Source organism: Stegodyphus dumicola, chromosome X1 (genome assembly GCF_044657685.1).
Source record: "Stegodyphus dumicola isolate Sdum_Otavi_A_Nest chromosome X1, ASM4465768v1".
Classification (NCBI taxonomy): domain Eukaryota; kingdom Metazoa; phylum Arthropoda; class Arachnida; order Araneae; family Eresidae; genus Stegodyphus; species Stegodyphus dumicola.
Genome location: NC_140780.1, coordinates 98,700,570 through 98,824,865, shown reverse-complemented (window position 1 = coordinate 98,824,865; position 124,296 = coordinate 98,700,570). Strand labels below are relative to the sequence as shown.

Below are 124,296 nucleotides of genomic sequence, written 5' to 3'. Positions count from 1 at the left end.
GAGCTCTGCTCAGAATGTAACACTTCTAAGCACTTTTTCTGTAGCCGATGCCCCAAGATTTCTTTTTTGTTAACGTGGCAGATTTATGGGGCAGACTTTCCCTTCTTTGTATCCGCCTACAAGGGAAACATCCCTTCATGACAAAGGACGCAGAATGCCACCAACGGTGTTAATTGCTCCGTAATAGTGATACCATTGAGGAACCGCACAAAGTGGAAAAGTACACGTAGCTTACTTTCTGATTTCTAGAATTCAGCTATTCTGCTGAAGAATTGCCGTTGTTCCAAATTCTGTTCCAGTTAAGAACTGACTTCTCAAACAAGCGTTACATTGAGAAAGTGCGAAAAGTAAGTTTTAAAATTTTTCCTTTAGTCTACAAAAATGATCAGAACTAAAAAAAAATTATCTCAGATATTTAAAAGACGGATTTATAGGAGAATAAAGCAACGTATCTTATAGGATTCGTCAGAAGATGAAGTAGCATTTAATTATGAAAAAAGCCTGTGCCGAATTTTTGCGCTAGCAAATATTCTTTAAGTTCCATTTCAAATTGTGATTCGAAATATGAATTTTTATGTCTCAAGAAGAACTGACTGATGACGATTAGGACAACGATTATCCAATTTTAAGGAATATTCCAAATATGGTGTGCGGAAAAAACGTCACCCGGAAAAAAGGGAAACGGAAAGAATGTCACTCGGAAAAAAAGGAACTCCAAAATCTCGTCAGATAATGTCGCCGATTGGAGTTGGGGAAACCTGCCAAATTCTAATTTAACGGGCAGGATTATAGCGGGCTCTCTTGAGGGAGGTTTTAAGGGTAAGACAAGACGTTGAGCTGGCTGCAGCTGAGTAAGGTCATTTCGATAGCAGGTTTTTCCAACTTGCCTGCGGAAAAATCATGTTTTCCCCCGCGTTTGCTTCACCCGTTTCCTATAGGAAACCGACCCACGTCACCCGGAAGGCAAGAATTCACGGGGAGCATGTTCATGTCCATGTCCTAGTCCTAATAATTAGTATTCGGCCCTAATAAGGGCCTTTACTAATATATAATATCATTTCCTGAAAAGGGAGCCTATTTAAGTTCGTCATCCGCATATGGAAGAAGTTTGCGCTCGTAGTGCAAAAATAAAAAAGCGATGGGTTGAAACGATCACGGGGAGCAAATGTTTCTCTTCTGTTAAATACTAGTGATTGCCGGCCTTGAAACTAAATTTCATCCATGCCTAACTGGAAGCTAATAGCTTGTTCCCATTAAAGTGTTGATAAATGGCGAATTCTCAGTAAAGACGGCACGCGAAAGCTGCTTGTTTCCAGGACTAAATAGCTTAATAATTTGACAAGCTGTAAAAATTTAAACGTATTTAACGTAAAAATTGGCGTAGTATAGTTTGTTATTTTTTATTACGGTTTAACGAATCTAGCAATAATATTATAGTATGCATTCATTTATTATTAATCTATGCTTTATATGAAATATAATTTTCTAAATACTAACGATTTATCATCAGTTAATTTATAAAACGACAGATATTTTATAGTATCAACTTTATTTTCACTTTAACGGTTTATCATAAGCTTTTTCCTTTTTTTTCTTAAAGTCCAAAGAGACTTTGTTCCTGGAGGACTATTCTTTTCGTTTTGTGATTTTGCGTTCAATCACTTTTCAAACTGTTGCCATCGAATGTTACGAGTCCCGCATTATATTTGAAGAAATTAAATAATGAAAAATCTGCATAAATGTATGTATATTTCTCGCATTGTGACGAAACATAGAGCCATCGAATTTTGAAAGACGTAATCCTCCTACGAATATGGGCATGTGGAAGCCCAAATTTGAAATTTGGAATTTGTTTTATTATCGATTTCATATTTTGTAAAACATTAACGAATTTTTGATTAACAAACTCAACGATTTAAAAGCGAGGAATGGCAACACTATATGAAAAAAAAAAAATTATCTCCAACGCGCGGAACAGTGTATCGAAATTTCTAAAGATATTCTCGTTTTAAAATTATTTTGCGACATTGCTATTAAACTGAATTTTATGGTTTAAGTGCAAAGAACATGATATTTAATAAATAAAGGTAACACACAAAACGTTAAAAGAACGCCCCTTTGGACGTAATTTAAAACCTGAAACCTTTAAGATTTTTTTTGTTATTAAGTTTTTTTTTTTTTTTTTTTTTTTTCAAATATGAATGTTGGGCCCTCAGCCGACTTCAACTTGGCCACTACTAAGGCCAGAAGTAGTTGTCACTTTATTATGCAAGCAGCTAATAGGTGGGCCACCTTTGCCTCCTATGAAGGGACGGACAATTAGAACTATGTATTCCCCTGTATTCGAACTCAGGCCGGGGTCTACCAGCGGCCAAGCGGTAAAATCGCTGAACGCTGGTAGTTCGGTCCGAGGTTCGAATCCCGCCAACGGGCTGCCTGCATGGGCATTTTCGTGGTTTTTCCCCAACGTCTACGAGCCAGTTTCCCTTAGAAAGTTCTACACGAAGGCATCTCTCCCCTTAGACAGATAGCCCTAGTGTGTTTTCCGTATTCTCAATCCACCACCACCGTCGAACACAGACCATTAGGTATCGCAGTTGGCTCCCCTAACCGTTACGTCGTCTGGGCGGCATTAATCATTAGTTAGTTTATAGAATACTATATTCTATACTAATTAATATAATTATTTTAAAATAATTACTTAAACCGACTTGGCTAGTATTTTCCTCGTCAAATACTTACTTATTCGAGGAAATAACTGAATTAAACGCTTTAATGGTAACATATATTTTACACCATATTTATTTTATATTATAATTTTTATAATATATATAAATATAGATACGGGCATACACGCAATCGAATCGGCTTAATGTATTTTCATTTATAGAATAATGCACTTCAGAATGTGAACAGTGAACTATCTTCTGGTGATTATCTTCCTATGATGATCAGTATTTCTGAGAACTTGGACATCGGTGCTGAGAGCTATTTCTTTAATTCGCAAAAGCCCAAAATCTTATGAACCTGTGTTAATCATCTTAGAAAAGGTTTACTGTACTTTCCGACCCTAACTGTAGCAATTTATTGGTATGAAAAACTTTCGTGTAGTAGAATATAATCCATTCATGCGAGCCCTGTCATAAGAATAATTTAATAGAGAAGCAAAATTATCATTGTATTCAAAATTGCATTTTTCGAGCGAGGTAGTAAGGAGTTCTGACTTTCTTATCGATTAAATGTTTCTGTTTCCGATTTTTAACTTGCTAATTTAACATTTATTTTATTTATTTATTTATTTATTTTAGCCCAAAGGGGCGTTAGACCCAAAGGGCTATTAGTCTCAAAACGACATTTTGCGTGGTTTCACTTTCTCCGTTGATTCACTTTTCAAACTGTTGCTACAAAATATTGTCATGCATTATATTTAAAGAAACTAAATAATGAAGATTCTGCTTGAATGCATGAATGTTTCTCGCATTTTCCAAGAACAACGGTACCTAGAGCTATCCAATTTTGAATAATGTTGTCCTCGAACCGAACATGAGCACTTGAAATCCCGAATTTGGAATTTGTTTTATTAGCTATTTCCAATTTTGTAAAACCTTAGCGAATTTTTCATTAACAAACTCATCGATTTAAAAGCTTACAATGGGAACAAACACTGTACGAAAAAAAATGTATCTCCAGCGCCCGAAATTGTGTATGGGAAATTCTTAAATTATGCTCTTTTTAAATATTTTGTGATATTGCTGTTGAATTGAATTTTATTGTTAAGTGCGAAGAACATTATATTTAATCAATAAAGGTACCACACAGAATGTTAAAGAAACATCCTTTTGGGCGTAATATAAAATATTATATGGGCGTAATATAAAGCTTACAGATTTTCCTTTATTCTCTCTCTTTCTTTTTTCATCCAAATATAAACTGTAATATTAACAAAACTGACGTGGGTTCCTACTTACAAAAGGAGTTGAAAATTCATTGATTAAGGGGTAGAGGCTTTCTGCTTTGGAAATAATGCTTTTAAGGAGTCTTTATAAAGGAATTCTCATAATTACTTTGCGCACCTGAAAAGCACGTAAACTCTATGCACTTTTATCTATAACTTTGGATGGATTACGTTGTCTAATCAACACCTTGAAAGAGCGGTAGTGGTGCTTACTGGATAAAATTGTATCTCCCATTAAGGCTTTTTATTTATGGGATCGACATTCCACATCGATACCGCATATGATCGAGAAGGCATAACGTCGACACTGACATACGAACGATAGTTATCGGCACAAACGACATAGTAAAAAAGAAATTTTAATAATAAGTAAAAGAATTATTGCACCTTTTTTACGTGCACAGAATCTCCACAGGCTTACAGTCGACACCACATACAGTTTCCCTATATAACAATCGGCATTTTCGTAATAGCCAACCGTGTGTAACCAAGAAAAAAAAGAATTTGATAAAATTAGCAATTTCCAGGGTAACTAACTGCATAAGATCGACAACGATGCAAATCGAAACCGGTTATTGAGCTGTTGTTTTGATCGTGCACATTACCGATCGTGGGCGTCATTTTCGTCGTTACGAAAGAAAGATTTGAAATATGAGAGGGAATTATTATGTGTCCACAAGAGACAACATTTTTCGTTTATTTACCAGTTGTAAAAGTGAGCTACCTGTAACCGAGAGCTGAACTCTGGTAGTTCAGTCTGAATCAATCCCTGCGAATGAACTGGTTGTATAGATATTTTCAAGGTTTTGTCTTATGTATAATGTATACAAGCCAGCTTCTCTCAGAAAGTCCCCCATGATGCAACCCTCCGCTAAAGCAGACCTCTCGCAATTTTCTAATAAACATACTAGAGTCCAAAGAGGCTTTGCCCCTGAAGGACTATTGTTTTCGTTTTGCGATTTTTCGTTGAATCACTATAAATGTCCGTTTCTCTTTTGAAACTGTTGCCACCAAATGTTAGAGTCCTGCATTATATTTGAAGAAATTAAATAATGAAAAATCTGCATAAATGTATGTATATTTCTCGCATTGTGATAAAACAACGGAACATAGAGCCATCGAATTTTGAATGACGTAATCATCCTACTAATATGGGCATGTAGAAGACCAAATTTGAAATATGGAATTTGTTTTATTATCGATTTCATATTTTGTAAAAGTTTAACGAATTTTTGAGTAACAAACTCAACGATTTAAAAGGGAGGGAGCAATAGCAGCACTCTACGGAAAAAAAAAAAAAAAAACTTTTTGTCTCCAGCGCGCGGAACTGTCTATCGGAAATTTTAAACATATCCTGCGACTTTGCTATTGAACTGAAATTTATGGTTTAAGTGCAAAGAACATGATATTTAATAAATAAAGGTAACACACAAAACGTTAAAAAAACACCCCTTTGGACGTAATTTAAAATCTGAAAACTTTCAGAATTTGTTTTCCCCCAATGGCGTGGTAAAATGAATCATTAAAAACGAAGCTGAGCTTCTTAATATCATTTTGCAGCTTTAGAATGATACCGCTAATTTGATTCCAGAACTCGAAATATTGAATAAATTTGAGTTAAATAAAATTCAAAATTAATGCGAAAGAATTTGTTTTAGCAAATTTCATAGGTGTTTTCAGTTATAAACTATATTTTTTCTTTCTGCGTTTGTTGAGAGTGAAACAGGTTATGTTCTGCTGCTTTGTAATTTTTAATTAGGATTGTAACAGAAATGTTTCTTGACGAAGAGGTGAAAACTGATGAAAACAGTCAATTTTCTATTTATGAGAAAACTTTATTATGACTTTGGAGATTAAATTAGCAAGAAATATGGATTCAAATGCAGCAATTGTAGTTGTAATTCTAAATGAACTATTTATAGCATTGTTATCAATGAAGCAACAATCGTATAATTTAAAAAAAAATGAATGCAAAATTCTATTCTTATTGTTTTGAGCTCAAGTTCTATGTTTCAAAAGCTTTCAAGTCTGAATTAATTACTTTTCAGACTTAAAATTCCAGTATAACTTTTGTATTTCAAATTTTGTTAGCAGTTTCGTAGCAGTTCTAAAACAAATATCATGCAGAATTTTAGCAGTATTACAAAAGGACTCAAAATGAGCTGATAAGGAAACTTCCGCCTATCTTTTGGGTTTTTTAATTGTTGAAGTGTATGGAGTCAAAATGAAAGCTACTAACAACCAGTTTTGAAGGTTGTCATTGCTTAAAATATTTATAATTTTTTTATAAGCGTTATGTTTATGAAGAAATGACAATTCAGAGAATAAGTACAATAACGTCCACTGGTAAGACAAGATTCATGATGCGAAACTTAGCTGAAAATATCCTAGTCCTATCTATTTTCATAGTTTAAAATTTTAGCCATTTATGGTGGAATATTTTCAATTATAAAGCATTCGTGGCAGTTATTAATTATGAATGAAATAAATCTTAATAAGTAGATTTCGTAGCATTGCCCGCTTTTGTATTTGAATACAAATACGAAAGTGTTGCATTAGTTAAATATTTGATTAAAGGTATAATTTACAACTAAGTGAGAAACCATGAATCAAAAGGAATGTTATACAATGTCGCTTCTCAGAAATTGTAAGTAGAACAGAATGATTTCTGAAAAATCAATCAAATTTTAAGTTATTCTGAAAATGTTTTCTACAACCAAATTTACTTGACAGAGCCATCGCATAAATGCTGCTTATTACGTATTAAATCGTCATTTTGTGGAGCTGGGTTAGAATTTCATATTTCTTTTTCATTTGTTGTTCACCTTATGTCATTTGGTGATCAAAATATTTGGACCGAGATTTCTTTTAGACTTTTCGGCAAATATTCAGTGTTTGCTATAAAACTTGGACAGAGAACGGGAGACCACTAGAGAGGAAAAAATAAGCAATGAAAAGAGTCACACTGGCAAAACAGAACAGATTTATATGTGTTTAGCGTAGTTTTGCTAAATTTATCATTGATACAAGTATATCCTAGGAGAAAATATTCATATTATTATATAATGTTCCCTTAAAAAGAATGTAATATTTAGCAATCATACTTAGTATTGCCGATTTTTCACGAAACACAAAATTCACAAGGTTTTGCAAGCGAGTACACCATTCAATACTTTTCAAATGCGTCACACTTAATCAAACAAACCATAGGCTTATACACAACCGTCTAGGAGTAATTTAGCCAGGTATTTTTTTTTTAAATGTTAATATGCAAAATATAGAATTAGTACTAAATATGCATAAATTTTAGACTTGATTTTATTTGAATTATAAGATCAAGGACACTTAACATAATATTCACGTCAAGAAGTCTCCCGCTTTCTTGACATGCTTTTGTGGTGTAGTGGTCTGTACGCTGGGCGCGTATTCCAGAGCTCCGCGGTTCGATTCCCGGCGAGGGCGTTGCTCATTTTTCAAGTCTCCTGCTTCCATAAAATATCGAATGTCTGTACAATGTAAGTAAAGAAATATTCGACATAACAGACATTTAACTTTTTCTTATAATATAAATTTTGTGTTGGAACAGTTTTACATTGAGTTGGAAATACGTTTATGTATTCTGCAGTAAAAATTTAATTCATTCAATTAAATATTTATGTATACTGAAAATTGATTTTTCATTTTATGTAAAATTTATCTGGCGAAATTGAATTTAGAAATTTTCTTCATTGGCTATAATTTTCTTCCTTCTGCAGAGATTGGTATATAAACGAGACATATTTTGTCGAATGCCGTAGCACACTGTCCATTTATTTATACGATGTTCCCATCATCGCATTTTTTGCGATCCTTTTGTGTTAATATATTCAAAAATTTAAAGTGCTATTACGTAAATTACAGCATTATATGTTACATGAAGGGGATTAAATTGAATCCAAATTCAAAATATTCACATTTCTTTTCACTCATATTTCTAGCAATTTTATTTTCATAGGGAAAGTTACCAAACACTGATGATATAATAAGATTGACAGTCATTTGAGTTCTATATTCTTAAGCAGAATACAAAATGCAGCTCATCAGCGCTCCAGCGGTCGCTTAACACTGATAGTTCGACAGGGGCTCAAATCCCAGCAAACAAGCTGGTTGTAAGATAATTAATTTTGATTGTCACATTAGCGTGTTTCTCTTCTAGTCTAGTTTGTGCTATCAACCGGCATTTTCGAGAATATTTTACCGTTTATTGTTTTACCACGTGCACCATTTTATTTACTTCTTTCCACGTGACCATCATTTTTTCGGATTTGGTTTATGCTATCAACCGGCATTTTCGAGGTAATTCTATTTTTTATCGGTTTACCACGTGCACGATTTTGACTTTCGTTGCTTCTTTCCACGTGGCTGTTGGTTTTCAGTATTGGATGTTTCTCTCCTTTTGGAATGTTTTTGTCATATGTTGATGAAAATTGTCTTCATTATTTATTGGTGTTTTTTTTTCATGTTATAAGTAATTACTTGTTTGGACTTTCAGAATTACATTTCTTTTGTTCACTTGTTTCTTGCTTGTGCCCTTTTCACAATATGTCCACTGACAGGAACCGATTTTGTAAGTTACGCCTTAAGCGTACGAAATTCTTGAATCATCTACAGTTTCTACTTAAATGCAAACATCAAAATTTCATTCCCAAATTTATACATGTGAAATGTAGCCTTAAAGCTTTCGTTCACGTTTCAAAAATTTTGCATAAATTCAAATTGGCACTTCTTCGTCACATTATAAGGGACACACGCAAACGTTTATCTAAAATTGAATTTGAATTATATTACCTCCATTTAAAAATTGCTAATTCCACTAAAAAATTTTCCTTATTTGAACATACATCCTGGTCTAGAACCGATACCGTTTGTCAACGGCATAAAAATGTGCTCATTTCTAAATTCCTAAAACTCACACACCAGTCGGATAGTCTCAACTATCTAGCTGATCTTCCCACTGTAAACGTTAACCCCATCGTTAATATCTCCAATAGGAATCTTTTGGAGGATCAGTTAAAAGTATTAAAATATAATTTCAACTTTTCAAAGACATCTAAGCCTTCAATTCCTCAAATCATCGCCCCTATAGAGAAAGCCTTTAAATTCTCCAAAATTTCGGAAATGCAGAAGGATAAAATCCGCCACCTAATTACTCATAACGTTAATTTTAACAATAAATCTTTGGGTTCGAATCTTAGCAAAAAGGAAAATGAGATCTTACGTGAAATTCTTTCTGATACTAATATCATTATCTCTAAAGCTGATAAGGGCGGACAGATCGTTGTTATGGACAAACACAAATATATTACTGGAGTTTCTAAATTGATAAATGAAGGCCCATACTGCTCGATCCCTAAAGATCCTTCAACTTCGGACCTCACGAAAGTAAAAAGTGCTATTAAATCTTCCCACATTCTGCCAACTCAGTTGAAGCAATCACTTATTCCACCTATTACTAATTGCGCTAGACTTTATGCTCTTCCAAAAGTCCACAAAACCGGTATTCCTTTTCGACCAATTGTTTCCAACATAGGTACTGCTTCATATCCTTTGGCCAAATATTTAGTTTCCAGATTTTCTGCTCTACTTGCTAACAATATTCACACTGTAAAAAAATCTGTTGAAGTCATTGATAAACTTAAAAATATTTCTCCACTTCGTTCCATTATGGTTTCATTTGATGTCAAATCACTGTTTACTAATGTTCCGGTCAAAGGAGCACTAAATTGTCTTGAAACTAGGCTTCGGGTATTTCACTTCACACATACTGAAATTAATGAGTTGGTTTCGCTTACTAAAGTTTCTCTAAGTCAAACCCACTTTGCTTTCCAAAATGCATATTTTCGTCAAGTTGAAGGATTGGCTATGGGTAATCCTCTCAGTCCGGTACTTGCTGACATTTATATGCACTATTTTGAGATGAAATTATTTGATAAATTATCTTTTCGTCTTTGGATTCGGTATGTTGACGACACTTTCGCACTTTTTGACGGTTATAAAGAGGATTTATCCGAGATTCTATCTATTATGAATTCAATTGATCCAGCCATCCAATTCACTCTTGAAATTGAATCCAACAATTCCCTCCCCTTCCTCGATATTCTTATAATCCGTAATGAAACCGATTTTAGCACCACTGTGTACCGTAAACCCTTTGCAGTTTGTTTACCACCCCATGCCAAGTCATGCCACCCTGTTAAGCAAAAAATGGCTTCTTTTTACTATTATGTTTTCCGCGCGCTTAAAGTTTGTTCCTCTGAATCTTTGCTTACCAATGAACTTAATTATTTGAGAGCAGTTGCGATTGACCGTGGATTTTCTCCCGTGATTATTGATAAAGCCGTTAAAAAATTTTCAGATTCCCATCAAAGAAGACATTCCACTCTTAGAAATAATATTAATGACCTTGTCGTGCTTCCATTTTATCCTTCTGTTAGCTATAAAATTGCACGGATTCTCCAGAAATTCAATTTTCAAGTCGGTTTCTCCCCTATTAATAAAATTCACCCTTCGATTCTAAAAGATTGCGTTTCTGTTTTGAATTCTTGGGGAATTTATAGTATATCGTGTCAGTGTGGTTTAAGGTATATTGGCCAAACAAAAAGAGCGTTGAAGTTTCGTATCAAGGAACATGAATCTTATGTCAAAAAAGGCGAAATTAACAAGTCTTCAATAGCGTATCATAGTTGGACTTTTAACCATAGTTTTGATTTTGGGTCTGCAAAAATCATCCAAAAGGCTTCTTCCATAGGTGAATTGGATTTTCTTGAGGCTTTTCACATTCACAAAGATTTAGCAAGTTTAGTCAATGATTTGAAGTCCAATCCAGTCCTTCCTAATGCCTTTAAAATTCTACTATCTTAATTCAGTTATTTTTGTCGATAGATGGCGTTACCTCCTCGCGTTTGGTACTACCAAAGGGTATAAAAATCCGTTCAGTGGTTGCTTTCCATTATTTGAAGTTCAGATTTTGAGCGTAAGGTGCTTTTGCCCATCTTCCCTATTTTAACTTCGCTAATATTTCTTTATGCTTGATCAGATAGCCTGGCTCAGTAAAAGTAGGCGGCCAGTGCAACTCTGATTAAAAATCTAGTTATAACCACGTGCAGTGCTGATAAGGACCACGTGTTTCTGTGACTCCTTCTCCTATTTTCTTCTTTTTATGTATTTCTTTCTCCTGATGAGGAGGGACCTTTAGCTGCCCTGGAAATCGATTGAGTGTTTCATTATACCTACGCTAAATACAAGGTTGTTTTTTACGATTTTGATTGTCACATTAGCCTGTTTCTCTTCTGGTCTATAATTTACCGTATTTGACGGCGTATAAGACGCACTTTTTTTCCTAAATTTGGTCTCAAAATGTTACCTGCGTCTTATACGTGAAGGACACAGGTTAACTTTCAATACTGAATGCTATTTTTAACCTGGATAAAGGTCTAGACACACATAACTTTTTTTACATCTACATGTGTGTGGCCTTCTAAATAAAGATGCGTCTTATATGCCGTCAAATACGGTAGTTATTTCCTCATGTGTAAGGTAAATACAATCAAGTTTCTTTTTACCTTACTTCGTGAAAACCTCCACGAAGGCATCCCTTCTTTTAGACAGTCAGTTCACGTGCTTTGCCATGATTCAAAGAAGAAATGAGGAGAAAATGCAGTAGATACTAGCTATTCAAGGGATAGAACAATTAATAATAGATGTAGAAGAACATTTTTGAAATCACTTCTTGAATATCAATCCCAGGGAATTCTAAATCACCGAGAGTTCTTAAATGTTAAATAACTTCAGTGCCTTTAATTGAGTCTGAAAATTGGATTGATGGAGTTTAATTTTTTGAATTTTAAAATTTGCAATTTGCTAGAAAAGACGAATTTTCTGCTCAAGTGTTTGCAACAATATTGAAAATTCAAAATTTGCGAATCTATGGGCGACGTGCGTCATTAATTACATCAAATGCTTCTAATAATTCTTCTAATAACTATTTTAGAGTTTAACATAAAAACTCTAAAATTGCAGGGACTGTAAATAATCTAAAGATATTTAGAAATAAACAAGATTTGACAGTTGAGGAAAATTTGAAAAATACACTAATTATCATAAAAGATGAACAGAAAATAATTATTATGTAAGAAAGAAAAATTTTTCTCCTTTCTTTTTGTTTATTTTCACAATTTAAAAAAATGATATAAATCTAAATTTAGGTTACTTAGGGAAATTGCTATAAATTAAGCATAAAACAAATCAGTGCGAAAAGGGTTTTGCATACGAACTGAGACTGCAATACATTTCAACCAGTTTTAATCAGCTTCAGATGTTAAAAAGTTCCATAATTAAGATCTTCATACTGTAAATGCACAAAGTTTAAATCTTGGCATAAAATTAAATAACTTGGGCATTTAAAGCCCGAATATTGGAAAATATCATAAGTAAGAATTTTTTAATTTTTGCAATAGATTACGTACAAAATAATGATCAACGATTGATTCAAGGCTTTCATACAAATACAATAATCCAAATGGAATGTAAAAGATTATTACTATTCTAATTTATATTGAAAGTTGTTACACGACCTTGAAAAATCAATATTATAATTTATAAGGCAGACATGTAACTGAAATTATTAAATTCCACAAAAATGCAAATATAATGAGACTTTTCTAATGCGACCATTAACGGCGGCTTCAAGCAATTTTTAGGCCACTTATATAGATGGTTGCATTAGAGAGGCAAATGTATAAAAGCCTATTTATTTATGTTGTAGAAAACACTTTTAGATTTCGCCGTCATGAAACGTTCTCTGTACTCATATGTAAAACAGTTTCAAATAATACGTCTTACTAAAACGATCTGACATATTTAGGCTTTAATTAAATTATGTCAAAAATTTGAAAAAGTAAATCTAACAGAAAAAAATCCTGATTTGGTTAATTTAAAGCAGTTAACACAGTTTATGATAAATAAAACATTAATTAAACATCACAGGCTTCAGTATGAGAAAAGATTAGCATGATTATCAAATCAGATCATTTAGGTTATGGCAAAGTATCATAAGATTATCTGCCTAAGTGGATATGCATGCCTTCATGGAGGACTGTTTATAGCGAGGAGTTGATACAAAAATTATTTCATACGTCTGATAGAAACTGACTCGTATTTATGTTACACATGGAGAAAAATCACGAAAATTTTCTGGTAAGTAGCACATACGCCATGGTTTGAACGCCAGTCGAACTACCAATATTCAACGATTTTTATCTCTCGGCTGCTAGTGGTCGAAGGTCATTTAAGTTATTCTCTGAATTTCAAAGTTATCGGTCTATGCTTTATTACACGATTATTCATGCTCAGATTTTTGGAAACTAGAGATCAATTAAAAACTGGAATTCTGGATAACCAAGTTAAATAATTAAATTTATTTAATTTTCCGTTTTGATACGTTTTAGGTTATGAATACGAAAAGCTCCCACGTATGATTTATTTGGAGCTCAATTTGGAGAGTAGAATGAATAAGTTTCTTTCATTTGGTTCGGTTTACTTGACTATAACAAAGCTCACGAAAGTTATCAGCCTAAGAGAAGGGTTGCCTTCGAGCAGGGCTTCCTAAGTAAAACTAGCTCGTAACCACGTTATATAGGGGAAAAACCACGAAAAGCTGCTTTGCTAGGAATCGAACCCAGATCTAACAACCAGGGTATTCAGCAATTTAACCGCTAGGCCGCTTTTAAGTTTCCATAAGCTTTACACGTAATTGTAATGAATGTAACTACTATGAGTAAAAATCCTATCCATCCATGTTTCAGCCTATCAGCGGCCGAGCGGTAAAGACGCTGAACACTGGTAATTCAGTCCGAAGTTCCAATCCCGCGAACGGGCTGGCTGCATGGGCACTTTCGTGGTTTTCCTCATGTGTAATATGTATACGAGCCAGTTTCCCTTAGAAAGTTCTCCACGAAGGCATCCCTCTCTTTAGGTAGATAACCCTCGTGCGCTTTGCCATAATTGAATAATCCTAATCCATCCATGTTTCTAGTTGATTTTGGGGTATTCTGTGAAGATCATCACCCTAGAAAGATGATAAGGATTACGCATTGGTGCATTGTAAACTGTATTAAATCCTCTCCAAGACGATCATCCACGTTTCTAATTATTTTGGTCTTTGGTGGAAGTGGTCGTCTTAAAGAGATAATGCTCCGCACAAGTGTTAATTTCTACTCTGGGAAATTCTTTTGGAAGAGGTCGCCATAAGAGGGTTCATTGCATATTAAATGTTTAAATCCAGATCACGAGGTTATAGGATCCATTTTAATTAGATTTTAAAATTTTAGTAAAAAAAAATCTGAAAGGTTTCAGATTTTAAATTACGTCCAAAGGAGCCTTTTTTAAATATTTTGTGTGTGTTACCTTTATTTATTAAATATCATGTTCTTCGCACTTAAACCATAAAATTCAGTTCAAGAGTAGTATCGCAAAATAATTTTAAATTGAGCACATTTTTAGAATTTCCGATTCACAGTCTCACGCGCTGGAGATAAAAACGTTTTTTCTGTCCAACGTTGCCATGGCTCGCTTTGGAAATTCTTGAGTTTTTTAATCAAAAATTCGTTAACGTTTTACAAAATATAAAATCGATAATAAAACAAATTACAAATTTCAAATTTGGGCTTCCAGTTGCCCATATTCGCAGAAGGATTACGTCATTCGAAACTCGATGGCTCTAGGTACCGTTGTTTTATCACAATATTTGGGGGCAACAGTTTGAAAAGTGAAATGGACATTCAGATTGATTCGACGCAAAATAGCAAAATGAAAACAATAGTCCCTCAGGGACTAATAATTTTGAAATAAACGTCTTAATTTTAATAACTGTGGTATTCTTGTTTTCAAACTTAAGTGCAAAATTAAATTTTTTCCTGTGCAGATACGTTACTTTTAATTAAAATCAAATGAGAAAAAAAAAAAAAAAAATTATGCGAAAATTAATTAGCTAAAAAATTTAGTACTATTCTTATCGCAAACCGTAACTTGAAATTGCATTTACAACTGTTTCTCATACCAAAGCTCAGGATGAATTCGTTTTCTGTTATGTGTCAATCAATGTTTCACTAAACCGCAGCTTAAGGCTATAACTACATGCGGTGCGAGCAGAGTAATTACTAAAGACCTGACAATGACCGACGCTGGACAACCCGCCTTCCCCGCTGGCTTCCATCGCGAAAGCTTCTCCCGCTAAACACCCCTCTATTTTTAACCTTAACGGAGAAAACAGCAGCTAAGAAATCTTCTTGCTTCTACACGCACATGTTTCGGTAATCCGAAGTTCGGTTGTGAGTTAAAACTTTTATCACTCAGCTTGGCGATCTTTCTAAACATGCCTTATATTTCCCATTGCAAACAAAGGGTGACATTTTTTCCGTTCCTTATTTTCCGGGGACATTCTTTCCTTTTTTTCCGGGTGACATTTTTTCCTACAACCTCCAAATATAGGACTAATAAATATACCGTTAGACTTTATGCGCCTTGTGTGCTCAGGAGTAGTACGAAAAATGATTACTATTAGGATAGGCGGAGGTGGCATCTTACAAGCACGATAGTCACATAAAAATGTTGAACTAATTTTTAAAAAAATTCACCGGTTTTTAAAGCCTCATGTACCAATTAAATTTGCAAGAAAAACCAAGGAATTGAAACACTGGAAAGCTACAGAATACCGTCAATTTTTACTGTACACTAGCCCACTTATTATTATTATTTTAATTTTAACAAAAAGCTATATGATCATTTTTCACTACTTCGTATTTCGATTAGACTCTTATGCAAAATACAGAATCAAACGGCAATTGATGAATACGCTCAGTCTATTAAATCTCTTCGTAGTAAATTTTGGACTTTATTATGGAAAACTATATTTCTCATGATGTTCACGGCCTACTGCATATTTGCAAAGATGTAAAAATGTTTGGGCCGTTAGATTGTGATGTTGGGAGGCCCCAACTTGTCAGCAATAGTAGTAGTGACTGCTATGAACTGGAAATTACAGACTCTTGAGAAGGGTTTAACTCCCTTTTTATTTCACTTTAGAAATCACAGTTGCGTACACTTGACGCTCACAAACTACGCCGACCTGGCGGTTAAACAAAAATAGAAAAGTACAACTAAAAATAAATGACAGGATGCATAACTAACGAAGTCACTATCTACGAGGCTCTATAATTGTAACTATCTTAACCGCGTTCTAAGATACAGCTGAGATTCAGCAAACTTTTTGATTAAGAATTTGAAAGATTCAACGAACTGTCGAAATAGGCACACAGGCCGAAACGCGCGGTTCTTAAACTTTCTACCAAGCAACCTTCACGCTCGTGATTCAAGAAGCACACTTACAATCTCGCTTCCCTTCTATTTAAACTCAATTACTTCTGCTAAAAATTTGAATACACTGCGCGTTCTACTATGATTTACATACTCTGGCATTGGCAATTCTAGGGGAAAGTAAAGGCTTGACAGGAAAGATAGCTTAAAATAAATGTTAGTTAAAATAAATATAAACCCTACAAGATAATTACAGTGCATTTAAATTTGAAAGCTATATATCTTCTATAAAAAAATTGATTTGAAAATCTTCCGCTCTATTACAGCAAATAGCAAGACGAACTCATGAACTGTTCAATCACATTGTAGCCATCAATAATGATTCAATCAACGTAACCGACTTAAGTTCAGAATTTCAAAACTTACACACGTCTGGTCCACTGCTTAAAGGTAATTAAATGCTTAATTTTATTATTGAATTTTGAATGCAAATTAACTGAAGTCAGAACTGAATTTGTAGAATAATTTAATTATGAATATATTGAAGTATTCCGTTTTGGGCTATTGAATGGTTAAAAATGATCGAAAGATTTTTAGTATTTTAAAGGAAAATTTTCTCTTATAATATTTTGTATTAATAATTTAAGTCCCTTGCTCAGTTTTAGATATATTTACAAATTATTAAATAAATTGAAATTCAAATTAGAAAAATAAATTGTATAAATATTCTTAACATTTCTTATTTTTCCATAGTAACCACAGATGGAGGACCTGAGCCTATCTGTGGAAAATAGGGGGGTAATGTTACCCGCGTCCGTGATTATCCTTAAGTCACACGTGGCCCCTGGGTGGTGCTAAATGGGTAACTGTCACAAAGTCCTGTGGCATACTGGGGTTCAGTGGGATGAGGTTCGGTCTGATGATGAGTAATCTTATGACGACCCAACGGACCGCTCTTCCCTGGGAAAACCGGCGATTGTGGGGAGGATTTGAAATTCCGAGGACCTTTGATCTGGAGAGGAGGGGTCTTGGAGGAAGCAGCCATGTAGAGGATACAGGAGAAAAGCTGAGTTTTGCGTCTCAGGCCGCCAGATAGTACAGGAGCCCGGGGCAGCCTAACCAGCATGTCCTGGCTGCTCTATCAGCTGGTGTATAATCTCGCCTGCCTTGTAGTTCCAGGTGGTGCCTGGGTGGGGTCCTGCATGGCAGAGCGGGGGGCTCTTCCGAGGTCACTACTGGCTGCTGAATCTGGGGCTAGCCCCTCCAAACTGGCTCTTAGAAAATCGGAAGGAATTTTTCTCCCCCTTCCTTCAATCTTATACCAAAATGGATGCTTGTAATACAAAAATAGATAAAAACGCATCTTCTGAAATCCCCACTATAACCACTGTAATTCCTTCTGAGGGAGTGAATGTACCCTCGGGTGCGGACGCTCTTCTCTTTAGGACTACAGAAACCAGAACCGCTGGTGAAAGGGTGAATGTGCCTTCGGACACGGACGCCTTGAACCCAGTGGGGATGGATACTGACTCCTCTGTCAGAAGTACTGTGCCAGATGCGCAAGCGGATGACCAGTGACCAATGATGGAGGTTGTAAATAAAAAAAGAGAAAAAAGGCGACGCCAGAAAGAGCGGAAACGACTGGAGAGGGCCATGGAAGGAATCTCGATCTCTGGGGAGAAGGGAGCGAAAGAGAAAACAGATAAAGCTGGGACCTCTGGAGCAACCTCCAAATCGGTGAGGAAGAACCATCCAAGCAATGAAGAGTCTCGTAAGAGAGAACGCATTGCTGGTGACACCCCGGAAATGGCCCTCAAGAAACGACGGCTATATAGTCAAGCTGCAAGAAAGGCAATCACTCTGCGAATCGTCTGCAAGGATGATTCCAGAGACATAACATCGGTGGATTCAGATTTCATCACATCTATAATTGATGATCGAATTATAGATGGCTCTATCACCACCTGCAGGGTCCACAAGACAGTCCTGCAGCCGAATGGCCTCAACATTGCATGTGAGGACCAGGAGACTGTGGACGTCCTGAAGACTTTAATTAATGATCTACCCGGCCCTGCAGAAAACCATCCAGGTTATCATGCCATGGCTCCCGGAGACAGACCCCCCATGAAGAGGTTTTTCGCTTGGTTTCCTGGAAACAGGTCACCAAAAGATAACATCAAGCTGTTAAGAAGATCGCCATCAAGGCAGTTATCCCTGGAGACGGAGGTAATACCTTGGTGCTGGGAGTAGAACATGAACTTATGGATTATCTGGAGGCCCAGAATTTCAAACTTTTTTGTGGTGCCCGTGGCTGTGTACAGTTGAAGGAACCAAGGCAACAGGAGAAATCAATTCCTTCGCCCAGGGATCCCCCAAAGAAACAGTTGACGGAAGAAAGGGAGACCGAAAAGGAGTCGGAACCAGAGCTTTCTTTGGAGGCTCTGGAGAAGACACCTGAATAGGTCTCCCTTGTCACTACTTCCTTTGAAGTAGTATGCTAAGGATGCGGCTTTTAACTAAGTCTCTCCTAAAATCCTTCAGGGTAAGTTCTTTTCTTTCATTTAACCTGTTTTAATGGTTAAGGTTAGTCAGTTAAACTTGCAACATAGCAGAGCAGCTTCATATAATTTAGCTGCTCAATTAGGTAAGCAAGACACTTTTGTTGCATTAATTCAAGAACCTTGGGTGTACAAGGGTAAAATCCTTGGTAGGCCCATGAACGCGCACTTTTTTTCGACAGAGGGACCTGATAAAAGACCTAGAACTAGCATTTACATTTCTAAAAATATAAAGGCTATGAAATTATCCCAATTTACATCAGAGGACTTAACTGCTATTGTAATTAAGGACATAAACAGTTCACTGAGAGGAAACATTTGTTTTTGCTCAGTTTACATGGCTTATGACCTTAACATTCCGCAAGAATTTATAAATCTTGTGAGCTTCTGTGAAATAAACAATATTCCTATGGTTATTGGTGGTGATGTTAACGCTCACCACCTGTCATGGGGCAGTTCTGATACTAATCCTAGAGGAGAAAAACTCATGGAATTTATAATGAATACCAACCTAACTTGGGTAAATAGGGGAAATCGCCCCACCTTTGTTAACAGAAGAAGAGAAGAAGTCATTGACCTCACATTAACTTCATCTGATATTTATAACCTTATTGAAAATTGGCATGTAAGTGACAATCCCTCACTTTCTGACCATCGCCTTATACAATTTTGTATTAGAGATGAAATTCCAGTTGAATATTTCAGAAACATTAAAAACACAAATTGGGACCTTTATAAGGATTTCCTGGTTTCTAATGTTATTAACCTTCAGGTTTTAGACAATAATTGTACAGTCGAGGAGCTTGATATTCAAGCAAACAACTTGACAAATATCATTATTGAATCTTATCATGCATCATGCCCTCTCAAACGAAGGAAGTACTCTCCTAGCAAGAGAGTTTGGTGGACCAAGGAGCTTGAAAGCCTCCGCCTAGAGGTTCGGAGAGCGCACAGAAAAGCTGTCAGAAATAAATCTGAAGTTAACTGGTCTAACTTCAAAATTCTACAAAGGAAATCTAAAAGTGAAATCAGGAAAACTAAATACAACTCATGGAGATCGTTCTGCACAGATATTCTGTCCTACCATGAGACTGCCAGAGTACATAAGATTCTTAAAAGATCTCAGGAGTCTCAACTCTCATCGGTTATGCGACCTGATGGCAGTTATACTATAAACCCTTTGGATACACTTTCGACCATGTTGAATTTTCATCTGGGGGACAGAAGTGTCACCTCTGACCCCCAGGAAAATCCATTGGAACTACTTCATAATCCATTAGATCTGGATTTTGCTAAGACAATTGTGAATTTTGAAAAGGCTAAAGCGGCCCTTGATGTATTTCTTCCCTTTAAATCTCCAGGGAACGATGGCATTTACCCAATTCTGCTTCAGAAAGGCTGGGATATTTTTGGTCACATTCTCGTGGACATATTCAGGTCCAGTTTGATTTTAGGATATGTTCCTAAGGTCTGGAGAACTTCACGAGGTGTGTTTCTTCCTAAACCAGGAAAAGATACATATGAGAAACCAAACTCTTTTAGAATGATCACGCTAACATCCTTCCAGCTTAAGCTGTTGGAGCGATTGATTTTCTGGCACCTCCAGTCAGATAATAATCTGAAACATATCTTTGGCTTAGACCAACATGGTTTTAGGCCTGGCTTCTCCACTGAGTCGGCCTTACACCAACTCGTGTGGAGAATAGAAAAGACAATTATAGACGGACACTTTACCATTGGGATTCTATTGGATATTGTAGGAGCCTTTGATAACATCGGTTTCGAGAAAATACATAAGGCCCTTACTGGAAGTCATATTCACCCTATGATAACTAGATGGGTCATCTTCATGATTAAAAACAGGAATATCTGTGTTAGTCTCGCTGACTACGAAGTAAAGAGAGATATTACTAAAGGGTGTCCGCAGGGTGGTATTCTTTCTCCGTTCCTGTGGAACCTGGTTTTCGACTCACTCTTAGTACTTCTACGGGAGGAACCTGGCATGTCACAGGCTTATGCAGATGACCTTATTGTGCTATTACAGGGTTTCGATATCGGAACCCTACATAATCAAGCTCAGCAGATCTTAAATAAAGTTTCACACTGGGGTGATACAAATGGCCTTTCTTTCTCTGCTGAAAAATCTGAGGTCATAGTTTTCACGTGGAGAAGGAAATGGAAACTGGCAGATTTATATCTGGGTCACCAGATTATTAGGCGTAAGGAACGCGTTAAATACCTAGGATGTTACCTGGATAGTAAACTTACATGGATCACCCATATAAAAGAAAAGGCACAAACAGCCACAAATGTTCTAGTACTTTGTGGGCGAATCGTTGGTAAACAATGGGGCCTTAACCCAAAATCTACTCTATGGATTTATACTGCCATTGTCCGGCCAATGCTTTCTTACGGATGCGTGGTCTGGATTAATGTTATTAACAAAAGCTCGTATTTAAACATTTTACAAAAGGTGCAAAGACTTGCTTGCCTAAGCATTAGTGGGGCTTTAAATAGTACCCCTACTGCTGCATTAGAATTTTTACTGCAAATTCCACCCTTGAAATTATTCTTGAGCGGAGAAGCAATTAAAGCCATGTATAGATTGAATAAAAATGGCACATGGTGCCAAAGGACAGGTTTTGGTCATAAAAGCCACCTGAAAAGCCACATTGACATATGCCTGGACTTAGGCAATGAGATCCCTATAATCTATATGCCCAAAGATGCAATTACTAAAACACTAGTTCCAGATAAACTATTTTCAACTCATATACCAAAAAGGAATGAGATAGAATCTCTAATTGACCTAATTCCAACAGGCTCAATTGAATGTTACACAGATGGATCAAAATCCAACTTCACTGGAGCTGGAGCTATTATAAGGACCAAGGGATCTGAAGAAGATTTCATTAGATTTCATCTATACCTTGGTAAATTTACAACTGTTTTCCAAGCCGAGGTTCTGGCGATAAATATGGTCGCCAAGGAGCTCTTAGTTAAAAATACAGTTAATAAGTATATATATATTCTCTCTGACAGCCAATCAGCCATCCTTGCCCTGGCTAATCGTGTCAAGTTACAAAACTGTGTTTTGAACTGTACTCAAGATCTCAATTCTCTGGCTCAGGCCCATAATACCATTAGTTTAGTCTGGGTCCCAGGTCATTGTGATTTTGCTGGAAATGAACTAGCTGATAAAGTAGCTAAAGATGCTTCGCAACTCCCCATGTCTGGCCCAGAACCATTTTACCCAGTTTCATATCAAACGGTTAAAAAAGAAGTAAGAAGCTGGATAAAGAACAAACATGATGATATATGGTCTAAACTTCCAGACTGTGCTCATTCTAAATTGGTGCTCAGTACACTTAACTTTTCAGGTAAACTCATACACCTCAGTAGAACTAACTTACGCCAGGTAATTCAAATTGTTACTGGACATGCTTATCTAGCTAAGCATCTCCACAAATGTGGTCTTGTTGAATCTCCTCTCTGCCCAGCTTGTGAAGAAGAAGAGGAAACATCTTTTCACTTTTTGGGACGATGTCCGGTGTTCTCTGTCCCTAGAAACAAATTCCTTGGGTTTCCCTATATTACCTTTGATCAAGCCCTTTTATACAAAGGGCTCTCTGGCATAATAGGGTTTCTGATGTATACTAAACACCTACAGGTAAGGTGAATATGGAACCACAAGAAACAAGCTTTGAGACGCCCTGTGAGTTCTTTTTTTTTTTTTTTTGAAAAGAAACTATGCAGGGATTTCCCTCTCATAGCTGTGTTTTGGAATATAATGATATCAAATCTTTATACACTACCTGGCCATTTGGCTTGAGAATGCACCTCTGCCCTCCTTATTTATTTATTTATTTGACTCTCCATCGCACTCTTGTTTGGTCAAGAATTGCGTTTGGTGGTTTGGGAGGGATTGAATCGGTTTTCCATCCAATAGGGAAGTTTTTACGATCCAGCCGACACCTTGAACTTAGAGATGGGATCTTTTGCTGATACTATAGATTTGGTGTCAGTTTGAGATCTTATCTATTTATTATTTACCTTTTACGGGAGTTACCATTTAAATCCCTTAACTTAAATGATCAAATGGCGGAAGAGTAATGGGCAATTTTGCCTAAACTCCTTTCCTTCTTTTCATAAGAAGGAAGCGCCCTATTGTTATGTTATGTTATCTGTGGAAAATAAGCAGATTTTAGGTTATCCCAACACCTTCACACACTTTCACTGGAATATAAAGAAGTTTCCTGGGGACATACTGGGATGTAACATTAAGCAGTTGAGAGTATGTATTTAAAAGTTTAAAGGGGTATTGTAACTAGTATTTCAAATCCTGATAACATCCCATATGCTATCGGTGGGATCTAGATAGGATGTCCTAAGGATATACTGGGATGGGACATTAAGCACTCGGGAGGATGAGTTTAGGAGGAAATTGGGATATTAAGAGATGTCCTGAGGATGTAGTAAGTAGGACTTTAAATCCTAATAACATCCCACACGCTGTCGAAGGGACATAGATAGGATGTTCTTAGGATATAATGGGACGTGTTTAGGAGGTTAGTGGGATATCCCGGGATGTACTGAGGATGAAGTAAGTAGGAGTTCATATCCTAATAACATCCCGTACGCTGTCGATGGGACTTAGGATGTCCTGAGGATGTACTCAGATGTGACATTAAGCACTCGGGAGAAGGTGTTTAGGAGGTTTGCGGGATATTCTGGGATGTTCTGAGGATGTGCGCATATCCCGTGCGCAACATCCTCAGGATATGCCAAGGATGTTTTTGTGCTATGTAGGTCTGAGCGTACTACCTCTACTCAGTGCACTATGCTTTTCCTCGCTCTTTTGGTGAGCAGTATTGTTTGGACCTTTTACGAGAAACTTCCTATACCGTTCTTCCAGTTTTCTGAGGAACGCTACCCGAAAATGTTTGTTTCGCCGGTATTCATTTCCGAACTTCTACTTTCATGATTCATAGACAATTCAAAAAATTCGTTTAATGACTTTCTAATTTTAAGAAAAAATCTTGCACTTTACGCAACAATCTTAGAATGATTTTATCCAGAATTTTATTGTCATCCTCACCCGGTTCAACAATCTACAAATTAAAATTTTTCTTGCAATTAATTTTGTTAATTCTTCGCCCTCTGTTTGAAATCTACATTATAGTTAGTTTTCTAATTTTACTTTATTGCGTGCAGAGGGAAATGCTTTTAACACGGTCTGTTTAAAATTTTCGTACGAGTGTGTCGGTGAACCCGCAGGACCAATTAAAGATTTACCGATATATTTATACCAACTTGGAGCTTGGCCTATTAGTGCTGATGCCGCTACTAATGCTTTAAAGTGAGTATTACCCGTAATAAACTTTTAACTCTTTAAATGAATAAAATTAGATGACACGATGACTTGAGAAAAAGAACACAAGTCGTTTATTTTTCATCAAATAATCTACAAGTTGTTGCGAGGCAATAATTCTTTGCCATCTTACGAAACTTAAAATATACAGAAATTAAAGATAAGATGAAGAGGAAACATAGAACACGCTAAAGAATTTCCCAGTGAAAACGATTAGGAGACATAATGGTTTAAATGGAGTTAAAACCTGACAGTCCTTGCTGTGCGTGTGATATGGTTGTGATTGACCGACGGGGAAATTTTCCTCCCGAGCTTCACACTGTGTGCGCGGATCTCGATAATCCATATGCCTGTGGGTTTCAAGAGGATGCTCATCATTGTCTTTTACGGTAAAACATGGTTTCAGTCTATTAATTGAAATTCATTTGACAGTTGCATTAATTTCAATGTCAAAATACTTTGGTGCTCGGTATTTGGCAACATAAGTCGCAAGATAAACTGGTTCGAAAGATGAAGTGGCCGCGTTATTGTAGACAAAAACATGTGAGCAATTCAAAAGATATTTTGAAACGAATACGTTGTATTGCCATGGGTAGTCGTTGCAGAAGGTTTCATGTTACGGATAATACTTTATAATCTTTGCAAACTCTGAGTGTGGGATATTATGGATCGTGGTGACGAATTCTCCGGATAAAAAGAGAGGACTTTCGTAAAGAAGTTGTGCTGAAAAGTATCCTACATCTTCTTTCAGTGCAGAGCGTAATCCGAGAAGAACCAAAGATAAAGCGTCTACCCAAGATTTGCCTTGTTGTAAATGACATTTCAAGCTTGCCTGTATAATCCTGTGTTGACGCTGAATCAGTCCGTTCGGTTGTGGATGGTATCCTGCTGTTCTGGATTTTTGAAAATCGAAGTGTTTGCTTAAAGATGAGAAGACTTGACCATCAAACTGACGTCCTTGATCAGACGTAAAACGCTATGGTATTCTAAAACGAGAAATCTAGATTGAAATCATCCCCTTTGCAACTGTTTCTGCTGATTGATCCGCCATAGGAAAGGCTTCAACACAGCTTGAAAAGCTATCGATCATCGTTAGTAAGTATCTGAAACCTTGATTTGAAGGCAAGGGTCCAACAAAATCAATGTGAACGTGTTGAAACGTTCAGGTGGAATATTGAAGTCCATAAGAGCTGACTTTGTATGTCTTTGAACCTTAGATCATTGGCATTCCATGCATTCCCTACACCATAACTGACAATATTTACTAAAATTTGGCCATATGAATCTTTTTGTGATTAAATTTCTTGTGCTTCTAATTCTTGTATGAGAGAGGGTATGAATGGAAGAAAATATCCGTCGGCAAAAGTCTGAGGGGTTGTATGGGCGGTTACTGTTGGTGGAAATATCCCAATAAATCGATTTGTCGGGTGCCTGGGATGGGAATCAACAATTCTCAGCCTTGAGTTGTTTTTTAAAATTGTTAACTGTTCATCATGAAATTCTGCAATAGTTGCGTAATCAGTTGGAGTTGGTATTAATTTTGAAAAGAGTATCTGCAAAAACATTTTTTTTCCCCATTGACGAAGCGAATATTCCTTGAAAATTGAGCAATGTAACTCAATTGTCTTGCTTGTCTGGGAGAGGCTTTGTCTAAATTTTGTTAAAAAGCAGTGATGATAGGTTTGTGGTCCGTATTAAATGTTGGAAGATCTTCCCTCTAATATGTATTTAAAATGCTTTATTGCAGTGTAGATGGGCAAGAGCTCTCGATCATATGTACTTTCTCTGTGTGTCAGTTAAGGAGCGTGAGAAGAAAATGGACGCATCTCTCCCTGGTCAATGTGATGAATGACGGCCCCGATTAGCTGTATCTGAAGCTTTGCATGTGAGATATAATAGCGTCAGTTGAGGGACGAACCAGCACAGTAGCGTGACAAAGCGCATTTTTAAGGTTTTTGAATGCATTGCCGGAATCTTCGGTCCATGTTATCGGTATTACATCTTCTATTGAGTAATGAGGTTAGAGGTTATTGAAGCTTGACGCACTTTGGGATGAAGCTGTGATAAAAATTGATCACCCCTAAAAACCTGCGGAAACTGGTGGATGGTGTGGGTTCGGGTATGTTTCGTATGGCATAAACTTTAGTCGGAAAAGTTCTTATTCCTTCAGTTGTTATTTCATATCCCAAGTAATTAAGTTTAGAAGTGCCAAAAATACATTTTGCAACATTGAGGCATGAACCATAGTCGTTTTACCTTTGAAAACTGTGTATAAGTGCTTACGATGTGACTTTTCGTCTGAAGAAGCGATTAGTATGTCATCTAAATAGCAGAATGTAAAGTTTAATCCTGATAGTACCATATTCATGAATCGCTGAAATGTCTGTGCCGCGTTGCGTAAACCAAATGTCATGAATTGGAATTCAAACACCCCAAAAGGAGTTATAATGGTCGTTTTTGGGATCTGGCTTTCGTGCCGTGGAATTTGTTGATAAGCTCTAATTAAGTCAATGGATGAAAAAAAATCTTTCCGTGTAGAATATAGCCACAATCCGTGAGGAACGGTAGAGGATGTCGGTCAGGAGTGGTTATATTATTAACCCTCTCACTGGGTACTTTTTTTTTTTTTATCAAAATAGGTTCAAAAATTGCATATTTTTTATTACCTATTTCAAATCTACATACATTTTAGAGTTAAAATATACAAAAAGTTTTTGTAAAAGAGTTTTTTTCAGTATAGAATTAGATCATAGAAACATGTGGTCAGAATACTGAAATTGAAGAATAATGATATAAAAGAAAACTTTTGAAAATTAATATGGTTTAAATTATGATTTATTTTATAAAATACAAAAGTACAACATATATACTAATGAAAATACTTGCATAATGTAATATTTTGCATATCAATTTTGCACCACTGTCGTACGTTTTCTAAAGAAAGTGAATTTTCAGATTCATCACTATCTGCAGAGGAGTCAGAGAAATTTTCATCAGTTTTGCTATAACTATCTTCAATATACTTGAAATCAGAGTCAGAACTACTATCAGTGTCGGAAATATCCTCAGGAATGTCGGTTATATCACTCGCGAAACGCTTCTTGCCAGACATCTTTGAGCTGAAAAGCGCGCGCAAAATGCTACATTACGTATTCTTGATTATTTGGCAGAAATGTGGATAACTAACGCTATCTTTTAGCCCACATCTAAATAAACAATTAAACATCACAGAAAAGCCAAAAGGAAACCTTGAATGGGGAAAGAGAGGGTTGCACAGTTAAATAAATAGACGGCAAAAAATTATCCCCGCGGAAATCGCGGGTTGCGTAAATTTTGCTACTTTTACGTTGCCCGTGGAAATCGCGGGAGGCCCAGCGAGAGGGTTAAGAGCCTTGTAATCTTCACATGGCCTCGCAGTCGCCTGATTTCTTTAAGGCGACTGGCACAACTTTTTGAAGGCTGAAAAGACCGTGTTGGAACATAAACTCATATCCGGCTTTTGCTGCTTTTAATTTTTTGGCTGAGTCTTCTGACCCTAGTCGTAACAGGAGCGCTCTTAGTTTCAATGAAATGTTCAATGTTGAGACTTTTGATTTTATTATTGACGAGTGTTGGCCACAAAAGACCTGGAAATTAGTTGAGGATTACTTCGTACTGATTCTGTACTGCATGAACCATTGGTGAAACGACACCATAGGAAGGGTCACCAATATAGGATAATGAAGTAATGCCATCAATTAATTTACTGTTTTTGCTGTCAATCAAAAGTTGAAAGTGAGACAAAAGTCAATACCTATTGTTTGTTTATTAACATCAGCTATCACAAAATGGCCAATCAAATGCTCTTCATAGTCCCACATCCAATTTTAGCAATTTTTGCTCATAAATTTTAATTTTGGTTCTATTTGCAGCGAAGAGTTCTAGCTTTGCAAGAGCTCCTTTTTTCTTTTGATAATGGTGGAATCACAGAAATTTCGGCGCCAACATCGATTAAGAATTGGATGGCGTTGTCCTTGTTACGAATAAAAAGCCGACACATCTTTACCCCATGGCCCTCTGTTGTCTGCGAGAGTCGGGGATTTAGTTTTCCTGCGGGTGAACGTTAATATGTTTATGTAAATTTTCCAGATTGTAACAAGTTTATGTAAAATTTCTAAATTGTAAATGTTGAATTTTTGAAATAAATGGCAGCTTGGGAGCGGTCCCTCTTGGAATAGCCGGTAGTAGGTAGCCTCACATCATGGAAAATCAACCGATATGCCTAAATGGTGGCACGGTTGGCTATGTTGTGGTTCCCTGCCCTGCGGGTGACGCTGGTTTTGTTAGGCCAATTGCAAGGGTTATTGCATTTGAAAGCCTTATCGCCAAACCTTGAGTGATAATAACAAACTTTCAAACTTTCATTTCCGTTACTACGCCTATTAATAGAATTACTTCTGGAATAATGTCTTTTATTCAGTTCGCTGACTTGTAAGGATAACTGAAATCAGCTCTTGTAGTTTAACTAAAACATTGTCATCTCTAGAGCAAGCTACAGCGCATTCTGATGTGATGTGGATTTATTTCCCATATTTTATCGGCCAGTGTCGCCAATTTGGGTAAATCATCGCCGCTGATGAATAAAATACTCGAGATTGCGGCAGGTAATCTTTAAAGCCAGCGAGTTTTAAGAAAAGCTTCACCTATCTATCTGAAGCTAAATTCTTCATTTCACGTAACAACTGTGAAGGTTTCCTATTACCCATTTCCACCTCAGTTAATAATTTTTCTGTCATCCCTTGGAGGACTGATCAGAATCTACGAAACTTGGTATAATATTTCAGCGTCAATGGAACTCACAATATAATCGTATTTCGTTTGATCTATCGTAAATGCAGCATTTCGAAATTGAGCTTCCAACTGGAGAAACCTTACCTTTGGGTCCGGTTTCCAAAACGCTGGGACCTTAATGCTAACTCTAGCTATTGATATCGAAGTGTCGCTTTTATTTTCGCCTTCATTTTCCGTTTTCGATGCTTGAGTAAAGCGTCCAGTAGTCACCAATGAAGTGGGCATTTTTTAAGTTAATACTTTACCCGTAATAAATAAATAAAATTAGATGACACGATGACTTAAAGAAAAAGAACACAGCTTGTTTATTTTTCATCAAATCCAATCAAATAATCTACTAGTTGTTGCTGGGCAACAATCCTACCTTGCCATCGTACGAAAATTAAAACGTACAGTAATTAAAGATAAGATGAAGAGGAAATATAAAGGACGCTACAGCTTTTTGCTGTTAATTCGGTACCTCATACAGCAAAATGTGATGAGTTTCTAACTCTTAGTAAACATACAACCGAACCTGATCCATCAAAACTTACGTATTAATCAATGCAAGATATCTTTAAAATATAGTAAAAATTTTTTGCATCCAATTATTTCACTAAAATCATAATAATAGTTTCAAAACATATCGCTATTTCAATTTTCTTTCACAGTTTAGCAGTAATTTAACTTTACCGCTAGTTTATTCACGAAACGTTGAGCATCAGTATGTTAAAAAAGTTGGGTAACAATAAACTCAAATGCTATAGGAGCGAGCAATGGCGCCTTAGCTGAGGGTATGACTTCATGTGACGGAAGGAGCAAGCTGTATGGAATCCAGTCACAAAGAAGTACTAACTTCCTTTCCCAAGTTATCGAGATGGGAGGGATAAGTGCATTCAGACCAAGCCTTTTAATAGTATTTAACATTAAAACTGTAACGAATCTCTTTTTGAACATTACAAACAAAAAAGTTAACCGTATACTTGACGAAACTGAAATGCATTTTCAAAGATAATACTGCAAGGAACCACAATTCACTGCTTTTTATCAAACTAGTCTAAAAATCTTTAGCTTACCGATTTGGACAGGAACTGCTCTCGTCCTCACTTCCTCCAACAATGAAGAGTCAACGGCTACTTCTTCCAGTGGTGCCATTCTTATGATCTGCCACGCTTATGATCAGACATCGGCTGCGGTTCTTCAGGCACTCCAAATCAGGCGGGAACAGATGTCCGACATAATTCAGCTACAGGCTTACCGCCGACTGACCAATTACCAGTTCCTGTTAACTGCTTAAATTTCTACCCTTTTCTCTAACATCTGCATAACCCTCTGGAAGGAAGGAGCTCGTGATTAAGTTCGAAGTGATAGAACAATATGCAAATTGTCACTACATAAAGATACTAATATTATTATTTTATATATTTTAAAGGACTTATCAATTTCAATAATATTCTTTTTATTTTTACAAAATACTTTCATATATATGATTACATTTTACATTGTTACCATAAATCAGAATATTCTAAATCATACACTAAAGTTATGCGAGGGCGAGAGGTATGCAAGTAAACGGAATATAATCTACCTTTTAATGTCAAAAGTCTTCTGATATTTTATTGAAATTATGGTTTCATTCCTATTTATTTGTCATTTTCAGGTCCTACATTTTTACAAACTGAAGGCTTCTCTAAACATTTCCATATAACAGTTGGACAAATCATATGTGAGGGTAAAAAACTATTATACCAGAGATAAAACAGTCTCGCGATTTTAAAGTAGTTGTCATAGTTGTCAACATACTTTACTCTTTGCATTCATTATTTAGTTACAGGGTCGTTACATTTAGTATTTAGTTGCATTGCGTTCCATGCATTTACATCATTTCGAATATTGGTTAGAGTAGATTGAAGGGTGCCCCTTGGATTATCGTTAGGTTGTTGTTTGTTGAAACCCTATTATGACGTAATTGGTTGCGTGATTGCGATGAATTTGAATGATGGGACGGATTTTGGATAAGAAGTACGCTGTTATTTTGTGGTTTACACGGTAAAATGGCTGAATGTTGTAAGATTAATTTGAAGTTTTTGTACGATTTGGAACGAAAGGGTAAAAGCATTAATTGACCTTTTGTTTAAATGAAGGTTTACTTAGTTGCCATTATAAGTGTCTTGTTTGTAGGAAGGAAATGCGTACGGTCGAACGTCGGAGGATATTTTTGACTCTTATTTTTGTGAATTTATGCGGCGACGCCAGTATACAGATTCTAGTTCAGGTAATTTTAGGAAGTTTTTGGATGTTGTTAAGGAAGTTTGACTGAGGACAGGGAAATTTGTAAATAAGGTAAATGGATATTTCCTTTGTGTAGTGCTAATATGAATTTCATTTATGTTATTTCATTGTTTAATTTAAAATACAGTTTATTGAGATTATATATTTTTTGTTGGCTGCTCCTTTGACTTTTTAAGTGAATATAGAATCGATGTGTACATGGCCAAAGTCGAGGGAGTGCGCAACGCCTAGTTTGTGCAATTCTCTGATCTTTTTTTAAGTGAAAATAGGTCGACGTGTTCATGGATACCGAGTTTGTGCAATTCTTTGACTTGTTATTTTAGATTCGTGTAGCGGCGATTTTTGGCTCAAAATGCTACACAAAGCCAAAATATCAAGTCTAAGGATTGCACAAACTTAGTGTCCATGTACCGCCAAAAATCGCTAGTTACCGCAAAGGGGCACCCGTAAATATATTTTTATAAATAAATTGCTCATTATCACAGTCATTGATTTCGTTAGCTATTGAAAAGAATATATATATATTTTGTCCAAATTTTTAGTGAAATTTTTAATTATGTATTTCGTACATATGTTATACATTATAGATAACTCGTATTTACCAAAAATTATCATTTATTTTCCCAAAGGTTTTAAAGAACTCAATATATTTAACAATTTGAGCTTATTTGAAATACATTCTGAAACAAAATAAAAGACTGTCCAAGAAGGAGCAATGCAAACTGTGCACAAATTGATATGCATACAGGTTTAGACGGAAAAGGGAAAATTTTAAAGATTAGCAGCCGATGAATGAACATGTGGCGCTGCAGCGCATCTTAAATGCGCAACTGGCAGGATATTAAAGAAGAGAAATTTCGATTCCAGGTCATATATTCTTTGCGAGTTTCATTCCGTTCACTCAGATAGACGGTAACTATGCCTCGTATATAGGTGCGCAAATATAAGAATTTGAGAGAGGACGTGTAGTTGGGCTCAAAGAAGCCGGTTGGTCTAATCGGCGAATCGCTTGGCATTTGAATAGATGCGATGCCGCTATTGGATGATGTTGACAGGAATGGGTGAACCTATGGCCGAATACAACGTCAAGAAGGAAGCGGTCGGCTCAGAGAGACGACAGAACGTGAGGACCGATCAGTTGTCAGAGCGGTACTCAGAGCCCCGGATTCAATATTATAATCGATAAGTGCAACTGGTGCTTCAGTGACCGCAAGGACTATTAATAGGCGGCTCAGAGAAAGACGGCTGAGATCACGGCGCCCCTTGAGACGACTAGACTACCATTGACCTTTGTACACCGACAAGCCCGTCTGCATTGGTATCGGGCACATTCGACCTGGAATTTTACTACTGGAGTAGAACTGTCTTCAGTGATGAATCCCGTTTCTAACTAAGCCCCAATGACCAGCGAAGAAGTGTCTGAGAAGCCCTGGGCAGCGGTGGGATACCAAACTGAAAGTCGCTGTAGCACGGCTCGAAAAATAGGTGTGATGATCTGGGTTACCACTTCATTTAATAGCAGAGACGTCTTTGGTTGTCGTCCGCGGTACCCGTATAGCGCAGCGATATGCTAACGACATTCTGCGCCCCGTTGTGTTGCCCTTCGTATCACGCTATCCTGGGCTTACATTTCAGCAAGATAATGCACACGGCGTTAGTTTCTACTGCTTGTCTTCGTGCTTGCTCAACAATATACCTTAGCCAACAAGGTCGCCGGATCTCTCTTCCATGCAGAATGTTTTCAGCATTATGGGCAGGGCCTCCAACTTACTCGGGATTTTGCTGATCTAACGCGTCCAATTGGGCAAAGTTTAGCACAATATCCCGCAGGGGGACATCCACCATTTCTACCAATCAGCTGAATAACTACTTGCAGAAGGGCTAGAGGTGGACCAACGAGTTATTGACTTGCTCAATTTGTGAAGCTCTTTCTTTTGAATAAGTTATCCATTTTGTTTGAAATTGTAATCACATGTTTTTCTGTACATGTATATCATTTCTACCGATTTTCGTCCGTTTCAGGTAACTCCTTCTTGGTGTCGTTTTTTTTTTTTTTTTTTTTTTTTTTATTTTGTCTTAGAGTATGCTTAAAGCAGTAGTGGAAGTTTTTTTATGATTACAGTGACTACACAGTAGAACCTCATTGACATTCCGTATAACTCGCCATCCATGCTTCTCCAAAAAGCGGAAATCTAAGAGGTCGTTTTCCGTATTCTTTTACAGTGCTTGAGTTGTTACTTAGTTTGTGAGCGATTCCATTGATTTCATTGCCATAACCATTCCCGGTTATATTCTTGAAGGCCAGGCCGAAGCTCTTATGGATGAGTTATAAGGAATTTTCTATTCTCCCCCGTGTGCCTTCGTGGTGTAATTAGAAGTACTTCGCTGGTAACTGGAAGGTACAGAGGAATCCCGGAGAAGGCATTACTGATTTTCCCTGTTTCCTGCATCGAAAACCTAACAGACTCTACAAAGTCATCAAGATACTTTATGTTTAGGATGTGTTTAAGTCTGTTCGAGTCTGTATATAGTACTTTATCCATGCGAGCAAGAGATGCGCCTCATCAGCCAGTCAGCAAGAGGCGCACATCACGTGTGTGTTTTTACGTCAAGACTTCTCTCTCAGAGTGTCTTTTGGTGGATCCCGTTGAGAGGAGAAAGGCTGCTAGAATGCTCCCTGCACGAATTACGTTTTTTGCATGTGGCATAAGCTACATTTTCATACTTAATGCTGTTCCATTAGCCTTCGTTCAAAAATAGGACTCAGATCAACGAACACAGGTCTTTAGATATAAGATCATGTTATGGCTGGTGTATCACGTATTTCTTCTGGGTAACGGAAATGCTTTGCAAAACGGTACGGAAACAAGATTATATGTAACTATAAAGATCGAAGTACATGCATTAAGAAAATTGAACAAAAGTGAAAACAGAAATTAAATTTCGCGGATTTAGGCACTAAATGGACAATAGTTTAAAGCTCCCCAAAAGAAGAAATCAGAAACAGGATCGGGGCGTTTGAAAAAGATTCTGCAATGGCACTTTAAATGGAAAATGAAGCGTGGTAAGCACTGAATATGAGAAAATAATGGTGTATTCCTTACTTACGCTTTGAGCATGTTAGAACAGTCTCCGTGATCGGTATAACGGTTAGCGATGCTTTCTGCCGTATCGATGGTCCGAGATTCGAATCGCTGAGAAGGCTCGAAGGTTTGTAAGAGTATAGCGTTTTTGCTGAATGGAAAAACTGTCAGGATTTATTTATTTATTTTGACTAATAGTTAATTTTGAGTTAAAGCAACTTTCCTGTCGCTTTCCATACCAGAATGTAAATGAGGTAGCGCGCATTTGTTTAGATTAAGGAAGAAAGAAGTGCTATTTAAGCGAAGGTTTCGGAAGTTGATTTTAGAGCAGGTTCTGCCTACTTGAGGTTACGTTGCTACCGTGACTAAATAGTGATTTGATTCTGTGGCGTTGAGTGCTTCGTTATTAGGCTTGTCCCGTCGGCTTCTACATGCCAGAGCTTTCCTGCGCGTTTGCTTTGTCCTGTGAGCTGTTAGACTACTCTAATTACATTTTATTTTAAGGACAATATTACTTATTTAAGTTAAGTTAGTTGTTAAGTTAGTTAAAGTGTTGTTTTATGTAAAACCAAGTGGCTGGATTGTTAATTCTTTGTGATCGATTAAAGGGCTATTTACACCTTCCTTCTGATTTTGTCCGCCTACTGATAAGGCCACGAGAATAATTACTCTGCAATCTTTCTAGAGATCGTGAGTTTATGCTACCAAAGCATACGAGACTCTATAACACTTAAAATGCATGGGAAGGCAAAAGTCCTTTCTAGTGGTTTGGTGTTTGGGAAGAAGGTTGAGATGCCCTCGAATACTGCGCTTAGTGTCAGGCAAATGAGATATGTTACAAAAACAAAAGCAGGTAAAAGCACATGGAATGCCCATAACGGGCCTAAATTGGAATAAAACGCTTTCAGATTTTATGACCTGTTTCAACTAGGACAAACTGGAATTTTTGTATTGCTTGCTGGTATAATAGACAAAAAAAAAAAAAAAAAAAAAAAAAAAAAAAAAAACCTCATATGGAAACCGATAGTGAGCATTTCTTGAGCGAAACTTTCTGTTGATATGGAAAATACTTGTAAACTGAAGCCCACTTTTCGCAAATTTGTTGTAAATCTAGGTGCTCTGGATAACGAAATTCCAATTGCAATGCGAGTGGCCTCAAATTTTTGAACTCTAGGAACACCTGCATCTATTAATGAGAAATCTACTCCCAGCTTTAAAAACGGTAAACATTATCTTGACATAACAGGTAAATACAGATTCAAACTGAATTTATAGGGAAGGTAACTATCCTTATTCATTTAAGAATGTTAGAGAGCGCAAATGAGACTGACAGTTGCTCTGAACTTCCTTTTTGGTATAAAAGCCAATCAAATGATTGGATGAATGAAGATACATTTAAGATTAGATGTTTATTAGCATTTTATTTTTGCAGTGGAAACATTTATGAAATACTAAAGTGTACCAAAGAAACCAGACAAACGCTCATCACATCCTGATGTTTACCATGGGCGAGATGAAGAAATCAAAGCCATGCTCGGCAAACTTATCTCCATTATGTCAGTTGATGGATAAGGGAATTTTCGTAACCACCATGAAAAAATACAGAGCCGAACTTCTTTTCACGATAGTTTGGGACAAAGTGTTTAGTACGATTGTAAAATTAAAATTATGAATAGAGAGGCATGGACTGTGAATCTTAAGTAAACTTAAAAGAGACAAAAATCTATAAACATTAACTTAAGTAAATTAAATTCCAAGCTATGAAAAATTTGCTGACACGCGGTGAATGACTCAAGATAAGAATAAATGCCCTTTATGAAACAGCGAAATCGTGATTGATAGAGTCTCGAAAACTCGGCCTAATGTGGAACGAAGGGTTGCCGAGTTTGTGAAAATGCTGTGTTATTGTGAAAGGTTTTAAAAAAGAATAAGTACGAGTGTTTCCTTAGAAAATACACTACTTGTATGTGTTAGTTGCTTGAGAATACGACATTTTACAATGAGTGGAATACTGTAACTCAAACTTAAACTGTCCACATACCTTTAAACAAAGGAAAAGTGCCTACTTTATGAAAGCATAGAACCTTTACTGATGAAAATTAATGAATACGCATTGTAAAGTAATTTACCCGATAAGACAGACATCAGAAAAATACTTTATGAAGGCATGAAGCTATCTATAAGGAAAATAAGGAAAATTAACTAGTTGCCTTTGCTAAAACTGGCTTCTTTTCTTTAAAGAAATGTATAATATATGTATATATGGTTGGTTTTTGCACTGCACTCTGCGTTTTGCTGCTATATCACGAAGACAACGAAGGAACAGTGAGTCTATTACCGACGCACCTTGTTGTTCAAAATACTGAAGACAACCCTTAGGGTCTTAGTGTGATATGTTAGTGGCTTGAACGGTGGAGTCCTCAAAGTCTCCATCATTTTGCGACATTTCTTCATTAACTGTAACAGCGGTCATAATTTCCGCATCGGACATAATGTCTTTCTCGGTATCGTTCTAGAACCACTTTTCGACGTCATTTTCATCGGCTTCTACAGATCCAGAAACTCTTTTAAGGAGGTGGGGTAAGTTTACATTTTCTGCATCATCATGTTCAACGAACTCATTTCCATCGTGATCAAGGAGGTTTCGCCAGAAACGAACTAATGTTAAAGACTCTCACTCGTTTCAGGTGTACGCCACCCATCTAGCAACATACAATAGTTAATTTTCTTTAAGTTCTGAATAAGACATTGACCATCATCATTTACAGAAAGCAGGAAAGGTAACAGCTTGCGCCTATATCTTCTCTTGAGACTAACCAGAACTCTATGATGTTATGAAGCTGCATTGTATAAACACCGAATTTTTGAAACTGCTATGATAATCTTATAAAGAGCAAACATTTGAAGTTATATGCCATCACAGTAAAGAATTCGGAACTTTCCTGTAATAATATGTATGTTAATTTTGAATTTTTTTTTTTTTTTTTTTCTGAAATATAAAAATTCTGCATGCCTTTACTTATAATGGCTGTTTTTTATTGAATGATTTATTTTGTCTGTACTGTACCGCTTTATTGCGTCAGTATTTGCATTAGTGTTGCTCATTATATCACTAATTACAGTTTGTAGGAAATGTAACATACCTATATTTATTACTACTTGTAATTCAAAATGTAATACGCCGGTATGTATAATCAATCTTAATTTGTAAATTACGGCACCATGCCATATAAATGGATGCTTGAGAGTACGTTGTACATTCAGAAGTCTTGCTGGCTATTGTACATTTTTTTTGTTAATGATTTTAATAAAGCAGCTAAACAGACCGGGTTGTAGCTGTACGCTTAAATTCAGGCAAGTTGCCTTGCCTATTCTTTAAAATATACATACAATGTGCGGAAAGCAGTCTATTCCCCTTAATTACAGAAATTTGTGATTCGCTAAGTGAATCACTCTTAGCGGAAAATAGAAAAAGGTACCCCAAAATGTGTTGTCGAATTATTGCTCAGGTTTATCACTAAAATGTAAAACATTTGTTTTTTAGGCATAATTTGAGTCGTAGAATCGAAATATGGAAAGCCTAATTGGCGTATTATTTTAGAAAAGTCTCATTTTGTGTCAAAATACACTGCTGGCCACCCAAATTGCAACATCAAGAAAGGCAAGAGATATCACAACAAAATTTATTTAGCACACAACATGTTGACCAAGTATCAAATAATTAAATTTATAGACTTCTGTGAAGTGTGGTTCCTTCCAGAATCAGTAGCCAGAGTAGCCGCCATTGTTGGAGATCACCGCTGCCACACGTCTCGGCGTTGATTCAAAGATACTTTGGATGTATTCTTGGGGTACAGCAGACCAAGTAGCTTCCACACGTTGCCTTCTACAGTTGATCTGGTGTGGCAGCTTGGGATGTAATCTGGGTCAATCGTTCAGCAACCATGGACCACATGTTTTCTATCGGCGAAAGATCCGGAGAGCGAGCCGGCCAGGGAAGCAATTCAATCTGGCGATTGATGAAGAACCCTTGGACAATGCGTGCCACGTGTGGTCGTGCATTATCCTGTTGAAATATGGCTGTGGGCAAGCCCTGAAGGTAAGGAAGGACAACTGGCTCCAACACCTCGGAGGTGTAGCGCTGGCTGTTTAAAGTACCAGCAATGCGTACTAGAGGAGCGCGAGAGTGATGTCCAATACCGCCCCATACCATAATACCCGGTGCAGGACCAGTGTGGCGGTGCATAACGCAGCTGTTCAGCATCCTGTCTTCACGGTGTCTCCAGACTCGAATCCGACCATCGTGGTGTTGCAGACAGAACTCGTCAGTAAAGACAATTTCATTCCATTCTGGCGTCCACATCCTTCTTTCATCGCACCATTGGCGGCGAAGACGTCTGTGGTTTCTGCGTCAAAGGTAGACGAAGCAATGGACATCTTGCGGACAGACCATTCTGCTGTAAACGGCGTCGAATGGTACGCGCAGACACTGTATGATGCGTTACAGACTGAATGTGCTGTGCTATGGTTCGTGATGTGACTGAGCGATCCGTGCACGACATTCCTGTCATCACGTGAAGTGGTGCACTGAGGTGGATGCGATCGAACACGTCGGTCCGTCGTACCCTCCTGCATCCAACGGTCACATATCCGCATTACAGTTATTTGGTTTCGCCCAACACGACTACCGATTTCCCTGAAAGATCATCCACATTCTCGGTAGGCCACTATCCTTCCTCTGTCGAACTCGGATATTTGATCAAACGATGATCGCTGTGTACTACGAGGCATAATTGATCGTTTTTTTTGTGTGAAGAAAACCACAAGAAAAACACAAGTGCCGAACTTGAAATCGTCGAAAACTCCTAGCCTTGAACAGCGCTTTGTAGTGGCGCCACAGGCGCGCGTGATGTGCATCTGCACTGAAATTCTAATCATTTGCATATCTCACCTCCGCTAATGCATGTTGTAAATTTCATGTTATTTGCAAGCCACGCAAGAAGCAGCGACCACCAAGATACTACAACTCAGAGAAGATGCCACCTTTAATGGACACACCTTCAGCCCTACCTCCTATGAATACCTGAGACATCACAGTAGACAACATCCAGGTGAAAAAGGAAAAGGAGTCATCATCAGCATCCCCAAAACTCCCTCTTCAAATATCACAAGCGCTCATCCTGTCTACTATACGGACGGCTCTAAGCAGGAAGCAGGAGTCGGCAGCGCCTTCCTTCTTACCCACCATAATGAAGTCATCACAAGCTGGAAGGGCCATCTCCAACCACATAACAGCATCTTCCAAGCTGAGGCACTCGCCATCCTGAAGGCCATAGCACACGCTGCACGCTTCAATTACCGCTCACCCATAATCTGCACTGACAGCCAATCAACACTTTATGCCATAAAAAAATCACAGACATACATCACCAATCATCAAAGAAATTCAAAGTCTACTGCAGCAGCATCGTTCCAACCCAGCAAGACTCATATGGGTGAAGGCCCATGTGGGCCTTGCTGGCAATGAAGCTGCAGATGTCCTAGCCAACGAGGCAGCCACCAACCATGAGGCCATAGAGTAGAACCTACCAGCTCCATCCTCCTACCTCAAGTCACAGCTCACACGAGCAACCATTACAGCCTGGCAACGCGACTGGGACAGCTGCGACACGGGGCGTCATGCTCACATTTTTCTACCAAAAGTCTCAACTAGCCGACTCTGCTCCATACCGCCGCTTACCAGATTTATAACAGGGCATGGGCCCTTTCCAACGTACTACCACAGACATGGCATATCCACCACAGACATCTGCATATGCGGACAAGAAGGGAACCCTAACCACTACCTGTTCGCATGCCCTCTTACCTCGGCCATGCACCTTCCAGAGCCTACCACCAATCTCGATGCCTTTCTCCGTTTCACGGTTAAAAACCGTGCAGTGGTGAATAAAATTTGCCAAATGATTAACTACCTAGCCACACAGGGTCAAGACGTCTGTCACCCGACTTAAGCAGCTGCCATGATCAACGTCCATCGCCGTTCTCCACAGAAGTCTTCAACAGCAGTATACTGAGTTTCTGTGCTAACTGTGCTACGCTTATTGTGCTAACTGAGCTATGCTAACTGTGCTACTCTAATTGTGCTATACACTATGCAACAAACGTGTATGACTGACCTAGCGCATCATATGTTAAAATTTCTTAAGCATGATATATGTCATGTATGTTTATATCTCTGTTTATTACATATGTGCACTATGTATAGTAATTTAAGTGTCGGTGTATAGTGTTTTGTATCTTAAGCGCATGTGTTTTGTGCATCTGAGTTTCTGTGCTAACTGTGCTACGCTTATTGTGCTAACTGAGCTATGCTAACTGTGCTACGCTAATTGTGCTATACACTATGCAACAAACGTGTATAACTGACTTAGCGCATCATATTTTAAAATTTCTTAAGCATGATATATGTCATGTATGTTTATATCTCTGTTTATTACATGTGTGCACTATGTATAGTAATTTAAGTGTCGGTGTATAGTGTTTTGTATCTTAAGCGCATGCATTTGTGCATCTGTGTATTTTGTTTCACCCTCCGGAGGTTTTGAAAGAGATAAGGTATTGTTTTGTAAAGCGTCAGCAGCTTTGTCAAGAAGTTGCTTCAAAAGCGTAGAAGGTTTCTGTCAATGTATCCACCGAAAGCGTTAAGCAGTTTTTTTATCCCCCTACACCTGCGGAGAATCATCCAGATGAACTAATTAGTGACGACTGTAAAAGAATCAATCACTGTCAGAACTTTGCCCTTCCGGAGTTTTCAAGAAGGAGAATGCTTCGAAAGCGATCTGACCTTGTAACAATAACTGTTCGCTTTATGTTATGGATTTTGTTATCAAATGAAAATTTTGAGGGAAACTGAAAAATCAAGACTTTAAAAGAAAAAAAATATATACATGTTTAATTTTTTTTCCGTTCATAAACCTCCATTTTTATGCATGTATACATGCGTGTGTGCTTGTTTATATATATATATATATATATATATATATATATATATTTATTTAAATTTTATGGAAATCAATGTGCATACGGCAGTGATATCAAAATATTTTTGTGTTTCTAATACCCTTCATTTTAGTTATTGAATTTACCTCTTATATACGATTGCTTGCTAGGATAAAAGGAATATTTTCTCCCTAAAACAATATGATTTGCGATAGTTCCCAAGATAATTTACTTTTTTTAATAAAGTAAAATATCTTTTTAACGTAAAAAATTTCTTATTTTATTTGCAACTTCGGGTATTTTTGATCCAGAGTTTATTTGAGGCTACGGATATAAATAATATTTCAAAATTTACTTGATATAATGACAGAACTAATTAACTAAACATGAAGTAAAAAACTTGTTTATTTGCTAATCATAATTACAGACGTCTAAGTTTTTGTCATGCAATTTTCCGCTTTTGTTTATAGCCATGAGTAAGGAAAGCCGCGAGTTTATTAATTGTGCCATAATGATATTGTTTTCTTTAAAATCTAAGAAAATATCAGTATATTTTACTATTCCACTACTTATTTGGGGGGGGGCTAAGAGCAAATAAACAGGTGCTCTTAGAAATTCCTGAGTTGAAAAATTATAAGAGCATTAATGAAAAAAGACATGCAGTTGGAAAATTTAAAATATTTTTTTCAAAATATTATAGTTAAATAGAGGAAATGCATAGTTTTACTAAACAGCACTACTTTCAGCTTCACTACTTTTCTATCAGCACTACTTTCAGTGTAGTTACCTAATGCAGAAACATATAGTTTTATAAATATTTATATTTATAATTTGGTTTTCGATATAATGAATTAAGATTTCCCAGAATTCTATACATTCTTAAATTTCATTTTTCAGTATAATAATATGCAGTTATTTTTAAAGGGTGTAAAGGGTGAAAGTTTTGAAATATGAAAAGAAAAAAAATTATGTTTGCGCTCAAAAAAATGCAAATGATAACGAATTTTTAAATAAAATTGTGTAGATCTGATCATGATTAGATTCATCTTCTTTCAGTTAGGTTATTCTCAAGAATATTGATGTGTTCAAGAATAAACATGATCAAAGTGCGAATATTAGAAATTATATAAAACATGCACTGAAGTAGAAGTAAGCAACAGAAATTCAACTAATTTCAACGAATACCCAGGATAATATGATCACAATCTTTCTGAATATTTAAGAAAGTCTTGGCAACAGGTTTGCTTCCTATAGGCTCATATTTATTTATTAATACGTACATGTGTGACTGTTATTTTTTTATACAGAGAATATTTTTGCAACAAAAAAATTAAAGATTTTAATTTCCGTAAAACAAAATACAAAACAGACATTCTAAGGCAAAACTGAAGTGTAAAACCCTTTTTATTCACCAAAATGCACAATATATTTCTACTTCAACTAAAAGAAGCAAAATTAAGTTTTGTTCACATGGCTGGCTGGCTCAGTTAGAAATAAATATATAATCTTTTATTCCTTCTTTCCTCTAAGAAACTAAAATTCAACAAAATACTTTTTTTTTTTTTTTTTTTTTTTTTTTTTTTTACAAAACAAAACGCGTAATTCATTCATTTTCAATAAAAAATAGTTTATACTATTTGAATATTGCAGAACATAGGAGAGCTATTTATTGCAAACATACCAGGGCTGCCATCGTGAAGGGCTTTCTAAGGGAAACTGACTTTACACGAAAAACCTATGATGCAGTCATCCCATTCACCTATGTTCGAACCTAAATCAAACTATCGGCAAGTGTTTTATCATTAGGCTATTAGCAAGGTTCCACTACACGAAACCAATTCAAAACTTTTATTCGCTTACAGTACTAAACTCGACACTCGTAATAAGAGAATTCTAGTCTTACTATATTTCTTGTGCTCTGTAGTTAGCTAATTTTAATGCAATTAGCAGGTAATATCGATATTAGAAAACTTTTAAAGTAAATTTTTTTTTCGAATTTTCTTTCGCATCATTCTAAATTTTACAGTGGGAGCTCAGTTATACGAACAGAAACAGATAATAGTTATATAGGTCTAGGGGGTACTGACTCGTGGATAGCGGGAAAGAAGCCTTTTTTATCAAAGGTACCATATATAATACGTGAATGAACACGCACATTGCCTTTCATTCTTATCGTCCTTCCTCTAATTTTCAGCGCATATCCTGTTCTTTCTTCTAGTCGTTTTACATTATCAGGTTCAATGTTCCATCTAACCTTCTTCGGGAACATGCAAGGACCTGACTCGAAACAGAGAGCTTACTAAAGCTATGTTCAAAACTGTGGGAAGTAAACAGGATACACAAGAAGGGTATACAAAACCCTTTATTTTTCTCTATTTACAATGACTTCCGTACTTCGGAATACACCGACCCGCTACTTGGGGTCAAAACGTAAAAAGTATAAAAATAAAACTAAACGCTAATTTAACTTTAGAATAATAAACGTGGAAGATTGGCCTTATATTAACAGGAAGCGTATGTAGTACAGAGAACTGTGAACACTACAATACGTTTAACATTTATCAAGAGGATTAAAACCTCTGGCCTGGAAGGCAACAAGCAACTGCGTAAAACTTCTAAGGTAAGCGGCCTGCTTCGACTCACTGCTTCCTCTCTCTCGCTTGGCAAAAAGCCACAACTTAAAAAAATTGGCGTTCGCCAGACAAACTTTGCATAAAAACCTTAACGCTTATAGTGGTGTGGTGTGGTGTATTTAATTATGGCAAAGCACACTAGGGCTATCTGCCTAAGGGGAGGGATGCCTTTCGTGGAGGACTTTCTAAGGGAAACTGGCTCGTATACACGTTACACATGGGGAAAACCACGAAAACGCCCATGCAGCCAGCCCGTTCGCGGGATTCGAACCTCGGACCGAACTACCAGTGTTCAGCGTCTTTACCGCTCGGCCGCTGGTGGGCTCCCTTAACGCTTATAATTCTGGCCGGAAGTAGAAAATAAGAAGTGTAGTAAAGATTTAAAATAAAATAAACGTTAGTAAAACTTAAGATCCTTACATACTTCCCGCCAGAGTTAATTAGTTTGAAACTGAGGTCTAAAACGACCTTGTTGAAAACTTTTAGCTCTAGAATCTAACGCGACGCCAATCTTTTACAAATATTTTTCGCTAGAAACATAGAAATTTAAAAGAAAGAAATTTGTTTTTACAATAGCAGCTCCCAGGATACACACTTTTTTTCATCTGTACTGCATCCAAACAGGAGCTCTTATTCAAATCTGGTTCCTTCCAGATCTCTGGAAGGAAAACTAGTTTAATGAAATGTTACACAATGAAATGGCAAGTAACATGTATAATTATATTTTACTGAAAATTCTTATTTCATTCATGACTATTTTAATTATCTCTCCCCGTGCTCTCTGACATGTGTTGTAAAAGAACACCAAACACGAATGTGTTTCTGTCTACGTGTTCCACACTTCCTCCTACAATCAAAACACTAACGTGTTAAAATTCAACATGCCAAGACCTCGTAACACACCCTAATTCCAACTCTAAACCCTGAGGTACTATTCTGAAAGTGTCTAACTCTGAAGTGTAGCGTCAGAGAGCCTAACTACATCATTCAACCTTTAACACATATTCACCATGATCTAGTCTTTTTACAGTCACACGAATAAAAAAAATTTTAACATTCACTTTTACCATATCACGGTGTTTCTTAACATTTAAAGTAACAGTTCACATGTATATAAGAACATATCAACATGCCGTTAATTTTACACATTTGAAAACATACATTAGTAGTATATTGTTAACTTCTATTCTTTTCAAAGCAAGTGCCAATTCTTTCTACATTGAAATACTACATTTCAAAAAGTCTTTCAGACTAAAACTTCTTTCTTGCTAGAATGATTTAAATAAAATTTATACAATAACTTTTTACAATATTTAAGTCTTTACACAACGCTATTATACATCAACTTTAGTTTTACGCGCGAGTAATTGAAAAACATAATACCAAAATCGGTAACAACTCATTTCTCGCCCTTTTGGCGATAAAGGTAGAACTTGCATGAGGTAAAACTTCTTGAAATCTGCCACTTGCAGTAAGAATGAAAGATTAACTTAAGTTTGCAAAGTAACATAAAATTTTACTTATCTTTGTGATATTCGGACATCCTTTTCTGTGCCCAGTCCTTAAAGGTATTGCAGATAGTCGTTTGATTTATCCTCCTTCTTGTACGGGCTCGCCCTTCAGTGCCTTCGTCTGGAAGCTTCCTTTTTTCACCAGTTCGGTCACCCTTGAATACCTTCTTTTTCTCCTCTGCTTGTGGTCTTGGCCGTTTGATGACAGCTGGTCTTGGCGGAACCGGGAAACTTCTGTCGTGTTCCTGCTTGGACCTCGTTGCTGGCCGTTCAAATTTTCCTTGTAACTTTTCCTCCGCCGCTGATGGCCCTTCCGCAGTTCGGCGACATTTGCTGCGGAGAGTCCTGTCGGATGAGTAGATCTTCCGTTTTAGAGCCGGGTTATAGTTGCCGTCATTTCTCCTGGTTCTCTTCACATCCGTCGTCCTTCTCCCTTCTTCATTCTGGGGGTGTTCGTCAACTCTCTTTTCTGGACGGTGGAACGGCTTCTTTTTCTTGCTACCTTCAATCTTTCCGCGGGGAAATTTTCTTTTCACTTGCTCCTGCCTCTTAATGGCTTGCCCTTGTACTTGTCGTTTTTCCACCTCTGGAGCTTGTGCCTGCGGTGTCTGCCGTGCCGGATCCTGCAAAAGATCTGAAAATATTTGCATTTTATTACGATCAAAGTAGGGTTTGATTTGATCAATGTTTGCGGAGCAGGTTTCACCATTTCTGGCTTTTAACACTACTACAGCGTGAGTTATTTTTTCTATAACATATGGTCCTTCAAATCGTGGAAAAAATTTGGCAGTCTTATCTTCTGGTGCTGAAGAAAGTGAATGCTTAATTTTTAAAACTTCATCCCCTACTTTATAACTTACTCCCCGTCGTTTCAAATCATAATAGAGCTTCTGTTTTCTTTGTGCTACTTCCGTATTCCTCTTTGCTTCCTTAATTAGTTTTTCTATTTCACCCATTTTAAATTCTGGGGCTCTTTGTTGCACATAAAATAATTTATCTAACGGCGTTATAATCTTTCTGCCTAGAAATAACTCAGCAGGAGTTTTGCCCGTTGTATCATGTTTTGCGGTCCTAAGGGCGAAAGCAAATTCATTGACATAGTTATCCCAGCTTTTATGAAAATTTTTAACATAACTACGGATAATTTTCACTATATTTCTATTGACCCGTTCCGCTATATTTGATTGCGGCCGATACGGGACCATTTTTAAATGACGTATGCCCAGTTTTTGGCACATGTCTTCAAATATGTTACTTACAAATTGAGGACCATTATCCGATATAATTTTTAGGGGCGCCCCGTATTTTAAAATATATTTATTTAAAATAGAATCAGTAACTAATTTCGCGGAGGCTCGTTTTAAGGGAACAATTTCGGTCCATTTACTAAAATGATCAACCATAACAAGGAGATAGCGACTTTTATTTAACTGACTTTTTGGAAAAGGGCTTAATAAATCGATGCCAATTATTTCATTTGGAAATTCGGATTTAATACTATTTAGAAACCCGGCCGGGCGGAAATTAATATAATTAACTGCTTGACATGTTCGGCAGGACTGGACATACGCCCTTGTTAACTTTTGCAGTTCAGGAAAGTAGACTGCCTCGCGTACGCGTTGGATAGTTTTTCGAATACCAGCATGAGAAGCTAAAGGGCTGTCATGGAGCTCCTGCAGGATATTTAATCTAAGACTAGCTGGGATAACAGGTCGAAATTCGTTGTTGGAATTCGTAGTTTTTGTATAGAATAATAGACCATCTATTAGTTCGTAATGGGCCGCCCTATTTCTTATCGCCACAATATCTTGGTGGCTAAAATTTTCAGGATCTTTTAAATACTCATAAATGCTTCCAAACTCAGGATCCTTACCCAATTCGGTTGTTACAGTTTCTCGGGAATTTATTGTACATGCTGTGAGCATTGCCACCTTTACGGTATTACCTTGTTCATCTATTTTAGTTCTTGATAGGACATCTGCTACGATATTTTCCTTTCCGGGGGTATGCTTGATTACCAGATTATATTCTTGCAGCTTGAGTGCCCATCTTATTAACCTTGGGGATAAATTTTTCCCTGAGTACAATCTAGTTACCGCCGCATGATCAGAGTACACTGTTATCGGCGTCTTTCCAAAATAGACTCGGAACTTTTACACTGCTAACAGAACTGCAAGTGCCTCTCTCTCGGTCGCGGAATAGTTTCTTTGTGTTTGATTAAAGTTCGGCTAAAAAATGCCACGGGCTGCTGATTTTGCGAAAGTACCGCTCCTACCGCATAATCCGAAGCATCCGCTGAAATTTCTAAATTCTCATCCTTTTCAGGAAATTTCAACACAGGGGCTTGCGTTAGTGCTTGTTTTAATTTTTCGAAAGCACTATTGGCTTCGGCCGTCCACGAGAATCTTGCATTTTTCCTTTTTAATTTTAACAATGGCTCAGCGATAGCTGCAAAATCTTTTATAAAGGACCTATAATATGAACAAAGTCCTAGAAAAGAAGAGAGCTTCTTTGCCGTGTTTGGAGTCGGATACTTTTGTACAGCGATTATTTTTGATTCGTCTGTCTCTATTCCTTTCTGAGATATCTTTTAACCTAAATATTTTAATTCAGGGGCTGCAAATTTGCACTTTTCGACAATTAACTTTTAGACCGGCCTCATTTAATAATGAAAACCTCTGTCTTAAATCCTGTACATGTTGGTCCAGATTATCACTAGTAATAATGATATCGTCTAAATAGATAAATGTGGACTTTCCAAGAACAGGCCTTAGCACAATGTCCATACATCGCTGAAATGTTGCCGGTGCCCCTGAAAGGCCAAACGACATACGCAGGAATGCATAAGTGCCAGACTTGGTTATAAAAGCAGTCTTAGGCACGTCCTCCGGTCTAACCCCTATTTGAAAATAACCAGTCGTTAAGTCTAAAGTCGTCATATATTTGGTAGACGTTATGTTCCTTAGAATTTCTTCAATAATAGGTAACGGATATACCGGATATTTAGTTATGGAGTTTAATTTACGATAGTCAATCGCGAAACGCCACCTTTTTGGATGTGTTAATGGATAGTCATTGTTTTTCTTACATAAAACCACCGGGCTAGCATAACTACTTGAGATGGGCGTTATGATCTTTTTACGTAACATATCGCTAATGTGCCATTCTATAATTTTTTCTTTATTCTTATCATACCGGTATGCTTTGTGGCGAACTGGCATTGAATCTCCGGTTACTATGGTTAGTAACTTGAGTAAATCCTGGAATATCACTAAATAACGAAGCAAATTCACTTACCACTTGTCGGATTCTTTGTTGCTCTTCCTTAGGCAGGTGGTTAAGGTTTAACATTGGCGGTTCCGTTTTTTCTTCTCGAACTGGTTTCATCGTCAGCTTAAGGGACGCTTCATTAAAATCCAGCGTTGCTTCTGCCTCTGAAAGAAAATCTATCCCTAAGATAATATGTGCTTGCAGATTCTTTACTATAAAAACATAACCTTTACTTGTTCGTCCTTGATACGAACGTATAGCGGTAATTTACCTATGCACTTGCATCTTTCTCCTTGCGCAGCTAACACTGTCGTATTATCCGAATTATATATGCGATATTTACGAAAATATTTCCTAAAAAAATCTTCTGCCACACAGGAACACTGCGCGACTGTATCCAGGAGTGCGGTGGCTGGGATGTTATTCACCAACACTTCAATCTTCGGAAGAGTCAAATTTTTCACCATTACTGTATTTAACTTGAAGGAAGAGGGGTTTTCTTGGCCTTCGAATTTCCGCACCCTCCCGTCAGCAGAAATCCGTTTTAGTTTAAGTCTTTATTTCTTTCCATGCTTTCCTTCTTTTTCCACTGGCCTTGAGACTTTTTCCCTGGATTGCTATTGAACTGTCGACGTTCGCCGGCTCTTTTTGGATGCTCGGGTTTCCTTGCCCACTGATTCGCTTTGCTTCCGTAGCCGTGTGCTTGACTTTGCTGTGTCTTGGCTCACCAAATTGGTTTCGTTGTTGATATTGGCGTCTTCTTTGAATGTCCGCCGTTCTTCTACTTTCAAACTGGATTGCTAGCTCAAATAACTTTTCCAGTGAAGTCGGATTCCTTAATTCAATAAAGTCTTGTACTTGGGGAAGTAACCTCGGCAAAATCACTTGAATTATCTTAGGATCCGGACGGTTTCCATACAGGAGTTTGAAGACGTGAATTTTTCTTAAAATAAAGGTGGAAAGATTTTCGATTCTTTGCTGATATATGCTGAAAAGTTCCGTTTCTAATTTCGCACGATCCCTTACGACAGGGAAGGCTTTTACTAGGGCAGTCTTGAAATTTTCGTAAGTATAGGTGGGACTTCCCGCTTGACCCAAGAGACTTCTGCCTATGCATTTGAACTAATTAAGCGCTTGGCCCCTCAAAGCGCTGGTAGCTAAGGTGACTTTTTGGAACTCATGCACGGGATACATCATGAAGTGGTCGTCTAGTTTTTCCAAAAAACAGGTTACCGGTGAGTTTCCATTAAATCTTGCTTCTGGTTTCATCGAAGCGCGCATGGTCTGGACGATGTAACTAAATCCTTCCAGGGCGGCAGCTGGCATTTCTGGATTTTGAGCCGTTTCTGCAGGCAGCACAGGTTCTTCTTGAAACTCGGCCATGGTTATTCTTCTTCGTTGGGCGCCACTATCAGGATCAATATTCCTTCTAACCTTCTTCGGGAATATGCAAGGACCTGACTCGGAACAGAGAGCTTACTAAAGCTATGTTCAAAACTGTGGGAAGTAAACAGGATACACAAAAAGGGTATACAAAACCCTTTATTTTTCTCTATTTGCAATGGCTTCCGTACTTCGGAATACACCGACCCGCTACTTGGGGTCAAAACGTAAAAAGTATAAAAATAAAACTAAACGCTAATTTAACTTTAGAATAATAAACGTGGAAGATTGGCCTTATATTAACAGGAAGCATATGTAGTACAGAGAACTGTCAACACTACATTACGTTTAACATTTATCAAGAGGATTAAAACCTCTGGCCTGGAAGGCAACAAGCAACTGCGTAAAACTTCTAAGGTAAGCGGCCTGCTTCGACTCACTGCTTCCTCTCTCTCTCTTGGCAAAAAGCCACAACTTAAATACTTGGCGTTCGCCAGACAAACTTTGCATAAAAACCTTAACGCTTATAATTCTGGCCGGAAGTAGAAAATAAGAAGTGATAGTAAAGATTTAAAATAAAATAAACGTTAGTAAAACTTAAGATCCTTACAACATTACCGCTTCTTTTCAACATGCAACCTATTTGAAAATACTTGATCTGTTTTTAGAAATAGAGCTAAACTTTTCTCATTATAGTAAGAGAAAGACGTTCAACCGAATGTAAGAACGCGTTTCTGTGAGTAAAATTTTGTAGGATAATCTTCTGCAAAATGCTTCAATTTTATAATAAATATGTGCATAATATATGCAAAATTTAAGAACGGATTTTATAATCATATATATATTTACAAATTCGTTTTTCAAAATCGTAGTTTTTTTTTTTTTTTTTTTCCAGTCTCAAAACGGCATTTTATAGCGTTTCACTATAAACGGCGAATCAACTTTTAAATTGTTGCCACCAAATATTATCGTCCTGTATATTTAAAGAAATTAAATCATTAAGAACCTTCATGAATATATGTTTTGCATTATTAAAAATACAGTACCTAGAGCCATCAAATTAAGAATAACGTAATCCTTCATTCGAATATGCACACTGGAAACTGGAATTTTTAAGTTCGAATTTGTTTTATTATCTCTTTCATATTTTGTAAAACTTTGACGAATTTTTGATTAGGAAACTCAACAGTTTCAAAGTGAGCAGTGGTAACACTAATGAATAAAATATTTTTATCTCCAGCGTGCGAGACTGTTTATCGGAAATTCTAAAGATATGCTGCTTTTAAATATTTTATGATATTGCTGTTGAATTGGAAACACAAGTTGAATTTCGTCAATCGGCTGCATACAACGAGAAATATACAAATGTCCCGTTTTTGTTCTTAATATCAAACATTCGCTATCTTCGACGCCACAGAATAAATCTATAAAGTTTTGTCTCGAGTTCGAGGGTCCATACGTAATCGATAATATATGCGCATCAGTGTTTTATCTTAGATCAAGTTTTGGATCGGATTGCATTAAAATGCCAACCAAAAGACTTTATTAAAAAAGGTCACATGTAGGAATAACGTAGAAAGGCGGAGAGCTTGTTCGATAGAAAGTCATCCTGTGGGGGGATTTATAAATGCGCAAAGGGAATTGTGTTTCCTCTTCTTAGCATAGTAAAGAGGAGACCACGGCCAAGAAAGTCTGTAAAGAGACCTAAAAGGCATCCGTGTTAGCTCAAGATGTTGAAGAGTCTTGCAAAAATAACAGCCAAGCAGGAGCGGGCATCCGAAGGGAAGAGGGAGAACGTTGTCGGGCAACACGGAGTGCGACACTATTACCGATACCCTATTCAATAGAGCAGACAGAACAATAAATGAGGAGAGAAGCCGAGTGGAAAGCTGAGAGCAATCGAAGTGCGTTCTCCATCTGACAAAGTAAGGCTTCAGGAGTAAAGCGAAGACCGACGGAAACCGTTAAACGGCAGTGATATATGAAAGGCTAAGGAACCAGTTGTGGAAGAAAAACGGACAATGTCCAAACGACTAGCAATCACTCAGACAGCAACAAAGGATCTGCGTGCAGCAAATGATGGAGGGACATAATTGGGAAGAATTTCTGAGGAGCAGAGTGCGGCCATACAGAGATGGAAATACATCTAGCTTCACGAAAAGATTAGTGGAAATTTTCTGTTTGAATTAAGAAACGGTGTCTGAGTGTCTGAGTGCTTAAGTTGCTAGTTTCGTGCTTTGACTTTAGTTGAGGATTTTACCATAAGGTGTGTATTCACAAATATAAATGCTTTTTATCCGTATTGTATGCAATCAAAGTAGTTTTCATATCCATATATATATATATGTGTGTGTGTGTGTGTGTGTATGCATGTATGTATAATGAATGTATGCATTGTAAAACGTGATGAAGTATTGATCAGAGGATTTTTTGTGTACTCTCCATCCACCATCTTTTAGCTTGAAAGACGCTAGTGTTTTGTTTTAATTGTCTTTATGTTGTAATGTGTCAAGAACTAATCTTTGTGGACACACATTTTCGTGCCACACTCATAAAGCTGGGGAGTAAGCCAAATATACTATGCATAACGGAAATTTAAATGTGTGAATACGTATCATGAATTGCATGTTGTCTTGAATTTCTACTAAAATATTTTACCTTCGCGGAAACCGGAAGGAAATGTGGTAAATATAGTAAAACTTTCTATAACATTTGGAAGGAAGGGGATTTATAGCATCTCAAATCATGGAAAACTTGACTCTATATAGTTCTAGTTAAATTACATGTCCTTGGCAACTAGAACCTCTGAGAAGAGTATAGCGACTATTCCTTGTTTTTCTTACAACTCCAGAAATAAAGTCCAGAAAAAGGTTAAAATACACTTTGATTCCAAACAAATAATAAAAAACGGTTGGCCCTTCTCGGGTTTGTAGGAAAGTCTCCACTTGAGCTTTAACCTACGATAGAAAAGAAGAAACTCAATTCTAACTAACTAAAATTTAGCCGCAGCTCTACAGAAATAACTAACCGAGTTGGCCCGTAATTAAACCTCACCGGCGAATACTAACAGGCACTTAAGGCTACGGCTAAACTTTTTAAGATAGGCTTTTAAGATAGGCTTAAAGCAACAACGTGGCCCGAAGGCAGAACACGCTCTACTGAGCTTTCCATTAAATACTGGTTCTATATCATTTACATAAAACGCGATACTGAAAACTCATTCTGCCAGGGAGTTGTAGGTGGGAAGCAAGAATTTAATAGAAAGAAATTAAAATAACACCTACAACTCTTTTTACAGAAATTAGAAACAGCAATTTTCTATCACGATCTTTAAACTTTCGTTTTTAAATAAATTAAATTTCAGTGCCGGAGACTGTAAACTAGATTTTAGTTAACGCGTTATTTCTTATGTTGAATCTAATATGTACTTCTGTAGTTTTGTCTACTAGACTAGAAATGAAAATTAATTAAGTTTCAATAATGAAGGAGAATTTAAAATTAAAAACAAAGAAAATTTTGGGAGTTTACGAATAGAGCGACGGGAGGCTGCTCTATAATTCTTCAAGTTTCTTTTACATACGTTTTCATTTGTAATTATGAGAGAATTCACATTACCATAGGAGCCAGATTCTTACTTTTTAATATTTGACTTGTTGTGAAAAGTGATCTACTACCTCTCCCCAAACAGTGGAAGTTTAAATTTTGTTACTTTAGTTGTAACTTTATGATGAAGAGCCAATACCCGTTTTTTTAACCATTTTATTACGGCTTATTTTTTGTAGTGGTGGTTTACTGTTGGTTCTAGTTACTTTGTTGTCAAGAGTTTGCGTTGTGAAATTTTAAGTGAAGATGGGAGGAAAATCATCGAATGTTCTAGAAAGGCTACGCAGCATGAATTTAAGTGTAATTTAAGTGAAACCTTATACCTTAAATATATTTATAAAATAAGTTTTAAAATTATCGGTTTAATCCATTTATATATCAAGCCCATTTTTCCATGAAGCAACGATCTGAGCAACTCAAAACTGTCAGCGTATTTTTTTCATTCTTTTATGATATAGAAACAGTGACCGCGACTTTTTTAAATTTATGATTAATAAACTCAGCCGCTTCCTGCTTTCAATTTTCCAGAAAGCAAAACAAATACATACCGAACTGCCGTTTGTTAAACTCATCTCCGCCGGATATAAAACTCAAACTGGCGAAAGCCTGATTATTGATTCGGAACAAACTGTTTGTGGCTGATTAAATCTGTTTATAGTTCATTCATTTACGTTTCAATTATATAGTGCTTCAATAAAATCGGTTTAGCAGAAATTTCTGCCAGTGTAGTGAGAACCAATATCCCCTGGTTTGTTGGGAACACTTCCCTAGTTTCTGCCAGACATTACTTGCAAATCTCTTTGTCTGGACTAGAGATGAGAGCGACAGAACACATTTATCATTTGATTAACAAAAACAATCCTCTTGAGGCACTGGAAACAAGTTCTTTGATTATAAATGAATGAGCGTTTCCCGGACTTAAAGAATAGATGACGTTTAAGTTAACCCTGGTTTCCCTTTCTCGAACACGGCTGATAGTTAACAGACGTGCATACACACATTAGGTTTACAAGATGATATCAGAAGACATCATGAAATGCTTCTTTGAATTTTCAAACATTATTAATCTTTGATTGGAAAACGAAAATTGTCGTTGTAGGCTGAAGTAAAAAGAAAAGGAAATATTGATTACGCCTATAATAACCAGGAATTGGTAGAGACACTAGGTTTTTTTGAAGCAGGAGTACATGAAAAATGAGCAATGCCGTCTCTGAGACTCGAACCTGGGCCTCTCGAATACGCGCCGAGTGTGTTACCGTTACACCATGAAAGCATGCTAGAAAGAGGGAGAAAATACCTTACAAAGTGACCAATCCACTTGATAAACAAAAGGTCAATTTTACCCTGGCAAGAAACGGGAACTTTTAGTTTGAACAAATCACTGGAAGGAATATTTTTATTTGATGTGTGCGTGACTTAGAACATGTCGAAAATGCCTAAACTAAACGTTTAATGTCTAAAAGAAAAGGATATATTTCTACAAGATTTGGTATCGTTTGGTAAATGCAGCCAAAGACAAGCGGCTTTTAAAAGGGTGATTTCCCAAACTGCAGTGTTGTGTGTATTCCAGTGTTAAACTGTGTATTCCAGAGGTCCGTGATTCGATTCCCGGCTAGGGCGTTGCTTATTTTGCCCAATCTCCTGCTTCCAAAAATACCTAATGTCTCTACATTGGCGCCCGAACTAAAAGTGTGGTGGATGATGATTCTCCAAACCCAGGATTTGGCGATTGGGTTCCCTAAAAACCCCAGTCGCCCTTTAAAACGGGGAGTATATAAGGTATTTCTCCCGCCTTCTTAGCATGTTCTAGAATTATCTACATTCTTCCATGAAGATAAGTCATGGAAATTATTGAATGTAAGGCTTCCCAAGGAACACACTTATTTATCTGGGAAGTATCGCTCAGGCGACAGAACCCCAAAATAAACATTGAGTAGTTCTGATCATGGTAAATATTGCGCTTTAAGTGGTGCAACTCTTGTTTTTGCACATATCAATGATACCTTACCTTCTTCTTCAAAAAACGATTTAGCATAAATAACTGCACAATACGCCTTCTCAGATGAATCGCAAAACGCATGTAACTCTATTTTGCAATGATTATCAATTAAAATCCTTCTAGTAAATTTTAAGTTGCTAAGCGAATTTAACTCTTCCTGAAAAGAGTCCAAATGGTCGATCGTTGTGGATTAAGAGTCTCACCCCAATCTAACTTGTCAGTCCACAAGACTTGAAGAATATTTTTGCAAAAATAATAACTAGGGTTAACCAGCCTAAAGGGTAAAAGAGTCTGGAAACTTCTGAGAGCACATTCCTTTTAGTGACAACTGAAATTACAAAAGGTGGAATGTTAAAACTAAATGTGTCACTTTGAGGGTGCCAGTTTATTCCTAACACCTTTCTTGATTGTTCCTTGAAAATGTCTAACTGATGTGCATTTTTTCTGAGTTTTTGTGGTATTCCTTCTAATACATTAGGCATGTTAGATAACCATTTCAGAAGTATGAATCCTCCTCTACGCATAAGATTATCTATGTCATGTATTAAATTTTTGGCAGCAGTTCTTGATGCAGCACCTGTTAAAAGATCATCCACATAAGAATCAGATTTGATAACTTCCAAAGCCCTTGGAAAATCCTTTTGTTCATCTAACGCTAACTGGAGAAGAGAACGGAATGACAAGAAGGGTGCAGGGAAGTTCCATATGGTCACCGTTAATAATCGATATTCTTGAATTATTTCATTCACGTGATTTCTCCAAAGAATGCGCTGAAAATTCGTATCTTCTTGATGCACACGAATTTGTCTATGCATTTTTATATATCCGCACAGATAACAACGGCATAGGTTCTAAATCGGATGAGAATGTCAAACAACTCTAGTTGAATTCTAGGACCTACGTGTAGCAGGTCCTTAAGTGAATATCCACTGGATATTTTTGCTGATGTGTCAAATACAACCCTTAATTTAGTGCTAGTGCTTGATGATTTAAATACTGGGCGGTGAGGTAGATAACAGACTATTGGAGGGACAGGTTCAGAATCGGATATGACTTCCATATGTTGCAAATGCAAATATTCATCAAGAAACTCCTCATGTAAGTTATACAATTCGGGCTTTCTCACTAATCTATTTTCCCAAAATAAAAAAAACCTTCTCAAAGCTAATTTCATTGAATCTCCTATTTCTGATGGCGATTTTTCGAGAGTCCAAAATTTCTTAACTGATTCATCAGTAGTTAATTCTAAATTATTTAATGATATGCAGAACCACGTAAAAATTAACTAATGCTGTTAATCAAATGATCCAACCTAATTTTGTACAAACAGCTATTGGAAGTTCTTGGTTTCGTTTAATTGGTTCGTCCAAAAAAAGTGACATGAAAACATTGACTCCTAGAAGAATATCTATTGCAGCAGATTCATAAAATATAGGATACTCTAAAATCAGATCATTGAAAAAATTCACAATATTTGATGATAATGATACGTGTGGTAAGTTTCGACAAACCTTGTCTATAACAAAAACAGAAGTTTTAAAGGAAAGTTCTGAACCAAAGGGAGGGGGGAAAGTAATCTCCAATTCTCCATTTGTTTGAGATGCGGTTGATCCTAGGCACGATATCTGGATCTTTGCCTTTTTTTCTATCCAGACGAAGTTTTGAAAGACAACTCTCAGTAATGAAGTTTGCGTGTGAGCCAGAATCCAACAAGGCTCGACATTGTACGAAATTACTTAGTGCGCCACGAACTTTAATTGCAGCACTGCACAACAAAACTTCCTTGTTTATAGTTCCACTATTCACAAAATTAGAGTGTATCTGATTAAGATTATTAGAAATATCTGGGATAGTATTTTCTGTCCTATTGTGAGGCGTAAACACCCTTGAATGAACGGACAATATATTTCCATTATTATCAGTAGCAGATAAAACAGTATCTCGAGATTTCGTGAAATGTAATAATGAATGATGAATATTATGACACGTTTTGCATTTGCTCAAGTTTTTGCAAGCCTTAACATTATGCACATTAGATAAACAATTAAAAGAAGGATTATTAAAGTTCATAAAATTGAATCTCTTGCAAACAGGTAATTTATCCAATTGATCACAATTATATAAGTAATGATCTTTGTTACAATAAGGACAATTTGTAGTAGTTTCTAAACCCAAAGATGCGACTTCAGAACTTATCCATCTTTCCTTCAAATTGTTTTTATGTTGTGAAGTGTTCTAGCATGTTCCTTTAGAAAAGTAAGTAATTCGTTTAATGTTCCTAGTTGATCGCCTAAGTGTATTTCCTACCAAATGTGTGTATTTTTACCCAATTTTTCTATAAGTAAATGAGTTATCAATGTGTCACCAAAGCCTTCGACCTTTTGTTCTAGAATCTAGAAGATTTAGGGAACGAATGCATTCATTAGTGACGTCGACAAGATTCAAAATAGCGTCAGCTGAATCAGAAACATTTGGATGCATAATAAGCTTCATAATTAATGAATTCACCAGTTTACGTTTATTCGAAAATCTATCTTAAATCCCAAGCAATTTTATAACTTTAATCTGAAATAGGTATAGCTTGAATTATTTTCAGAGCTTCAGCCTTACAAGAGCTCTTAAAATATTGAAGTCTTTGAGTGTCTGATAATTTAACATTATTGTGTACACTAGCCTTAAAAAGATCGCTAAATGTAAGCTATTGATCTTAATTTCCATTAAAGGTAGGTAAAGTTAATTTCGAAAGTTTTACTTCTGTAGTATCTAATTTAACACTAACTGAACTAAAATTATCATGGCGAGAACCTTTTTGTTCTTAATCCAAGTAGTTGTATTTTGAATCCATCAGCAGTATTTTGAACTATTTGATATTCTTCAACATAGGTATTAACTTATCTTTCTTCATATGTTACATAAATGTCATCAAAACTTCGTAAAACATCTATACATAAAATATTCAGCTTCTTTTTAAAAAGTTCGATTTTTGAATCATGTACTTCAGCAAATTCGTTAAATTGCCTTTAGCGGACTCGTTTCTTTACTAATAGTGATTTCATATCTATTATGAAAATTGTAAAATTGACTTTCCCTAAATTAATACAGCTGATGTGTTCTTTTAAATAAGTCAAAAACAGACCGTAGCATCAAAATTATTTGATTAATACGAAAAATACATGTTATCCATCAGACAATAACACATAAATGTTCGCTGCAGAGATTAAAACACAAGATGCGAAGCTTAGCAAACAAATCTACGAAAGTACTAAAAATGGCTTATGCGGCGTTCGTAGCGTAGGAAATCAAAATTGGCAAGAGGAATTATTATTTCCAAAAAACTCCTCCGGTGAAACAGGACCGAACAGTGATGCGATGCGGATGAATAACAAAAAGCAATGGACTATATTAAATGCCATTTTATTTTCAAGCCGAGAAAAAAGTTGCATTGCAAATCCAGCTAAAATAAACAAAACATCTACTCTCGATTTCAAAGCACAAGTAGTCACGTGAATGACTTCGTAAATCTGCGTTCGTAAATAGCAGCGTCATCTATAAATTTAAATTTAATAATAACACATCTAATTACTCGTGTTTCATTCCATATTTTCAACTTCTTATCTAATTTCTCATATTTTTACGCATGTGCACAATAAGCAATAAAAAGCAATGCAGTGTTGGAACACTGAAATTACGAGAGTACAATATGAAGTTTCAAAATTGCAAAGATTTCAACTGGAAACATTAATATTAAAATTTCCTTTTATCTGTAGTTAGCATGAATAATATTTCTGAAATAATATATTCCTAAATAATATATTTTAAACGTATTTTGCTATTTTTTTATCATGAAATTCTATTATTTTGTTACTTTTAAGATTTTTAAGAAATCCTTGGATGCGATTGAATCTCGCAGATCTTCAGACCTCACATATAACTTTGTAGGAATTGACCAAAACTTAAATCATCGGCTTGTAGAGACATTAGGTATTTTTTGGAAGCGGGAGAAATACCTTATATACTCCCCCTTTTAAAGAGCGACTGGGGTTTTTTAGGGGACCCAGTCGCCAAATCCTGGGTGTGGGGAGTCATCATCCACGACCCTTTTAGTTCGGGCGTCACTGTAGAGACATTAGGTATTTTTTGGAAGCTGGGGAGATGAAAAATTAGCAAACGCCTTCCCCGGGAATCGAACTGCGGACCTCTGGAATAACGGCCCAGCGTGCAGAACCACTACATCACGAAGGCGCACTAGAAAGGCGGGAGAAATACCTTATAGGCTTAGCGATAAATCAGAGAAATATATAGTTTGATTATAGTTATTAGGAATGCTTTCTTAGAGTTTGCAACAAGAATTAAAATTCAAAGCTAGATATAAGACGTCAGCCGTTTTCCTATTAGTATTTAGTATTTTTTTTTTTTTTTTTTTTTTTGTATTTTGTGCGTCGTATGTGTATTTGCTGTGTGTTCGGTTCCATTAAAATGTATTTGTAATCAAGAAGCCCCATAGATTTAACTTATGCCGCCCACATGGACTCTACAAAATTATCAGAAGTGGGATATACAACTCTCCAAATTATCAGAAGTGGGATATGCAGGTTTACAAGTTATCAGAAATGGCATATGCAAGTCTACAAATAATCAGAAGCGGGATTACCAAGCAAGGAGATATTAACTTATTTCCTTTAATTAAAGCAATAGATCTCGATTTTCACAATAAACTGATGTCAAATCATAGGATAAAGGAAATAAAAACGTAAAGAAGCGAAGATGCTTTTGGAAATAAAAGTAAGAAAAATGGCTGAAGCAATAATATGTACTTCAATGTTTTGATCACCCACAAACTTTGATTTATTTTATTCAATTAAAAGCAACGTTTAATTAATAAGGTAAACTTTTTTTGTAAGTTCGTTTTACATTAACTTGATAAAATGTTTCCTAAAGTAGAAGATATTCCGAATGTGAAAAATTAGTAATGTGTATATTTTATAAGAACTATTAAAATTTCATGCCATGTTATATTTGAAGGAGGGAATCATAATGTTAAGAAGCAATTACATAGTTTTAATGGATTTGGCTAATGCAGAATATTCTAAAGACGCCAAGAAAGTGTTGAAACTGCAAAGCATATGGATATAAATTATTCTGAAGTACTGTGAAGTTACTGGAAAGCATATAAATATGTAGATTTTTATGAATTACAAAAACTTAAAATTATTCTGAAATACCAAAATTTGAAATTTCTTACGTACTAAATACATCCTATTCGAGCTGAAGTATGGATGGTAATGATAAAGAAGTAGCCGGTATAGATACTAATGACGGCGAAGAGGGAGATGGAGACAATGAACGATGAGGACTTTTAGGCTAGACATTATACGAATAATTTTGACGTTGCGATGAAGATTATATGATTGATAATGACGATGACATGGAGATTATATGATTGATAATGACGATGACATGGAGATTATAAGAATGATTATGACGAAGAGATGGAGATACTATGTATGACAATGACGATGAAATGGAGATTATATGAATGGTAATGACGATGAGAGGAGGATTATATGAATGAAGATGACGATAAAAACAGTATAGATGCTGATGACAGCAAAGCGAATAATTATGGAAGAAGCCGGCGATGAGTTACCTGGTCCTGTTGCATGAAGTTGTTATCCAGTTTAAGCCAAATCTTTCGGGGCGAAAGAATCATCAGGATGGTCGAATGTAGGAATTGACCAAAAATCAAATAATCGGCTTAACAATAAATCAGAGAAATATATAGTTGGACTATAATTATTAGGAATGCTTTCTTAGAGTTGGCAACAAGAATTAAAATTCAAAGCTAGATATAAGACGTCAGCCGTTTTTCTGTTAGTATTTAGTATTTTGTTTTTTGTATTTTGTGCGTCGTATGTGTATTTGCTGTGTGTTCGGTTCCATTAAAATGTCTTTGTAATTAAGAAGCCCCGTAGATTTAACTTATGCCGCCCACATGGACTCTACAAAAGTGGAATATACAAGTCTACAACTTTTTACTGCACACTTTTGGTTTTTAAATTGTTAGAACAGCTTACACATTTTTTTTATCTAATAGATAGGAAGAAATGTAGAGTATTTAATTACTGCCTGTGTTTTTCCTTTTTTTATTATTTTTATCAGAATTTAGTGGTTGCCTTAAAACTATCTATTTACTTTCATTTAGATGCAGTGTTATGTTACATTGCCAGTTACATATCAGTTTTTACAGTTTATTTAGACACAGTCTTCACACAAGTTTTGTGCTGAGAATATCTGTTACACTTTCAGAAATGTTCCAATACTGTACAATTTAAAATGTTCATTCTTATACATTTTCAGGTTCTTTAAACGAAATGTACATGTTAATTAATGTAAAGTATGCAGTTATTAGTATTATGATTGTCATTTCAGATTACTTAAAAATGCTATGAAACAAACATAATACAAAAGACCTTGTGCATTTAAAAAGAAAATGAGCTATTTATTTTTCACACAATGTACACAGGAATTACTTTGCTTTAAATACACATCAACTGGAATTCTAATCCATTATTAACAATAATGACATCTTAAGTTTCATATTCTGTCAGGCCTGAAAAGAAGAGAAAATAAATAAAAAAGTAAACTTGATATATGGTTATAGTGTCAAATATAGAACTAACAAGTGCTACTTAAATATATTACTTCAGATATAGTACCAATGACTGAAAGAATGAAACAATTGATGATGATAATTTCATAATTTAACTTAAATCCTAAGGAACTGTTCTGAAAAGAGAATTAGTAACTGTGTATTAACGATTCGACAGATTAACTTGTTTTAAAAGTAACATGATGAAGATTATAAATATGAACTTCATATCATTAAATTTTTAATATTACTTATATCTTCCCCAAACCATGGTCTGCATTTTCCTGAACTCGAAACAGTTCCACCCATACTCTAGTCAGCTTAAATACACACCGATGCTTACTTTTGTTCAACAGTATCTCACGAGTGTGGCGAGCCCCCTTGGACCGGACGGTTGCCGCAGTATACATAACTCGCATGTATGATGATGAAGAGTCTGTACGTTACAATGACATGTACAGCACAAGCAGGTTTGCTGTCAATGTTTGGTTCGGCGTTGAGGAGGACCGCATAATAGACCAGAAATATTGAACTATCTTACCCGAAGTATTGAACGATCAACAGATCAACAGTCGCTGCGCCATAATATGTGGTTATAGCCTGATAGAGGCGTCGTTCCTTTCAACCGTGATGTTCGGGAGCATTTAAAGGCCAACATTTGGACAACAGTGGATTGAACGTGATTGTCGAATTCATTGGCTTGCACAATATCCTCCCTGGACCTTTTTCATCGGGAGCCATATGAAAGATTTAATATATGATACACCCGTGGATAATGAGGAGAATCTTGTTGCACGGATCTCCATAGTTGCCGCGCACCTCCAAGAGACGTCTGGAATATTTCAAAACATCTGTGACTCCATGCAGCGCCGATGTCAGGCTTGTGCTGCTACTGGTGATTAGAACTTCTATCATGTCTTGTAATATCGAAATAATTACATTTTGATGACTATGGAATTGCTTTTCACTTATGTGTTGTTCTTTTATTTCTCACCTTTTCTGCACATTTTGCACATAACGACGGCGTCTCCGACCCAGTTTTTTTTTAGTAACCAACGCCTTTCAGAAGAATGTACACTGCGAAAAAAAAATTAGACAGTTCTGTACCTCCCGTTCTACTGCGCCGATTAATGAAATTCAGCTTGCGTTTTTCATATCTTAGGATATGTATTAGATTTATGTATAGTATTGTTCTAATATAGGTATTTTGACATAAAATCGGATTTCTTCTGAAATGACATGCCAAAATTTTCCATATTTCGATTCTACGACTCAAATTATGCCAGACTGACAAGTTTTGTGAAAACTGCACGAGTAGTTTTTAAAAAATTAGCTGTCAAAATTTTAGCTCCTCGATGTTAATTGAATTTGGTATATATTTATAAATGACTCTCTTTTTTATTAAACTTATTTGATTCTTCCTTTCACATTTCGAAATTTAGGTTTATTCCAAATAAAATTCGCCCATTTTTTTTAGATTGATTTTTAAAATTTCTATTTTAAAATAATTTTTATAATTTTTTCGAAAAATATTTTGAATTATAAGCTATAAATTTTTTACCTTCATCTTAAACTAGAGGTATTTTTAAGCATACCTGCAAAAAATTATTCAAAATTTTTTATTCAAAATTTCCTAAGATATACGTGAATTTACATATTGGCGCGTTTTGAAATTTCCCATATTTGTTATAAGCGATAATAATGCAAAATGTGGTTTACGCACTTTGTTAAAATTATTTGAAAGTATGAATGATGACTCTTTTCCCGTTCGTCTATAATGAAGAAAAGGAAAGGAAAATAGGTTGCTATAAATTATGAAGTTCGCCAAGTGAATTATTTTTTTTTGCGCAAACTGAAAAAAAAAAAAAAAAAAAAAAATACGCGAAAACAAATTTTTGAATTTCTCCGTAAATTTCACACCAAATTTTGCAAAATTTAATATCTAAGCATAACTTGAGACGTAGAATCGAAATATGGAAAAACAACTGGCATTTATTTCATAAAAAGTCCGATTTTGTGTCAAAATGCTTATGTTAGATCAATGCTATACACAAATCTAATATATATCATAATTCGAGCTTTCAAGACATGAAAAACGTAATTTGAATTTCATCAGTCAGCTCAGTTGAACGGGAGATAAAGAACTGCCCCCCCCCCCCGTTTTTTCGCAGTGCGCATGCCGTAGCGAATTATCCTTTTAAAACTAACAGGTATTCCTAATTTTTTTCGAGTAGAATGCAATTTCTTATTTTGCATACATAAACTTCACATCTAAATTATTACCTAAATACCTAAGCTTCCTTAACTTGGAGAAAATTTTAAAGGTAATCCGAATTTATATTTTTTATCAATTTGAACTTTGATCTAAGGCACATTTCAAATTTAATGTTAAATCTTTTTTTTTCCTTCGACGAGCATTATATTTTCACAATTTTGATCTGTCTTGTAAACATCTTTGACTACACTAGTGCTAAAAAAAGCAACAAACGCTAAAAGGAAAGGTGCGAATGTAAAAAGCGGGAAATAAAAAATAAAATTTAGATATGAAGTAGAAGCTGCTTTGTGAATGCAAATGGGCAACCAAAATTAGCTAAAAGGCAATCCCGCAGTCGCACCATAAAGCATTAAAAAGGAGCATGCCGGACTTGGGCGCCGGTTCGCATTGATGGCTTGCTGGCATCAGCTCTCGTCAGAAGTTATCAACAGTTTTAAAGGATTTCCATTAACTGAAAAGAAGCCAAAGAAATTGTACAAACTGAAAAAGGCAAATGGCGGCCAAGGATTTTCAGACAAGGAAGAAGGCGAATTCAAAGAATTAATCGGAAAATGACGATCGAGAAAGTGGATGATCTTATAACATAAGCTGATAATAAATGCGAAGAAGGTAAAACGGCTTTATTTTTCAGGAAGTTAAACTAATTGTTAAAAAAGGCAGAGGAAATGTCTGACGTTGCTATAGGAATTGGCCTAAATGAAGAAACAAAAAGATAGTCACTTTATGAGAGGCATTGAAAATTCTGAGAAATTTTAAAAAGTTGCGTCAGACACTGTCCTAAGCAAAAATCATCTTTTTTAAAAAATAATTGTATCATGTACTTATTAAGCAGTAATAAAAGTTCTTTCAAGTAACATTTGCTTTATATTTTCCCTTTTATTACAGCAATATTTAGGTGTGTTTAAATTTTACATACTTTCTCAATCTGAATTTACCCGAACACATTTTTTTCCCATAGGAAGTTACCCTTAAGGAACATGATTTTGACGTTCGCTAAATGTGTTAATGAGGTAATATTCGCGTTCGGCAAGGGCTTACTGTATCACACACATATATACATGTGCACATTCGCCCCTTCAACACCGCCTTTTCCTAAATCTGGCAACAGCTACAGTACCGAGATACTTCTTCAAGCTGCCTGAGGAAATGAACAGACTTGCATTCGGATGAGGTAAAACCGTGGCGATGGTGGAGCTGAACTATGCCGCTCGAAAACATTACTTAATGGTGTAATTCCGTTTCATGATGAATCAAACTTTTTATCTTACTTCGTTTCACTCTGTACATACCATAATCATGTTTATTCTTTCATTATTAAATACCTTTAAAATGCCACTGCCTTCCTCTATTTTAATCCTAACCTCATCCCACATGGGGGCTCGGCCCCACGAACTCTTTCGACTCCTTGAACTAAAATCTGTTTTTCTCTTCAGCTTTTTAAACCCCCTAGACACCACTCTATAGCTATTAATGATGGACTACTGTGGGATAATATCGCAAGATCCCAGTTGTTATGATTCGTCAGCATGTAAGTACATCTAATTTTATTTGATGAAGTAATGCTAATCAGGAAGTAATATTCTTTCAAATTATGAATATTTGATGACGCCTTTTTATGAAGTTTATTTGAAGAAGCGAAAGGCCTCTGATTTTGATGAAAATTCATTTTATTTTTGAATGATTATTACTTTAAAGAATTAACACTTCCGTTTTCGAATTTGATGTTGATGATAATTAATTAAACAGTGTCGATGAAGTTTAATTGAATAAACTAAAGGTATTTGACTTTGATGAAAATCCATTGCCGACTATTTAAAGAATTGTGATGTATTAAAAAGTTACTTTGAAGAATTACTTTCGTTTTCGAATTTGGTGCATAAATTTCTTATTTCTTGTGATGCCTATATTTTACAAGGACTGTAGAATATTATTTGAAGTTATTAATTTTGATATCATATCTTAACGTGAAATTCTATTTTCCATTCTTAACATAGTCTTATATGAAGATTTGTTTGACGATATATTTTACTATTTGTTTGAATTATATGTTCACAATTTCATTTATGATTTTTGAGTGTTTTAACATCATAGTTATTGTGTAATCTACTAAGAAGAATTAATATTATTTTGAAGAATACGAAACATTAAAAATATACTTTGTTATGATAATTTCTAAAAACGAAACTGATAAATAATGGCTACACTTAACGATTATCCCAACATTGCACGGTCATTAAAAACTGCCAGTACGAAGCATATCAAGCTTTTACATCGTTTAGTTTTTGGCTCAGATGGTGATCGGCAGAATCGTGCTAGGTTACGCAATTTTTCTGGCTTTCCCAAACCATTTAACTTTGAAGATACGAAACAAAAAATTATCAAAGAATTTTCTCTCGCGGAATTAATTGCCATATGTAACTTATATATATATTTAGTATATTTAGAATTTTCCACCGATATTAAAAACTGTGCTAACAATATTCTTACGAATCTTGCTGATGTATCGTTATTAAAATCAGATTCCGCTGACTACAGCGACCTTGAAGAAGACGCTTTGGTGCAAAGTTCACCCTCGACGCATAGCGTCACCCAAACAGCCATTAATCACACTCCAGATGACTCTTTATGTAAACAAATGGAGGCAAATATCTCTCTTGAAAGTGCACCTGCAAATTTATTGGTATCAACTAACCCGCAAACACAGACTGTTTTGTTTCAATGTTTTGGCTTACAGAACATTGTTGATTTGATCAAACCCTTTTCCTCTCGGGATAATTACAGCGTTGAAACTTTTATTTCTGACATAGAAGATATTTTTAATCTCTATGAAATCACGAATCCTGTACACCAAGTAATTTTTGTTAAAAAATGTCTTACAGGTCCAGCTTTAACTTTAATAAGATCAATTCGTGGAATTACTAATTGGGAACAATTAAAACACCATTTATTAGATGAATTTTCGGAAAAAATAGCCTTCAATTACATAAAATAATGGGATCTCGTCACATGAAACCATTTGAAACCTTACAAGAATATTTTTTAGCTATGAGAGACCTCGCATACAAAGGTTCTATGGATGATTCTTCTTTGATTGATTATGTTATAAACGGTATTCCTGATTCATCAAACAACAAAATAATTTTATACGGTTGTAAATCCATTCCTGAACTTAAAGAAAAACTGAAGATTTATGAAAAACTCTTTAACAATTCAATACATTCGAAGCAAAATACCCCAAAGAAATTTACAAATACCTTTCCCGGTGCTAAAATTCATGCTAAACGTGCCTCAGATACTCAACCAGTGTGTTATTCCTGTGGTTTGAAAGGCCACAAAAGCAATACTTGTCCTAATAAATCTAATGGCAAATTCTGTTATAACTGCCAAAATTATGGTCATGTTCATTCCAACTGTCCCAAACGTTCTGGTAGTTCTACCACGGAATCTGTTCCTAATTGTTCTGCATCTGATACTACTGTACATGCACTTTCCACCCAAAATTTTTCTAAATATCCGATGCATGTTGATATTCAACTTAAAGGAACTCAGTTAACTGTTCTCTACGACACTGGTTCACAAGCAACACTTATTACGGAGAAAACATATCGCAAAATTGGTTCTCCACCATTACATCCTTCCAGAATTACATTCTCAGGACTTGGCCGAGACACAGTTCAAAGTATTGGATTCTTTCAGGATTACATACAAATTCAAAACACTATTTTACCTGCTAACATCCATTTAGTAAAAGACTATATGATTCCTCTTGATGCCATTATTGGAATAGACGTTTTGCAACAAACTCGATTTACATTTGATAAAGATGGTATTCATTTATGCAGCAATAATAATGATCAAATTTTTGTTAATGTTGCTAATGTTACTCATGATCACACATTTCCTCCTGATCTTTCACACATCTCAAAATCGGAAAATTTCCAAGAAGTTCCACCTATCATTACTCCTCACAACCCACATGAAGTTAACACTGCTATGGAAGATTTTCAGAAAATAACAGAAGAAAACAAGTAAGGAAAATGATAATAATGATCCACATGACGATTTAGAATTGGATTTAGATGATGACACTTTGGATTTGGATGATCGCGATGACAAAGATGATGCTGATACCAATCATGGAGCTCATGACGATGATGTTGATGAAGATGGTGATGACGCAGACGACGACATGGATCAAGATCATGATATTGATGATGATGACAATCATAACGCTAATGGTGCTGCTGATGATGATGGCACTCATGAAGATGGTGATAATGATGTTGATCAAGATGACGTTGCTGTTGTTGATGAAGATCATGTCAATGAAGATGATGGCAGTCATGAAGCTAATGATGATGATGATGATGTCGATAATGATCCAAACGTGCAGAATACTGAAGAAACTGAAAAATCTACTGAATCAGTTTGAACAAGGATGTGCTGATGAAGCAAACGAGAAAATACCTGCTAAAAGTGCAGAAATTCCCAAAGAACAGAAAGCTTGGAAGAATAAACGAAGAAAATTTAAACGAACTTCAAAGACAATGAAATTGCTGACACAGCATGATGATGAAAAAGCTGCATTATGCATTGAAGCTCAACGGAACCTCCTCCGTTTACAGCAAGCACATATACGACAGTATAAGAAATGTCGCAAACCTGCCTGCAAATATAAACTTGGCGACCAAATGATAATGCAGCCTGAACTGAAAGTTCCACTTGGACTGAATCTTCGACTTGAACTGAAACTTGGACTTAAACTTCGTCCCAAATTCTTCGGCCCTTATGAGACAGTCCATCCCTCTGATTGTTACGAAGTATGAAAGATTCGCCATGACGACACCATTATGATGTCAACCTGTACTGATAAGATGAACTGGTGGTGCACAAAGCTAACTTTCGCCACCTGGACATTAATTTTTTTTCACTTTCTCTGCTTTTTGTTTTTTTTCCCTTTCTTTCAGATCAACCCCCAGGCGAGGACGCCCGGCAAAGCAGAATGGCCGTGTGGACATTCGCCCCTACAACACCGCCTTTTCCTAAATCTGGCAACAGCTACAGTAGCGAGATACTTCTTCAAGCTGCCTGAGGAAATGAACAGACTTGCATTCGGATGAGGTAAAACCGTGGCGATGGATGGAGCTGAACTATGCCGTTTGAAAACACTACTTAATGGTGTAATTCCGTTTCATGATGAATCAAACTTTTTATCTTACTTCGTTTCACTCTTTACATACCATAATCATGTTTATTCTTTCATTATTAAATACCTTTAAAATGCCACTGCCTTCCTCTATTTTAATCCTAATCTCATCCCACATACATATGTAGGCACATTGCAGAATGCGAGTATCTCCCGAATGCTTACTCAAAGAATATTAAACATTACTTTTATTCAAGCAAAACAGCATATTATAAAGTAAAAATAAAAGAGGGGAATAATGTCACACAATGCAACTATTCCCCAAAACGTGTCCGATATTTATCCATGATCATTTATCCGGATGGCTATTTTATTATGGGAAAATACAAGGGAGAGCAGCTATTGTCTTTCAAAAGGATGCTTTTGTAGAATTCCTAAAAGACTGGCTAATGTTCGCATTATTTATGGGAAAAAACATCAATATCCCTAGCAGCTAGTTCCGAAATCTAACTTAAATACTAATGTTGAATAATCTCAGTCACTTTGCCACTGATGAGCCCCGGATTGTGTTAGAATACTTTTCCGTAAAAAATCACTATATCAAAATTAGAAGCTTAGATTCAAATTATCATCAAAAACTTCTGATCATAAATCAAATCCACTTTTTATAATGAATTTCTCAAGATAAAAAGCTCGTTATCAAGTGATTTCATTCGTAGAATGATGTCAAGCTAAATGCGCATATTAGGAGAAACATTCCCTAATTTTTAAAATTTGTTACTCCTATTTCCAGATAAAGCTAAAGTAAATCTCCACAAAGAGATCTAGGTGTTGGTGTGTGTGTATTTAATTATGGCAAAGCACACTAGGGCTATCTGCCTAAGAGGAGGGATGCCTTCGTGGAGGACTTTCTAAGGGAAACTGGCTCGTATACACGTTACACATGGGGAAAACCACGAAAACACCCATGCAGCCAGCCCGTTCGCGGGATTCGAACCTCGGACCGAACTACCAGTGTTCAGCGACTTTACCGCTCGGCCGCTGGTGGACACAAAGAGATCTAGAAATATTTTTCAATGTAAATGATGCAATATGGAACTCCGTACGATACCATAAATGGCCACATAAGTTTCACTGAACAGAGGAACAGAGATCTATAAAATTTATACTCTCATTCAAATACATTTAATTCAAAATTTTATTTTTAGTAATTATTTCTTATGTTTTTGAGGTTTTCAATTCATATTTAGAGCACATGCGAACAGAAGATGGTATTTTTGATACATCATTATTATGTGACTATTATACAGTGTTGGAACTTTTCATAGGATAGAGGGCGCTGTTGCGCCAAAGGAATTCTGTTGTTTTTTACATTATGTAACTGTAGTTCGCCATTGCGATGTATGTGTATTGCTGTGATATATTTTGGTGCTTTCATTAAATATAAATGAAAGATATCGTCATGAATTTTTTGTATCCAAATCAAGATCAAATTTACCACTGATGCATATTCGTCGAAACAAAATTAGCGTTCGAACAAGAATCGTCAAGTTATTACTAGCCTGTCGAACTACGCATTAGAATCGTTATTCGCTTCGTAACATGTGGTGCTGTCGCCGGGAATTATCGTAATGGTGGGGTGAGTAAATAGTTTTGTTGAAAATTTGGTTGAATAGAATATTTTGTAATTGTTGAAGTAGTAGGGTTGTTTGATGTTGTTGATCTTGTTTGGTAAAAATTTACAACTTTAGGTTTCGCATTTACTGAATATTTGCATTGGTATTTGAAAATAAGAAAATGTTGTACTTTCTTAGAATTAGAATTTGTTGTTAATGCTTGAAGTGTGATTTGTTGTTGAAAATTACAGTTTGTTTTCTTAGAATTCTAGAATTAGAATTTATTGTTAAAGTATTAGAGGGGTAAAATTTGTTGCTAGAAACTGTGAAAATGGCTAAATTGTTAAAGCTTCGAACTAAGCGTGACACACATCGTGAACAAACATTAAAGTTAGTAGAAAAAATAAACATATATTTGAATGAATCAGATATTGACATAGATGTATGTGATTCATATTTAGAACAGTTGAATAGTAAAATTGAAATTATTAACATACTAAATAGTGACATTGATGAATTGTTGAAAGAAGAACAAGAAATTAAGGATGAAATTAACACAGTAGATGAATATAACGAAAAAATAATACCAGTTAAAGTAAAGTTGCAAGACAAAATTAAATAAATTGGAAAAGTTCCATATCAGTCAGGTGAACAAACAGTAAATCCAGAAAATGTTCACGTAGAAAATAAAACTTTAGGAAACAGAACTAAACTTCCTAAACTTTCGCTTCCTCGATTCTATGGTGAGCCTTCAGAATATTTAGATTTTTGGAATCAGTTTGAGAATTCTGTACATAATAATTCTAATTTAACTGAGGTTGACAAATTTTGCTATTTAAAGTCGTTATTAGGTGGTAAAGCCCTAGCTAGCATCAAAGGATTCTCAATTACTCCAGAGAATTATAAACAGGCTGTTAAATTAATTTCGGAAACATTTGGCCAAAGAGACATTTTAATAAATGCTCACTTGTCAAATTTATTAAATCTGGCACCTGTAAAAAATGCTTCTAACATTCAGGCCCTTCGTAACCTTTATTTTGAAGCCCAAACTCAAATTAGATGTTTAGAGGAATTAAATGTCAAATCGGAAACATACACAACAATACTGACTAACATAATACTAAAAAATCTGCCAGGAGAATTGACTCTTGAATTTTCGAAGCAAAATATAAATAATTGTCATGATTTACAGGAATTGATGAAGTTTTTACACAATGCTATTAGTGCAAGAGAAAAGGCATTCCGTATTAATTCTAATAATGTATCTTCATATAATAATTTTCATTCTAACCAACACAAACAAAACAATTTTCGAAATCAGAAACGAAACTCGCAATAAACAACACGCGTCAGTAACAGAATTTATGGCGAAAACTTCCGAAGTTTGTTTATTCTGTGGTCAAGGTCACTGTAAGACTGAATGTGAGAACATGACTGTACAGCAAAAAAGGGATAAATTAATTAAGGAAAGGAGATGTCTGTTATGTTGTAACACAAACTGTTTTGTGAAAAAATGTAATGCTAAACAGTGTTCATTCTGCTTTGGTAGACACGCCAAAGCTATTTGTTTTAAATTTGAAAATTCTAGCAAGTGTAAATCTAATTCAAAACCTGAAGAAGAAAAACCAAAGGAATTGGAAATTCAGCCTACTATTTCGAATTCAGTTGTAAATGATATAGGAATGTGATTTTATTGCAGTGTGTTAGGACAGAAATTGTTGGTCGTAAATCGTCAGGTACAGTTATTGCAATGTTTGATAACGGTAGTGAGAGGAGTTTTATTAAAAGAAATGTATCTATGAAGTTGGGATTAAAATGTCTAGGGTCAGAAACATTAAAGATTTATTCATTTGGAGCAAAGGATCCTAGGTTGCAAACATGTCGCAGAGTTGAAGTGAGATTACGAAATATTTTAGATGGAAATGAAGTCGTAATACAGGCGTTGGAAACAGATGAAATTTCGAGGGCGGCGATTAATTTGCCGAATGAGCGTACAAGAGCTGAAATGGAAGCCAAGGGATTAACTTTAACGTGGAGATATAATCAAGCGTCAGATGATAATGAAATTTCCTTGTTAATGGGTATAGATTTTTATTGGAAGTTGACAAAAGGTTTCGAAAGGTTAAATACGTCTTTGGTAGCTGTAAACACAGAACTTGGATGGTCCTTGCAGGGAAATTGTGGTGATATGAGTAAAACGGCTGCTGTGAATTTAGTTTTAGGTGATCAAAGCACTGTATCAGCTGAACTCAGGCGTTTCTGGGAACTGGAAAGTTTAGGTATTGAAAACAAGGAAGCGGAGTGTTTGACTTTAGTGGAACAGGAGATACTTGATGAATTTAATAATTCTGTTGGGTTCGTAGATGGAAGATATTGTGTAAAGTTGCCGTGGAAACCAGGTATGCAGGAGAAATTAGCAAATAATAGAGAAGTGTCTCGGAAACGTTTTGATGGTCTGGTTAGGAGATTTAGAAATGATACAGCTTTTATGAGGATTATAAAAAGGTAATTGATGATTATCGTAGGGAAGGTATCATTGAGAATTCGTCGTCAGATACTGAAGTGTCATATTCTGAGCAGTCATTCTACTTACCCCACCACGCTGTCATTCGCGAGGACAAATCTACTAGTCGACTTCGAATCGTGTTTGATGGTTCTTCTCATGAAGGAGGACAACTTTCAATTAATGACTGTTTATTTAAAGGACTAAACTTGTATCCGAATCTATTTGAAATGATTTTAAAGTTTCGACAAAATACAATCGCCTTCACAGCGGATATAAAGCAAGCGTATCTACAAATTTTGATCGATCCTAGTGATAGAAAATTTACTAGATTCTTCTGAACTGATGATATCGGTTCTAATTCATATCAAGAAATGAACTTTAGTAGAGTTTTATTTGGACTAAAACCAAGTCCATATTTGTTAGCTGCAACTCTGAAATATCATTTTGATAAATGTAAAGAAGAATTTCCTGATACTTGCAAATTACTGTCAGAATGGTTTTATGTCGACGATTTGATTGGAGGCGAAGAAGACTTGCAAGCGGCTTTGAAAATTATGACTGAAAGTGTAGAAATTCTCAAAAGATGTGGCATGATATTACGAAAATGGAAAACCAATTCCATGGAACTGCGTAAGCTATGGAAAGATGCTGAGTTCGACATCGATGAGGAAAAGAGCTCAAGTACGGGACTTGACTCACCATCCAAGGTGTTGGGTCTAGTTTGGGATCCAGATGCGGAAAGTATATCATTTAACGTAAAAGAATTATCAAAATTGGTCAAGAACGGAACTGCTTCGAAAAGATTTATTATTCGAGTAGTGGGTCGTATTTATGATGCGATCGGATTTCTTGGGCCTTTCATCATAAAGCTGAAGTGCATTCTACAGGAACTGTGGAGTCATGACATAAACTGGGATGATAAACTTCCATCGTCACTGGATCACAAGTGGCAGTTGTGGTGCAGTGAAATCGAACACTTAGAAGATCTTCAAATTCCTAGATGTTATTTTTCAAATTTGAACTGTAAATTTATTTCATTTGAAATTCCTTCTTTTTCAGATTCATCTCTTTTAGCCTATGGAACTGTATTGTATTTAAGAGCTATATCTGAATATGGGAGGATAAGTATCAGTTTTATTTGTTCTAAAAGTCGTGTAGCTCCTCTGAAAGGTCTTACATTACCAAGACTGAAATTAATGGGAGCTTTATTGTCCGCAAGATTAGTCCATCAAGTAAGTAAATGTCTTAAATTTAATGCTTCTAGTTATTTTTGGACCGACTCGATGATTACATTATGTTGGATTAAGGGACAAGCTAGTAAATACAAAACGTTCGTAAAAAATAGAATAGAAGAAATTCAATCTTTATCAGATACCATTAATTGGGCTCATTGCCCTGGTAAGGATAACCCTGCAGATATCTTGTCCAGAGGAATTTCTGCAGCAAATTTAGCTACAAACCATCTTTGGTGGCACGGTCCACCGTGGCTAAGCCAATCACCTGAATACTGGCCTACTGAAAGAGAGAACTTAAAATCTACAGACGTAGACTTAGAGCTAAAAAGAGAATTTGAAAGTACAGTGCAAAATAACTGTTTGGTAGAAAATTCGAAATTTATTTTAGATTTAAGGAAATATAGTTGTTTGTTAAAAGTACTAAGAGTAACTGCACTAGTTAAACGGTTTGTTAATAAACTTCAAAAACGACAAACGACTGCAGGTCCCCTCACAGCAGAAGAACTTCAAAATGCTGAAATAGACTGGATAAAACATGAGCAAAACATAGAGTTCAACTTAGAATTGCAGAACCTTAAAAATGGTAAATCGATTCCTAAAAACTCACCACTTTCAAATTTAGCCCCATTTCTCGACAGTTGTGGCGTATTGCGCATAAAAGGAAGGTTAGAACAAGGAGCGTTTACAAAGGATGAAGCTCATCCTATACTTCTTCCTAAGCAGTCTAAATTTACAGAGTTAATTATTATTCGAGAACATAATAAAATTTTTCATGGTGGAGTTACATTTACGCTAGCCAAAATTAGGTCGAGATTTTGGATTCCACGAGGTAGACAAATTATAAAAAGAGTATTAGGTAACTGCCTAATTTGTCGAAAGTATAAGTTGAAACCAGCTAAACAAATAACTAGTCAACTACCTAAATGTAGAATTACTGAAAACCCTCCTTTTACTGTAACTGGCATAGATTTCACTGGCCCAGTTTTAATAAAATCAGGAAAGGATACGCCTCAAAAGGCTTACATAACATTATTTACATGCAGTGTTACTAGAGCTGTGCACTTAGAATTAATCACAAATATGTCAACAAAAAATTTTATTTTGTCATTAAGGAGATTTTTAGCTAGGAGAGGAAATTGTGAAGTTATCATTTCCGACAATGCTAAGAGCTTTAGAGCCACTAATGAAATTCTTAAAGAATTAGCAAAAATTATAATAGATTCAAAATTGAAAGATTTCATATCAATAAACGGCATAACTTGGCAATATATTGTGCCTCACGCGCCTTGGTGGGGTGGTTTTTATGAAAGGCTTATGAAAAGTATCAAAGATCCTTTGAGAAAGGTTCTCGGAAGGGCTCTTCTTAACTTTGAGGAAATGATGACTATTCTATCAGAAATTGAGTTAGTTTTAAATCATAGACCTCTTACTTATGTCCATAATGAAATAAAAGAGCCAGAAGCTCTTACACCTGCCCATTTCTTGTTTCCAGGGCAAGAAAATATTTCTTTTCCTGTACATTTCGCCGACCTTTTCAGGAATGAACCATGGAACAGGTAGACTTTGACTAGGAGAAAACTGTATCAAACTAATCTTTTGAAACAAATTTGGAAAAAGTGGAAGGAGAATTATCTCCTCGAATTACGGTCTGCGCATACTTTTCTAAATCCATCTCCTGAAAGGAATCTTAAAGAGGGTGAGGTTGTATTGCTGGAGGGGTCGACGAAATCAAACTTTTTATGGCCTATTGGAATTATAGAAGAAGTTTATAAAGGTAGGGATGGGTAGTGCGTTCATGTTTGATTCGTACTTCTCAAGGACTTTATCGAAGACCCGTCCAATTAATCTATCCTTTTGAAGTTTAAAGTTATATATATATGTTTGTTTCATGTATTGTATTTAATTTGCAATGTAGTTTTCAGTATAAATTTGTGCATATTGGTTTTGATTATATCTAAATATATTATTGATATGTAAATTTAATGTGCTCTTAAAAGAGCACAGGTGGGGTGTGTTGGAACTTTTCATAGGATAGAGGGCGCTGTTGCGCCAAAAGAATTCTGTTGTTTTTTACATTATGTAACTGTAGTTCGCCATTGCGATGTATGTGTATTGCTGTGATATATTTTGGTGCTTTCATTAAATATAAATGAAAGATATCGTCATGAATTTTTTGTATCCAAATCAAGATCAAATTTACCACTGATGCATATTCGTCGAAACAAAATTAGCGTTCGAACAAGAATCGTCAAGTTATTACTAGCCTGTCGAACTACGCATTAGAATCGTTATTCGCTTCGTAACATACTGAGCAGGAGTTTCAATGGTACACTACACCATTTTCTCAGATTATTAATGTTTCTTTGAGAGGGAAGTCATCTTTCAGTTTTATTGCTTAAACCTCTGATGGCTAAGTTGGAGCAGTGGCTGGATAAACAGTTTATCTAACTTTAGTTTTATAAGAATATTTCGTGTGTGACATTTTGAACGAATTATATATATATGTGGGTTCTTTAGTTTTGAAATCGCAATTCATATTCAAACAAAGCATATTTAATAAAATATTAGTACATATATAAGCTCGTTCATCTATTAATACAGCATATATATAATCTTACATCTATAAAACAACATCTTACATCTATAAAACAATATCTTACATCTATAAAACAACATCTTACATCTATAAAACAACATCTTACATCTATAAAACAACATCTTACAACAACATCTTACATCTATAAAACAACATCTATATCATCGTATATATATTAAACGCAACATCCATAACATCTTATAGCTCATAATAAAACAAAGTGGCTAGAGTTCTATCAATTTCACTCGTGCTAACAGCTAAAATTTAGACAGCGCGCGAGGAAAAATATTAAGGATTTAAAATTATGGATTTAAAATCCCACATTCGGCCTTCCTGCTATGCGTCGACCTCGACGACATTATTCTACTCTTGGCATCATAAATCATTGGTCATCTTACATCATCGTTGTCTTCGGTAAAAGAACCATCATCAAGAATAAGCCGAAACCTGAAAAAGAATTACGAAGGGAGAGGGGAAGATTGTGTGCTAAGGACAAAACTGAAAGGAAACATCTTACTTGTCCTTCATCTTTGCAACAATAACATCGTCAACAGTCCCTTCTATTTTTCAGAAATCTTCATCTCAATCCAAAGGTATCTTCAATCTTTAACATTTTTGAAAAACTTCATTTCATCTTAAAAACAACATTAACTGAAATAAAAGTAATTAACTTTAATTTACATTAACTGATATTGCTTTAGAAAATCTTGTTTTGGGGACAGAAGGTTCTTCAAAGAAATATTTACGTCTTATATATGTCCTTGTCTTAGGTTTAGTTGATTCGTAAGTTAAAGTCGCATTATGTTGTTGGAAAATTTTGTTGTAACAGCATCAGCATCACCTAAGTCTCCATAATGTTCCCAATCATCAGCATCAAGAATTTCTCGCAACTGACGAAATTTTCATCGGTGATACATATTTTTCTTTCCAATTCTGCTTGTTTAGCAAATAATTTCTTCTCCATAATTTTTCTCATGCGATTCTTTTCAAAAGGTAGCTTTTCTTGCATTTTCAGTTTAACATGTTGAACTCCTTTTTCTTGCTCAGAGAGGATTTTCTCTTCAGTTATTATCTGGAATTTTGCAGCTTCTACTTCATTCTTTACTTCTGATAGTTGTTTCTGTAACACCTCTACAGTCTGTTCTAATATAGAAAGTTTTCTTTCCAAAGATCTAACTTGTTGTTCAGAAGCATCCAAATCCATTTGTAAAATAGTTTTCTCCTGTTTTAGTTGTTCTTTATCTATAATTGGTAAATGTCTGGGTCTCAAAGAAATAGGTTGGTCATCTTTTAAAGTACTAAGCATTTCAATATTAGAAGATTTTCTTTTCGCTTGTCTTCCTTTAAGATTTTCAGATATACCAGGATCCAGTTCTTCAGCTGGAAGTTTATCTTGCTGTTTACTCTTTCTTACTGTTGATATTCCTGTTTTACCAGAATTATCTTCAACCAGTTTCTTAAATTCTGAATTCTTTCTTTTTCTAGAACTTTTTGGTCCTGAAGTGGGTTTTTTGGAATCATTAATTTTTCTATTACTCTCTTTGACTTGCTGAACATTCTTAGGTGGGTTTTTTATTCTTCCTTTAAGAATGGAGTTCTTCTCTTCCTCTACATTTTGAAATTTTCCTTGTCCACGTTTAACATCACTTTTCTCTTCCTGAGACACCTTTTCTTTTAATTCATCTAAAGCAGCATCTGTTTCTTCTATAGGGTTTTTCGTTTTATTAGGAATATAGCATTCAATTAAGTGGTTTACTTTGGACTCGCATGCTTTATTAATATCCGAATAATTATCTAACTCATCTTCTTGATGTATATTTACATACATTAAATCCGATTCATTTTCATCTTCTACTGCTTTCACAGATATGCCTTTCTGGTTTATAATAATTTCCATTTGCGAAAGCAATTCATTTCCAATAACAGCATTTTCTTTCATTGTTCCTTGAGGCACAACATAAATATTTGATTTAATTTCACAATCATCAATTCGTATGGAACCTTTAAAATAACCAATAGGTTTTACTTTATTATTACCAAAGCCTACTAGAATCAAGTCGGAAGAATTAATATTAGGTGAACCAATTACTTTATAAATATTTTCCGATACTATATTTATATCACTTCCTGTATCAATGAGAGCTTTTACTTCTACATTACCTATCGATACAATTTTATGCATATCATTTAACTGCTTCTTTACAAATATATGATTCACTCTGGCAAGATCTTTTGTGTTTGTCTTAATTTTTATACATTCTGCAGCTATGTGTCCAAGTAAATTACAACGAAAGCATTTTTTTCCCTTGCTCTTATTTTTGCAAAAATTCTCCGTGTGACCAAGATTTCCGCAGTTATAGCAACGAATATTTGTTTTTATTTTACTTTCAAAATGGTCGCTTCTGGTTTTAGAATGAGGCTTAATGGATTTATTTTTATCATTATCTAATTTAATTTTTTCATATATATCTTAAGTTTTTCCTGAAATTCTGCCAAAGTTTTACAACCATAAAGAATAGCTTTATTAAATGTAGAATCATTTATACCATTAATAATATATTCAAATAAAGCGGCGTTTTCAATATTACCTTTAGAACACATAGTTTTAATTACCAAAAAATATTCATATAGCGATTCTTTTTCCTGCATTTTACGTTTTGATAATAATTCATGTAACTAAGCAGAGTTATACTGAACACCATATTCATTTACTAATAAAGCCTTAAGTGCATTCCACGAATTAATTTTCGTTTCACTTTCAATGAATAATTTTGCTTTGCCAGTTAAAGATCTTTTGGCGAATATCAGTTTCTGCAATTCATTTAGTTTTAACAAATTAGATACATCCTTAAAGTTTTCAATGAATTTGTCAACAGAATTATAAGCATTACTATCAAATTTAGAAATCAAACTTTCAATATTATTAAAAGTTATATACATATTTGAAAACTGTGAAAACGGAAATTGAACTGATGACTTACTAATATTTTGTTTTACCTCATGATCGTCATCAAAAACAGCAAAAGAAGAGTCGTTGAAAATTCGAGCAGTTGATGCATCGATTTCAGTATTAACAGAAGTATTTCTTCTGTGATCCAATATTGCTTCATATTCCACTATTTGTTGCTTGTAATTTGATCCCGATTCTGACACCACTTTTGTGGGTTCTTTCGTTTTGAAATCGCAATTCATATTCAAACAAAGCATATTTAATAAAATATTAGTATATATATGAGATCGTTCATCTATTAATACAGCATATATATCATCTTACATCAATAAAACAACATCTTACATCTATAAAACAACATCTTACATCTATAAAACAACATCTTACAACAACATCTTACATCTATAAAACAACATCTATATCATCGTATATATATTAAACGCAACATCCATAACATCTTATAGCTCTTAATAAAACAAAGTGGCTTGAGTTCTATCAATTTCACTCGTGCTAACAGCTAAAATTTAGACAGCGCGCGAGGAAAAATATTAAGGGTTTAAAATTATGGATTTAAAATCCCACATTTATAATATTAACGCTTCTTCCCCTTTTTTTGTCTGAACAGCTGATTTTTAGCTTTCTTAGGAAACCGTATCAATATTCAACATAAATAATTCACTTAGCTAAGTACCTCACTGCCCAAAATTGGGGAATTTTCTAGCTTCATTCATGATTTCATTCAAATATACAACCTTGTCATAATTTAAGAACAAAGTTGGATTAGCTTACTTAATTAAGGCATGAACATTATATGTTAAAGTTTTACCTGAATTTTGACCAAAAACGTGTTTGGAAAATCAAAGACAAATATCAGTACTTTATCTGAGATTCAAACATGAGTCTAGTGGCTAGAAATCAGTCATCTTCACTGATGGTCAGTCATTCCAGGGTAGAGCAAAATCATTATTATTTGGTTCAATATGCTTAGCAATAATATAACTTAAGAAATGTAAAGTTACTTTATGACATATTTTAATACATTCTCCGCTAAAAAGAATTTATATTTACCCACAACATCTTGATGTTAATGTGCAGCAAACTAAATTGCGGACTGAAAAGAAATTGTGGATTGAAGAGTCATCATCGTCACAGAAATGGCAAGCTGAAATGTTTGAATTTGGTCCAGCTTCTATATAACCAGGTGCTGAAGACAGGAGGAAAACCATCCATAAAACTAAAACTGCAACAATCACCTGTAATTAAGAAAAGCTACCTAAAATAACTCTCCGTTGACAAGATCATTGTAATGTAGGAATGATTGTTTATGTACCTGTTTAAAGTTTCTTGAGATTAACTTCTCTATTGCTGTTTTTCTACAGTTACATTATAATGTTCTTACGCATCCTCAATGTATTAAAAATTCAATTTATTCTAAACAGAGTTCTTTTATTATTATTATTATTTTTAAAATCATTAGTTAATTTTCATTCACCAAACGTCTTTGTAAAACTACTTCAAAATGTTGGAATATTCTATATACACTGCTGGCCACTAAAATTGCAACACCAGGAACGAAGGATCTGAGGAACGTCAAAATCACATGAAAGGAAGAAGAGGGTGGAATATGGAAATGATTAGTACTTCAAGTGCATTTAAGTGGATTTCTCATTTGGAAAGCGCTTGTAAGGTCAGTTTTCTTAGAATATCGTGTTATGCCTTGAATAATAAGAAGAAATGCTTACCAGCAAGTGTCGGAATTCTATGGAGGCAAGATCATTGTCTATCGAAAGGGTGGATTAGCCATAATATCGCCCGTCGCACTGGTCGACATCCAACCATTGTCTTGCGAATATGGAATCAGCGGGTTGCTGAGGGTCATATTGAACAGCATGCAGGATCTCAACGCCCTCCCATGAATAACGCCCGAGAAGACAAGTATATTGTGAGGTCAACCCTGCAAAACCGAAAAACCACATCAAGGATCATTAGTCAGGAAAAAGGCATATTTGCAGCACTCCCAGTATCCGCTCGTACGGTGCGTCGATGTTTGCAGGAGCGTGGACTATCAGCACGGCTTACTTCGGCTTTCCTTGACAATGCAGCATAGAGAAAGATGGTGACTGGTGCGCCGAACTACAAAGCTGGATACAGAAGCGACACAACGTCGTCATTTTAGATGAGTCCCGGATTTGCGCGCAGCATACTGATTTGATCGTATACGTGTCCGGAGGTTCCGAGGAGACTGCACATCACCTGCTAGCATTCGATATTGGCATAGGGGCCCTGCACCTGGTGTGAGGGTTTGCCCAGCCATTGGGTACACGAGACGCACATCTCTAGTTCGGATCGACGGTAATTTGAACGCAAATTGGTACATTTCTGACGTCTTAGGTCCAGTGGTTGTGCTCTAACTTCGAGCCCTGCCGAACGCCATCTTTCAACAAGATAATGTAAGACCACATGTTGCACGTCTTGTTCTGATCTTCTTCGATACACAGGATATCCGATTGCTGCAAGATCTCCAGATCTGTCACCCACTGAAATCATGTGGTCATGGGCTGCTGTGAGGCTAGCCCGCCACCCCTCTCCAGCTAATACAGTTGGGAAAGTGTGGCATAAACTTAAAGCAGTTTGGAATGAGTTACCCGTTTCTGTGATCAAAGCCCAGTTCGACTCCATGCCTAACCGGGTAAGGGCCGTTTTAGCTGCCAGCTGTTTCTATTAATTTCACCCCCCTGTAAACTCCCAAACTGCTTACAAATTTAATCATTTTGTCTTCAGGCTATACTGTTTACATACATTAAATATTTTCTTTTTGCATTTGCTTTCCTTCATGGTGTTGCAATTTCAATGGTCGTCAGTGTAAATCTAATTAGAGGTATAGACATTGCTAGTACTGAGCATCAAACATGAAAGCATAAGAAATATGTTTGTATATATCCTTTTAAGATTTTCTCTTAACTAATATAAACGCAATAGCTTCCAGGTTTGATTTTTACATTTGGGTTTTTGCCTATTAAGATGAGGACACACAACCGCTTATATTAACTACTGTTAATTAATCGGAAATTAATTTTTTTCTCTTGGAAAGTCAGTTAATTCCGTTTAATAGCAATAACTGATTCATTATTTTTTCCTTAAAACGTGTTATTTATTACTGTTTTTCCATTATCATAAATTTCCATTTTATAGCGTCTTCACCTTTTCCTAAATTACCTTTTAATTACAAAATTTTTCTTTAGCAGCTATAGACCATACTAAAAATGTTTTACAACTCTAGCATTAAAGCTTACAATTTTCTTTTCCTTTCTATTCCAAGGAGAAATTACGGGTACAGTTCTATTAAATAAATAATAAACTTATGTCGTGAATGCTCGACAATGGTTATGTCATCTAAAAGCTTAGTAAAAAATTTTATACTCATATTCTCACAGAAATTTAATTAAATGTAAAAATTCGAGAATGAAGCTATATTTTCAGCAAAATTTCGTCAGTTGATAAGTTTCAATATTAGTTTAATTTTCTTATGAATTTGTATTCCAAACTGTAAATACAGATTTGTTACAGCAAAAATATAACAGTTTTCAGATAACCGGCCCTTGGCGATTTGTTGACATTTCGGAAGAGAGTGCATGTGCGCCAGATTATGGTAACCCTGACAAGCGTTACAACCCTGCAACCCACTCAGGGAATTTTCTTGAAGGACGAAAAGGGATTTTTTTCTGTTTCCATAGATTTAGTGAACGTTACGGTAAGACAAAATGGAAAATCGCAAATCATAATTAGTTCATATTTTCGCAAATCGTTATCGGGTGTTAATTTAACTTTAACGGTAAGACAAAATGAAAGTTGGAAAATCGCAAATCCTAATTAGTTCATGTCTTCGCAAATCGTTATCGGGAGTTCATTTCAATTGAAAAAAATAAAGCTCTATTCTATTTATTCTACGTTTCCTAGTCTATTTATTTCTACCTCTTGTAAAATAAAGTAGTTGCATGACCCCCGCCCCCCCCAAAAAAAATCGCAAATCATAATTAGTTCATATTTTCGTAAATCGTTATCGGGAGTTAATAGCAATTGAAAAAATAAAGCTCCATTATATTTATTTCTACTTTTTGTAAAATAAAATAGCTACCTCAGATGCTAAATTTATGTAGGGAAGAAGGACCGGAAAGGTAAAATACAACTTGTTATTTAAGCTTAATGCTCCTAAAATATATTAGAATATATACAGGTGACACTTGTATATTAAAGTGGCCACCATAACAAAATAAGCTGATTGAATTGCCAATTTTGTAACATGTAACTTTTAAATATTGCAAGGCTCTGTCTGCTTTAATAAGGCTGCTTATTTTATTTCACACATTTATACCTGTAGTTAATTTGTATTTGAAATTGTGAATAATTCATAAAATGCTGGTGAACAAAACCTGTGTCTATACATAAGAATTAGCTTTAATAAAATAAGTAGCATCAAAGTCTAATAATTTACGCTAATTGCTCTAAAAACCCCATGCTTTTCTTCAAAACAGCACTTGAGTTATTAATTGTGTTAACAATGCAGTTGTTCTACATTTTTATGCACAGTGCTGTTACTTTCATTCTTTGGTTCAAAAAAGTGAATGGAATTATACATTCTGAAAATTAGTTCACAGCAATAATACTTAAATAGTACTTAAATATTAACTTGTTAAAAAAAGTTAAAAAGTAGCAAAGCTGAAGAATGGAAATGTAATATATTTCTTAACAATCATGTGCAGTAATCGCTCTTTAATAATGGTTTTGATTATCTGAAGAATAAAGAAAACTAAAAAAGGTTATGAAAATTAGTTTGTTGAATTGAGATTGGCCAAATGATAAAGATTTATTTGCTTAGAAATTATTTCTACATATAACTGAAATTTTATGATATGTGCTTGCTGGCTTCAGTTGTAAATAGTACTGTTATTATGACAGTTTAACTCTGGATATTTGCACCATGTTACCTCAAATTGGAACTATAGGATAAAGCATAGTAAAAAAATGTTGGGAGGTTATAAATAAAATAAACGCAGAAACTTACTCAAGTCATTATTATTGTGAATGAATAGAACAGCAGCTAGCAGATTTATTATAATTCACAATTAAATGTTCAAATTGTCATTATTGAGAAAAATGTTCATTTTTGTCAAAGAGAAAGTGGACAGTGTTAAGCCGTACGCTTTTTATGATAGAAATATTAACTGAAATGCAAAAGAACAACAAAGCTATAAATTTAACCTCATTAATATTTTTATTCATTTCAGTTTTATCATTAAACATGTTTATTGCTTCTGTATCATGACAAATAGACTGGCTACATGGACGTTTTCATAATTTTCTCTATGTATGATATGAATTTATGCTTTCAAAAAGCTAACCTAGTATTATCAGTCATTTCCTAATTAAAATGCATTCAAAAAGCTAACCTAGCATTATCAGTCACTTTAAAGTCCCAATACTCGGTTAATTTAGCATTTGTAGTATCAGTGTTTTAATACTATACTACAAGTGTTATTAATATTTTAATTTAGTGCTGCATTTAATAACTTTAACATTTATTTTGTTCACTAAATAAATGAACTAAAATATAAATTAATTTATTACAATTCTATTTTGTAATTATTATGCAGATTGTTTCATGTTTATAATTTTTAACGCTTCCAGCTGATTTAGTGAGCAGAAACAGCAGACTAGTATATATGGAGGATCTGTCAGCTAAGTTATGCAACAAAATTATTCATCCTGCTGTCAGCGTCATTCTAGTGTCATTAAGCTGTAATCACCCAAGGTCAACAACTTCAGGGCAAATGGCTGAACCAAGCAAACCAAACAACATTCTAAAAGGAAACATCAGTCAAAATAAAAACTTAATACCTAAATCTTGATAAATCAGACAATTAAGCCACAAAACCTGCGTACCAATTTTTTTTTCAGTTGCTAGATGGCAATACACTGACTTATAGTGTCCTTCAATGAAATCATTTTAAAGCAAGCTTATCAGATGATAAGCAAAAGTATTGCATCATTGGATGTAACAATATGGTAATGATTGCATTGCTGGATAGTTCCTACAGTAAGCCAACTGTAATGTCTCAAAGTGCTGTCACTATTAAAATTCTAGCTTATGTGTTATTACTTCATATTGATCAAATTAGATTCCAGAGTGAATGCTTTCTTCATATAGAACTATATAAACGTAGAAAATCTGAGAAGTTAATTTCATATGGAAAGCCTTCATACGAAAATGATAGCATATAGTTCAATTCATATATGCTCTGTGAAAGTAATTGCCATAGAATCTAGAATTAATGCATCATGATTCATGATGAAATGTGATTTGAGACAAAATTTCTTAAATTAGAAAATACCAAAACAGATAAATAGGAAATGAAAGATGAAATTTATGTATTTTATACTGAAATGAAGATCTCGGTAAAGTGGCTGTATGCAAAGTTTAATGATAGATTTTTTTGTGCTAAAATGATGTGCTGTGAAAATTTTATTTTTATTAATATTTATAATTTTTTTCCAAGGTGTCTATGTTTAAGCTATTTTAGATTTTTTTTCTCTTTTTATTATTAAAAAATGTTTTCTTTGTTATCATTACATTCAAGTCCATCTCATAACCATTTTAAAATAAAGGAAATTTCTTTCTTTTCAATAGTTTAAGAATATTTTCACAAACTATAATTATAGAAGAAGTAAACTGATACACGTATAATTAATTATATGTCTATATATAAAAAGATTTTTTGAGAAAGATCCTTTATTTCATAGTAGAGACATTTAATATGAGCTATGTAATATTAGTTGAACTAATTTGTGAAAGGAATATTTAATAAAACTATATTTATTATGTTTTAATAAAAATCACTGTAATTTTAAAAGTTGTTGAATTTAAAAGGAAGGGGGGCAACTGCTGTTATTTCAAAACTCTAATAAAATAATTCTTTATTCTTGTCTGTGATTGTATGAGAAAGAAATAATCATCTGTTTATTTTTTGTAATGGTAGGAAAATTATCTGTGTATTTAATATAAAATTGTATGCATGTAAATAAATTTTTTAATTTAGTATTTTAATTGTGTTAGCTTCAAATTTTATTCATTAAATTTAATATATATATTTAAAATTCAGCTAAATTTTATTAACAAGGACTTTAATTGTTGATAAGTATTTTACACTGAAGTGACAAAAGTCATGGGATAGCAATATGCAAATATACAGATGGCAGTCGTATCGCGTAGAAAATGTATAAATGCGAAGTGCTTTGGCAGGGCTTTCATTTGTGTTCAAGTTATTCATGTGAAGAGGCTTTGACGTGATTATGGCCGCACGACGAGAATTAACAGACTGAACGCGGAATGGTAGTTGGAGCTAGACGCATGGATCATTCCATTTCGGATATCGTTAGGGAATTCAACATTCCGAGATCCACAGTGTCAAGAGTGTGCCGAGAGTATCTAATTTCAGGCATAACATCCCACCATGGACAGCGCAGTGGCCGACCACCTGCACTTGACCGAGACCAGCGACGTCTGCGTAGAGTTGTCAATGTTCACAGACAAGCAACATTGCGTCAAATAACCGCAGGAATCAATGTGGGACGTACGAGCGACGTGTCCGATAGGACACTGCGGCGAAATTTGTCTTCCTTGGGCTATGCCAGCAGAAGACCGACTCGAGTGCCTTTACTGACAGCACGACATCGCCTGCAGCGACTCTCCTGGGCTCGTGAGCATATCGGTTGGTACCTAAACGAATGGAAAACCGTGGCTTGGTCAGATGAGTCACGATTTCAGTTGGTAAGAGCTGATGGTAGAGTTCGAGTGTGGCGCAGACCCCACGAAGCCATGGACCCAAGTTGTCAACAACTGTTCAAGCTGGTGGTGGTTCCATAATGGTCTAGGCTTTTTTTAGGGAAATTTCCATTATTAAATATTTTCTATTAGCTTACATAACATATAAAAATACACATACACAGAATGTTTGAGATAGGTTTTTATGCTTAGTAAATTGACCGTTCTAAGGATGGAAGAGCTGTACAAACATAAAATGTAATTTTCTAAAATCATTAGGTTTGTCAAAGCAAGAAATATGCCAAACATGCAAAATCCTATCTGTAGTAGCAGACCTATTTATTGAGGCTCATGATGGAAATCTCACTAGCCCCTTCCCCCCTTATTATAATAATCACCATATAAAATGTCAACACAAATATATAATTAACATTTATTTAAATAAAATTAAATATTTGAATTAATTTGGAAAACAAAAGTCTTAAGATTAAGGAAAAAACAATTTACATTAAGCAGATAAATTTATATTAAAAAAAGTCTTATTAATCAGCCATTTTTATGATTTAAAAAATGTTAAATTTTCTGTGAAAAAAAAAAAAAAAAAAAAGCTATAACTGTTTTTAGCGAGTTTTGACTTCTGAAAATTTGTTTATAGCTTCGTCAAAAATTCATTAATGTTTTTAGGTACTGTATTTATTTTCAATGCAAAGGACTGCAAAATCATTAAATCTTAGCTCATTGTTGATGGAAGATAGCTTTTAATCAACTTCAACTTCGTTAAACTTCTCTAGCAAGGAGCAACTGAAACCTACACTGTAAAAAAGTCTTAAGCGGCAAATGTAAGTTAGGAACTGATTCTCGCAAAACAGACAACTTTTTAGCTTCGTCCTTTTTAACATATGCTTAAAAAATTAAGGTTCTTCGGAGGCAACCTCTTAATCAGTGGCCTGTCTGTTCCGCCCCCCTCTACACCTTTGCCTAGGCAGGATATGAAAAAGATGCAACACACTAATTTCCAGTTGCTAGCAGGATTTATTTCCAATTACACCACGAAGGCGCTCGGCAATAAAGGAAAAAATTCCTTACATTCTCTCCCACTTCAAGAGCGACTAGGAAGGTGGAGACGCATTTGCTAAATCCTGATATTGACAAATTACAGTCAACCACATTTTAGTTCGGGAGCCAACAGGCAGGAAAAATATGTGTTGTCCTCGCCGAGTTTCGAACTCCGGCCGTCTGATTGCTAGTGGGGTGTGCTTCCGATTATACCACTAAGGACCGCCTTAAAGAGAAAGAAATACCTTACAACTTTTCCTATTAATAATGATTAATTTTTTCTAGACTTGTTTTACAGTAAATTAAATTAATATGGAGGCATGGTCTATAGTTTTATGATACAGTCAAAAGTCTTTAATCCGGACCTCAAAATTACAAACTTTCGGCGCATGCGCATAATACCTTTACTCATGCGCATAATACGTTTACGCATGCGCATAATACGTTTACGCATGCGCGTTTAATGTATAACGGACGGTATAAGCTAAGCTAAAATTATCTAATTATGTATTTCAGTTAATGTTGCAGATTGCGTTGTTCCTTAATCTTCTAATTGGATCCGGCTTATTTTTTTGCAGACTGTTAGATCAATTTTATAAAACTAAGCTTGAACTTTCGATTATTTCAAAAAGAGTTTCCGATTCTGGAGCTGCCAAAGGATCTACAAAGCTAAAGCATGTTTGATGTCCATCAAACAAAAAGTGGAATTGCTGCAAAAAATGGATAAAGACATAGCCTTTGTTTCTCTAACCATTCGGAAATCTGTTTATCAATTTCACGCTGCTCTGTGGGGGGGGGGAGTCGTGGCACGCTATGAACTGGAAGTTGATCTGTCAGCACTATCCTTATCTTCAGGGCAGATTTTTTTTATTCGGCTTATAATTCCTTACTAAATGTAGTATTTCATCTGGATGTACTCCGTCTTTGATATGATTTAAATCAAATTCCTCGTCATTATAAATATCACGAATACATATCAAATAGTTTTCTGGTTGCAATTTTCTAATTTCGACTACGCGTAATGTATGCTTTACGCATGCGCGCGTTGAAAGAAATGTTGAATAAAGTAAACAAATAAAAATTAAGCTATTTTTTGTAAATTTTGATACCCTTTAGATCATAATTACTCTTTATTTAATAAATTACGGTTTCATATTTTTAATTTTATAATTTCTGCATGCCATCTTAATAGATTTAAACTGATGATCTATAATCCGGAAAAAAAAAAAACCGATAATCTGGAATCGCCGAAGTCCCGACGAGTCCGGATTAAAGATTTTTGACTGTATAATATTTTTTTTTTTAAATTTCCATTACGACATACGAATAACTTTGCTAAGTTCCCCATCTTAAGGGAATCATCAAAAAGTACAATTCATCTTTCTGTTATATATACAGGCTAACTCAAAAATCTATGATTAAGCTTTAAGAAACGTCAAGAAATAAATCGTATTTATATAGGGCAACAAGGCCAAAAATGGAAAACAGATAAATCTGCATTTTGTGTCAGCGCTCCTGGTAGGGACATGGAGAGCTTTCTCATTAAAACTACAAAATATGTAGCGCTTTACGAACTCTTAACAAAGAATCTCTAAGGATTAGAGATTCTTTGTCAAGAGCTCTTTATTTGTCAGAAATTGACATCATGTAATGAATAGTTGACGGTAAAGAACGAGCCACCGTAAGAATATACGGGGAAAGGTAAAGAACGAGCCACCGTAAGAATTATGTACCATTAATATTATGATACACATATATACAATCATATGTGTATCATATTAATGTTTTTGCATTTACAAAAGAACTTGTGTGAATGAACATGAACCTTTCAGGTTAAGAATGTAGAATGCCAAATGATGAAGATCAACCCTAACACTTGGTATGTAGGAGGATGGGCCGCATGTTATGGAAGCTGTATATAGCTAATGTGAAGATTAAAATGCAGTTGTGGGCCTAAAAGGAGTATCTAGAATCAGTGTATATTATGCAGCTCGCCTTTTCTTAATTTCATTTGCAGTGTGTCCAGTTATTGCGATGTATGGTATTTTTTGCAGTGGTTCTTTATGAGCACCTTCAGAATGGTACCCAGATATAAAGGTAAACACACCTTTATAAAGATCGATCGATGTTCGAAAAAATAAAATTCTTCAAAAGGGTGCCATGGCAAAAGACGTGTTCCTTACGAAAATCAGTCTCTAATTTAAAAAAAATCCAACCTCCAAAAGGATACGAACACTTAAAGCAGGGGTATTTATGCAAATGTCATTTCCATATGCATTATAGATTGACGACGCATGGGATGAAATTAATTTTCGGCATCTTTATGAAAAATAAGATCTTTCTACAAAAGCGCCCGTCACACATTTCTACAAAGGGTATATTTAAACAAATCCAATGGAGTGAATTTTCATAACGGTATCGGAGATTTATTTCATCCCCTGCTTAATTAAATAATGAAAACTAAAACTGAACTTACATAAGGATGCACTCGAGAATAAAATACGATCTGTGTTTATGACGGACGCTTTTCTGAAGTTAGAAAATGATACTCATCAGGGACGTATATCTTCAGGCAGGGGCATTCCTAACAAGACCTTTTCAAGCAGCCGCCGATCTGCACATGGGTGCAAGTACCTTTATGATAGACTAGTCCTTTTCTTGTAAAGAGGTCTTCGCGATCCCAGCGCAGACTATGGGTCCAGAAGAACGCACTGCTACTCAGTCACATACTACTTAACATCGCTTCACCATTTTTAATATGTAAGTTGATGACTGTCTAATGAGTCTATACCTACTACTACCCAAACTAGGTACTCGGAAGAAACTGCTTAATTAGTCTATTCCTACTACTATGCAAATTAGGTACTCCGAAGGATAAGATTTTTGCAGGCGAGATTTTACACAACTTTTGAACGATGATCCCATGACTGTTGCGATTCCACCCCCAAGGGACTCCAGCCCATTTCACCACACATGCGAGTATTTAGTGAAACTTTTGTGAAGTGTTGGATTGGGGCATGGTGAACCGGTGTCGAAGTTCTCATAGACACTTGAGACCAATGTGCATTAAATGCCTGTTGTTTCTAATATAGGGCTTGCTGTAAGAACCTCAAAAGTTGCTACTACTGATCTACGAAATTGAAGGTGCCCTAAAATATTTGGCAATCCATGTGGAGTTGAGGACGGGGATGCATTACGGAAAATTAGCTAAAATTTTAAACATCACTTTTAAAACCTTGTAGGGATTTATATTTATTTTAACTAATAATTTAAAGTTTTATTTAAAAATTTCCTATAAGCCTTCATTCCCCTAATTGTCAGTGCCAGAATAGTTAAATGTTGTAAATGCGCGCGTGAACGCATGCAAATTTTCTATGTTGAAGGAAGTAGTTAAAAGCCGAGTTCTGGTAGGATAAAGAGAGAGAGTTAGGCTTTAGCTGCCGTCTCTGCCGTAGGTACGTTTGCTTACTGCTGGTTCAAGTGGCTTAATTGCATTGCTTTGCTGCCGCTAGCTTGGAAGGAGGTTAAAGTTCAGGATCTCACTGAGCCCTGTAAGCTAGTTTATCACTTGTTAAACATTTCAACTTTTAATTTCAACTACCTGACTTTCAGTTACCACTCAAGTAGAGGCGAAGTTTGTTAGCGTCGAGTTGACGCTCACGCATTGTAAATTTTAAAGAGTTAATAAAGGGTTTGAACCCTTCTTCTGTGTAGTTTCCTGATACTCCAATATACAGATAGGAGTTAACCCACCTGGACACTACAACCTTACTATTATATATGTCTATAAGTTTTCTTAATTGATCATCTTAGATTTATTTAATTGGGCCAAGACTCCATTTATACTGTGATAAATAGGAGACAGATATAATACTGATGAGTAAACCGGAATAATAAGCTAGCTAATAAGCTTTTTTAACCATTCTAGCTAATAAGCTAGAATGGTTAAAAAAGCTTATTAGCTAGAATGGTACTTAAAAAAAATTACATTTTCCTTAAAAAAGATTAAGTTTCAAAATTAAAATATTTTATTTCAAAATTGTCATTTGGAATTGCAAATAGGCCGACAGACAAACATCATTGTTCATTAATAACTGATCGGCGCTAAATTCTCAACTTCGAAAGGTATCTACTTAAAGTATCGTCGCGGTTACTGCGCATTACGCGAAGTACCCTGCTTTATAAAATAATGTTATTGGGGCACTTCACATAAGTAGAACCGCAAATACGTTCCCGATGGCAAAGGGTTAATTAGTATAACTGTTGGGAGTGAAATAACCTGTATCATTCTGTTTGAAATATTTTTATTTATTTTATTTTAATCAAATTAAACAGCAGTATTATTAATTATGAACTGTACAGATAAGACCTTAAATATTTGTTTCTAGAATGAGTACAAAGGTAGATTGTGAATAAACAAAAGCGTCTGAATATCAGAAAAATTATGCAAACTAAAAAATAAACATTACCCAAAATTATTAACTTAACGATCTGAATTCATTGTTCACTGCAACCGTAACTAGTCGTTACCCGCCTTTCGGCGCTAAATTTGCGCGAACTATGCCTCGTGACGGAAAAAAATTGCTGAGCGCCTCGTGAGGGAAAGTAAGTCTTAATTTTAATACATTTTATTTGTGTGTATTTAAATTATATTCTAATATAAATTAAATTTAATTCCGTATATTGTTGGAGGATGATACCAGAATAAAGTAAATACTTAACATCCTTACTTAATCTTTTATTAACGATACTAAAAGAATTTTTTTTAAACTTTTACTGTATGTTTTAAAGCTTACAGTTTTCCTAGATTTATCAAAATAGTTTATAAATTTATTATTTATATAAGGGTACATTTCTTGATTGTTTTTATGACATATTTCTTTTAGTTTTAATGTACGAAACTGTATTTTGTAATGCTGTTTTCAAATATGCGATTTGCAGAAAATTCCAATTTTTTGCACTTTCTGTATTTCGATCATAACACTTAAATATAAGTACTATACTTAACGAAACTTAAGTCTAAAGTGATTTCAGGCTTAAAGTATTTTTTAAAGCAAATATTACATATATTATAGTCATGTAGATCAGTTAAGAATGATTAAATAATGGAAAAAACAAGAATATTGAAATTTTAATGTTTAGTTTATTTTGATCATCCACATTAAATTAATCGCATTGAATGCAATTTAAGTAATTTAATTTATATCTCATAAACTTCTGCTCAGCAAAAAATATTATAATTGTCAGAATGTCAGCATAAATTGGGGGAAGTTAAATTTTGTCTTGTTCTTTGCATGTTGCATGTTTGGTAGTTCAGAATTGTTTTCCCTCTCCGAAATCCCTCGGACAGGCCAATTTTGGCAATTTTGGCCGCCATCTTGGATTTCAAAAATGCGCCTGAGCATTTTTGAAATCTAAGATGGCGGCCGAAAAATCGCCAAGGGCCGGTTATCTGAAACGTGCCTTCAAATCATAAGAAAATCCTAATTTACATCCAAGTTCAAGCTTTAATGTCTGTTTTTCACAATCAGTACACTTTACAAAACTAAATAGCTTATTAATTTTCCGAAAATCCACAATAACAAAATGTTCGGCATTAGATGCTTCATTCTTTTCTAGAACAGATAATTTCTGTAGCCTAATATTGCCTCCAATATAATTTTCCGAACCGCTGCAGTCAGCAACTTCATCACTGTTTTTACGCCACTGTTTTCTACTCATTTCCATCGTTCGCAAATTCTTACGTTTCTGTCGAGGCATATCAAAATTTAGCTGATTAATATAAATAAATATATATATTCTGAGCTGAGTAAGAGAAAAAAATCCACAAGTCAAAACAGATTGCAATTTCAGTAACGAAAACACATGTAAACAAAGTTTGCCGATAGCTACAGTCACAGTTAATCACGTACCTCTTCTTCTGCGCTTATAATTAAGAAATAAATACATAAAATAAGAATTAAAAGAAAGTAAACACTGGGGTGAGCGTGGCATTTAAAGAGCTGTCAAAGTGATTAAAATACTTTTTATACCATTTATTATTGTCAGATTGCTTCAAAACTTCTTCTCAGCGTAGCAATGATATTGAACAACATTTTTAGCAAAAAATTAGAAAATCGTTATTTTCATCGTTTTTCGACAAACTTAGGGTACTGAGTCCCCTTAATCTGTTCTAATACCTTTAATTTTCTATCTTATGATACGTTCCAAGTTTGTTATCTTGTTAATGAGACAGCCAAGTTAAAGAATGAAACAGAAGTTATCCATTTTTTTTTTTCAGAATCATTTAATATTATACTAAAGTTAAGAATATTTTTACTCCCATAAAATGAATTTGTATATCACTAAAGAAAATATGCTGTGGAAGTAAAACATAAAACTATTTTACTAGCAAAAGCTAATTAGAATCTACTTGAGGTAAAAAGAAAAGGAATTCCACATTGCTACCCAGTTAACTTTACCACCCAAAACATCCAATACTCAGATTACCTTGGAGTTCTCAACTAAGTTCTCAGCTGAGTTAATTTGTAAGTGCCCAGCGTGGTCTTGTTTCAAATAACCTACATTTTGAACAAAAACATTTTTTAACAAAATCATTTTAAAGATAAATTTTGAAAAAATGTATTTGAAGCCAGTTTATGCATAGACTCAGCTTGCCTAGACTTGTATGCCTTTTATGATCCGTACTCATAAGAAACTCTGCACAGACTTTTTAGCTAATATACAGTAATTAAATACTATTAACTTCTTATTTAAATATCTTCAGCCTTATTACTCATAAATATTTCAGAAGGAAGCAATGTATCTAAGCTTACAATTTATTAAAAAATGTAGAGAGAAATTTATTTACTGATTATATTTACTAGAAAATTAAAATTTATAGTTGACCTTTTTGAACATTTGCATTATCTTAAAAAATTATAGGAATTTTTATCATTTCTCCTCAGCTACAGAATTTATTTTTTCGCTATTCAATTCTGATCACACTTTTGAACAATGAATAGTTATATAAAGTTCATCTCCTAATTAAGACAATTAAGTTCATTAACAGCTCTTGATACTTTTAGCTTTTACCTTTTTTAAAACAAATGTTTCTTTTGTATACTTTGTGTTCTCTAGTAAAACTGAGGTTATTTTCCTTAGCATTTTGCATTTTATCAGAAAACATTTGAATAACAGTTGTGTACTACAGGTAGTCAATATTGCAGAAAGTAGTAAAATAGAACAGGAGACTTTTATACTATATTGCAGATTTTATTTTGTTTATACATGTACGAGTATATCGTCCTTCATGGTATTTATAAAAAGAAAACAATTAATTTTATGAGATCCTTTAAAATATCCTCTTTTTATTTTTATTGCACAGTCCTATTCTTAGAATCTTCACCAATAATTGAAACACCTTTAATTATTTTTTCATTACCATAAAGGTTCAGAATTCATAAATGTTGACAAGTTTCTGCAGGAATCCTTTGGATAACTTTACTGTGATGTCTGTGGCCTATAAAATTTGAAGTTTTCAAGATTCATAATGAAACTGAGCACTATCAACGCCCGCACGTCTTTCTAAACGAATGCATTATATTGTAATGAAATACTATTTGCTTCTCATATAGATTTTTTTTCGCCCTCTGGCATATATGATGAAGAGAAATATAAGCTAATATTTTGATGGACTAATTGAGCAAAATATTTATAGTAGTACCAGCTCCATAAAGAAAAGCCTCGCTTTTTTTCACATATGCTATTATACTGTTACAAAATTCCCAGCTACGATTGAATGGCTTCCCCGCTAGGTGAATTTAGGGTTGCCAGAAAATAGCAAGGGAAGGCAGCGTTGCCATACTTGGCAATAAATACCTACGATTGAATGGCTTCCCCACTAGGTGAATTTAGGGTTGCCAGAAAATAGCAAGGGAAGGCAGCGTTGCCATACTTGGCAATAAATAGCCCATTTGGCGACATTTGGACAAAACTGGCGATATGCCATAGACGGATGGAGAACCATCTAGAACGAATTCTTACCGGTTTGACCCATAATGTTCTCGAAGGCAGGCCGAAAGCTATATAAATCCGGCTGGTACGCCGAGTAGAGAGTGCCTCATCAGTCTCTTAGTCGATAGCAAGTCTATCGTGTGTCTCTTAGTCTATCGATCTGATCGCCAGTCTAGTTTATCGAGTGTATCGCGAGTTAGTGCATCGAGTGTGCATCGTTGAGGCTATCGAGTGTGTCGTCGAGAGCATGGCGAGTTGTAGCGTGGAGACTTGAGAGTACGTTGAGTTCGGAGAACGACCGAACCAAGTCGGGAGCTATATTCTAGTGCTTTGCTGTGAAGCTGTCTTCCCTGTCTTGCCTGATAGCCTGCAGGCTATGCTGATTGTTTCAGTGTGTTTGTCATAGTTTTTTGACGACTGTAAACATTTTTTGGAGCTGTCCTGAGTAATACTCGCTAATAAATTGTGTTTTGATTCTTCATCAAGTGTTGTCAATCACTCCAAATCCGCGAGCCCATACAGAACTCAATAATTTTATACGATTTCATCGCTATTTTTATTATTGCTAAAAGTATTATCTTATTTTTCATACTCGTTTTGAGAACTTAAAATAATAAATTGAAGAATATCATTTTTGAGTTTTTCCTAATAAACGATTGTCTTTTTTTTATCCATGTCATGGATTCTTATAGTAATTAAAAGGATTTTTAAGCGACACGACCTTAACAGTTTTGAAAATGCTTCAAAACGTTTTTTATTCACACCATAGATGTCAGAATATTTTGTGCATGTGCCTGAGAATTGTATGATAATATTTTAAGGTAACATTTATAGATTAATCCAATCTTTCTTAAAAAGAAAATATTCCTTTTGAAATCACACGGGATGAATTATTTGAACATACAATTACTCCTACCGCAGAAGCAACATTTCATCATTCATTAAAATGCATGGTATTTATGTCATCAGTATAACTGTCAGTTATAATCAATAATTCAATTTGTTTTCTATGGGGGTCACTGAAATGTTTATTGCAATTATTTCAGGAAAAATTATATCTTTATTTTCCTAAACAACAGCTGGTTGGTAATCATATACAATCACAACTGCTTTCCAGTAAATTGCTGTCTTAAATTTTACTGAGAGCTAAAAGCTTTTACTTTAATGAACTTGTCAGACTATAGTACTAATATTTTAATATATGCAAGCTTTAATATTAAACATTATGCATACATAAACTTATTCTAAATACGGAAGTCAGAGATTTCCAGTTTGAAAAGAGATAACGTGTAAAATAACGATTAGAAGATATAAATGCGTCTCGCAAAATGAAGCAGATTACAGAAAATATACTTTCAAACAATCATATTCCAGGCATAACAAAAGAAAAATATCTTTGTATTCTATAAGCTTATTTTTGGTATACGTCCTCACACCGAAAATGTTTTTCTGGGTAATTAATATTTTTTTCTAGGCAAGCAATGTTATTTTACGCGTGTTTTCAAAATTTGAAGAAAAATGCTATTTTTCATCCCTGGAGAACACTAATTTGGTAATACTTATTTTTAAAGCTTTGTCTCTTAGTGAATAGCAAAGCTGAAATATTCATACTTTGGACTGCATTCTTTTCTATGAGTTCGAAAGAAAGGATAAAGAACAGTTGTAAAAAATTACATAATAGAAATATTATGTAAATTTTCGAACTGTTTTTTATTGTTATAAATTAAAAAGCTTATGTCTTTTGTCAATTAAAAGTTGTATTATTTGTATTAAAATGCAGTCATTGACATTCAATTTAATAGCAAAGCGTACATGAATTGAAAAATGGAATATTTTTAGAGATTAAGAATTAGGCCTACATAAAGTAAACAGATTTGAATTAACAACTAAGAATAAGAATTTTAAGATTTATATCAAAATGGAAAATTTTAGAGCAAATAAAACAGAATAATCAACACATGGTTATTATGCCGTTTGAAATATGGAAACAGAAGCACTATTCTATGCAAAACGATTAGATAACAGTAAAGAAAACAGTATTGTAGGATTGTATTGTTTCTACAATTAGTTATTTTAATTTGTTATCCTTTTCTGTTCTTCCTGATTTTCCTCGCCAGTACATAAATGATGGTGAACGAGAGTGTATTTATATTGAAGTAGCGAAAAGGTTAGTCAGAGCGCGGTTTCACTACTGAGTGCGCATGATGGTCTTAAAGAGATCATATTTTCATTCTATTAATTTTATTGTTTACAAGAAGTCTTAACGTCAGATAGAAAATTAGCATAAACTCAAATAAACCAACAGAAGATTTATTATTATATTGATATCAGTAAGAAAACCAGTAAAATTCAATATAAACCAATACAAACCAGTAGAAAGTTCTGACATTGATGTTGGTTGCATGGGTGTCAATTCATACCAGTCAGAAAAGCCCACAGAGATCAATAGAAACCAGTAAAAGTCAGTAGAGACCAACAAAAATTCTATAGGTATCAGTAGAATGTTTTACTGGTTTCTATGGGTAATTTTGAAATCTATGGGTAAATTTAAAAATTTAGTTTGTTACATTTAGTTCCTCACCACAAGTGGCTGGTGACAGTGTAAGCACGTAACTCCGTGCCCTCTGTAAATAATTATGTTTGATTAAAAATGGTCTTTTACACCCTTCCTTTATTGTATTCATCTTCTAGTCTTTGCGAGATGTCGTAACACAGACTTTCAAGGTAGATCTAGTTAAAGTGTATGTTAGTAAAAAATACTAGATCTTGTAGTATTATACTGCATGAAGAAGGAAAGTAAAAAAAGAATTTGGAATTATTGTTTTTAGTTTAACAGCAGAAGAAGGAGCTACATATAAATGCATAATTAAAGCAAAAGAAATGTAGGAAACTATTAAAAATTGAAATAGAGGTGCAATAAGTGATATAAGTATTGACTTAATTTCAGAAATACAGAAACAAAAAATTCAACGCAATGAAAATGTAGACGGATATTTGAGAAGACCACAGGGCCCTGTGGTCTTTATTTAGATTGGAAGACCCGGTCTTCCAATCCTGCGAAGGAAGAATAAAGAAAAATAGAATGGCATTTAGATTTTGCTTTATGCATCCCGTATGGCTCCACTGATGAAAAACTTAATAGAAAAGAATAAAGCGTAGCTGAAGAAATAACGTTCATACGATCGACATGTCGAAGTGATATTAGAATAACAAATAAAAATGAGGATGAAGTGAAAGATATTTGTTTAAAATATGTTTTATGTAGCCCAGTGAAATAAATTGCAGAGATATTAGGTATTTTGGAAGCAGGAACGATGAAAAATATGCAACGCCTTCGCCGGGAATCGAACCGCAGACCTCTCAATTACGCGCTGAGCATGCAGACCACTACACCACGAAGGCTCGCTAAGAAGGCGGGAGAAATACCTTATATACTCCCTCTTTTAAAGAGCAACTGGGGTTTTTAGGGGACCCAATCGCCAAATCCTGGGTGAGGAGAATCATCATCCACAACTCTCTTAGTTCGGGCGCCACTGTAGAGACATTAGATACCTTTTTGGAAGCAGACGAGATGAAAAATTTGCAACGCTTTCGCCGGGAATCGAACCGTTGGGAATAATGTTGGGTGAAAAGCCCCTGTCAATAGCTATTGCTTTTAAATAATTTAGTTCTTCATCAAGGGCTAGTTTGGAGGAGCAAACTTGAAGAGCACGGAAAACATAGGAATAAAATGAAGCTAACTTTTGTTTAGTCGGATGACATGATTTAAAGTGTGGTGGAAGGCAAACCGATGAAGGTTTACGGTAAACTGTAGTACTGAAGTTGGATGTGTTACGTGTGACCAGAATGTCGAGAAACGGAAGAGAATTGCAAGTCTCAAGTTCAAAAGTGAACTGAATAGCAGGATCAATAGAATTCATTGTTGAAAGAACTTTATTTAAATCATCTTTATTACCTTCAAACAGGGTAAAAGTATCGTCTACGTAGCGGAACCATGCCGGGAAGTTTAAAGTTTCAAACAATTTTGATTCATAATAATGCATGTAGATATCAGCCAGGATGGGACTGAGGGGGCTTCCCATGGCTAATCCCTCAGTTTGCTTGTAATATTTATTTTGGAAAACAAAATGTGTTTGTTTCAAACAGAGTTGAGTGAGAGAAATTAGCTCATCAATTTCGATGCAAGAGAAATGAAATTCGCGAAGTCAGGTTTCTAGACATCTTAATGCACCCTCCACTGGGACATTGGTGAATAATGATTTTACATCAAAAGAAACCATGAGTAAATTACTAGGAGAAATGTTTTTAACCTTTTTTACAAACTCTATTGAATTTTTTATGGTGTAAATGTTATTGTCTAATAGAGTGGAAAATCTAGAAACTAAATATTTAGCTAAAGGATACGAGGCAGTACCTAAATTTGATACAATAGGGCGGAAAGGAATACCACTTTTATGAATTTTGGGAAGAGCATATAATCTGGCACAATTCGCAACAGATGGGATAAGCGAATGTTTTAAGTTGCTTGAAATGATTTGCGAAGATTTGATCGCAGTTTTTATTTTGGATAAGTCCGAAGGTGAAGGATATTTAGGGATCGGATTATATGGTCCTTCGTTTAAGAGTTTAGTGACACCATCGATGTAAGTGTTCTTATCCATGACGACTATCTGGCCACCTTTGTCGGCCTTTGAAATGATAATATCCGGGTTAGAATGAATTTCGCGCATTGTAGCTCTTTCTCTCGCAGTTAGATTTGGTTTCAAAGGTTTATTATTGAATTTCACATTATGAGCGATAAGATGCCTAATCATTTCTTTCTGTGAATCTGAAACTTTACTGAACTTGAAAACTTTTTCGATAGGAGCCAAAATCTTTGGAATCGAGGGTTTACAGGTTTGTGAGAAGTTAAAATTATATTTTAGAATTCTCTCTTGTTCTTTTGAAAGACTAACATTAGAAATATTAACTATTGGCTTGATGTTTACAATGGGAAGATTTTTTGAACTACCTGAACTGGAAGACTGTAAAAGAAGTTTTTCGAATTTAATGTGTTTTTATGACGGTTAACTGCATTCTCCGTTTTAGACCAAGACATTTGTTCAAGGGCAGTGAATTTTGGATATGATTTAGCGAGTTCCAGATGAAGCTTATAGAGTTCATGTTCAATTTTGGACAATTGTTGACGTGTATCCCTTATCACGGACCGAAGTAAGGCAAGCTTGCAATTTAACAGAATTCTTGAAACGCGACTCGAAGGTTTTTGATTAGATTTGATTTGAATAAAATTGGGGATCAATTTTTTACATTTACATTTAAGTAAAAAGTCAAGATGATTCAGGAATTTTTGCCGTTTCAGGCGTAATTTAGTGAAACGATTAACGGATGAAGGCATGATAAACAATGCAGAAAATCAAACTAAATTAACAAAGCAATAATAAAGTACACACAAAACAGCAGAAAAATCCCTCACTGAAATGAATAGAAAACAAAAAGTTTGTAAGCAAAATGCATGAAATCAGACAAGCAAAGCACAATATCCAAATGTACAAAACATAAACATAACTTGAAAATTGCAAAAATGTACTCACCGAAACTCCTACAATCACAAAATGGCGGCCACACCACGTGCAAAAAAGAAAGAAAAATGTAAGCCTGTTTGGGGCTTCTATAATTAGACACAATAACGAAAAATTCTCATCTCAACACACTAAAAGCCACACTCTTATTTTAGGAGATTATAAAAATTCTGTTGTCATTCCCTTCTTTCCATCAATTAGCTATAAAGTTGCACATATTTTGCAGAAATTTAACTTTCGGGTTGTTTATTCTCCCATCAATAAAATTCCAACTTCTATACTCAAGGACCCCATTCCGGATATGAATTCCTGGGGTATTTATAGGATTCCTTGCCAGTGTGGTTTAATTTACATTGGCCAAACTAAGAGAGCCTTAAAATTTCGCGTCAAAGAACATGAGGCATATGTTAGAAAAAAGGAAACACAGAAGTCTTCTGTTGCTCAACATTGTTGGTCCGAAAATCACACTTTCAATTTTTCTGCTGCCAAAATTATTCAAAAAACATCTTCCATTGGAGAACTGGATTTTCTAGAGGTATTTCACATTCATAAAAATCTTTCTGTTTTAGTTAACGATCCTAATTCCAATCCAAATTTGCCTTCGGCTTTTAGAGAAATTATGTTTTAGTTCTGGTTTCGCCAACAGATGGCGCCACTTGCTTATTCTTGTCCAGACTTTCTTATCTTATCTAATCATTATTTCCTATCTTGTTCATTTGCGGTTTTGCAGCTGAAGATGATGGTTCGGTAAAACCATCGAAACTAGTCCTGTGAAAAATTTTTGTAGGTATAACGCTGATTTTTGTTGTTTGACTTCTGAAAAAGTAATAGTAATAAATAATAAAGTTAGTTTTACATAATCAAGGTGCTTTGGTATGTAAAAGAGAATTAATTGATTTTAGAATAAGATTTTTATATTCATCATTATATTTGCAGCAAGACTTTTATATTCATCATTATATTTGCAGCAAGATTTTTATATTCATCATTATATTTGCAGCAAGATTTTTACCTTTATCATATAAAAGTAAAATCGAATCTTGTTATGAAATGACAAAAATTCTTCTTAATTCCGGCATAAAAGACTTGGTGATGTCGATAAAACATTTTTAAGAATAATGTGAAACAAGAAAATGGCTAGAGGTTTAAATAACTTAAACGAAAGTGATAGCTTGTGATTCTTGTTTACAAGGACAAAATATCAAGTTTTTCTGATAAACCAGCCTATTCTGAACACTTAAGCAAACAGTTTGAATTTTTGGATGATTATTTATGCGGTCCTTTTAAGTTTCCCATGCTTGCAAAAAGAAATACATGACGATTGTTACAGACAAGTTCATAAGAAGATACTTTCTCGAATTTCTAAGAACCAAAGATGAAACTAAACCTGTCTTATAAAACTTTAAAAAAAAAGAGAGGAAGCATGAACTGTAAAATCAAGAAAATATGAATAGCTGATTATGAAAGCTTAATAACAAAGAAAGTAAAACTTAAAAAAAAAAAAAAAAAAAAAAAAAAAAAAAAAGAAGAAGTTCCCAAAGAAGCAGTAGAATAGCAGAACAAGCAAACTAAACCTTGTCCAAACAAAGCAAGAACACTGCTGATTGATAGTCGACTAATTGTGAAATTTTGAGCTGAAGCTGCAGACTGGCTGAACCCAACAAAAACTAGCAAATTTAAAACGTCAGTGAAACTGTGGAATTCAAGAAAGCCTTTAGAAAGTCATCTTAAAATTTTTGGATGTTTAGCATACTTTGAAACCGATAATGACAAAAAACACAATTAGAAGCTAAAGCAAATGGAAGCGGACTTATTAGACATTCTAAGAAGAGGAAAGCCGAAGTTTATGATACAGAAGATGAAGTAATTATTGAAATGTGTGATGTAATTTTCGATGAAAACAAAAATAGTTAGGCTTCTAAACAACACAATGCAACAGACACAAATTTCTTAACGGGTGTTAAAAATCTTCAAAAAATGGTGATTTCGGATTTTTTCATTTTAAAATTTTCTACACTTTTATCTTACTAAAAATACCATTCTTTAATCTCTATGAAAATTAGAACTGTAAAAAATCTAGTTTTAATTTGTCATCGAATGCTTTGATAAATGAGGATTTTTACATAAAAACGCGTTTTTCTCCAAATATGATTTTTTTATACTCGATGTACCTTTTCTCCGGAATTACTGCTCACAGGTATCTAAAATTTTTATGGCTTACTTATTAGGTTTCCTAATATTTACTGAAATGAGCTTTTTGTGATAAACTAAGATTTTTTTTTTTTTTTTTTTTTTTTTTTTTTTGTGCGAGAAAAGTGCTAAATTTTACTATGCCTAACAAAATATTCTGTAAATTACTCTAAAATTCAAAATGTTTTAAAAGCTCATTTCAGTTAGTTAGTTAGTTAGTTCTAAGCACTGGCCCCCAGCCCACATAGCAGGGTAAGCATGCCATATGGCCATGAGGGGAGAGGCCAAGTCACAAAGCATAGGGGAAAAAAAAAAAAAAAAAAAAAAAAAAAAAAAAAAAAAAAAACGTAAAGCAGATACATACATTCCAAACACTCTCGGTGAAATAGTATATAAATGAGTCGTTTCCATTTCTGTGTTTATTCCTAAGTTTAAAATCTTTATAAGTTTTACTTTCAATTAGTTATTATTCAAATTTTCTTTATATTATCAAAATTCATCTTAAATATATAAATTACCTCAATTATTTCTGTTTTCGGTAGAATTTTCTGCTTTGTTATATCTCGATACCAATATTCTTATTCTCATTCACAGTTTGCATAATATCTCTTACAAATTTTCTAAACAATTTATAGTTATTAAATAAATTCTCAAACTTCGCAAATTTATATTTTCTCTCACACTTCCAGTCAGGCAACAGTCCTCGACGAAATGGTTTGAATCGTCGAATTTATTACAAACTTTACATATATCATTTCCCTGGAGGTGGAACCTTTTTAAGCAGGGAACCTTCCATGTGCAGTGAGAATTTGATTGACATCTGCATCTCCTAAAATTCCCATTTTTTTGCTAATTTTTAAACATTTTAGATAGTTTTTGTTTCTTTCAGAGAGATCCCTTAAATTTTTCCAGTCTCTAATAAGCTTGTCTCTAATAAGTCTCTAATAAGCATATATTATAGTACATGTCTTCTTTTTCGAATCTTGAATAAAACCCTTTTCGGTCCCAACCCTCAGGGCGGCTTCTTTCGGTAGAGCATCCGCTCTCTCATTCCCATAATGACCAGCGTGAGCTTTGATCCAATGTAAATTCAAAATAAGCTTCTTTCGTAGTTCTAAATATATATGCTTAATTTCATTAACAATATTATTCTTTTGAAAGGGGCGGGAGAGCGCCATAAAAGCAGATAAGGAATCTGAATATAAATTAATGCAATACCCCACGGATAATTTCTTGATCCAGGATAAAGCCATTATAATTGCCAACAATTCTGCTTGATAAACTGAATTTCTTGGTTTTAAAGTAAACGTTTTGTAATCTATTTCAATACCGTGCAAAAATACAACAAAGGCACAGCCGATGCTCTCCGCAAACCCTGATCCATCTGTATAAATTTCAATTTCTCCAGCTGAAATATAGTCTTTATCGTAGGATATACCGTAATATTCGTTAGGATGGCTTGAACTCAGATCATGTTCTAGAAAAGCCTCGCTGATTTGCTTTATCTTCATACATTATTTTCTGTTTTATATTATATTTCAGACAAAATTTGTCATAAGTAAATTTAAATTGTAGTAAGAGAGGCAGTACACCAGCCAGTAAGCACGCAACTTCTGTCGGGACTGTTCTAAATGATCTTGTAATTGCAAGTGTCCTGGCCCTCTGCAATGAGTCTAATTTCTGCCTTGTTAACAGCTCATTTCAGTATAATCAGATAGGTATACTTTAATTACACAAAAAATTTCAAGCATTTATCTACAGCAGATTTTGAGAAAAGGTACATCGAAAATGGCCAATTTAACATTGTCGGTGTAGGGGTTATGAAAACTTTATTATCTTTGCGGTAATGGAAATTTAATAATGGAATCAAGAAGTATTAACTACAAACACATTTAGAAGTTACATTTAATATAAAAAGAACTATAAAAGATCAAAATCTCTGTTAGAAGATTCAAATATTAAAAGTAAAGAAAAAAGGAACTCAAAAATATGTAATATAATAAAATTCACAAAGACAAACCAGAGATGAAAGTAAGTCATCAAAATGTTTTGTTTATCAAGTGTATGTTTCGAAAGATAAAAACCGTCATCGTATAAAAATGCTGCAGTAACATCTAACAATCTAGTAGAAAAAGGAATCTTGCAATAAATAAAGAAACTGATTCTTAAAATATGCACAAAATTTGAAAGAAAGTAAAGTGCACGAAAAACAATAAAATTATTAAAAGTCGCCGGGCATACACTCTGAAAGATATTGGAAATGAAAAGTAGTATAAAGCAAAACTATTAGATTTAGCAAAACTACTAGCAACTTGATGCGGAGGAAAAAACGAGGCATAGATTTTGAAGAAAAATTTAATTCAGTGATGATATTAGGCACACTATGGGTATTGTTAGTAATAGCAGCTGGAGAGAAATCACTTATATAATTTTTTGCTGATAAGATTGTCTATTTGAATAGAAAACTAGAAGAAAGTGTTTTCATGGAAGCTCTTGCTCGATATAAATAGAACCTATGATATTTAAATGAAGGAAGAGAATTTATGAATAACCCGAACAAAGAACGCCCATGGAAAGATATAAGTGAACAGTTACAGCCAAGTCAACACGTCTAACAGTGACTTGAATAAAGCTACAGGCACCTTTTTGTAAGCTGGCCATAATTTCCCAAGATACAATGAATGCTAGGAATCCTTAAGAAGTTCATTTTATACCATGAAGAATGCAACATTCATCAAAGTGCTAGAACCCGATGTGAAGATCTTAATGAACAGTGGCTGACTTGAATAAATGTTCCGGCACCCTTCTTCGAGTTGGTCATTGTTAACCAAGAGGAAAGACTTTCGCGGCACACTTATGAAGCTCAGTTTATACAACGAAGAAAGCAATCTTCATCAAAAGTACCCGGACGTCCAGGGCAAGATGTAAGTGATTTGCATAAAGGCGCCGACATTTTTATGAAATTGTGGGGGTGGTAGAATATAAAAATTCCCTGCTTTTCTACGAGAGTATATATAGATCCATAAGTTATAAAGTTGTGACAAGTTAACGATGACGAGGTTAAGAGAATGAATTTAATAGTTTAGTTTATCTTTGGAATTTATTTATTTATTTTATCCTGCAACTGCGATCAATGTTTCATTCTTTTCAAACTATCAATATCAGGAGAGGAAGCGGACTTCACGGCCATTTGTTGCCTAGGGAGAAAATTCCTGAATTTCCGATAATCCCATCCGACCCTGTTTATGTTAGTTATATGTTGTTTGCTGTGGGTTTTAAATACTGATAAAAATGGCCGTTTACGTGGTAAAATATTGTTTACAAAGTAGATGAAATAGTGAACAATAAATTTGTTTAATAATATAAATCAGAAAGAGAGAAAAAAAATACGCTTGGAGATTTGGGGGGGGGGAGAACCACTATGGATACTTTTGACAGTATGAAGCAGACTATAAGACAACATGGATCAATGCAAGGCATTTTTCTGCTTAGAAGTGCTCAGTCAATAGCACTTATTTCAACACATTTCTCTATAATGGCCTTCTTTGTTACCAAGGAATGAATCCAGTGATGGGATTCAGATAAATTAACGATCAGTTCCCTGCATATATTACTATTTTAAGTACACTAAAAAGTGAGACTTACAGTGTACAATTATTGGTAAATTTTGCAGAAGAAACAAGAAAAATCAACAGTGGCCTCCCCAAAATAACTTCCCAATTGCTAGCCAAACATGCTCTTAATTACACCATGAAGGCACGTGGTACACCACTGGAAGAACAAAATTCCTAACAAAAGTAATTTTTTTTACATAATGCAAACTGGACATTGCCAAAAAAATGAATTTAATGACAGCGTAGGGTTCTAGTTGCGTAGAAACGTAAATCTATGTCCTTCAGACGTTACTAGACTGATAAGCAAGTTATCTCTCCAGTCCGAATTAAACTGATACACCTGCGAAGGTTAAAATAACTTTTTTTTAATTAAATCTTAAATTAAACGGAAGGTATCACTTGGGCATACAATATAAACTGCGACACTTGCGGGTATTTAAAAACATAAATTCAAATTCAGATTTGAGTAACGTGGTCGAAGACTACACAAAATGGCCTACCTAAAGCAGTCTCAAGCATTTAACAGCTCGATTTTAATGTCGGTTAGCAAAATGGCTGCAACCGGAATAATCTTTGACAGAGCTGGCGATTGGAAGTAAACTGAGGGTAAGGCTACCGAAAGCTCTCACACTAAAACATTTAAAACCGGGGCTTAAATAATCATACAACTAATTTGCATTCTGGTGAGGACTACGAAACGAAGAAGTTATAGAAAAGGTTCAAATCATTTAAAAAAAACTGACAGGTTTCAGATTTTAAACTACGTTCAAAGGGGTGTTTTTTTAACATTTTGTGTGTTAACGTTTTTTGTGTTCTGGTTACATTGCACGTTAACACATTGCTATATATAAAACAATCAATACACTACAATTTTTATAATACACATTACAGAGAACACTACACTGTACTTGAGACACATTAACAAAACATATTGCTACGCTTAATACACTATGATTACTAGCTGCACGCTATGTTGAACATACAAACATAGACTCTTGATAACAAAACTCTTGATTATATAAAACATAATTCTTGATTAAGACAACTTTAAGAAACTGTTAAAATGCACATTACAAACGAAATACAGAATGAAGAAACATACATTGATTATTTATTGATGTGATTATAATATAAAAAGTACAGGTGTCTCGTTTGGCAATGGACTTCTTTTAATCACCGCATTCTACAGATTGTAAGATTCTAACCTGTGTACCTTTAAGCTACAGTTAAAATTGAGGAACCTTAACTGATAAGCGACTAATCGCTTGAGTTCGAGAGACAGAGAACAAAATTTGAGAAGGGTTAAATACCCTTTATTATTCCAAATGAAGTCCACAGAATACTCCTTCTTGGAGGTTTACTATATAGACACAGGGATATGAACACTAATGCCCTCTGATGTTTCTTAAGTTTGATGGAACAAATGTAGTTCCTCTGTAGAGTCATTGGGTTTTTTTGAAGCAGGGGATATGAAAAATGTGCAGTGTCCTGCTTCGAACCTTCGAACCTTGACCTCTCGAATACGCGCCCAATGTGCTACCGCTACGCCATGAAGGCATGCAAAAAGGAGGGAGAACATGCATTATATACTCCCCTTTCTAAAGAGCGACTGGGGATTAAGGGACCTAGTTGCCAAATCCTCGTGATGAAGAACCGTCATCCACCACCTTTTAGTTCGGGGGTCACTGTAGAGTCATTAGGTTTTTTTGAAGCAGGAGATATGAAAAATGTACAATGGCCTGGCCGGGACTCGAACCTGAATCTCTCGAATACACGTCGAGTGTGCTACCGTTACACCACGAAGGCATGCAGAAAGGAGGGAGAAAATACCCTTATACCTCCAAATGCGGCTGACTTCCTAAGAAGCGTGACAGTTGCCTCTTGTAACGCCATTGTTGGCAGGGGGATAAGTCCAGCTAGAACCGCCGCCGCTGGTGTATGTTTTCGTTATAGCAAGAACTAAAGGTCGTATGAAGCTATTAAATAAATTTAATTACTTTGAAGTCCTGGTTAGGATCCAAATAACTGCCTCATGCAACTAATTTGCATTCGTACTAATCTATTTTCTCTACTGTTTTCTAGATTATCTTGAGGATGTGGGGTCGTAATCCCCAATCTTTACCCTGCATATTTTTAATCCTATTTTCTATGCTGGCGATCGTGACCCTTTGTACTTTCACATGAGGAATGCAAGTGAAGTTTTCAGATGAGAAGAATATAAATTATTAACAGCACAGTTCGAAGAATATAAATTATTAACAGCACATACTTTTAACACCTTGCAGATAGGAGTCGCAAATACGCGGTGGACCATCAATATAGTTATATAAGACATTTTCTTTCTGGTTCGCAAAGAGTTGATACGACAAACATAATTGCTCAAATGTCAAGAATAGATCTTGTATATAATGAGCAAAATCTTCTTCAATCAAGCATAAAACAGCGGTCTGCAGTCAATGGACTTATTAGATTAAGACAAGCCTTAGCAGTTTAGATGCGTATAACACATCTTTCCCTAGTTAATTTTTTACCTAGCTTTTGAAAGTATTTGAATGGACCGGATTTAACCTCTTCTGACAAAATAAGATTTCTCCACGAAACGGACGAGTTTGGTATTCATCGAAATAATTCGGAAAGCTTCGACTAGCCAGTCTTCATCTGGTCCCTCTGAGCTTTAAGTATACTGTTAATTAGTGGCATTAGATTGTTAGAATTCTTAAATTTTTTATTCTTCTTACAAGCTATATTATTCTATCTTTTAAAACAATAGTTTAGTTTTTCTAGGTAAAACTCCTTCATGTGATTACAAGAAATTTTAATTTTCCTCATGCTATCTAAAACGGATGCTACTGTAGCTTTAGCAGTACTTTAGTTTTTCTTTATAAAATTTATCTGTGATGACTCAAAGTAAATTATATTGCCTTGGTAATTCTGAGTTTAAATATTGAAGGGATTCTCCCGTAACAGATCACTACTGAGAATGTCTTAGCAAACTGTAAGAACGCTTTAGGTCATTACTGTGAGCAGCTGTCAGCATCATAACGATCTTAAATTTTCGAGAAAAGAAGTAGTTATGAGAAATACTGACTTAACACTAGATATCTTTGTTTATACAAAAATGCATTTTATGCTCTTCATTCCAAAATGAAATGTTACGGAACTTCAAAATAATTAATCACGCGCAAAATAGACATAGAAATCTTTGCGGTATTTTAAGTCAATTTGAGATAAATTTACTTAGATTTATTTACCTTAACATTCACCAGCCTCATAAATACCTTTGCTCATAAATGGTCAAGTGGATAAGACCACTGAATATTGGTAGTTCGACCCGGATTCAAATACCGGCGGATGGCCGGTTTCATGAGTGCTTTCGAAGTTTTCTTTATGTTACACATAAATGAGATCACGCTTTCCTCAAATAGTAATTTTCTTAGGCAGGTGGCTCTCATGAACTTTTGTTGCATTCAATAAAACTAATATAATATCTTTACAGCCTCTTCCGCGATTTTCATGTTTTTAACTGAATATTTTTAATTTACTACTCTTCGCGAGTATTTTTAACTTATTTTCCTTTATTCATATTTTTAACTTATTATGCGTTACTGTTCTTTTTCTTCTTTGCATTCAAGGCGCATAAAACCACAGAGAGCCACTGATTATGAACAGAAATCCTTATAAGAAATATTTTACACTGTTAATGCAGTTTCTTTGGGCCCTGCTAAAGTCTATTTGGGCAGAACGATACGTATTTCTACGGATGTTCAATATGTTCTTTATTCGTATGAAATATCATACTATGTTTATACACATTAAGCCTGTTTAATCATTATAGAGGTGAATAATATAAAGAGTAACAGAAGTAATCACATTCCCTTTACATGCTTTTCTGGTATAAGAGGTTAGCTTTTCAAGCTTATAAATCGAAGAACCACTGTTAAAATTCAGACAAGACTATAGTTGGTTTATGTTGTTTCATTATCAGGAAAACCTAATAGACTTTACAGAGCTGGGAAACAGAACGCCACTTTCTACATTATTGCTGAATTTCTAATTCAATATAAATCTCACTGATCACTTCATTCTGTGATTATCTTACCAGAGGATTTCTCAAATTTTTTCACCTGCGATATCTTTCCTTCTCTGCTTTGGTAATCCTCTCATTTGAATGAAGACGGAGAGTAGAAATTTCATAAGTCGAAAATTTTATTATTATTTTCACGGTTCTTAATCACCTACCACGGGTTCTAGCAGCTCTAATTGTAGAATTTAAGTCCTGGAGACCAAAGAATTTTATTATTTTCACTTGATGCATAATGTTTAAAAATAGAAAGCAGTTTCATTTTTTCCTATTCTGAGCTGATTTTACTTTAAAAGATCTTTCGTGTGTATCAAACTGATTCTCTGCCTTGTAACAATTTTGGCTGTTTGTCTTTTACGAGATCATTACTGTCATTAACTGGGGAAAATGATTACAAAATACAAAAATAGAATTAAAGCTAAGACATGAATAAATTAATCGTACTGTTGAGATCAGTTATAAATTTTCCCGTTTTTTTTAATAAACACTACTGGAAATTTCTTGCTTGTTTATCTATTGATAATGTTGTATTTCTCTTTCATTAGATCTCATTCACGTTAAATTTATTCCTAATTTATCATCAACATCTAATTAAGTTTTCTAAATTTATTTTCATCAAGATCGCGAACTATATTTTAATACTTAGTTTAACTTTTCCCTTCAATTTTTGACTTGTTTAGTAACTCTGAATAATTTTGATACTGAATACATTTGTTTTAATTTTGTCGAAAAGCGTCCTTCAGATGTCTTATTTTTAATGGCCTTCATCAGTTACTGTTGCAACTGATTGTGTATTTTTGAACTGTGTTTAAAAATTGTTTATTTTAAGTAGATGGGCAAATTTTGAACGTTACAGTTCGAAATTCGTTTCGAAAAATCTTTAAAAATGATTTCGATTTTAAAAACACATAAGAAAATGCCTGAATTTAATTTGGATTAAATCTAAGATTCAGATTATTAAAAAAAACAAAGGTGTTTAACCTCTTCGTCGTCCGTAACGCATCTAGCGCGTTCAAGGGAAACTTCCGTAGGGCGGCCGTAACGAAAACGTTCTTCTACATTTTAAAACTTTTAAACATTTAAAACGCTTTCTAAATGTTTACTTGTTTGAGTTTTATTTTTGTTTGTTCTAATACCTCATAGAGGGTAGCACTAATCAGGCATTTTATTTCTAATTGAATTTGCCCCGGGTTTTATGAATATTCGCGCCATTTTAAATAAGATACAAGACAGTGAGAGATGGCTTCAATATCTACTCAGCAGAGAAAGAGAAAAAATGAGGTTGTGAATTGGAAAGACAAGAAGGATATACGTTTGATGAGTACAGTCCATAATAACTCGATAATTGATGTTGGAACACGGTAAAGAACTGTAAAAAAAACAATAATTGTAAAAGATTACAACAACAAAATGAGAGGAGTGTACCGCCTGGATCAGATGTTATCAAATTATCCTGCTGTAAGAAATAAGCAGATATATTATTATTTTTCCATTATGCTTTAGTTACTTATAATTTTACTTAATATTCATTGACATTCATCCATTACGAACGTCATGTATGGAAAGTTATGATGTACGGAGAAAACAACATTACACGCTGCGAAAAACAGACGGCCGCTGGGGGGAAATTTCCGCGGACAGGAGAGGACGGCGAAAGGGTTAAGCAAAGAAGCAATATTATGAAATATAACCAAATTTAACTAAAATTGCATAGTTAATATTTTTAATCCGATTTTTCCACCTATTCATAATTTGAGCCGTAGAATCGAAACATGAAAAAAAAATTGGCATGTCGTATAAGAAAAGGTTCAATTTTATGTCAGAATGCAAGTTAGAAGAAAGCTATATATAAAAATAATTTATTTCAAGTCGTATTTTCGACACATGAAAAACGAAGTTAAATTTTGTCGATTTGTTAACTAGAATGATAGAAAACTGTCCCATTTTTTGACTCACTGTATATTCTGGTGATATATATATCCTCTAATAGAAGATATATATCTAATACATTATATATATATATATCTCATAACAATAATCTAATACAGACAAGTACACCCTCTCCACAAAAGTCCTTATTCGGCCTCTATTTCGCACCCGCTGGTCGTAGACTTGCACTTAAAATTAAAAAATGTTTTAAACAATCCAAATATCCTATTTTGGCATTTTTAATAAGAAAATTAATTTTGTAAAAATTATGAAAGCTAACTTAATACATTCCTATGGTTCCTATAATCATACACTCATGTCCATAAATTAAGGATAATGCAAAATCAGGCAAAGGAAGAGTTAGAAGCAAAACAAATTTGGCTTATTTGTAAAGCTTATTTATTAAACAAAAGGTAAAGAGCAAAAAAAGATGCTATATGTTTGATATTATTAAAAAAATTAGCGATTTTTTTCTCCCTGGAGCAAATTACAAAAAAAAAAAAAAAAAAAAAAAAAAAAAAAAAAAAAAAAAAAAAAAACAATATTACATAGTTGATATGATTGTTAATACATAGTATGTCTCCCAGACGATGCAATGCAGTCCGTATGTCTCCCAGACGATGCAGCAGGCATGCTGAGTATCAAATTATCGATCTGATCTTGGGGGATATTACATCACTCAAAAAGCAATGCTCTCCGAAGTTCCGGTAGACATGTAGGAGGAGGTTGAAGGGCTGCAACTCATCGGCCTAGCATATCCCACACGTGCTCTACTGGATTCAAGTCCGATGAGAATGCTGGCCAGTCCATACGGGTGATATCCTCCGATTGAAGGCATTCGCTTACGATGTTTGCACGGTGAGGACGGGCGTTGCCATCCACAAACACAAATTGTGCGCCCATGGCGCCCCGAAACAAACGTACATGTTGTTCCAGAATGACGTCTCGATAAATTTGGCTTGTCAGGGTTCCAATTTGAACATGCAGGTCAGTTCTGGAACCCAGAATAATTCCACCGCAAACGAGCACTCCTGCACCACCGTAACGGTGTCGTTCAATGGTGTTTTCTTGGTGGTAACGGGTACCTGGAGCTCTCCATATAAAAGTCCGGCGAGAATCAGACTGCAAGTTAAACCTGGACTCGTCGGAAAACATCACACATGCCCACTGTTGCGGTGTTCACAATGCATGCTCTCTACTCCAGGCTAACCGCAGGCGACAGTGAGTTGCAGTAAGTGGAACGTATCTGACAGGTCTATGAGCATATAGACCAATCTGCCCTAAGCGTCTGTACACGGTCTGCCTTTAAATTGTCGTACCAGTGGCTGAAGAGAGCTGACGAGACAGGTCTGAGGCTGTGCTCCGCCTGTTTCTTTTGGCAGTAACTGCAAAATACCGGTCCTCATTCTGCGTTGTATCCGTGGGGCGACCTGTGCTGTAACGTCTACTCAGATTACCATCTCTTGGAATCGTTGCCAAAGCCTGGAGATGACACTCTGGGCAATTCCAAGTTAGTCTGATACTTCCAGTTGGGTACGCCCACATTCTAGACGGCCGATTATTCCACCACGTAAAAAATCATTCAAATGCATCCTTTGTGTCATAACTATTCGGCTACTGCACTGAAATGCTTATAAAGCGCCTGCGAACAATTTTACTTCTTTGCCTGTATTCCGTATATATCACTCTCTTACACTCTCGTCATTGTGACGTACCATCGGTGTCATCTGGTTACTTCCTGACATTTGCATATGATTCTTGAAGATGTGTGTAGTGATTTTAAAGGTGATATATTTATTTTAGAGTTCGATTTCCGCGTGACTCCGAATTATCCTTAATTTATGGACATGAGTGTATTTCGGAAATTTGAGTGATTTGTATTCGTTATAAAAATAAAAAATGAAATGCAAAAGCATGATTTCCGTACACTTCCCCTCCCCCCAATGTTCCGGAAAACACTAGTAGTTCCTCAGTATTGGCATACAGCCAATGCGTAACATTATATGGTTAAATTAAAAATCTTTCTAGTTTAATGAGTCATGATAATATTAATAACGTATATTTAACATTAGAAAACTTATAAACCACTTTTGTTAGAACCGAAGATATGGGAAGAAATTTTCCTTGTGAGCCACAGAGACAAACTTTATTGCCAGGTTGGCTGTTTCTCACCAAATTGGAGAAAATCTGGAAACTTTCGGAAAGTGCATTTTCGAAGACCTAGGAGTGTTTCTTCTCGAGCTTTCCAGGATTGCTTACTTTTTCTCTTAAATTACTCGATAAAGAGCAGGCTGTGAGCAGCCATGAGTCAGTAATTCTTGTCTGTTTTGCAATTCTGAGCTTTAGATTTCGTTTTGCGAGCAATTTTTATTAGTCTGCTATGTTCCCTGTGTGTTAAGGAGAATGCCGCTTTGTCTTGACGGAAAGAGTTGTTGTTTTCCTCGTTTAAGTATCAAGATTTCATGCTTATCTGGTCTAGTAATTTAAGATGATCTCTTCAAATCCACGTTACCCAGTATTTAGATGTTATTACACTGCAATATTTAAGAGTATAGAAAGTATTTAACAATTTAATTTTCTAAATGGATTTCAATTTTAGACTTTCTAATTTGCAATTTGCAATTATTATTATTAGAATTTAAGACCAGACAAGAGAACAATAAAATTGAAAACACTATTCACGTTAAGTTTACTTGAAAAAAAACTCATCCATGAATGCGACTTAACCGTATAAGCTACAAGGCCTAATAGTGAGCGAGTGGCTGAATCCTGGTGTCACTGGTAATTCTTACCTGCTCTGGTTTGTGGAAACTAAATGTGTTATTTGGATTTGTTCCTATGCGACTTTTCTCATATGTAACATGAGCCATTCATATTCGGAACAACGTCATCAAAAATATTCCTTCATGTTCCCACTTAGCGATCAAGCGTTGAAATATCTCAATAGTGGTGGTTCAACCTTGATTTGAATCCCAACGAAGGGATTGGTTACATGGGATTTTTTGTATTTTTCCTCATGTGTAACATTGATATAAGCTAGGTACTGATTTTCCTCGGTAGTTCTTAGTAACGACTTCAGTCTGTGTGCGTCTGTGAAACTACTCCAGTCTTGTGCGTTCAACGTGACATGTAAACTCCGTATCTGTGTTGGGACTGTACGCTTCCTTAAGCCATTATTATGTATCTATATTACTTCTCCTTATTAAATCTCATTCTTAATGTTATATGCCCATCTCAATTTCGATTGCTATTGTTCTAGGTAAGGTTATGTATACTTTTGTAGGCATGCGTTAATCTCGCGCTTACCTCACGTTCTTTTCTTGGATTGTCTAAAATGTCATGAAGCATTTTTCTATGTCCCTCAAAGATCCTTTATTTAAATAAAGAACAATGATCAATTAATGGTACATACCCCGTTTTGTTCGATAACATTGTGCTTTCTTTTAATGAGCTTCGTAATTCCTCATTCACAAAAGAACCTAGCTTTATCAGTGAAAACCTGAATAAGGTGCTGATTTGCCTCATCTGAATAAATATTATATCATAAAAGAAATTTTGAAGACAGCGAAGCAAGTGAAAGTCTGAAGGCGAATATGATACGCGTGGCAACACATTTCCTCCAAAATCCAATAATTTTTGTCAGAGAATCAAACTTGTGTGTGGTCTCGCGTTATCGGGAGGGAGTGCCTATTTATATGTGTGTGTGTGTGATTATGGCAAAGCCTCGAGGGCTATCTGCCTAAGGGGAGGGATGCCTTCGTGGAGGACTTTCTAAGGGAAACTGGCTCGTATACATCATATTCTATATGATTTATGAACTTCGGAAGTTCCTGGAAAATGGCTTCATCGAAACTGACCACTTGGTGACAGGGCATATTCAAATTTATTTATTATGTAATTGGTAGAAGCCTAGAAACACGACCTCACACAAGTTTGATCACTGGTAAAATTTATTGGAGTTCGGATAAAAAGTGTTGCCACGTGTATCATACTCACCTGTTCCTATTCCCTCAAATTTTCACTTGTTTCGTTCTCTTCAAAAATTTTTTGTAGTATAACATTCAATTCAGATAAGGCCGTAAATCGGTACTTGTTCAACTTTTCTGTGATAAAGCTAGGTTCTTTTGTGGATGAGAAATTACGAAGCTCATTCATGAAAGCAAAAGGTTATCAAATAAAACGGGATGTATCTTACTGACTGATCATTGTTCTTTCTATAAATAAAAGACCTCTGAAGAACACAGAAAAAATGCGTCATGACTTTTCGACAATAGCTATGTTCACTTCGTCAAATGATGTTTATGCCCAAATAATTTGTTTTACTTCGTAGAGTTCCTCACTCTTATTCTACCAAAGCAAATGTTAAGGTAGCTGCACTGACCTTAATAATTATAGCTGTAACAGCAGCATGCACGTATGAGGATGCATATTAAGTTACTTATCGCTTAGTTCAAATAAAAAGAATCGTGCATTCAAGAAGGGTTAACTACCCTTTATTTCACTCCAAATAAGATGAACAGTCGGCCTCTTTCTTCGGGCTTAGAACAAAACCTCCACTTGGGCTTAAACTCAAAAATAAGAAATAAGAACCAACTATATCTAGCTAAGAGACTTAGCCGAAGCCAATACAAATCTAGCGTAGTTGATCCTTAATTTAAACTAGCTGGCGACTATCAAAAGGCACGTAATATGATGCCGAGTGTAACCAGTACCTCCTACATAGAAGTACTGTAGGAGGCACTGGTGTAACAGCTTAGAGAGACCTAGCCCGAAGGCAAACACGCGCTACTTAGGACTCCTAGCTCTCTCTCGAAGTAAGTTGAACTTTCCTTAAATACGACTTTTTCCTCATTTGCATTCAACGCAATTCTAAAAAATCATTCTGGTAGGGAGTTGTAAGTTGAAACAAGGAACAACAGGAAAGCACAATTAAGTTAAAATAACTGATATAAAATTAAAATATACCTTACAACTTTCAGGCACTCTTTAAGAGGTCTTAAATTTAAGTTTGATAGTTACGAAAAATGTTGCAAAATGTGTTATCAAAAAATCCCTCAATTGCTTAAAATTTTAAAATCCTTTGACTAAAAAAAGTAATAAAGTAAAGGAAAAAGTATGCTGTTTACCGTCAGTCATTTTTTATGGATAACAAAAGCGCTCTTCCACATGCATCTAATTTCTCCCGAATAGTGAAAATATTAACTAGACGGATTGGTCAACCAGATGTTTAGACTTAAAGCTTACTGAACATATCGGAGATGTTTTAGAAGGGCAGTTGCAATTCAACTGCCTTCTAAAACATCTCCTTTTAAGATTAGAATCTTTCAAAATCTGAAAACAACGTTCCTGGAGGAGTGGGATCGACTGCCGCAGGAATGCATAGTTATCTAGCTCAAATGCCTAGCTTTTCAAGTCACGTTGTAAGATCTAGATGACTATATCCAGGCCCATATTAAGACATGTACAGCAAGTACAAGCAAGTACAAGCAAGTACAGCAAGTGCAGCAAGTACTCTAAGCACTTAAATAATGTTTTCGCCTTCATATATATTAATGCCAGTTCCACTCCCCCCATTCCTTCTCTCTCGGTTTTGGATTATCTGCACCATACATTCCAGGATAAAATTGGCAATCAGAAATTTTTGTAGAGCCCACTGTCCTGAAATCCTAAGTATATTTTTGTGGTTTCCTTGTTGCTCTAAGTACGTGCTTATTTTGCTTAATGTTTAATCCAGCCCTGACAACATCTGCCATTAGCCTTCTTTTGTTCAATCTGCAACCTCTATTTCAGACCTTCCCGCGCTAAAGAGCTTTCCGCACAATTATTCGTATGTAACATTACTGTTGTAAGGTAATACATACACGTACACACATATATATGTGTATAATACACACACACACATATATATGTGTGTGTGTATTTTATGTCCATACCAAATTTCATTATAACAAGTCTATCAGATCTGGAGATTAATCGGACAAACGGGAAAATTCTCCTTATTTTCAACTCCAGTGTAATATAAATTTGAAGTGTATCAGTTTCGGAAGAACGAAATAGTCAGTGTGTTAGATTTAAAGGGAAAACAATATTCCTCTTACCAACTTGAACTATTTCCTGAGAGCTCTAAATTTCCTTTAGAAATTAGGTTTTAAAAGACTCACGTGATCTGAATAATTAGATGAAGAAAGGAAGTGCAGAGCCTTCTGACTTAATGGAAAAGACAATTAGCTGCACTGACCTTAATAATTATAGCTGTAAGAGCAGCATGTACGTATGAGGATGCATATTTGCTTTTTATATTCTAATAAACATGCTTAGAATTTCGAATAATACTTTATTTAAGGATTACATATTGTTGAGTCATTATGGGCACATTCCAAACTGCAGTTGTCAAAATGTCAATTCTATTTTACCTTCTAAATGTGTCCTACAGTCCATCTGTTATACATATTAAGAAATATGTATTACATAACTATGCATGTTATGCATTACATATATTTTACATAACCGACAGGATATTTTAATACATAAAGAGAAAAAATTTTAAATAAATCTTCAAAAGGAGCTTGTTTGGGTTACACCTAAGAATTGGAATATGAATACTATTGTGAGACTTCGAATATAATTTGTATTCACATTTGAAAACTGTTCGCCTTTTACTTATTGTTTGATTTTATAACAAATATTTTCTGTTTCTTAATAAGTGTTTAAAATTATTGACTTAATTACGAAATGATAAACTTTTATTCAAAACGATATTCACATGCATATAATTATTAAATTACTAGTTGCTAAATAGATAGACTTAATTTAATTTCATGCGATTAACTTTATCTGAAGTTAGCCTGGAATCTAATCAGAAACTGATGCCTAAATTACCAGAATACCAGATGCCAGATACCAGAATTTAAGTTTTTAAAATTTGCTAAAATTAGTTCAATTTAAATTAAACAAGTCTAATTTTAATTTATTGAAAAATAACCTTTTTTTTAATAAATTTAGCTTCATAATTTTTTTCTAAAATTGCATTTTATGCAAGATAATTTAAAAAATTATTATTCATGTATGTATAAAATATCACTATAATAAATTTATATAGTTCAAAATTACTTTAATTCAAGCACGAAGGTACTTTATTTACAACCTTACAATATTTTTATGACATTCACAATAAATACAACTAGAACAGTTTGCTGATGGAGCAGGATTGGGAAAGAAAATATCACTGCTCTGCGCCCTTTACGTAGTAGACCACTGGTGACTCCCTCTCAATTTTTGAAATCTTCACTGATGCTCGAAGAGTCTAAATTATTTCTTCTTATGCAGTTATGTATGCAGTCTATGGCACGACGCAACTTTGGAAACAATATTGCTTGCATGATGTAACGCTATTCTATAACGTAAGCAATTTTAAGATTACATAGTTAGCTGAGGTCTTTCAGTTTAAGCAGTTAACCAAACTAATGCAGAGTATACGGCTATTAAGATTTTCATAAGAAAATGTGCCATTAAAATTTAGGAGATCACAGGAATATAATGAGAAATGTTTAAAAAGTGCTTTTAATCTAGCAAAAAGACTGGCAATTTATAAATTACAATTTCAATGACTACTTCATCAAAACTTGAATTACGACCTTGATAACCATCTCATAATAACCCAAAGTACAATAAACTGATATACATTATTGACTATTGAAGAAGAAGCATGTGAAAACAAATAATCAACAATTACCGTCCCATTAACTAAGCATCAGTGCGCTGAAATGTGTGAAAACCTACCCGTTTCATTGTAATAAATTGTGAATGATGTTATTTTTTGCAAATGCTTGACACTTGTTCTTTATATGTAAAAATTAATACTATATGAAGTAAAATTGAACAAGATACGAAACCTAATTTCTTGACTAAAGACGTCAATCGGGTGAAAGTGTATAATATTGTACATAAATACAGATGCATTGACATAAAACTTTAAAATATAAATTTATACATTAATATGCGTAATTAATGTATTTGGTATTAGAAGTTATGAAGGTGATATTGTTTCCAGCTTATTTAGTTTTCAAACTTAAGTAATTATAATAATAAATTTAAAGAGGTACGAAACCTAATTACTTCTTAAGGAGCGTCTCTCAGATTTTTCTAAATTGAATAGTGATCTATTTAATTTAGAAAAATCTGAGACCACGGTTTATTTCAAAATAACACATACATATTATGGATTCTACAAGTAAATAAAGCAGTAAAATACATCATTTACCATTCGTATATCGATTGAAAATGCCTCACCTTTTGAAAATGTTTTGATTCGGTTGAAATTAAATTCACTGAAATCCAGCTATATATTTCATAAATACGTATGTGAAACATCCCATTCGAAAAATATCTTTAGACAGAAGCAGACACAAGAGGAAATTGTATTAGGGAAAGAAAAGTAAAATAAAAAAATTTTACCTGAATTCTTTTTAAAGAAGCAAACATATTCAGCAGCTGTTTTCAAAAAAGGGCAATAAATTCCTGTCCAGTTTCTTTGAACAAAAACCAAAATTTTAAATTGCTTGCTTAGTAAAATTCAACGAGGCATTCCATTGCAAAACATTATTTACTATTGAGTAAACGCTCACATACGACAAAAACTAACGAAGTGGCACAAATCACCTGCGTCTAAAACTGGTTTCATTTCGCCTTCGAGCGTCATCGACGTCATGTAATAATTTCTGATTTTTTTCTTAGCTTTATTCAGTTCGGTTTTCCCCCACGGGCACAAAATTATAGGCACTATTATGTAGGTCAGATACTGGAGCAAGAGCCTTAATTTAAACTACAGGACAATAACCTCACACTCAGGAAGCTTAGTCAAGACTAGTCGCATAGTAAGAGAATGTTACGTTACAGAATAAATTTTGATTGGATATTTTTTCTATTTACAAGGCTCCATACAAAACGAAAGGAGAATTATTTATCTCCAGCTTTTATAGCGTTTTTTCCTATTTCCTTTTTTCCCTTCCATCTTCCAAATTTTTCTCCTTGCACTTCAGTTTAATTTCTTTTGCGTATATATATATATATAAGCCTAGTGAGATTTACCGGAAGTAGCAGAGTTGAAGACACGTTGAAAAAACTACCATATTTAAAAAAATGGAAGGAACAATCTGTAATCTGTAGTGGTAACTATTAAAATTTTCTCTTGTATATTTTTTACGATTTCCGTTTATTTCTGAAAGAAAACTTTAATACTTATAC

At 35.0% G+C, this 124,296-nt stretch overlaps 1 long non-coding RNA gene across 1 annotated transcript; it reads right to left on the bottom strand.

Moving 5' to 3' along the window:
* Positions 1 to 62,288: 62,288 nt before the first annotated feature.
* LOC146993225 (uncharacterized) lies at positions 62,289 to 123,779 on the bottom strand. Its single transcript, XR_015038800.1, has 3 exons — positions 123,508 to 123,779; positions 81,859 to 82,043; positions 62,289 to 62,427 (listed from the first exon to the last, which is right to left on the bottom strand). It is a non-coding gene; the product is annotated as an uncharacterized LOC146993225 (long non-coding RNA).
* Positions 123,780 to 124,296: the final 517 nt, after the last annotated feature.